General features: G+C 37.2%; 12 protein-coding genes, 2 long non-coding RNA genes and 1 pseudogene across 19 annotated transcripts; 7 read left to right on the forward strand and 8 right to left on the reverse strand.

The window, feature by feature from the left end:
• The first annotated feature begins 10906 nt into the window (after window positions 1-10906).
• LOC139198528 (uncharacterized) lies at window positions 10907-13268 on the forward strand. Of its 2 annotated transcripts, XR_011584071.1 has the most exons (3): window positions 10907-11091; window positions 11951-12140; window positions 13022-13268. It is a non-coding gene; the product is annotated as an uncharacterized lncRNA (long non-coding RNA). The 2 variants fall into 2 exon arrangements; XR_011584072.1 differs by lacking the exons at window positions 10907-11091; window positions 13022-13268 and adding an exon at window positions 11449-11594 and having other exon boundaries at window positions 11951-12480.
• Window positions 13269-17620: 4352 nt separating this feature from the next.
• LOC103416795 (7-deoxyloganetin glucosyltransferase-like) lies at window positions 17621-19839 on the reverse strand. Its single transcript, XM_070827397.1, has 2 exons — window positions 19197-19839; window positions 17621-18650 (listed from the first exon to the last, which is right to left on the reverse strand). The coding sequence occupies exons 1-2, from the start codon at window positions 19696-19698 to the stop codon at window positions 18373-18375; spliced, it is 780 nt and encodes a 259-aa protein (XP_070683498.1). The 5' UTR covers window positions 19699-19839; the 3' UTR covers window positions 17621-18372.
• On the reverse strand, window positions 17806-18246 carry LOC139187764 (7-deoxyloganetin glucosyltransferase-like). The gene has a single exon (XM_070804345.1). The coding sequence runs from the start codon at window positions 18244-18246 to the stop codon at window positions 17806-17808; it is 441 nt and encodes a 146-aa protein (XP_070660446.1).
• A 22468-nt stretch (window positions 19840-42307) lies between the features above and the next one.
• LOC139187765 (7-deoxyloganetin glucosyltransferase-like) lies at window positions 42308-42676 on the reverse strand. Its single transcript, XM_070804346.1, has one exon. The coding sequence runs from the start codon at window positions 42674-42676 to the stop codon at window positions 42308-42310; it is 369 nt and encodes a 122-aa protein (XP_070660447.1).
• A 200-nt stretch (window positions 42677-42876) lies between these two features.
• Window positions 42877-44794, forward strand: LOC139188118 (uncharacterized). 2 transcript variants are annotated; one of them, XR_011571298.1, is made up of 4 exons: window positions 42877-43442; window positions 43574-43613; window positions 43868-43977; window positions 44444-44794. It is a non-coding gene; the product is annotated as an uncharacterized lncRNA (long non-coding RNA). The 2 variants fall into 2 exon arrangements; XR_011571297.1 differs by having other exon boundaries at window positions 43574-43977.
• Window positions 44795-47288: 2494 nt separating this feature from the next.
• LOC139187766 (uncharacterized) lies at window positions 47289-48500 on the forward strand. Its single transcript, XM_070804347.1, has one exon. It carries the CDS (start codon window positions 47289-47291, stop codon window positions 48498-48500), a length of 1212 nt encoding a protein of 403 aa, XP_070660448.1.
• A 23-nt stretch (window positions 48501-48523) lies between these two features.
• LOC103403619 (uncharacterized) lies at window positions 48524-50415 on the forward strand (annotated as a pseudogene).
• A 9603-nt stretch (window positions 50416-60018) lies between these two features.
• Window positions 60019-61316, forward strand: LOC114826968 (protein TIFY 5A-like). Its single transcript, XM_029108119.2, has 3 exons — window positions 60019-60236; window positions 60553-60634; window positions 60868-61316. Exons 1-3 carry the CDS (start codon window positions 60193-60195, stop codon window positions 61072-61074), a joined length of 333 nt encoding a protein of 110 aa, XP_028963952.2. The 5' UTR covers window positions 60019-60192; the 3' UTR covers window positions 61075-61316.
• A 672-nt stretch (window positions 61317-61988) lies between these two features.
• On the forward strand, window positions 61989-67771 carry LOC103441446 (uncharacterized). Of its 2 annotated transcripts, XM_008380129.4 has the most exons (18): window positions 61989-62231; window positions 62793-62865; window positions 62973-63016; window positions 63334-63376; window positions 63582-63803; window positions 63914-64021; window positions 64161-64232; window positions 64367-64411; window positions 64491-64570; window positions 64737-64801; window positions 64885-64951; window positions 65136-65249; window positions 65959-66032; window positions 66801-66898; window positions 66989-67045; window positions 67152-67220; window positions 67305-67358; window positions 67534-67771. In XM_008380129.4, exons 1-18 carry the CDS (start codon window positions 62110-62112, stop codon window positions 67609-67611), a joined length of 1485 nt encoding a protein of 494 aa, XP_008378351.3. In that variant the 5' UTR covers window positions 61989-62109; the 3' UTR covers window positions 67612-67771. The 2 variants fall into 2 exon arrangements, with proteins under 2 accessions (XP_008378351.3, XP_008378352.3); XM_008380130.4 differs by lacking the exon at window positions 63914-64021.
• Window positions 67772-68594: 823 nt separating this feature from the next.
• LOC103441447 (protein PAT1 homolog 1) lies at window positions 68595-74506 on the reverse strand. Its single transcript, XM_029108116.2, has 5 exons — window positions 74083-74506; window positions 73285-73433; window positions 72841-72897; window positions 71855-71930; window positions 68595-71195 (listed from the first exon to the last, which is right to left on the reverse strand). Exons 1-5 carry the CDS (start codon window positions 74135-74137, stop codon window positions 69118-69120), a joined length of 2415 nt encoding a protein of 804 aa, XP_028963949.2. The 5' UTR covers window positions 74138-74506; the 3' UTR covers window positions 68595-69117.
• Window positions 74507-77500: 2994 nt separating this feature from the next.
• LOC103441448 (UDP-arabinose 4-epimerase 1-like) lies at window positions 77501-80918 on the forward strand. Of its 2 annotated transcripts, none has more exons than XM_008380132.4 (10): window positions 77501-77819; window positions 78445-78575; window positions 78662-78775; window positions 78865-78972; window positions 79086-79177; window positions 79264-79405; window positions 79567-79661; window positions 79840-79969; window positions 80071-80215; window positions 80321-80918. In XM_008380132.4, the coding sequence occupies exons 1-10, from the start codon at window positions 77516-77518 to the stop codon at window positions 80539-80541; spliced, it is 1482 nt and encodes a 493-aa protein (XP_008378354.3). In that variant the 5' UTR covers window positions 77501-77515; the 3' UTR covers window positions 80542-80918. The 2 variants fall into 2 exon arrangements, with proteins under 2 accessions (XP_008378354.3, XP_070661509.1); XM_070805408.1 differs by lacking the exon at window positions 77501-77819 and adding an exon at window positions 78257-78304.
• Window positions 80919-80933: 15 nt separating this feature from the next.
• LOC103441458 (pentatricopeptide repeat-containing protein At4g02750-like) lies at window positions 80934-83502 on the reverse strand. Its single transcript, XM_017334005.3, has one exon. The coding sequence runs from the start codon at window positions 83295-83297 to the stop codon at window positions 81078-81080; it is 2220 nt and encodes a 739-aa protein (XP_017189494.3). The 5' UTR covers window positions 83298-83502; the 3' UTR covers window positions 80934-81077.
• A 307-nt stretch (window positions 83503-83809) lies between these two features.
• LOC103441449 (heat shock 70 kDa protein 17-like) lies at window positions 83810-90227 on the reverse strand. The gene is made up of 15 exons (XM_008380133.4): window positions 90114-90227; window positions 88896-89699; window positions 88405-88637; window positions 87630-87789; window positions 87239-87484; window positions 86999-87135; window positions 86537-86861; window positions 86282-86443; window positions 85832-85906; window positions 85645-85745; window positions 85403-85472; window positions 85123-85179; window positions 84927-84988; window positions 84507-84579; window positions 83810-84398 (listed from the first exon to the last, which is right to left on the reverse strand). The coding sequence occupies exons 2-15, from the start codon at window positions 89655-89657 to the stop codon at window positions 84201-84203; spliced, it is 2661 nt and encodes an 886-aa protein (XP_008378355.3). The 5' UTR covers window positions 89658-89699; window positions 90114-90227; the 3' UTR covers window positions 83810-84200.
• Window positions 90228-91125: 898 nt separating this feature from the next.
• On the reverse strand, window positions 91126-95587 carry LOC103441450 (OVARIAN TUMOR DOMAIN-containing deubiquitinating enzyme 11-like). Of its 2 annotated transcripts, XM_008380135.4 has the most exons (11): window positions 95386-95585; window positions 95165-95312; window positions 94456-94656; window positions 93639-93712; window positions 93175-93229; window positions 92806-92880; window positions 92466-92539; window positions 92296-92344; window positions 91868-91952; window positions 91574-91630; window positions 91126-91452 (listed from the first exon to the last, which is right to left on the reverse strand). In XM_008380135.4, exons 3-11 carry the CDS (start codon window positions 94621-94623, stop codon window positions 91406-91408), a joined length of 684 nt encoding a protein of 227 aa, XP_008378357.3. In that variant the 5' UTR covers window positions 94624-94656; window positions 95165-95312; window positions 95386-95585; the 3' UTR covers window positions 91126-91405. The 2 variants fall into 2 exon arrangements, with proteins under 2 accessions (XP_008378357.3, XP_028963951.2); XM_029108118.2 differs by lacking the exon at window positions 95165-95312 and having other exon boundaries at window positions 95386-95587.
• A 915-nt stretch (window positions 95588-96502) lies between these two features.
• Window positions 96503-100364, reverse strand: LOC103441459 (UDP-glycosyltransferase 82A1). Its single transcript, XM_008380144.4, has 2 exons — window positions 99803-100364; window positions 96503-97588 (listed from the first exon to the last, which is right to left on the reverse strand). The coding sequence occupies exons 1-2, from the start codon at window positions 100299-100301 to the stop codon at window positions 96654-96656; spliced, it is 1434 nt and encodes a 477-aa protein (XP_008378366.4). The 5' UTR covers window positions 100302-100364; the 3' UTR covers window positions 96503-96653.
• Between the last annotated feature and the right edge of the window lie 18505 nt (window positions 100365-118869).

Genomic DNA, 118869 nt, shown 5'->3' on the forward strand with positions numbered 1-118869 from the left:
TTAAACAGGAGATCAGACGGCTCAAGCATGAGAATAAACAGTTATACAGGCTCGCACATGACTATGCTACAAACATGAAGAGTAAACTTGACCAGCTGCAGGAATCTGATGGTCAGATTTTGCTTGATCATCAGAGGTTTGTGGGTTTGTTCCAAAGGCATTTATTGCCTTCGTCTTCTGGGGCTGTACCGCGTAATGAAGCTCCAAATGATCAACCTTCGGTGCCTCCTCCTTCTGGGGTTCTGCCGAGTACTGAGGCTCCGAATGATCACCCTCTGATGCCTACTATTTCTAGGGCTCTACCGATTGCTGAGACTTCTCATGATCAACCTTTATGAACGCTCCTTCTTGTTTGTTTATTTTGATTCATGTATATGTACATATTTGTAACTTATCGGATATATTAATAAACAAGCTTTGCTTCATTTCAATGTATTGTGTTAAATACATCAAGGCCTTCTTCACTAAGTTCTTTGAATTTTTTCTTTTGTTGAAGCTTTGAGAGTGAAGCATGTATGTTGAGGAAGTGCTCCCTTAATTTCCCGAGTGAGGAAAACTTCTCGGTTGGAGACTTGAAAAATCCAAGTCACTGAGTGGTCGTGAGACTTCTGAGTATCAAGGTGCAATAGCATAAGGTAGGAGTCCCCCAAGTCTCCGGTCGAAGGAGTTGACGAATGAGGCATTTCCTTTCTAAGTGGTAGCCCAAAACTCCTCATTCATATATATTTGTTATGAAAGTTGTCAAGCCCAAAGAAGAGGAGGCCTAGGCAATTTTTTTTTTTCGAATTTTTTTTTTAAATTTTTGAATTTTCGAATTTTTTAAATTTTTAAATTTCCGAAAAAATATATATATATTAAACTTTGTAGGTGAAGCTTTGGTGTTGAAGTTTCGTAGGTGAAGCTTTGATGTTGAAGCTTTGTTGGGCACCATGAATTGATTTTGCTTCACACTATCTTGATCAAGATAGTGTGAAGCTTTTGTAGGTGAAACTTTTGTGTTGAAGCTTTTGTAGGTGAAGCTTTGTATGTGAAGCTTTTGTGGGTTAAGTTTTTGTGGGTCAAGCTTTTGTAGGTCAAGCTTTTGTGGGTCAAGCTTTTGTGTTGAAGTTTTTGTGGGTGAAGCTTTTATGTTGAAGTTTTTATGGGTGAAGCTTTTGTGGGTGAAGCTTTGGAGTTGAAGCTTTTGTTATGTACCATGAATTGATTTTGCTTCACACTATCTTGATCAAGATAGTGTGAAGCTTTTGAGAATTCGTAGTTGTCCTTCATTGATGAAGCTTTTGTTGGTGAAGCTTTTGTGTTGAAGTTTTTGTGGGTGAAGCTTTTGTGTTGAAGTTTTTGCAGGTGAAGCTTTGGAGTTGAAGCTTTGTAGGTGAAGTTTTGGAGTTGAAGCTTTTGTTGGGTACCATGAATTGATTTTGCTTCGCATTATCATGATCAAGATAGTGTGAAGCTTTTGAGAATTTGTAGTTGTCCTCCATTGATGAAGCTTTGTTGAATTTCCTTTTTTTTTTTTTTTTTTGGGAAACTAGAAATTTGAAAATGTGAGAGAGACAACATATACAAATTTTGCTTCCACACTTTGAGCATTAGATTGTAATGCAAGCTACATCTTGTAGTAGTCGAAGGTTTGGATGAACCACATAAATTGAATTTGCTTCGAACAGTCTTGAATTTGCTTCGAAGGTTTGAGAATTGTAGTTGCCCTCTATTGATGAAGCTTTTGTTGACAACATAAATTGGTTTTGCTTCACACTGTCTTGATCAAGAGTGTGTGAAGCTTTTGAGAATTGTGGTTGAACTCCTTTGATGAAGCTTTTGTTGGCACCATAAATTGGTTTTGCTTCACACTGCCTTGATCAAAAGTGCGTGAAGCTTTTGAGAATTATTGTTGCCCTCCATTGATGAAGCTCTTGTGGGCACCATAAATTGGTTTTGCATCACACTGTCTTGATCAAGAGTGTGTGAAGCTTTTGAGAATTGTGGTTGCCTTCTATTGATGAAGCTTTTGTTGGCACCATAAATTGATTTTGCTTCACACTGTCTTAATCAAGAGTGTGTGAAAGTTTTGAGAATTGTGGTTGAACTTCTTTGATGGAGCTCTTGTTGGCACCATAAATTGGTTTTGCTTCACACTGTCTTGATCAAGAGTGTGTGAAGCTTTTGAGAATTGTGGTTGCCCTCCATTGATGAAGTTCTTGTTGGCACCATAAATTGGTTTTGCTTCACACTTTCTTGATCAAGAGTGTGTGAAGCTTTTGAGAATTGTGGTTAAACTCCTTTGATGAAGCTCTTGTTGGCACCATAAATTGGTTTTGCTTCACACTGTCTTGATCAATAGTGGGTGAAGCTTTTGAGAATTGTGGTTGCCCTCCATTAATGAAGCTCTTGTTGGCACCATAAATTGGATTTGCTTTACATTGTCTTGATCAAAAGTATGTGAGGCTTTTGAGAATTGTGGTTGAACTCATTTGATGAAGCTCTTGTTAGCACCATAAATTGGTTTTGCTTCACACTGTCTTGATCAAGAATGTGAAGTTTTCTACGAGTTGTAGTGTTTGCATTGTTACAAAGGGGAAATGTCTGAAGCAGATGTAAAATGGCTGAATAGCTTGATCTTCGTATGCCATGCACTGAAGTTGTTGTTGGCTTGCAATTAGACTTTGTTGTTGACTATAACTCTTGTTGGGCATAAGTTCTCCCCTAGTTGAGTTGTCAAGCTTGAGGGTTTTTTATTATTTGTGAATGCTAAGAGTTCACATGTACAAGTTATATCACTAGTTTTTTGGTAGGTGGAATGAATAGTGAGTTGCTTTCCTCACTTAGTTGGTGGTACGAAGGTGAGTTCCTTCATCACCTTTCATCACATTTCATCACCTAGTTTGTGGCACGAGGATGAGTTCCTTCTTCACCTGGTTGGTGGCATGAATGGCAAGTTGCCAAATGATATTAGAGTACGGGTTGTACATTTCATCACCTGATTGGTGGCATGAAGATGAGTTCCTTTTTCACCTGGTTGGTGGCATGAGTGGCAAGTTGCCAAATGATATTAGAGTACTAGTTGTACATTTCATCACCTGGTTGGTGGCATGAAAGAGAGTACGGGTTGTACATTTCATCACCTGGTTTGTGGCATGAAGATGAGTTCCTTCTTCACCTGGTTGGTGGCATGAGTGGCAAGTTGCCAAATGATATTAGAGTACGAGTTGTACATTTTATCACCTGGTTGGTGGCACGAAAAAGAGTACAGGTTGTGCATTTCATCACCTGGTTGGTGGCACGAAGATGAGTTCCTTCTTCACCTGGTTGGTAGCATGAATGGCAAGTTGCCAAATGATATTAGAGTATGGGTTGTACATTTCATCACTTGGTTGGTGACATGAAGGAGAGTATGGGTTATACATTTCATCACCTGGTTGGTGGCATGAGTGGCAAGTTGACAAATGATATTAGAGTACGGGTTGTACATTTCATCACCTGGTGGTGGCATGAAGATGAGTTCTTTCTTCACATTTCATCACCTGGTTGGTGAGAATAAGGGTAAGGTGTCGAGGCACATTGTAGCAAGTGTCGAAGACTCAAAATATTTTGAACCTTTTCGAAGCACAATTGGCTTATGTATGGATGTGTTGGAATGTATGATGTTTATGTATGAATGTGTTGGAATGTATGATGTTTATGTATGAATGTGTTGGAATGTATAATGTTTATGTTGATTGATATGAGTGATGCTTATGAATATTTTGCTATGCATGAAAGGATCCGTATTTTTTATATGTGAACCATGTTGATTGTAACACTTAGTATCACATACTTTGTGTTAAAGTATGCATATTGAAGCTCTGAGTTAGAGTATAAGGATAGGTTAGCGTAGAGCAAGTGTTCCAGTGCTAGGAACGCAAAAGACTCAAAAGAAGTTGTTTGAATTCCCTCTTCTTTAAATATTTTCCGAATGGCTTGTGTGACAAAAGATCTCAAGCGGTTGAGAGTCAAAACATTTGTAATGTGTATGCCTTCTTATAATAGCATTTCCTTCAGCACCTAGTCCTCCACTTTGAAAGAGTAAGGCTTGGCCCCATAGTCATAATAGTCGACGGTACGTTCACCCCTGGTTGTCTTGATACGAACTTTTATCCTTCTTGTTGTAATGGGCTTGCTGAGAGTAAAAATCTTTCCTCTTACCAAGAGATAGATACGTTTGGTGACTTAGCGAGTAGCTAAATGAGGCAGGAGATGATGCAATGGGTGTCTAAATGGTCAAGATCTCCTCACTTGGTAGAACTTGACTTCCACTTCCCACTTGTTGATAGGGGTTAACCATATGGGGGTTCCCTTGGTATGTCCTTGCTTCGGCGGACGCGTGGTTGTAAGCCTGTGCCATCACCTCAGAGTAAGTTTTTCAAGTGTTGGCACTGATCATGTACTTGAGGAAACAATCACATAGGCCTGCCGTGAAGGCCTTGAGGGCGGTCTTATCATTTGCCTCAGCGTAGCGAGAATACTCATGGCTGAAGCGACCGGCATACTCTCGTAGTGACTCGTCCAGCTTCTGGCGAATAGTGTACAAGTCATCTGTAGAATGCAAGCGATCGGTCTTGAAGATGTGTTAAGAGACAAACAGTTTCCTCAGTTCCTCAAATGAGTTTACGGTCTCAAGTAGAAGACGACAATACCAGTTTAGAGCTCCGCTAGAGAGGGTGGAAGGGAAGAGAAGACATCGCTCTTCGTTGATGTTCATCTGATATGCCATGGTGGACTCAAAAAGGTTAAGGTGTTCAATTGGGTCCTCCCTTCCAGTATAAAGTTGTAAACCAAGCTTTTGTTTTGTCTTCGCTTGAAGGGGGTGTCGAGGATCCTTCTTGTGAGAGGGCCAGGCCTGGGTTTGTTCCAGTCAGGTATCTCGACCTGATGTTCGGCCTTCAACTTGTTTACTTCTTCAATGAGCTGTAGGACAAAGGGGTCTTGAGTGGAGTCATGTACCACTGGAATTTGCTTTCGTAAGTCTCTATCGCCTCTTGGAAGTAGGAAAGTTTGAGCAAGGGCGTGTGGTTTTTCTTGGACTCGTCGTACTAACTTCTAGGGTGAGTGTGTCGGAATACCTCAGAGTCCCATGTACCTTCATGTTCCTCTGGGACTGGTTGTTCCTTCCCTAGATTGGCAACTGGCCTGGGTCGTGGGAATAGACCGAGTCTTTCAGAAACCCTTAGGTCATTGATCTTCGAGCATATATGGAGGGGATTCTCTCAACGTTGCTTTAGGAAGTCTCAGCAGTAAGGATAAACGGTTTTCGATCCTTCCAACCCTTCTGCAAGAAGGTATCTTCCTCCACTTCTCCTGCTTCGGGTCGAAGCATCTCGGTTGAGAGAAGTCTCATGTTGATCAATGTTTTGATGATTAGCTCGCTCATCATCAGGGATACCCATGTCGAATGGAGGTGACCCTCCGTGTTATGGGGTACCCAGATGATGGTTGATGTCCATAGGGGCAACGAGTTCACGTGTTTGAGTACGCCTAGTTTCGTGGAGCGTCTCAAAGAGCTTTTCATACTACTCCTGGAGGACCTCATTCTTCATTGTTATCTTACTGTTCTGAGCTTCTAGCTCATCGACTTTAGCTTGAAGAGCAACCTTTTTTCCTTCCTTCTTTTGTTGTTTCGCACTAGGTGCAAGAGGGGTGTCATTCTGTGTGTTGTAGCTTCCTTTGCTCCCCATGTTGGAAAGGGATGTCTGGTCAAAAGAAAGTGTACAAATGGTGGAAACAAACTTGGCAAAGCTGAAGAGAGTGGGAATAAGTGTCGTTCCCACAAACGGCGCCAAATGTTGATGCACAAAATTAGCGAGGACTTTGGTACAACAGAAAGTGTTAAGTTTGTGACCTTCGCTAGATTGCTCCGGTCACTAGTGTGGATAAGTATGCAAATGGATAGAGACAGGGAAGCAAACACAAGATGTACGTGGTTCACCCAGATTGGCTACGTCTACGGAGTAAAGGAGTTCTCATTAATTGTGAAGGGTTTACACAAGTACATAGGTTCAAGCCCTCCTTTTGTGAGTACTAGTGAATGATTTAGTACCAATGACATTAGGAAATATTGTGAGAGAATGATCTCTATTTATAGAAGAGATTTTCTAGTTTCATTCTGACATTGACACGTGTCGTGTTGTGATTGGCTTCTGATGTTAACACGTGTCGCGCTATGATTAGCTTCTGATGTCGACACGTGTCGTGCTGTGATTGGCCTCCTGGTTTGAGGGAAACTCTTCTGGGTCCTTGATGGTATAACGTTAACCGGTGCTTAGTAGTTCCGGGATTGGTCAATTATGGTACAAACAACATATATAGTTGTTGGTAAACCTTTTCATATGCCATGATGATCCAAGTGACTTCATTCAAACCAACTGCTCAACACACCATTTTTTTTTTCTTAAGATATCTCATTTCATATTTGTCCTTCCATACCACCAAATATATATACTCTTTCAAGACTCATCATGTCAACAAATGAACATACATTGAAGTTTGAACAATCGTGTATACGAAAAAACAAAATAGCTTATAATTATATAAGGGGGCAAAAACTAGAGTTTACTAGGTTCCTTCATAATCTCTTCTACGACTAATATAATTTGAGTTAGAGAAGTGGGATATGAACTTATAGTTTACATGTGTGCAAGTGTTCCCGTGAGTGAGGATCTGTGCATGTGTAAACAATTTAAAAGCATAGATAATGTCATGCTTTGATGACCATTCCAGCAAAACGTTTTACAAGGAACAAAGAAACAAAAGTAAAAAAGCTCTTATTGCAGAAGGTATTTTAGAAAACATGATTTACGTCAGGCTTCCTCCCCCTCCCCCTTTTAACCTCTCATTCCCTCTATAACCTCTCCGTCGATTCAAAATCCCTAATTTTAAACGCCCTAATTCAGAAACCCTAATTTCAGAATTCCTAATTCAAAATCCCTAATCGAATTTGGAATCAAACAATTTGTATGAACTTTGGTTGAGTTTATTGCAGAAATTTCTTACCTTTTGCAGTGAGGAAGAGTGCAGATTGAGACCAAGAGCTTGATTCAAGAGCCGAATTCGGGTGGTATGGACAGTGTGTGAAGGTGCAATTCTGGTGAGGAGTGAGGACTGAGAGGAATGAAGACTGGTGTGGGTAGATTCAGGATTCAGGCGATGGATGTGGGAGGAGAGACAAATCGCCGAGGAGAGTGGTGAGGTTTCGTTCAAAAGATAATGAGGTGAGGTGAGGTGAGGTTTTGAGTCTGAGGTGAGGTAAGTGTTGAGAGACCGAGAGAGAGAGTTGGAGATTGGGTTTAATAACTTTGATTTATATTCAACGGTTGAGATTCAATCTCAACAGAATCCGATGGCTATTAAAATTCTAAATATATATTTAAAAATTAAATAATATATATATATATATATATTTTTTTTTTTGTTCGGTTTGGGATTACCGAAATCCCAAAAACTTGAGACCGATTCCCGTACCAAAATTTCGGTTTGGGATTTTTTCGGTTCGGTTTCGGGAATTTTTCGGTTTGGTTTGGAATTTTTAGGATTTTTTTCCAGCCCTAAGAATTATGCACGACCTTTTCGAAAACTATATAATGAATTATAAAAAAATGTTAAACAAACATGGACTGGAGGTCTTAAAATTCATTTAAATGAAAAATGGTAAATTTGGTTCATTTGAGATGCTAACCTTTCAAAATACGATACTAATCAAAGTTGCATATAAGGATGAAATGCATTAACACTTACACTTAATCACATAAAACTAACAAAATTCTAATTTGTTTTTCTACTCAATGTTCTAGGAAATTGCCTAAACAGCAAAAAAACAATTGCACATGGAGCCTACAGGTCAAGATGATTGCCTGCCTTTTTATTTAAACCACAAATAAACACTTGTAATAGTTTCCTGATGACGATGGAGGGCATAATCAAAATGAATTTAACTCTTTATATATGTGGCATTACTCTTTTGAATAATACTACATCTGAAAAATATTATTTGATCCGGTTTACTGCTCTTTGAAGCAGGATAAAAATCTAGCAACAATTCCGTAAAAAGAACATATATGTTACAAAATTGATTGAAAAAAATATAACAGAAGTCTACTCAATTCTTCTTAAAGCATGCAAATTTCAATCTTTTGACCTCCTCTATTGGTATCAACAATATCTAACTACTTTCCTTTATATGTAGTAATAAAATTTTCTTATATGCTTTCATTATTGTTCCCTTTCCTACGTCATCGTTTCCCCGAATCTGTTTATTTCTAATCTAGCATTCCTTTACATGTCCACATATTTGCCTTCACTCCTCATTGCAAGTAAAAGCCAAAAAAGTAGAATTGCAATAAGCAGAAAAATCGAAGAAATCAAAGATTTACCTTAAATATGAAAAACGAATTTGAGACAATAATAGGTTTCTTAGACCTTCCAACATATGTTACCATGGTCCTGCCGCGCCTATAACACAAACAAATAATATTTACAAATGAATATTAGATTTGAAAATCACTAAAAAAAAAGGGTTACCTTCTTCAGAACATATAGGACTGTAAGTCTGCAAACCATACCTCCAAAAAAGTTAAGAACCAAAAAAGCAGCATTGCCTCCAACACAGTTAAATCCCAAAGGAAGTTCAGTTAAATCAGTTTAAATGGAAAACGATTAGTCAAACTCAAACAACTAAATGGAGGAAAAATCAAATCGTAATATACAAATTAATTATAGTCAGTTCCAAACTTCCAGAAGACCCTTGACATCTTAACTGTAGAAAGCAGATAGTGCGGTAAATTAAAATAAGATCCTTTAGAAGAAAAATTATTTTTTCTGGACTATAATAGTGAACTTTCATTTAATAAAAGCCAACATATGACTTTCATTTAAAAAAACGAAACTGAGATTCAAGTATTCAAAGTTACAATTCGTGCAGAATGGTAATCATACAATTAAAAAAAAATGGGCATGCAACACTAAAATACCTGTAATAGAAGCACACGAAGCGCTGGAAACTGGAATTTGCCTACTAAAAATCCAAATCAACTCCCCTGCAAAGCAACTAAACTATTTTCAGCAGTCTAATATGAACCTAAGTAAAAGAATTACAAAAACCCAACAATCAAAGGTCTCATTTACCTAAAAACAATTCGACAATTTTATTGCAAGTAATAAGAAAATCAAACATCACTCTATTCATATATCTATGAAGAATGCGGTCAACAATGACTCAATGCTTTATTACAGTCTTGATAAGAATTATGGTTCCATATATGGGCATTTTCATATGTAAGTTGTGCATCGCATGTGGTGTTATTTGTAAGCATATCATATATCCTCTTGATTACCTAGAAGTCCATCTAAAAAGCAACCAGATGCATATAGAACATTTTATAATGTATCAAATAATCATACGGAAAGGAAGACAACATTTTCTGTAATAAATTTGAGGGCAAAATGGTAAATATCAGTTGAATCTTATTTGGAGATACTTAATTACTCATTGTTGCAATCTTTATTCTACGAGAACCATTTCTTGACATCAACAAAATGTCTCCTTTCACCAGTTCTGCCACAATCAGTCCTTTGAGCATGCATTACTTTTAACTTGATTAACATATGATGAGAATTGGGATAATAATCAAGATATCGATTGTGATATACAATACTTCAAATTAAAATATTTGTAAGAAACAAGTTTGACGGTTGGATCGTTAAAATTAGTTTCATATAATTCGAATCCCATCAAAACAATAGATTCACTAACACTTAGAGTTTATTTATACTTTCATTAAGTATAACATAAGATTTTATGGTATCCACTTGTGTAAATATTTTAAATTGACGATCAAATTCATTCATTGTATTCGTATAGGGTCAATGAGCGTAGCTGTAAAAAACAACCAAAATCAGAGTTAAAATAACCGTTAAATCGTGATTTTTCATTTATAATCGTCGAAAAGGTTTGTCCCATTACTTGATCTCTGAATGTTTGTTTTTTGTGATTTTTGGCGTATGCGATCTCGAAGCATATATAAACAAGTTTGACGGTTGGATCATTGAAATTAGTTTCATAGAATTCGTATCCCATCAAAACGATAGATTCACTAACACTTAGAGTTTATTTATACTTTCATTAAGTATAACACTAGAGTAAATATTTTAAATTGAAAATCAAATTCATTCATTGTATTCATATAGGGTCAACAAGTGTAGCTGTAAAAAATCATCAAAATCAGAGTTAAAATAACCGTTAAATCGTGATTTTTTGTTTTATAACCGTCGAAAAATTTTGTCCCGTTATTTGATCTCTGAATGTTTGTTTTTTGCGATTTTTTGCTGATGCGATCTTGAAGCATATACAAACAAGTTTAACGGTTGGATCGTTGAAATTAGTTTCGTGTATCATATCAAGTTCAATGGTGTGTGTATATATATATATATATTATGTAGATTTAAATCTATTTATTTTGTACGTATAATTATTATAGTTTTTAGGGGTATAAAATTTAATTTAAAATTTAATATATATATATATAATTATTATAGTTAATTTAATATATATATATATAATTATTATAATTTTAAACTTTTTAGGGGTATAAAATTGTTAAATTAATATATATAATTATTATAGTATTTTTTAGGGTTATAAAATTATTAAATTAATATTCTGCTTATCGTGTATCGTGTTACCCACGTATATACCCAAACCAACCCGTTATCTTAACAGGTGCTTATCGGGTTACCCGATAACACCCGATTAGTTATCGTGTCGACCTGAACACCTATTAATTTCGTATTGTATCCTGTCGGGTTATCGAGTCGTGTTAGGAATTGCCAAGCCTAGATGTTGATGTAGCATGGTTGAGTTTATTGAGGAGGCCACGAAAGGGAGCCAAGAAATTCTGTTTTCTGACAGAGTCAGCAAGCAAAGTGAGATCTTGGGTGGCATCGTCATCTGAATCTGGAAGGCCATCTGGGACGGCTTCGAACCGGAAATCAGGCAAGCCATCTAGGGAGTCAGGTCCTAGAGATTTAAGAAACCGCTTGTGATTGAACTCCGCGTTGACAAAGGTAATATGAAAACCTCTAAGTGCAGGAATTTTGCGAATTTAAGCATTGCCTTGATATGGCTTTGAGTCGGAACTGGAATGCAAACAGTGTGAGGCTTAGTAACTACTGTTGTGGCATTTTAGATTATGTGTTTGCATTGCAGTGCAGATTATTCATAGTATTACTGTGCTAGTAGCGAGCTACTTTTCAACATATATGTGGTTCAAGTTGAATGGTAGATTTTCTTGTGGTTGAATTTAGAGGGAATGTATGCGTTAAGATCTGTAGGGAAGATGCTTTAAGATAATTTGGTTAGTAATTTGCTTTCCAATCAAAGCTGCCAACGATAAGTGAAGCTAGACTTAGTGGCTTCTTCTGTTGTGTCATATAGCATCACTTTTGCTTTTCTGTATATTGCTGATGAGAAATGATAAACGCACTCTTTTTCTACTTCTGCACACCTTGTTAGATCCTTTCTGTTGTTTTGTTTGATTTATTCAGCCTGATGACAAGAAATAAAGAGGGTATGTGAGAGACTGTTTTTAATTAAATTGATCTTATTTGTCTTAGAAATTTTTGATTAAAAGTCCAAAAATATCAACACGAATAGAAGAACTAGCGCATTGTTGCTCATATATATATATATAACCTACAAAACCATTTCAAATAGTTTAATATCAACATGAATAGAAGAACTGATTTTCACACCATTTTTAGTAACTAAATAAAACTGAAGATGTAGTAGCAGGCATAACATGTTGCTAGTTCTTTTGAACCGATAACTGTTAGGCATGCAATACATGTCTCTTATTAGTTCCAATGCACAGCATCTAGATCTTTTTAGACTGAATTTGATTCACTAATTTTTCCAAGTTTGCAGATGAAGAACCCTGTGGACCAGTGGCTTCCTCTGCCAATTTTTTAGAGTTTTTAGATCTTGGGTGGCATCTTCATCTGAATCTGGAAGGCCATCTGGGACGGCTTCGAACCGGAAATCAGGCATGCCATCTAGGGAGTCAGGTCCTAGAGATTTAAGAAACCGCTTGTGATTGAACTCCGTGTTGACAAAGGTAATATGAAAACCTCTACTGTGCAGGAGTTTTGCGAATTTAAGCATTGCCTTGATATGGCTTTGAGTCGGAACTGGAATGCAAACAGCGTGAGGCTTAGTAACTACTGTTGTGGCATCCATTTTAGATTATGTGTTTGCATTGCAGTGCAGGTTATTCATAGTACTACTGTGCTAGTAGTGAGCTACTTTTCAACATATATGTGGTTCAAGTTGAATGGTAGATTTTCTTGTAGTTGAATTTAGAGGAAATGTATGCGTTAAGATCTGTAGGGAAGATGCTTTAAGATAAATTTGGTTAGTAATTTGCTTTCCAATCAAAGCTGCCGACGGTAAGTGAAGCTGGACTTAGTGGCTTCTTCTGTTGTGTCATATAGCATTAAAGAATCACTTTTGCTTTTCTGTATATTGCTGAAGAAAAATGATAAACGCACTCTTTTTCCCCTTCTGCACACCTTATTAGATCCTTTATGTTGTTTTGTTTGATTTATTCAGCCTGATGACAAGAAATAAAGAGGGTATGTGAGAGACTAAAAATGGTGTGAAAATCAGTTCTTCTATTCGTGTTGATATTAAACTATTTGAAATGTTTTCATAGGTTTTACATATATATATATATATATGAGCAACAATGCGCTAGTTCTTCTATTCGTGTTGATATTTTTCGACTTTTAATCAAAATTTTCTAAGACAAATAAGATCAATTTAATTAAAAACAGTAACTAAATAAAACTGAAGATGTAGTAGCAGGCTAAACATGTTGCTAGTTCTTTTGAACCGATAACTGTTAGGCATGCAATACATGTCTCTTATTAGTTCCAATCCACAGCATCTAGATCTTTTTAAACTGAATATGATTCACTAATTTTTCCAAGTTTGCAGATGAAGAACTCTGTGGACCAGTGGCTTCCTCTGCCAATTTTTTCCGCTCCATGGCCTTATTCTGTTAGTTTATAAGTGTATATGCTGAAATGTAATAAGAAGTCAGCTTTAAATATTAGCCCTTGGATCATAGTCCAAGTGTGCAGCTAAGATGTAATCTTAGATTAAGTAATATTTGCTCTTGCTACATGTGCTAAGTGTGTGCGTATGAATCAAATAGAGTAAAGAGTCTTTTCTTCTTCTTCAAGCTTAACTCTCTCTTTCTCTAAAACTCTCATTCTCCTCTTCTTCACTACTCATAGATTGATTGGAACTTACATACAAGATTACAGTTTGTATGCTAACATGGCCTCAGAGCCTAGTTTGATCAATTGATACTGGGCATTTGGATCTGTGAAGAGTGTTACCCAGAAATCGAGTCGATTGTGATCTGAGTCTAACATGGCAGGATCGGGTAGTAGTGAGGTGAGAACACCGATTTTCAAAGGTGATAATTATGAGTTCTGGAGTATTAAGATGAAAACGATTTTCAAATCTCACGGACTGTGGGATCTGGTTGAGAAAGGTTTCGAGAGTTCAAATTCGAAGGATGATGGTGAATCTGATGGAAAGAAGAAAGAAAAGGAGGAATCGAGTAGTATTGAGAAGCTACCTCTAGCTGAGAGACTGATGAAAGATGCTAAAGCTCTGGGTCTGATTCAAGGAGCTGTTTCAGATGAGATATTTCCCCGAATCTCTTATGAAGAAACCTCAAAAGGCGCATGGGATACTCTGCAACAAGAGTACCATGGTGATAAACAGGTTAGAAATGTTAAATTGCAAGGTCTTCGTAGGGAATTTGAATATACAAGAATGCAAGATGATGAATCACTTTCTGTTTATCTTACAAAATTATTTGATCTGATAAATCAAATGCGGAGTTACGGAGAGAAGTTATCTCGAGAGAGGATTGTTCAAAAGTTATTGATTAGTTTGCCATCAGCTTATGATTCTATATGCTCTGTTATTGAACATTCGAAGGATTTGGATGTGATTGAGGTACAAGAAGTTGTGGCTTCCTTGAAGAGTTTTGAGCTACGTCTAGATAGACATTCTGAGCACAAAACTGAGAAAGCATTTGCTAGTCTCAATGTGAATCCCAAACCAGCTAAATTCACTGGAAATCAAAGTGCAAGGTACCATAAGAATTGGAAAGAAAAAGGGAAGAGGTGGGATAACAAACCCACTGATGGTGCTAGAAATCCTTGTAAACATTGTGATAAGCTACATTTTGGTGAGTGCCGATTCAAGGGTAAACCAAAGTGTTATAACTGTGATAAGTTTGGTCATCTTGCAAGAGATTGTAATAGCAAGAAACCAGTGCAGCAGCTCAATTATGCAAATAAGGTAGAATCTACACCCACCATGTTTTATGCTAGTAATCAAACTAATACTAGTGTAAAGGACTGTGATGATGTATGGTATGTAGATAGTGGGTGTAGTAATCATATGACTGGAAGGGAGGATTTACTTGTGGATATTGATAAGAATATAACTGCAAAAGTTGAAATGGGTACTGGACAGCTTGTTGATGTAACTGGTAAAGGGAGTCTTGTAGTTGAAACTAAACTAGGCAAGAGATATATCAAGGAGGTTATGCTTGTGCCTGGACTGAAAGAAAATTTGCTCAGTGTGGGTCAAATGATGGAGCACGGTTATTATTTGGTGTTTGGAGGTCACAAGGTGGAAATCTATGATGATAGCTCATATTCCAACATGGTTGCTAAAGTTCCAATGAAGGGAAATCGAAGTTTTCCAATGAAATTACAGACTGGAATACATATTGCTTTCAAGGCAAATGTATGTGCTTCTACTACTATGTGGCATAAAAGATTGGGACACCTAAACATGAGCAGTTTGAAATTGATGCAGGAACAAGAAATGGTAGTAGGGTTACCAGAAATCAAAGCAGTTAAAGGAGTATGTGAAGGTTGTGTTCTCGGTAAACAATGTAGAGAAGCATTTCCAAGGGAAGCTACTACTAGAGCATCAATTCCTCTAGAGCTTGTGCATAGTGACATTTGTGGCCCGATGCAGACAACTACAAAAGCTGGAAATAGATATTTTCTCACTTTCATATATGACTGCACCAGGATGTGTTGGATTTATTTTTTGAGGCATAAATCTGAAGTTCTTAGTGTGTTTAAAAAGTTCAAAGCCACTGTGGAGTTGCAGAGTGGTTATAATCTAAAGCAACTTAGGAGTGATCGAGGAGGTGAATACACTTCAATGGAGTTTAACAAGTTTGTTGAAGATGTAGGCATGGAAAGACAACTTACCACTTCATACACACCACAGCAAAACGGTGTGGCAGAGCGAAAGAACAGAACCATTGTGGAAATGGCTAAGTGTCTCATGTTGGAGAAGGATATCCCACTTGAATTTTGGGCTGAGGCAGTTAATACCTCAGTGTATATCTTGAATAGATGTCCAACCAAAGCCCTACATAGGAAGACACCTTTCGAAGCTTACAGTGGGAGAAAACCAGGAATTAAGCATCTAAAGGTGTTTGGTTCTTTGTGTTATGCTCATGTGCCAAGTCAACTGAGACAAAAACTCGATTTGGCAAGCAAGAGGTGTATTTTCTTGGGTTATGGTAGTTGTGAGAAGGGATATAGACTCTATAACATTGAATCTGGAAAGGTGACTATTTCCAGAGATGTTGTGTTTAATGAAGAAGCATGTTGGGACTGGAATGCACATAAGGAAAGAAGGGAGAGTATCCAGATTATTAAGATGTCTGAAGGAGAACAAAACTGTGAAGAAGGTGATTGTGATTCTGAAACACAATGTGAAGTCAGTGAAGAGAATGTTGGGCAAAACTTGGTTACTGAGTTCTCTGATCAAGAAAGAATGACAGGTCCACAGGATTTTGATCACACTCCTCTCAAGTACAGAAACATTGCAGAAATATATAAGAAGTGTAATCTGTGCATTATAAAACCCGAATGTTTTGAAGAAGCTGCCAAGGATGAATCATGGCAGAAGGCTATGAAAGATGAAATTTCTATGATTGAGAAGAATCATACTTGGGATCTTGTTGATAGACCATTTGATAAACCAATCATTGGAGTCAAATGGGTTTATAAAACAAAACTAAATCTGGATGGCTCAGTGCAGAAAAACAAAGCACGGTTAGTTGCAAAAGGTTACTCTCAGAAGCCTGGAATCGATTTTAATGAAACTTTTGCACCAGTGGCAAGACTTGATACTGTGAGAACTTTGGTGGCCCTTGCTGCACAGAAAGGATGGAAATTATTTCAGTTAGATGTGAAGTCTGCATTTCTAAATGGAGTGTTGAATGAAGAGGTGTATGTGGATCAACCATCTGGTTTTGTTATACAGGGCAAGGAAGACAAAGTGTACAAGCTCAGGAAAGCTTTATATGGTTTGAAACAAGCTCCAAGAGCTTGGTATGAAGAAATAAATTCCTATTTTGCAAAGGCTGGATTCCACAGAAGTCCGAGTGAAGCTACTCTTTATATCAAGACATCTCATAGTGGCATTCTCATTGTGTCACTATATGTAGATGATATTATCTACACTGGAAGTTCAAAGGAGATGATAGCAGAGTTCAAAGGTGAGATGATGAGACAATATGAGATGACTGATCTAGGATTACTTCATCATTTCCTTGGTCTTGGGGTACTGCAGACAGATAATTACATCTTCTTGCATCAAAAGAAATATGCAAAGACTTTGCTTGAGAAATTTGGACTTAAGGATTGCAAGCCGGTTGCAACACCATTAGCTATGAATGAAAGACTTACAAAAGTAGATGGAAGTGATCTGGCAGATGAGACTTTATATAGACAAATGGTGGGAAGTTTGCTATATTTGACAGCAACAAGGCCAGATATTATGTTTGCAGCAAGCTTATTGGCTAGGTTTATGCACAATCCTACCAAGAAGCATATGGGGACAGCTAAGAGAGTTCTGAGATACATACAAGGCACTGTGAACTATGGAGTTGTTTATGAGAAAGAAAAAGGAGCAGTGTTGGTTGGTTATTGTGATAGTGATTGGAGTGGAAGTGAAGATGATATGAGGAGTACATCTGGCTATGCATTCAATCTTGGTTCTGGTGTGTTTTCTTGGGCCTCAATCAAACAAAGCAGTGTTGCTCTTTCAACCGCAGAGGCAGAATACATCAGTGCAGCAGAAGCTACTGCACAGGCCATTTGGCTAAGATTTGTACTCTCTGATTTCGGGGAAGAACAAGCAGAACCAACTAAGTTGTTGTGTGATAATACTTCAGCAATTGCCATATCAAAGAATCCAGTTCATCATCACAAAACCAGGCACATTAATCGGAAATTTCATTTCATCCGAGATGCACTTCAAGATGGTGAAATTGATCTGATATACTGCAAGACTGAAGAGCAGATTGCAGATATATTCACTAAAGCTTTGGCAAGGGATCGATTTGAATTACTGAGGACAACTTTGGGAGTGATTTCAACACATCACTTAGAAGGGAGTGTTAGTTTATAAGTGTATATGCTGAAATGTAATAAGAAGTCAGCTTTAAATATTAGCCCTTGGATCATAGTCCAAGTGTGCAGCTAAGATGTAATCTTAGATTAAGTAATATTTGCTCTTGCTACATGTGCTAAGTGTGTGCGTATGAATCAAATAGAGTAAAGAGTCTTTTCTTCTTCTTCAAGCTTAACTCTCTCTTTCTCTAAAACTCTCATTCTCCTCTTCTTCACTACTCATAGATTGATTGGAACTTACATACAAGATTACAGTCTGTATGCTAACATATTCTTCATTCGCCTACCCTTCTCTCCCTCCATTAACTCTCTAACAAGCTTCTCAACATCATCTCTCTTGACATCATTATTGATCTCCATACCAATGCCCCATTTTTTGCAAGTATAGTGACAGTTCGTTGGCTGATCAGAAAATAACGGCCAACACAGCATAGGCACTCCTGCAGACACACTTTCCAGCGTAGAATTCCAACCACTGTGTGTCAAAAATCCTCCAACTGATGGATGGTTAAGGACTAGCTCTTGAGGGCACCAACTCGCTATTAGACTTCTCCCCTTAGTTTCATCCACAAACTCGGGTGGCAAAATTGCTGATTTACCAACTACCAAGTCAGGCCTAATTACCCAGAAGAAGGAAACCTTGCTATTTGCAAGTCCACAACCAAATTCCATAAGTTGTTCCGGGGTCATGACCGTTATGCTGCCAAAATTCACATAAACAACTGAGTTTGGTGCCTTATCATTCAGCCATTGGAGGCATTCAGTTTCTTCTCTCCATAGGCTATATCCCAGGGACTTCAAAGGGTGTTGTGGTATCTAATAGAGAAGTAACTGGAAAGGGCCGACGGCGTAAACAGGTGGAGACATAGATGAGAGAGCATGCAAAACATCTGGCTCCAATGCATCAAAGGTATGTATAACAATTGCTGAAGCTTCATGTGGTCTGCCCATTCCTTCAAGTATGAGATTCCAGATTGCATCATTGGGATTTGTTGTAACAAAGTTGTTAGGAAGATCCCTTAAACGAATACTTTCCATTCCTGGTATCCAGTCTACCTCTTGGTCTAAAAAGCCATTCGTGAAGCACCTCTCATCTACAAACAGCCAAGTAATGCTTTATTAATAAAAGGTATCTTCGTTTGCTTGATTAACAAAATACAAACTCTCTCATGGACATATTGTCTTTTTTTGCCAAAGCAACAATTGTCGTTCATGAACTTTGAAATTAGGACGTCTCCAACAAATTCGAAATTGGGTGCTACTAGATTAATTGGCCATTAGCAACCACCGTTGTTGATTAATAAAAAAAATAGAGCTAATAACCAAATTGTGAATCTGTTATTAGCACTTCAGAAAGTAACCATGCCTTCTTCCCTCTCTTTCTTTTTTTGGGTAATTACTTATGCTATTTACCACTTTTTCTCACACTACACATCCTTATTTATATTTTACTATTGAATTGGTTGAATAAATCAAAGCATAATCAAGTAACAAAAATAAGCATGATGAAATTATTTCCCTTACTTTTTCACTAGGGAGGAGTGTAAGATGAATTTTTGTAGATTCAATAATAGTTTCCTAAAATCTGACCCAAAAAAAAAAAAGTTTCCTAAAATCAAACAATTGCTTTAATTCTTTACCTTTGAGGGGTGCTAGTCCTCTTTCCACCAAAGCAGGATACTGCATATAGCCCATGGTGCTGCTTGCTGAAAAAGTAAACAAGAGAATGACGGGGATGCCAAGTTGTTGAGCTGCAGGGGTTGTGAATGGCATGAAACCATCTGAAAAAATGCATGTCACTGGAGGAGTACTACTACTATTGTTGAGTTTCTTTATCAGATCAACGAAAGGTGCCAATAAGTTGTTTGTGACGGAATCTGCAAGCAAATTGAGGTCTTGGGTGGCATCTTCATCCGAATCCGGTAGGCCATCTGGGATCGTTTCAAACCGAAAATCATCAGGCAAGCCATAGAGGGACTCGGGTCCTTGAGATTTAACTAACCGCCTATGATTGAACTCGGTGTTGACATAGGTTATACGAAAACCTTTATGGTGGAGAAGTTTTGCTAATTGAAGCATTGCCTTTATGTGACCTTGAGCCGGAGCTGGAATACAAACAGCATGAGGCTTGTTAGAACACATCTCAGATTTGTGGATGTCAGAGTGTATGCTTACTGTATGAGGGTATTTTAACAGCAAACGTGTATGGATCTATGAATTTGTAGTCTGTCTTGAGACAATGAGTGGTGCAAACTTACAAAAAGTAAGGGCCGGATGTCAATACTTTTGGCAGTGCCGATGAAATTCACAGGGTGATGACAAAGCTAAATTAAAAGAACAAACTAAACATGGGATGAAATAGAAAGCTAGGTCCCCTCCCCCCCCCCCCCAAAACCCCTCCTTCAAGATAACATTTAAGAGGCAAAGACACCCCCACACCCCCCAATCCCTCTTTCAAGATGACATTTAAGTGGCAAAGACCATCACGTAATGAGTACTATTGCCTAGTTCCCGCAACTCTACCCTAATAAGTTTTGCATTTCCCTTCATTTGCAGAGGACCCTCACTATGCCTCAATTCTAAATGCGTTATTACAATAATTTAAAGGAGGGAAGTTTTGAACTCGGATTACATGGGTAGAAAGTTAGAAACCCAACACTTTATCTATTAGGATGTTGGACCACGTGGATGACATAGATTTCAATGTGCTGAAAACACGGTATAGTACACCAAATGTCATAATACAAGTGATTGAATACTAGAAAAAACAATTTACAATCATTTGTATTATGACATTTGGTGTACCGAATCGCATTCTCAGCACATGAAAACATAATTTCAAAGGCTTAGAACCTTTTGCTCATGCCGCCCCTATTTTCTATGCATTTTAGTTCGACACTAGTTATTAGTGCCCACACGTTGCTACGGAATTGAAAATTTTATGAAAGATTATGCAACTTCATTCTCTTCATAAGCAATGTTTGAGTTAATTTTGTTCCACTTAAGCAGCAATGATAAATTGTAGAAAGGTAGAATTAACGTATGCCAAATGTATTTCAATGGCACTAATTATATAGAATTGGAAAGTCAAATAAAACATATATAGCCACAAAAAAATAGTAACTGGTGATTAATCAACATCTACCAAATCAAAAGTAGATGTACAATTGAAATAATAAACCTTGTTTTTTATTGAAAAAGTCATGCAACGAGGGGAACATGATAAACCGGATAGAACACTATGAGAACCAGTTTGGAAGAATTTTCCATAGTGATTCTTTCGTGCAACAACTACCATGAACTTTGGAGACCACCCTTCATCAAGAAGCTTGCAGGCCTGAAATACATACATATATATATATATATATACATATATATATATATATATATACATATATATATATATATATACATATATATATATATATATATATATATTTGTGTGTGTGTGTGTGTGTGTGTATAAGAAATTTTAGATTTGGAAGCTTGCAGGCCTGAAATACATACATATATATATATATATATACATATATATATATATATATATATATATATTTGTGTGTGTGTGTGTGTGTGTGTGTATAAGAAATTTTAGATTTGAACATTTCCTATTTCGAAGAAAGAATTAGAAAAAACATTTAAACTGGCGAAGGCTCAATTCATCATTTAAGACTTGGTTAAATTGTGATTAACTCACTCCATCCGTAAACAAAAGAAACCCAAACCAAGTTCAACAAGAATTATTAGGGGTGGTTCGGTATGGGATATCGAACCGAAACCTTAGTCCCGATTCCCAAACCGAAAATTTCAGGATTCACAATTTCAAGACCGATCCCAAACCAAATTTTCGAGAATCCCGAAATAGTTTTGGTATTTCGGGACAATGGGAATCCCGAAATATTTTTGAACTTTTCAGCTTTTCGGCTATAATAACTTGGTTGTGGCTGTGCAGTGTGCAAAATAGCAAATCTGCACTGCATATCTTGGCTGGGCAGTGAAGTGATCATCATAAAAGAACAGCACCACCTATCCATTAAACACCACGAAATGAGCAAGACCATTTATTAATTTGAAACATAATATCAACACATGAGTCATGCCTAATAAATTTCCAGATTAAATTTTCAGTTTTCACTACTTATTTCAACCACTTAACAAATACACACATTGCCCATAATTATATTCCAAAAAGGATGTTGTGTAAAGCAAACCCAAGTATACAATATACTACAGAAAGTGTTCACCTTTAGCTAAAATTTGAAGCCAGACTAGGGATAAAGATAACAGTAGAAATTATGTTTGGCTCCGGTTGTAGTGATAAACATCTGTAGAAACATGACTCCCACACATTTTACATTATTACATATGTTGATGCACAAAATCAGTGAAAACTTTGGTACAACATAAAGTGTTAAGTTTGTGACCTTCGCTAGATTACTCCGGTCACTAGTGTGGATAAGTATGCAAATGGATAGAGACAAGGAAACAAACACAAGATGTACGTGGTTCACCCAGAATGGCTACGTCTACGGAGTAGAGGAGTTCTCATTAATTGTGAAGGGTTTACACAAGTACATAGATTCAAGCTCTCCTTTTGTGAGTACTAGTGAATGATTTAGTACCAATGACATTAGGAAACATTGTGAGAGAATGATCTCTAATTATAGAAGAGAGTTTGAAGTTTCATTCTGACATTGACACGTGTCGTGTTGTGATTGGCTTCTGATGTTAACACGTGTCGCGCTATGATTGGCTTCTGATGTCGACACGTGTCGTGTTGTGATTGGCCTCCTGGTTGGAGGGAAACTCTTCTGGGTCCTTGACGGTATAACGTTAACCGGTGCTCAATAGTTTCGGGATTGGTCAAGTATAGTACAAACAGTGCTCTCCTAAGTTCCCGAGTGAGGGAAGCTCCTCGGTTGGGGACTTGTAAGATCCAAGCCATTGAGTAATCACGACACTTCTAAGTACCGAAGTGTGGTATCATTTTCACTTGCCTTATCTGTCTCATATGTAGATGTGGCATCTTCTCTGGAAGTACTTTTCCTCCATCCAGGGGTGGTATCTTTAACCGATGAAGATGCACAAGGTAATGTATCAATTTCACTTGAAGCTTACTCATAGTTTCGAGCTTGGTCAAGTGCGATACAAACCCTATAGTAGGAGTCCCCCAAGTCGCCGAGCTAGGAGATTTGCTTTATTTGCAGGTCTGCCTGGCTATGGAGGATGGAGGTCAACATATATAGAAGTTTCCCTAACAACAAGTAGTAGTGCTATTCCTTTACCCTTCTTCGTCATAGCAATGTATTGGGAGCTACAAGCTTCACGTGTTTTAACTTTGTCAGAGCACTTTGAAAAAATGGTCTGTGGAATCTGGAAAGCTGAGGTTGCGTGTGAAGATTGCAGACAAGTTTTATCCAAGGAAATCTGGCTCTCGAAGTTCGGAGAGCGGTGCCTCTTCGGTTTTCAAACAAGCAATCATGTCGGGGATCTAGCTCTCGAGATTCAGAGAACGATGCCTTTTCAATTTTTGAGAAAGTAATCATGTTAGGAGTCTGATTCTTGAGATTCGGATAACAGTATCTCTTCGATTTTTTAGAAAGTAATCATGTTGGAGTCTGGCTCTCGAGATTCGGAGGGCGGTGCCTCCTCGATTTTTTAGCACGTAATCATGTTGGGAGTCTGGTTCTCGAGATTCGGAAAGCGGTGCCTTTTTTATTTTTGAGAAAGCAATCCTGTTGGGAGTCTGACTCTTGAGATTTGGAGAGCAGTGTCTCTTCGATTTTTGAGAAAGTAATCCTGTTGGGAGTCTGGCTCTCAAGATTCTGAGAGCAGTGTCTCTTCGATTTTTGATAAAGTAATCCTGTAGGGAGTCTGACTCTTCAGATTCGAAGAACAGTGTCTCTTCGATTTTTGAGAAAGTAATCCTGTTGGAGTCTGGCTCTCGAGATTTGGAGAGCAGTGTCTCTTCGATTTTTGATAAAGTAATCATGTTGGGAGTCTGGCTCTCAAGATTCAGAGAACGATGCCTTTTCGATTTTTGAGAAAGCAATCATGTTGGGAGTCTGATTCTTGAGATTCGGAGAACAGTATATCTTCGATTTTTTAAAATGTAATCATGTTGGAGTCTGGCTCTCGAGATTCGGAGGGCGATGCCTCCTTAATTTTTTAGCACGTAATCCTGTTGGGAGTTTGGCTCTCGAGATTCGGAGGGCGGTGCCTTTTCGATTTTTGAGAAAGCAATCATGTTGGGAGTCTGACTCTTGAGATTTGGAGAGCAATGTCTCTTCGATTTTTGAGAAAGTAATCTTGTTGGGAGTCTGGCTCTCGAGATTCTGAGAGCAGTGTCTCTTCGATTTTTGATAAAGTAATCCTGTAGGGAGTCTGACTCTTGAGATTCGAAGAACAGTGTCTCTTCAATTTTTGAGAAAGTAATCATGTTGGAGTCTGGCTCTCAAGATTCGGAGAGCAGTGTCTCTTCGATTTTTGATAAAGTAATCATGTTGGGAGTCTGGCTCTCGAGATTCAGAGGGCGGTGCCTCTTCAATTTTTTAGCACGTAATCTTGTTAGGAGTCTGGCTTTCGAGATTGGAGAGTTGTGCCTCTTCGATTTTTGAGCAAGCAATCTTGTTGGGAGTGTTTTCTCGAATGTGGGTAAAGGTTTGGCATTTTTGCCAGTCTACCTTGCCACGGACCACGGACGTTGACACACATTGGGACTTTCTAGTTATCAAGCAGTGGTGCTGTTCCTTTACCCTTGTGGGTAATAATAGGGTAACTGGACCTTCAAAGTGGTGCCTCTTCGATTTTTGAACCAATGGCCCTATTACCCTTTCCTTTATAAAGGCACCAATTGTGTGCAAAAAATACATTCAGAGAGTTATTGCTTTTAGGAATTTTCCCCTTACTTCAGAGATTTATTGCACCTAATTTCTCCTTCATCATTTCTGAGAATGTATGGCCCATCCGACCCTCGTTTTGACTTAAACTTTAGTGAAGAGGTAGCCATGCCTTCTCAAGACAACATATGGCGCCCATCCTTCTTATCCCCTACTGGTCCTTTTACCGTTGGGGACTCTGTGATGAAGAATGATATGATTACTGCGGTGGTGGCCAGGAACCTTTTCACTCCCAAAGATAACATACTACTTTCCAAACGGTCTGATGAGTTAGCTGTTAAGGATTCTCTGGCTCTCTGGCTCTCAGTGCTCAATGTGCAGGTTCTGTGTCTAATATGGCCCAACGCCTATTTGCTCAAACCCACCAAGTTGAATCATTGGCGGCTGAAGTGATAAGTCTTAAACAGGAGATCAGATGGCTCAAGCATGAGAATAAACAGTTATACAGGCTCGCACATGACTATGCTACAAACATGAAGAGGAAGCTTGACCAGCTGCAAGAATCTGATGGTCAAATTTTGCTTGATCATCAGAGGTTTGTAGGTTTTTTCCAAACGCATTTATTGCCTTCGTCTTCTGGGGCTGTACCACGTAATGAAGCTCTAAATGATCAACCTTCGGTGCCTCCTCCTTCTGGGGTTCTGCCCAGTACTGAGGCTCCGAATGATCACCCTCCGGTGCCTACTATTTCTGGGGCTCTGCCGACTACTGAGACTTCTCATGAGCAACCTTTGTGAACGCTCCCTCTTGTTTGTTTATTTTGATTCATGTATATGTACATATTTGTAACTTATCGGAGATATCAATAAACAAGCTTTGCTTCATTTCAACGTATTGTGTTAAATACATCAAGGCCTTCTTCACTAAGTTCTTTGAATTTTTTCTTTTGTTGAAGCTTTGAGAGTGAAGCATGTATGTTGAGGTAGTGCTCTCTTAATTTCTCGAGTGAGGAAAACTTCTCGGTTGGAGACTTGAAAAATCCAAGTCACTGAGTGGTCGTGAGACTTCTGAGTATCAAGGTGCAGTAGCATATGGTAGGAGTCCCCCAAGTCTTCGGTCGAGGAAGTTGACGAATGAGGCATTTCCTTTCTAAGTGGTTGCCCAAAACTCCTCATTCATATATATTTGTTATGAAAGTTGTTAGGCCCAAAGAAAATGAGGCCTAGGCAAATTTTTTTTTTCGAATTTTTTTTTTCGAATTTTTATTTATTTTTTGAATTTTTGAATTTTTGAATTTTTGAATTTCCAAAAAAAAATATATATATATATTAAGCTTTGTATGTGAAGCTTTGGTGTTGAAGCTTTGTAGGTGAAGCTTTGAGATTGAAACTTTGTTGGGCACCATGAATTGATTTTGTTTCACACTATCTTGATCAAGATAGTGTGAAGCTTTTGTAGGTGAAGCTTTTGTAGGTGAAGCTTTTGTGTTGAAGCTTTTGTAGGTGAAGTTTTTGTGTTGAAGCTTTGTAGGTCAAGCTTTTGTGGGTCAAGCTTTTGTGGGTCAAGCTTTTGTAGGTGAAACTTTTGTAGGTCAAGCTTTTGTGGGTCAAGCTTTTATGGGTGAAGCTTTCGTGTTGAAGCTTTTATGGGTAAAGCTTTTGTGTTGAAGGTTTTGTGGGTGAAGCTTTTATGTTGAAGCTTTTGTGGGTGAAGCTTTGTAGGTGAAACTTGGGTGAAGCTTTTATGTTGAAGTTTTTGTGGGTAAGCTTTGTAGGTGAAACTTTGGAGTTGAAGCTTTTGTTATGTACCATGAATTGATTTTGCTTCACACTATCTTGATCAAGATAGTGTGAAACTTTTGAGAATTTGTAGTTGTCTTCCATTGATGAAGCTTTTGTTGGTGAAGCTTTTGTGGGTGAAGCTTTTGTAGGTGAAGTTTTGGAGTTGAAGCTTTGTAGGTGAAGCTTTGGAGTTGAAGCTTTTGTTGGGTACCATGAATTGATTTTGCTTCGCATTATCTTGATCAAGATAGTGTGAAGCTTTTGAGAATTTGTAGTTGTCCTCCATTGATGAAGCTTTGTTGAATTTCCTTTTTTTTCTGTTTTTTTTTTTTTTTTGGGAAACTAGAAATTTGAAAATGTGAGAGAGACAACATATAAATTTTGCTTCCACACTGTTGAGCATGAGATTGTAATGCAAGCTACATCTTGTAGTAGTCGAAGGTTTGGATGAACCACATAAATTGAATTTGCTTCGAACAGTCTTGAATTTGCTTCGAATGTTTGAGAATTGTAGTTGCCCTCCATTGATGAAGCTTTTGTTGGCACCATAAATTGGTTTTGCTTCACACTGTCTTGATCAAGAGTGTGTGAAGCTTTTGAGAATTATGGTTGAACTCCTTTGATGAAGCTTTTGTTGGCACCATAAATTGGTTTTGCTTCACACTGTCTTGATCAAGAGTGCGTGAAGCTTTTGAGAATTATTGTTGCCCTCCATTGATGAAGCTCTTGTGGGCACCATAAATTGGTTTTGCTTCACACTGTCTTGATCAAGAGTGTGTGAAGCTTTTGAGAATTGTGGTTGCCTTCTGTTGATGAAGCTCTTGTTGGCACCATAAATTGATTTTGCTTCACACTATCTTGATCAAGAATGTGTGAAGCTTTTGAGAATTGTGGTTGAACTTCTTTGATGAAGCTTTTGTTGGCACCATAAATTGGTTTTGCTTCACACTGTCTTGATCAAGAGTGTGTGAAGCTTTTGAGAATTGTGGTTGTCCTCCATTGATGAAGCTCTTGTTGGCACCATAAATTGGTTTTGCTTCACACTGTCTTGATCAAGAGTGTGTGAAGCTTATGAGAATTGTGGTTAAACTCCTTTGATGAAACTCTTGTTGGCACCATAAATTGGTTTTGCTTCACACTATCTTGATCAAGAGTGGGTGAAGCTTTTGAAACTTGTGGTTGCCCTCCATTATTGAAGCTCTTGTTGGCACCATAAATTGGTTTTGCTTTACACTGTCTTGATCAAAAGTACGTGAGGCTTTTGAGAATTATGGTTGAACTCCTTTGATGAAGCTCTTGTTGGCACCATAAATTGGTTTTGCTTCATACTATCTTGATCAAAAGTGTGAAGTTTTCTACGAGTTGTAGTGTTTGCATTGTTACAAAGGGGAAATGTCTGAAGCAGATGTAAAAGGGCTGAATAGCTTGATCTTCGTATGCCATGCACTGAAGTTGTTGTTGGCTTGCAATAAGACTTTGTTGTTGACTATAACTCTTGTTGGGCATAAGTTCTCCCCTATTTGAGTTGTCAAGCTTGAGGGTTTTTTATTATTTATGAATGCTAGGAGTTCACATGTACAAGTTATACCACTCGTCTTCTGGTAGGTGGAATGAATAGTGAGTTGCTTTCATCACTTGGTTGGTGGTACGAATGTGAGTTCTTTCATCACCTTTCATCACATTTCATCACCTAGTTGGTGGCAAGTTGCCAAATGATATTCGAGTATGGGTTGTACATTTCATCACCTGGTTGGTGACATAAAGAAGAGTACGGGTTGTACATTTCATCACCTGGTTGGTGGTGAAGGGATTATTTTGTAAAACATGTTCATTTGAGCAACATCATATAACATGCAATTAACAATTAAAGGCGGAATCATGCTTACATGCACTCAAAAACAAAACATTTACCCATGAAATTCAAAGCCTAGTAGATTGGTGAACCAATAATCAACTCAAAACATAAGTGAGTTGAAATTAATACCTTTGTAGATTCCTCTTTGCATAAGCAAAGGCTAATCACCCAAAGAGATAAGGGCCTTCATTCCTTGCTTCTTAGATCCATGGATTTGGATGGAAGAATAGGTTCTCCAAGTTCCCAAAATTGAGAACCTCTAATTCTCGACACCAAGGTTCGATTGTAGAAGAAATGAGTGACCTTGGAGTAGTAGGATTGCTAGATGTACCCTCCAAGGTGTTGGCCTCTTTAGAGAGAAAATGGAGAGACAATTCTCACCTATTTTCCCCAAAAATAAACCCATTTTTCACTTAATGAATATTTGGCTATAAAATCATTTATATAGTCACTTCTTTAAGTGACCTAAACAACCAAAACCCTAATTCATTTCATCATGGCTGGCCATTTAGGGGATTTTGGGCTTTTGGGCTTTAATGAATCTTCATTCATTAAATTGTCATACAACTTAAGTTAATGGGCTTGACGTTCGAAGCCCATTGGGCCTTAAGGTCCAAAACTATCCCGAAGTCTTTAACGAACTTATTCGTTTGATTAATTAACATATTAATTAATCCTTGCCATAAATAAATGATTAAACCATTTAATCATTCTTACTCATTTCTGTTTAATCTCCAATCTCCACCTTTCACGGTGTGCGATCCATTAGGTTCCTTTTAGCGAGGTAGTGGGCGATTAAAACCATTTTACATCGATTGTGAATTGAAACTATTTTCAATTCTCCCTTTAGTGATTATACACGTTTAGGGCTTCCACAAACCATGAGTGACACCTAGCAGCATATCATGGTTACCCAAGCTAATCAGAAGAGGTTAGAGAACCTATTCAGTTCGAGATTACAAATGCAATACGGTCCTTCTCTAATCTAATACTCTTGACCACATTGTTTGGTTTGATAGTTTATTTTCTCATGTCTACTATCCAATGTGTGTCTTGTGCTTATATGATTACCTTGAATGTGATTCGGAACGCATTCCCTAATCTCATTCATACTCTGGCCAGAGATTCAAATCATATCAGAGAGTATTCTCCCTCAAACGGTTTGAAGGTTAGAGATCCCTTGTTGCGCATTCATTTGTCTCCATAGCTAAGCGGCTTGACCCCAACGATGCCGTGGACACCCTCCTGGTGGGATGACTTTGACATAATCAAAGATCAAGGTCTTAATCACAAGACAACTATGATGCCTCAGGTCAAAGGACTACTTTGCATTATCCCAACCATGAGTTCTCATGTGACATGGAATATGAGAACTCTTCGTTGATCGCGTTCAGTGAACTCATTCTCTATTGAGCACCTACCGTACTTGTCTTGATGTCACACACACCAATGATTCGAGACTAATCACTCTCCCTGAGAGAAGACATAGTACGTACCGATCTTGACGGACTGTCAATGCCCAATTGGCAATCCTATGATCAGGAACGTTTAGGATGTGTCTACGAAAGAATGGTCTCAAGAATCTAACTTCATTAGATTACATTCTCTCAATCACAAATTCCTTGGACTTTATCGTTTAAGCATATAACATTTATATGAGACGGCTCAAACAATAATCTTTGCCCTTTATATGTTAAACTAGATTAGTTTAACATGTGAAATGTCCGTAAAGTATCATCACATGATTGGCTTTAGGGCACATTTCCAACAATCTCCCACTTGCACTAGAGCCAATCAGCTTGATCATCAATGATGATATCTCTTCTGTAGTCATTTCATAAATGGCTGAATAGTAGGCCTAGGTAGTGGATATCTATATGTGTTATCCACAGAAGCAACCTTGAGAATAACGACATCACCATTATACATGATTCTCAATCATGTGGTTCAGTCTCTCATTTGTGTTCGGATCTTGATGAGACCTTGATTCCCAGGCTTGAGCTATCGCCCCATTAGTGTCATACACTTTCTGGTTGGAACCGAATAGAGAGTTCATAAATGAACTTTCCCATCCAAACAACATTGTTGTAAACTTCTATATGGCAATATATCTTGCATTCATAATGGAACACACTAAAGTCATTACTTTAATGTTTCCATCCAAATATCTCTTTAGTCATAATAAAGAGATATTCGTTTATCTCTTCATTCATAATGAAGAAACATCCAATGATGAATTAGATTCATAATCTAATACATTTACGCTTCCCTTACGTTACTCTAATTCTTCCTCATTCTTTGAGGAATTTATCCTTTAGTATTTCTTAAATACTTAAGGACTCACTTGACAGTTGCCATGGTTCTGATCCTGGGCTTGCACTGATATCGTCTTGTACCGTTCTAGGTACAACTCATATCAATGTTTTTCATACAATATGAAATACATAAATCACCTTTCTGCTTATGCATAAAGGATTCAATTTACACATTATTTCTTTGGGAGTCAAAGGGGCACGTTCCCTTTGAGAAGGGCAACTTGCTAGTCTCACTAGAATCGTCCTTCTTATTGAAGTTTATCATCATATGAGAAACTTCCTAGCATCCATTGTCTATTATTAGGCATTGATATAATCCAATTATATCATGAAATATATCATTATAGATTTCCATTCCATGTATATAGACTATATCTCCCATATACATTCTATCTTCATATAATGTATTAAAGTCATAACTTTAACGAAGAAGTATTCTTTTCATTTCCAAAATTAATATATCATATATATTTAAATTTTAGGAACATGATTAACTCCCACTAATCTTTTGTAAAACTAGTAAACAAAAGATTCATTTACATCTTTTATGAGAAATCAAACGATTTGATCATTTTCTCATAAAATGCAAATAGCTCCCATTAATTTGCTAAGATCCATGATGGATGGATCTCTACAACTTACATATCTTGTGATTTATAGTTTTAGACATATATTATCAAGACTATCTTAATAATGGTTTCGGAAACCCATATTATGTCAAAACATTGAATCACCATTTAGTTGTAGCTAGCAATCTTCGAATTTATTGAAACTAAGACTACGTCAAAAATGGTTCCTTTAAAGTCAACCATTCTATTTGATTGTAGTCACCTTAAGCTACCAATTAGCTTTCAAGGTTTCATTATTTCGATTCAAATGGTACCTTACCATTTCCTTGAGTATATATCGTATATGCACTCAATGTAGTCATAAAGTTCAAAACCATTCAACTGAGACGGTTTATAAATCCTTATCGACTACCTTGGAGCTTGTGGTATAGGAACTAGGTTGTTATTTTTATTGATTACTTTCTTGTCTCTCAAAGAACCCATTCTTTGAGTTCTATCTCTCGTTCATTTGCTTTTAGGCAAATCACATTGTAGAATTACAATGAACTACCCAACAAAACAACATTTGTTAGTTGGTTTATAGAAGCGATATCCAAATGTTATTTTAAGGATATCCTACAAGATTATTATCAAACAAATATTGCTTGTTAGCACACAACCCCAAATCTTTAACATGCTTAAGATTTGTCTTTCTTTCCAACTACATCTTATGGAGTGATGAAAATATTGGAAGATCTTCTCATTGACAATCATATTGTTTTAGAAGTATATATCCTATATATGGGTAATAGATAACATCTAACGAACTAAATCTTATTCAAGTTCGTTCTTCTCCTAATGGAGAAATATATTATCTTATGATGCTATTTTCTTTGATATCTTTCAAGAAAACTCATCTAAAGTGTTACCTTTCCTTGGATCAAATCTAAGGAGGTAATTACTTTAGATGTTTTACTCATCAACTTACATTTCTTGAATTCTTTGAAACATTTTGCAAAGTATTCGGACTTGTGTTTATTCAAAATAAACTATAGTCCAACCGAGAGTGATCTTCGGTGAATGTTATTCAACATGAGTAGTATTATGTTTGTGGACAAGTGCCACTAACATCTAAGTGAATTAACCTCAACAACTTTGTGATTCTTTCTTCTTTCCAAAAGAATAAAGATTCGAACATTTCGCCTCCATACAATTTTAACAAGAAGGTATTGGATCCGGACCTTACGATCCAAAGCGTCCATCTATGACCAACTCGTAATTTATGTTTTAGAGGTATCACAACTTTAGTTGGAATTAGTCACTACCTTGCAACCTTTTGGGTTTTAAGCATCATTATTTTCTAAACAGTTAACACTACCATATCATCTCTACTATAGAGATAATTAATTAGATTACCATAATCCAATCATTGATTAATAAAGAACATTGTTTTGTCAAACAAAACATTTATCCATTTCACATAGTGACGGAATTTAGTTCCTTAAAATTGGAATATAAAGACAATCTATGTTTTTCCAATTTCTTTGGTAGTTCATATGAGGAAGTAAGTACCATCTGCTTTCGCAGAGATCTACATTTGATTCACGCTTCGAATGTGAAGTACTTTCTCTTCTCTCATTAATCTTCTACTTCTTATTAGCCACACTTTTACAACGATTGTAAAACATAGTCACTAATACGGAATCATGCATTCAAGTAGAAGAACCAACTGTTTTGAACTATTCAAGAACAATTTACAACACCTTCGAAAGGTGTGTCCTTGACACTTGCAAGACATTTCTTGCAAATACCCCTTCCAATATCCATCCTTTCATAAAGAAAGTTTGTTCCCTTGGAGTTATTTATCTTCTTTATTTGACTTTCACCTTTGACTACATTAGTCATTGTCCCTAAACTCCCACTATCTCTCTTGAAACCTTTTTCAATTGTGTTATACACATCAAACAATTTTGGAGAGCATGTGGTTTTTGTTCACTACATAGTTTACAATAAACTTAGTGAACGATTAGGATAGGGAAACAAAGGTGAAGTCCTTGCCTAGTTTCCGTCTCGTTAAGTGGTTTATCACTTCAACACTTAATGATTCAAAATCATCATAAGTCCATGTTAATGGACTATTTTTGTCAACCAACCATTATGTTCTAAACATAATTACAAACCTTCAAGAGTTGTACAAGGCAACTCTCATTTCTTCATACAACAAATTGTAAGTGAAGAATCATGGCACATAAAGTGTCCATGCCTTTGTGCCTTCTTCTCAAGTTCTTTATTCATTTAACAAAGAAACAAGCACTAAGTGTTTGCATTGACTAAGAGTTGTTCAAAGCAACTCCTATTTCTTCATACAACAAATTGTAATTGAAGAATTATGACATTTAATAGTGTTGTCCTCTTTATGATAGACCTTTTCTAACATATTCTTCTAATGATACATTATCAATAGGAAGATTGTGAGGATGAGACTACTTTGGTACTTTTACAAGCCATTAAAGACAATCTATGGTTTTGTAGTACCAAGTCCGTAAACTAAACGTTCGGCTTTTATTTGTCAAGTGTTGGATAGCGTTTGCAAATATATTGGTAATCAAATACATAACGAATATAGATTGATTGATTTTAAGCCATTTGATTCGGGTCTTTAAATCAAAATAGCACCACCCACTATTTTTGGCAAATTCCATATCCCTCATAGGAATTCGAGAGTTTTGGATGAAACTCCTAGTAGGTTATGGGAGGCTCACTATTACCAAGCCCACCTCACGATGATACGATATATGGCTAGCAACAATAATAATGAGAGAGTACGCTTACTCATTTGCAACTCATGCAAGTACCCATCTTATTTGGCCTCTAGAGAATGTAACCTCACAATGATATGATATTGGTTCCATTGCACTTAGTTAAGTTCTTCCCACCATGCTTAGTGTGTGAAGGGGTTCAAGAATAGCCTCACGATGATACGATATATAGCTATCCTCGTTGCCTACACTCACCTCATCATATGTATATGGATTCCTCCTGAGTATAAGCATGCACTGTGTACTCCCCCATGATAGGGTGAAGCCGGTGTACAAGTCATAAACGATTGGATCCCACCACGGTGGAAGGCCACGAAGAGATATTCTAAACATCTCTCGCTTATCAACTTAATATTGGTTTGATTGAGGGTTTTAGGTCTCATCACATATAAACATACATTTTAATCTCTATTAAAACTATTTTGATCCTATTACAACTATTGGTCCATCTCATTGTTTTAGTTGTACATAATACTCCCACTATGCTTTTAAAACGATTTTAAAGCAAGAGTATATGATACTACTAACATAAACTTTGCATTCATTTGATGGACTACATAGTTGTCTTAGGGCCTAAGGATGATCATGAACCTTTGTTTAGATTCAACACGAGCCTTGTGTTGAATCTCGGTCTAGGAATGAAGATTGATTTTAGTTACGCGTTTAATCACATTAAGGCGTGTTGTCTTATGGGCGTTGGACCCAACTACTTCATTTTCATGCATATCATATAAAGCAAGAAAGAAGTACTTCAAAGTAAAGGTGAGCTTATGCTCATTACAACATTTGCATATAACAAATTACTTTAAAGTAAAGAAGAGCTTAAGCCCTTTTACAACATTTGATCAAATCAAATTACAACCAAAATCTAATCTACACATTCCCATGGTTCAAACAAATTTGAAACGCCTTTCACATAGCTCAATTATATTAGGCTTAGGTTCATAATCACCCTTTAATTAATTAACACTTTAACTAATTAATGAATGCAACATTTTCATTTGGTTTTTTTTTTTATCCATAAGATTGATTTAAATGGAGCTAAACAAAATGAAAATCCAATTCTCATTTAAAGAGACAAAACAATTTTGTTCTCATCCTATTTGGGCCATCTTGCAATTAACCTCAACTTTTGGGCCATATTGCAATAACAAAAACTTTTGGGGTCACTTTGTATAATACACAAAAGTCACAACTTCATGTAAATACAACTAGAACCCAAACTTTTAATAATGCAAAAACATCATTAAAGGATCAAAACAATTTGTCCTTTAGCGTTTTTGGACCTAAACGTAAAAACGTAAACTTTTGGGCCAAAGTGCAAATACACAAAAGTATCAAAACTTTATGTAATTGCATAAAAGCCCCAAAAGTACTCCCTTTGAGGGAGTGGCCGGTTTTAGGGGAAGATAAGGTGGGTGTGTGTGTTGATTTGTGAGTTTTGTCAAAATCAATCATGCAAGTGTATGTAAGATAAGTTTTTGAAATAATTCAATCACAATTATTTCAATCATCATTTATACAAATATCTAACACTTTAAATACATAAAAAAATCATTTAAAAACATATCACATATACTTTATGAAATAATTCAAAACTTTGAATCAATACACCAAACCTTTTTGTTCTTGGCAAGAACATCAAGAACAATGAAGAACATCCATGAAAAACCCAAATTTTTCCATGAACTTTTTCCACCCAAAAACATTCCAAAACCATTCTTACTTAAGGGAAATAACATCTAACCAAACTAGGGTACTTAGGGGTTCCAAAGAACACATTAAAACACTTTTAACAAGTCAAACAAGAACCCAAAAATTCACCCTTTGATTTTGGCCGAATTTTCCCAAAAGCATGGCACCAAATTTTAGCTCCAATATTCATGCTCATATGAACAACATCTACAACATTTGAGATAGCAAATTTTCCAACAAAATTTACTTTCAAAGAAGCAAGAATAAAGCTTGTAACAATTACAACTTTTAGATCACAAACTTATGAACTACAAAACACAAAAGGATTCACCAACTACTAGACCTAGGCTCTGATACCACTTGAAGGGATTATTTTGTAAAACATGTTCATTTGAGCAACATCATATAACATGCAATTAACAATTAAAGGCGGAATCATGCTTACATGCACTCAAAAACAAAACATTTACCCATGAAATTCAAAGCCTAGTAGATTGGTGAACCAATAATCAACTCAAAACATAAGTGAGTTGAAATTAATACCTTTGTAGATTCCTCTTTGCATAAGCAAAGGCTAATCACCCAAAGAGATAAGGGCCTTCATTCCTTGCTTCTTAGATCCATGGATTTGGATGGAAGAATAGGTTCTCCAAGTTCCCAAAATTGAGAACCTCTAATTCTCGACACCAAGGTTCGATTGTAGAAGAAATGAGTGACCTTGGAGTAGTAGGATTGCTAGATGTACCCTCCAAGGTGTTGGCCTCTTTAGAGAGAAAATGGAGAGACAATTCTCACCTATTTTCCCCAAAAATAAACCCATTTTTCACTTAATGAATATTTGGCTATAAAATCATTTATATAGTCACTTCTTTAAGTGACCTAAACAACCAAAACCCTAATTCATTTCATCATGGCTGGCCATTTAGGGGATTTTGGGCTTTTGGGCTTTAATGAATCTTCATTCATTAAATTGTCATACAACTTAAGTTAATGGGCTTGACGTTCGAAGCCCATTGGGCCTTAAGGTCCAAAACTATCCCGAAGTCTTTAACGAACTTATTCGTTTGATTAATTAACATATTAATTAATCCTTGCCATAAATAAATGATTAAACCATTTAATCATTCTTACTCATTTCTGTTTAATCTCCAATCTCCACCTTTCACGGTGTGCGATCCATTAGGTTCCTTTTAGCGAGGTAGTGGGCGATTAAAACCATTTTACATCGATTGTGAATTGAAACTATTTTCAATTCTCCCTTTAGTGATTATACACGTTTAGGGCTTCCACAAACCATGAGTGACACCTAGCAGCATATCATGGTTACCCAAGCTAATCAGAAGAGGTTAGAGAACCTATTCAGTTCGAGATTACAAATGCAATACGGTCCTTCTCTAATCTAATACTCTTGACCACATTGTTTGGTTTGATAGTTTATTTTCTCATGTCTACTATCCAATGTGTGTCTTGTGCTTATATGATTACCTTGAATGTGATTCGGAACGCATTCCCTAATCTCATTCATACTCTGGCCAGAGATTCAAATCATATCAGAGAGTATTCTCCCTCAAACGGTTTGAAGGTTAGAGATCCCTTGTTGCGCATTCATTTGTCTCCATAGCTAAGCGGCTTGACCCCAACGATGCCGTGGACACCCTCCTGGTGGGATGACTTTGACATAATCAAAGATCAAGGTCTTAATCACAAGACAACTATGATGCCTCAGGTCAAAGGACTACTTTGCATTATCCCAACCATGAGTTCTCATGTGACATGGAATATGAGAACTCTTCGTTGATCGCGTTCAGTGAACTCATTCTCTATTGAGCACCTACCGTACTTGTCTTGATGTCACACACACCAATGATTCGAGACTAATCACTCTCCCTGAGAGAAGACATAGTACGTACCGATCTTGACGGACTGTCAATGCCCAATTGGCAATCCTATGATCAGGAACGTTTAGGATGTGTCTACGAAAGAATGGTCTCAAGAATCTAACTTCATTAGATTACATTCTCTCAATCACAAATTCCTTGGACTTTATCGTTTAAGCATATAACATTTATATGAGACGGCTCAAACAATAATCTTTGCCCTTTATATGTTAAACTAGATTAGTTTAACATGTGAAATGTCCGTAAAGTATCATCACATGATTGGCTTTAGGGCACATTTCCAACAGGTGGCACGAAGATGAGTTCCTTTTTCACCTGGTTGGTGGCATAAGTGGCAAGTTGCCAAATGATATTAGAGTACGGGTTGTACATTTCATCACCTGGTTGGTGACATGAAGGAGAGTATGGGTTGTACATTTCATCACCTGGTTGATGGCATGAGTGGCAAGTTGTCAAATGATATTAGAGTACGGGTTGTACATTTCATCACCTAGTGGTGGCATGAAGATGAGTTCCTTCTTCACATTTCATCACCTGGTTGGTGAGAATAAGGGTAAGGTGTCAAGGCACATTGTAGCAAGTGTCGAAGACACAAAATATGTTGAACCCTTTCGAAGCACAATTAGCTTATGTATGGATGTGTTGGAATGTATGATGTTTATGTATGAATGTGTTGGAATGTATTATGTTTATGTATGAATGTGTTGGAATGTATAATGTTTATGTTGATTGATATGAGTGATGCTTATGAATGTTTTGCTATGCATAAAGGGATCCATGTTTTTGATATGTGAACCATGTTGGTTGTAACACGGAGTATCACATACTTTGTGTCAAAGTATGCATGTTGAAGCTCTGAATTAGAGTATAAGGATATGTCAGCATAAAGCAAGTGTTCCAGTGCTAGGAACGCAAAAGACTCAAAAGAAGTTGTCTGAATTCCCTCTTCTTTAAATATTTGCCAAATGGCTTATGTGACAAAAGATCTCAGGCGGTTGAAAGTCAAAACATTTGTAATGTGTATGCCTTCTTATAATAGCATTTCCTTCAGTACCTAGTCTTCCACTTTGAAAGAGTAAGGCTTGGCCCCATAGTCATAATAGTCGACTATACGTTCACCCCTGGTTGTCTTGATATGAACTTTTATCCTTCTTATTGTAATGGGCTTGCTGAGAGTAAAAATCTTTCCTCTTACCAAGAGACAGATACGTTTGGTGACTTAGCGAGTAGCTAAATGAGGCAGGAGATGATGCAATAAGTGTCTGAATGGTCAAGATCTCCTCACTTGGTAGAACTTGACTTCCACTTCCCACTTGTTGATAGGGGTTAACCATATGGGGGTTCCCTTGGTATGTCCTTGCTTCGGCGGACGCGTGGTTGTAAGCTTATGCCATCACCTCAGAGTAAGTTTTTCAAGTGTTGGCATTAATCATGTACTTGAAGAAACAATCACGTAGGACTGCCATGAAGGCCTTTAGGGCGGTCTTGTCATTTGCCTCAGGGCAGCGAGAATACTCATGGCTGAAGCGACCAGCATACTCTCTTAGTGACTCGTCTGGCTTCTGGCGAATAGTGTACAAGTCATCTGTAGAATGCAAGCGATCAGTCTGGAAGATGTGTTGAGAGACAAACAGTTTCCTCAGTTCCTCAAATGAGTTTACTGTCTCAGGTGGAAGATGACAATACCAGTTTAGAGCTCCGCCAGAGAGGGTGAAGGGGAAGAGAAGACATCGCTCTTCGTCAATAATCATCCGATATGCCATGGTAGACTCAAAAAGGTTAAGGTGTTCAATTGGGTCCTCCCTTCCAGTATAGAGTTGTAAACCAAGCTTTTGTTTTGTCTTCGCTTGAAGGGGGTGTCGAGGATCCTTCTTGTGAGAGGGCCAGGCCTGGGTTTGTTCCAGTCAGGTATCTCGGCCTTACGTTCGGCCTTCAACTTATTTACTTCTTCAAAGAGTTGTAGGACAAAGGGGTCTTGAGTGGAGTCATGTACCACTGGAATTTTCTTTCGTAAGTCTCTATCGCCTCTTGGAAGTAGGAAAGTTTAAGCAAGGGCGTGTGGTTTTTTCTTGGACTCGCCATACTGACTTCTAGGGCGAGTTTGTCGGAATACCTCAGAGTCCCATGTACCTTCATGTTCCTCTGGGACCGGTTGTTCCTTCCCTAGATTGGCAACTGGCCTGGGTCGTGGGAGGGGACCGAGTCTTTCAGAAACCCTTAGGTCATTGATCTTCGAGCATATGTGGAGGGGATTCTCTCGACGTTGCTTTAGGAAGTCTCGGCAGTAAGGATAAACGGTTTTCGATCCTTCCAACCCTTTTGCAATGAGGTATCTTCCTCCACTTCTCCTGCTTCGGGTCGAAGCATCTCGGTTGAGAGAAATCTCATGTTGATCAATATTTTGATGATTAGCTCGCTCCTCATCAGGGATATCCATGTCGAAGAGAGGTGACCCTCTATGTTATGGGGTACCCAAATGATGGTTTGGAATTTTTTGGTTTGGTTTGGAATTTTTAGGATTTTTTTCTAGCCCTAAGAATTATGCACGACCTTTTCGAAAACTATATAATGAATTATAAAAAAATGTTAAACAAACATGGACTGGAGGTCTTAAAATTCATTTAAATGAAAAATGGTAAATTTGGTTCATTTGAGATGCTAACCTTTCAAAATACGATACTAATCACATAAACACTTACACTTACACTTAACACTTACACTTAATCACATAAAACTAACAAAATTCTAATTAAAGCATGCAAATTTCCTTTATATGTAGTAATAAAATCTAGCACGATAAAAATCTAGCAACAATTCCGTAAAAAGAACATATATGTTACAAAATTGATTGAAAAAAAATATAACAGAAGTCTACTCAATTCTTGTTAAAGCATGCAAATTTCAATCTTTTGACCTCCTCTATTGGTATCAACAATATCTAACTACTTTCCTTTATATGTAGTAATAAAATTTTCTTATATGCTTTCATTATTGTTCCCTTTCCTACGTCATCGTTTCCCCGAATCTGTTTATTTCCAATCTAGCATTCCTTTACATGTCCACATATTTGCCTTCACTCCTCATTGCAAGTAAAAGCCAAAAAAGTAGAATTGCAATAAGCAGAAAAATCGAAGAAATCAAAGATTTACCTTAAATATGAAAAACGAATTTGATACAATAATAGGTTTCTTAGACCTTCCAACATATGTTACCATGGTCCTGCCGCGCCTATAACACAAACAAATAATATTTACAAATGAATATTAGATTTGAAAATCACTAAAAAAAAAGGGTTACCTTCTTCAAAACATATAGGACTGTAAGTCTGCAAACCATACCTCCAAAAAAGTTAAGAACCAAAAAAGCAGCATTGCCTCCAACACAGTTAAATCCCAAAGGAAGTTCAGTTAAATCAGTTTAAATGGAAAATGATTAGTCAAACTCATACAACTAAATGGAGGAAAAATCAAATCGTAATATACAAATTAATTATAGTCAGTTCCAAACTTCCAGAAGACCCTTGACATCTTAACTGTAGAAAGCAGATAGTGCGGTAAATTAAAATAAGATCCTTTAGAAGAAAAATTATTTTTTCTGGACTATAATAGTGAACTTTCATTTAATAAAAGCCAACATATGACTTTCATTTAAAAAAACGAAACTGAGATTCAAGTATTCAAAGTTACAATTCGTGCAGAATGGTAATCATACAATTAAAAAAAAATGGGCATGCAACACTAAAATACCTGTAATAGAAGCACACGAAGCGCTGGAAACTGGAATTTGCCTACTAAAAATCCAAATCAACTCCCCTGCAAAGCAACTAAACTATTTTCAGCAGTCTAATATGAACCTAAGTAAAAGAATTACAAAAACCCAACAATCAAAGGTCTCATTTACCTAAAAACAATTCGACAATTTTATTGTAAGTAATAAGAAAATCAAACATCACTCTATTCATATATCTATGAAGAATGCGGTCAACAATGACTCAATAATATATTACAGTCTTGGTAAGTATTATGGTTCCATGTATGGGCATTTTCGTATGCGATCTCGAAGCATATACAAACAAGTTTGACTGTTGGATCGTTGAAATTAGTTTCATAGAATTTGTATCACATCAAAACGATAGATTCACTAACACTTAGAGTTTATTTATACTTTCATTAAGTATAACATAAGATTTTGTGGTATCCACTAGTGTAAATATTTTAAATTGAAAATCGAATTCATTCATTGTATTCATATAGGGTCAATGAGTGTAGCTCTAAAAAAATCATGAAAATCAGAGTTAAAATAACCGTTAAATCATGATTTTTTGTTTTATAACCGTCGAAAAGTTTTGTTCCGTTATTTGATCTCTGAATGTTTGTTTTTTGCGATTTTTTGCTGACGCGATCTTGAAGCATATACAAACAAGTTTAACGTTGGATCGTTGAAATTAGTTTTGTGTATCCCATCAAGTTCAATGGTGTGTGTGTATATATATATATATATATTATGTAGATTTAAATCTATTTATTTTGTACGTATAATTATTATAGTTTTTAGGGGTATAAAATTTAATATATATATATATATATATAATTATTATAGTTAATATTTTGGGGATATAATTATTATAGTATATATAATTATTATAATTATTTTAGTTAATATTTTGCCGGTATAATTATTTTAGTTAATATTTTGGGGGGTATAATTATTATAGTTAATTTAATATATATATATATATATATATATATATATAATTATTATAGTTTTAAACTTTTTAGGGGTATAAAATTGTTAAATTAATATATATAATTATTATAGTATTTTTTAGGATTATTAAATTATTAAATTAATATTCTGCTTATCGTGTATCGTGTTACCCACGTGTATACCCGAACCAACCCGTTATCTTAACAGGTGCTTATCGGGTTATCCGATAACATCCGATTCATTATCATGTCGATCCGAACACCTGTTAATTTCGTGTCGGGTTATTGAATCGTGTCAGGAATTGCCAGACCTAGATGTTGATATAGCATGGTTGAGTTTATTGAGGAGGCCACGAAAGGGAGCCAAGAAATTCTGTTTTCTAACAGAGTCAGCAAGCAAAGTGAGATCTTGGGTGGCATCGTCATCTGAATCTGGAAGGCCATCTGGGACGGCTTCGAACCGGAAATCAGGCAAGCCATCTAGGGAGTCAGGTCCTAAAGATTTAAGAAACCGCTTGTGATTGAACTCCGCGTTGACAAAGGTAATATGAAAACCTCTACTGTGCAGGAGTTTTGCGAATTTAAGCATTGCCTTGATATGGCTTTGAGTCGGAACTGGAATGCAAACAGCGTGAGGCTTAGTAACTTCTGTTGTGGCATCCATTTTAGATTATGTGTTTGCATTGCAGTGCAGGTTATTCATAGTACTACTATGCTAGTAGTGAGCTACTTTTCAACATATATGTGGTTCAAGTTGAATGGTAGATTTTTTTGTAGTTGAATTTAGAGGGAATGTATGCGTTAAGATCGTAGGGAAGGTGCTTTAAGATAATTTGGTTAGTAATTTGCTTTCCAAGCAAAGCTGCCGACGATAAGTGACGCTGGACTTAGTGGCTTCTTCTGTTGTGTCATATAGCATTAAAGAATCACTTTAGCTTTTCTGTATCTTCTATATATATAAAGGGAGAGCCCCAGTTTGGTGAAACATTCCAAAATACCAAAAAGATCCTTATGTTTCCTTCACAATCAAAATCCAAAACATCCAAAAAAGGAGGACAAATTGGTAAAAAAAAAAGAAAAAACTGAATAAAAAATTGTATTAGAAAACAAAATAGATAAATAAATAAAGAAAAAAGAAAACAGAATTTTAAACCAATACACGGAGAAGGCACATGGGGAATAGATTGGAAACTGCTATGCTTCTTAACCGGGAACCGTTTTGCGGAAAGAGAGACAAACGTGAACGTGCAGAGTGGGGTTGAGGAGGAAAAGAAACACCTAATCGTGCAAAAAGAAGCAGTTTTGCTGGATGAGAGATATATAGAATGACACAAAGTAAGAACCTGAAAAGAAAAAACTGAAACAGTTTTGCAGGAAGAGAAGATGATACAAAAGCCATTGCTTGCTCATAAATTTGAAGAGAATTACAGGTTTGCTCTTCTTTAATTCCATGCAGTTGTTGGATCACCACACTCTTTTCATTCTTTCTGGTTTTTTTTTTCAATGGATCACACAATTTGGTTCTAAGATTAGCATATAGTTATGTTTTCTTATCTTGCAGATTTATGAACAAGGATTGGGTATTTCTCTCTGGTGATTCTGTGGGTGAAGCCGGTTTCCTTTCTCCACTTTTTACTGATTTATCATCTATGCCATATAATTGTTTGGGAGTTTATTGGAATTTAATTCAATTCCTCTGTGTTTCATTTTTCTTTGGCACGCTACCCACTTACGATTGAAATCAAATTCGTATGGTCAGATTTTTCGGGGATAACCTTTTCTCTTCGTCCCCTGCTCTAGATTTTCATGTTTTAATTGTCTCCTTTCTTTCTTTCTTTCTCTTTTTATGTTTCAGATAGTAACTATGGGTCCTCTATACAGAAAGAAAGTTATCCAGATAAACATAGCGAAGGGAAGTGACTACTTGATTTACATGGCATCTGGAAGCGGCAAGTCCAATATTTGGTTTGTTTGACATTTTATATTTTGTTTAATGTGTATAGTTTAATGAAATGCCTGAGAAAAACCATCATGATCATGATGCTTGGTAGACAATTTGTACTAAAAAAAATGTTTGACAAACGAAATCCTGAGCAAAAGATGTCTGCATTGAAAAAACCTGCTCTTTGCATTCCTTTTTTATAGAGAACTTCTTTGCATGGTTGGCTGCTTTTTCTAACTCTTCTGATTAGATGAATTGTACTCGCTTTACTCTTTGTAGATATAACATGAAATTAGACATACGCTTTATGCATGTATAAGTAAAAACTTAAAATGAAAAATTATCGTTTTTATAGCTTAATGTGGTTGTTCCTACTTTTTTAGGTTCCTTTGTGGTTCCAATGGATTAAAGTTTTAGCACAAACACCAGCTAAAATTTATTACATAGCTTTTTGCCTTTTAATTGGTGCTTTGGTTGAACCTGATGCAGGATTTCTTGCACTCTGTCATGATCAGAACCTCACCTTCAATTGAGTATGCCTACATGCCATTTGACAACACTCCAATTGTTATTGAACCATTTAATACGAGCATATTATGCAGCCGTAGGACAAGTTGCTTCTAATAAAGAAGGTTTTAACGGCTAATGGAGATACCGAGAAGATGTGATTGAACAAAGATAAAGTGCCCAACAATATTGTTGTCTTGCCTATTGTTTTGAAGAGAGCACAAGAGTGTCTTTCAAATATTGACAAATTAGACCCTCAAAACAAAATCATATGTTAGGACATGATAATACATGTTTTTTAATCTATCAAGATAAAGAGTAATATTTTTCTTAGTTTTATTCTTGGCGTGTGTTAAATATGACAAATGTGTAAGACGCCCGTTGTGCGCATGTTTAATAAAGCCTCTCACACGTAGTATATAGCCAATTAAAAGAGAACTGAATGTATTTATAAATCAAATAAAATAGAAATGGAGAAAAAAGAATACAACAAATGGAGGACATGTAGAACATAAAGCTTTTGTTTTCTTCTGTTCGTAGGCATCTGTATACACCTTTTCGTATTTGTGGAATGTCACAAAATTTGTATTCTATTTAGGTTCATTATGTTTATTAATTTTTTAGATAAATTTTTCCATGGAGCGTGCTCAAAGTCGTACAAGACAATGGCGTCAATCATTGAGTCCTGAAGAACGTCAAAGATATCTAGCTCGACGACGTCTAATAGCACAAGAAAAAAGACAACAAATTTTAACTCCAAGTGATGATCATACTATGACATCCCCCAGTAACATACAACAAGAAATTCCTGGTATTTATTGCATATTATTTTTTCTTAAACTCATAATTAAAAAAATTAAAAACATCTAATTTCTATTTTTTTTTAACTATGCAACAAGTAGGTCCCAGTAATATACAAGAACGAGTTCATTTGGCTAACTATGATGTTGAGGTCAACCCCAGTAATATACAACAACAAATTCCAGGTATTTATTTAAATTTCTTTATTTGTATTTGTTTCACACTATAAAAATTAGGTAATTTTTAGAACACTATTTTGTGCATTGAAATCTCATTTTATTCTTTTGTTCGTACTCTCATATTGATCTCAATGTTGTAGTTATTTTTAGTGGTAGTCTTACAAAATATTAGACCACAACTAAATATATTAAATATTAAACATTAATTTTTTAACTAATCATATTATAATGTGATGTATTTATTAGAACAAATTGAGCATGAAAGCGCGAGTTCAAGGGTTCTGTCAGATATCACAAATCGTGATGACCAAACTTCTGCTAGAATGCGTACTCATATAGGCCAATTGACACATTCGAATAGGTCACAAATATATGATGGGATGCTCTCAACTGTTCCCCATAATGGTGAGCTTAGTATATAATTCTATCTATATATAGATATACTATTAGTTACAAAGGAAATTCTTATACTGAGTGTTGGATATTCATGTACAAATATCAGAAGAAGAACATGCAACTAGAACCAATCGTCATGTGCGGCAAAGTAGAGGAAGAAGAAACCACAATTGTGCTAGAAATTATAATGAGAATCGGGGTATCCTAGGTTGCCGCTTACCTGCTCCAACCACATGTCCGTACTGCTATGCACGATTGTTTACTCGAGAAACTTTGAATATGTGTTGCTTGAAAGGAAGAGTTGCTTTACCCCTAATACAGTCTCTACCAGAAATGGTTGCTCTTTTCTCTGACCAAACAAATGAGGGTAGACACTTCAGGCAAAATATTCGAGCTTACAATCACGCATTTGCATTCACTTCAATGGGAGTACACGTGGATGAAAGAATAAATATTGGTGGCCGTGGGATTTACACATTTCGTGCTCAAGGTGCATTATATCATAAGATTGGTGGACTTTTACCACATGAAGGAAACAGACCGCGATTTTTACAAGCCTATATATATGACACTGAGCATGAAGTTGAAAACCGAATGTGTGAAAGTGAAGTTTTAGATAGATGTGTGGTTGAAAAGATACAACATAACCATAATCCTTTTGTTCATACATTGCGAAGCCTCGGACAACGCCAAGATTTGCCGAATTGCAAGTTGATCCTAAAAGAGCAACCAATAGATCGGCGTCAATATAGTCTACCATCAGCATCACAAGTTGCAGCAATTATAATAGATGGAGATGATGCCACCATTGCAAATGGAAGGGATATCGTGGTCGAGACAATTAGTGGAAGACTTTCTCACGTCCGAGACTATGTTGGATTTTATGATCCGTTACAGTATCCATTATTGCTACCTTACGGTACATATGGTTGGGATGTTAATAGTCGTGATGATGGTGGAAGAGCAATAACATGTTGCGACTATTATGCTTATATGTTACAGGTTTGTACTGATAACATAATTTACTTCCCAATATATACAACTGAATGATGATTCCCATATTAAAAGCAATATATGAAATTTGCTTCTGCAGATACGCCATAATGGATCATCACTTTTGCTTCGAGGTGGGCGTCTCTTGCAACAATATGCTGTAGATAACTACATTAAAATTGAATCACAAAAACTTCAATGGCTGCGTTCTAATCAAGCCACAGTTAGAGCGGATCTCTATAAAGGACTTCAAGACTCTTTAAATGCAGGTCAACACAATGCAGGTATATATATCATTTCAGTTATCGTTATTTAAAATATAACTTTGTTCAAAATCTGTACAATATATATAGTTAATTGAAAATAAAAAATTAACAGGTAGCATTGGGCGTAGAATTATTTTACCATCATCATTTGTTGGAAGCCCACGTGACATGTACCAATGATATCAAGATGCAATGACTCTGGTTCAAAGATTCAGAAAGCCAGATCTTTTTATTACCATGACATGTAACCCAAGTTGGGAAGAAATCAAAAGTGAATTACTCGCTGGACAAACTCCACAAGATCATCCTGACTTACTCACTAAAGTATTTCGTGCAAAACTTGAGCAACTAAAAGAAGACATCATTGAAAAGAGGGTACTGGGCAATGTTGTTGCCTACGCATACGTTATTGAGTTTCAGAAACGTGGTCTTCCACATGTGCATATGCTGGTGGTGTTAGATGAAAATGATAAGATCAATAACCCAGATGAGTATGACCGAATTGTTAGAGCTGAAATACCAAACGAAGACGTAGAGCCTCAACTTTACAATGTGGTGTTAAAGCATATGATTCCTGGCCCATGTGGGATTCATAATCCTCAATCTCCATGTATGAAAAATGGGAGATGTAAGAGAAAGTATCCCAAACCATTTGCACCAGTCACTGTTCAAGGGAATGATTCGTATCCAATTTATCAAAGGCGAGGAAATCGATTGCCCATCTTTCTTGATCGACAAGGAAACATAATGGTTGATAATAGTTGGGCCATTCCATATAATCCATGGTTGCTGTTAAGGTATGATTGTCATATCAATGTTGAAATTTGTGCAAGCATAAAAAGTGTCAAGTACTTATATAAGTATGTTTACAAAGGCCCAGATAGAGTGACAGTCAAAGTGCAATCACACCATGAATACGATGAAATAAAGCAGTTTCAGGATGCAAGATGGGTTTGCGCACCAGAGGCATTATGGAAGATATTCAAGTTCATTATTAATCGAATTTACCCATCTGTTGAGCGATTTCAAATACATCTTCCTAATATGCACCAAGTTCAGTTTCGTGCCGACGAGAGCATAATAAATATTCTACATGATGAGAGTACAAGAAAGATAATGTTAACTGAATTTTTTACACTTAATCATGTGGATGCAGAAGCGCGACGGTACGTATACATGGAAATCCCATCACATTACAGATGGATTCAAGCTCAAAGAAAGTGGTCTAAAAGAATGAATTGTAACAAGGTTATTGGACGAATATATGCAGTTTCACCTGCTGAAGGTGAAAAATTTTACCTTCGGATTCTTCTTAATCATGTTAGAGGACCAACATCTTTCACAAACTTGAGAACAGTTAATGGGGTTTTGCATCCAACATTTAAGCAGGCAGCAGAACAATGAGGTTTGTTAGAAAGAGATGACAGTATTCGACAATGTTTGCTAGAGGCCTCCACAATTCAAATGCCGTCGGCTTTAAGAAGATTATTCGTCACCATATTGGTATATTGTGCACCAATTGGTGTTCGAGGGTTATGGGATGAGTTCTATCCATTCATGATAGAAGATTATGTTTCCATGACTAACATAACTCCCACACTTGCTACCAACAGACTCTTGCGTGAGTTGAACATACTTTTGGTTCAATTTAATAAGAGTATAAACGAGTTTGATTTGCCCCAAATGACAAGAGGAAATGAATCAAGTTCAGGAATGACAAGATGTATTGAAGATGAGATATCCATAGGTATTCCACAACAAGATCTTGATGCAATTGAACGTTTAAATGATGACCAAAGAAGTGCGTTTAACATAATAATGGGTGCAGTTCAACGATCAGAGAATGCAACTTTTTTTGTGGATGGTCCTGGTGGAACTGGAAAAACTTACTTATATCGGGCATTGTTAGCAAGCTTGAGAAGGTTAGGGCACATAGTATTAGCAACAGCATCATCTGGAATAGCAGCTACGATATTTCCTGGTGGGAGGACAGCACATTCTAAATTCAAGATACTACTTAGTCTTGATGCATCATCGATATGTTCGATTGGTAAGCAATCTGATTTAGCAAAGCTAATACAAAAGGCAAAGGCAATTATTTGGGATGAAGCAACAATGACGCATCATCATGCATTTGAAGCACTCGATCGAACGTTCAGAGACCTAACAGATATTGACTTACCATTTGGGGGGAAAATAATGATATTTGGGGGAGATTTTTGACAAGTTCTTCCTGTTATCCGGAAAGGAACCAAGTCTAAACTAATCCAAGCAAGTGTTGTTAAGGCATCATTTTGGTCACAGGTAAAGATTTTAAAACTCAAACAAAACATGAGATCCATAAATGATCGTGAATTTTCAGAATTTTTACTTCGTGTTGGTGATGGGAATGAAGATGTTATTATGGATGATATGGTAAAACTACCTGAATGCATGGTGATACCATGGGAGAGTGAGCATTCCATTAATCAATTAATTGCCAAAATCTTCCCTACTTAGAGGATCATATGAATGATGCAACCTACATGGTGGAAAGGGCAGTGGTAACTCCTACAAATGAAGACGTTGATATGTTAAATGAAAAGATAATCAATATGTTTCCAGGTTTAGAAGAGACAATGTATTCATTTGATTCAGTTGAGGATGATGAAAGGAATTTGTATCAGCCAGAGTTCTTGAATTCAATCTCACTTGGTGGTTTGCCTCCGCACAAGTTAACTCTGAAAAGAGGTGCTCCAATCATGCTTTTAAGGAATATTGATCCGAAATTGGGATTGTGTAATGGTACAAGATTATTGTGTCGTGGTTCTTACCGAAATCTTATTGATGCTGAAATTCTAACTAGACAATTTGCCGGATCCAGAGTTTTCTTACCAAGAATCCCTCTCAAAAGTACTGATACTGCTGGGCTTCCATTTGAACTTACAAGAAAGCAGTTTCTAGTGAAACTAAGTTTCTCTATCACTATAAACAAATCTCAAGGTTAGACAATACCACATGTAGGCGTTTACCTTCCAGATCACGTCTTCAGTCACGGACAATTATATGTGGCTTTATCGAGGGAGGTCTCAAAGTCAACCACAACTGTGTTAGTAAAAAATGGCTCCATAGTCAGCCAACAAGGTGTATTTACACGGAATGTAGTATACAAAGAAGTCTTGCTTCATTCCAGCTAATTATGGTGATTCCTAATAGGTAACAACTTTATTAACGATAACATTTCAACATGCATTTCTCACTTATCATTTAACTCTTTTTATTTGATTTTTAATTTTCTCACTATTGTTTGTAGATTGGCAATGAAAATTTGAAGCGTTAATCAGGAACAAATGGGTGGAAATTGCAGCATTGATGTCAATTTTCATACCAAAAGAAACAGTGACATATAGACTTTATGGGTATTGTGAAAAATGTACATATTGTGATGTAGGTTTTATATTTTGACATTTAAGTTGTTTTGTATTTTGCTACGACTACTTAATGTTTTCATCTACTCTTTTTTTTATTCACATCTACTTACTATTGTTTATGAACTTTAGGTAGGTAGGAACTTGCATCCAAAATCTCATGTTGTTTGACAATTGCATGAATACCATTTAAATCATTACTTTACGCAAAGTAAAAATGAAAAACTTGATAACTTTTTAGGATATGCATGATAAAAAAAGAGTTCCTCTTTGCACAATACATTTAAAATATATCTTGACAATTACAATGGGAAAAACTAACACAACACCTTTAGGGGCGCGTAGTGCCCGTGATGTAAAAATGCCTCTCGCACGCACGTTAGTGCGTGCGGAGAGGCTAGTATTGCTGAAGAGAAATGATAAATGCACTCTTTTTCTCCTTCTGCACAACTTGTTGGATCTTTTCTGTTGTTTTGTTTGATTTATTCAGCCTGATGACAAGAAATAAATAGGGTATGTCAGAGACTAAAAATGGTGTGAAAATCAGTTCTTCTATTTCCGTTATTAGAGTATTTTTGGAAATGGATAAAATGATGAATAGTGAACTACGAAAGACTTGATTCCGCTCAAGGGTACGTAAACAGTCTAACAGGGTTAGATGCAGCCTTAAATAATTGAGATAAATCTTTTGTTGGGAATTTGAATTAAGAAAAGAAATTTGGTGATTAATTTTAAAATTAAATCTTATGCTTTGGTAATTAATTTTTGGTTATAGATTGTGTGAGTGATTTATACATTTAGATAAAGAATTGTGATTAATGGTAGTAAATAAACAAGAGTTTAATTTAGCCTATCACGGATATTATATCCTGAAACAAATATTTCGGGGCGGGGCGTTACAAATGATATCAGAGCAAATGATCATACCTTATAAGATGTGATGTTATTGATGGTTATGGATGAGAATTGTGAATTGTATTGATATTACACTACTTCATAAGTTCTTTGACTAATGATGAATTTATGTGAAATGCCTATATTGTGAATCATTATGAAGTAAATTGAATTGAGTTGGAGTAGGAAATTTTAAAAATGTCATATTTTATGTATAACTTTGAATACGAGCGTTTGATTAAAGTCTCAGATTAATCTTGAATTGGATTTATGTTATGTTATGCGTTATGAAAATTTTGAACAATAAGGTGATTGTAAAATTGTGAGAAGTAGATGGGAAAAGTCTTATTATACCTGTGCAATTGAGAAATGTTGAATTGGGCGAAAAAGGCCTGTGGATGTTGAAAAGGGCGGAAACAGGCTCGTGGATGTTGAAAATGACAGAAAAGGTCGTGGATGTCGATTCTGGTGAAAAGACTCATGGAATGTGGAGGAATGGTTAAATGGGCACAAAGACCCAGTGTTTCCGGGGAGAAGCTCCATGTGTGGGCTGTGAGAATGAATTGTTGAAGTGATATAAAAAAATGTGTGATGTGTATTGGCCAAGTATATTACGATCATTTCCAGTCTACTAGTTACTAATTGGGATAAAAGAGAAAGGTGATGAAATCATTGTTTTGTCAATGATAATTATGGCTAGAAATTTTAAAATATTATGGCCAATGATAATTATGGTTGGAAATTTTAATATTTATGAAAGTTAGGATGATTTATTGAACGAGAATGAAATTATAAACTGAGGTTATGGTTGGTCCATTATAATTGGAATGGTGGAAAGACCATGAAAATTTCTTCATTTATTATTGGTGGACATGAATAAAATTATGGAATGAGATTTTGAGTTCGTTTAATATAAATGATTCCCAGTTATGTTTTATTTGTTTTTTTTTTTTTTGTTTGATGAAAAGAATTAATGGGGAAAGCTTGTAATTACAAAGTTGATTGGATTCGATATTGCGAATAGAACCAATGAAGAGCACATATTCTCATGGTTATGTGATTAATAAGGTTTAGTTTTGTTGGCCAATAGAGTTGTGATATATATATATATATATATATATATATATATATATATATTCATTCTCTTCTTTGGTTAATGAATTTTGAATGGTAAGTGCGAGTCGTTAATTTATGTGATCTGTGGCTACACTTAGAACCAATTTAAAAGAGAAACAATTAAAAGAAGGATTTAAAAGGTTTTTAAATTTACTATGGGTAATTTAGTCTATTTGCGGATATGAAGGAAATCATAAAATGAGGTTTTGATTTCGTTCAATGTTAACGGTATTGCGGATTGGTTTTAAACTCCTCATTTGTATACAATGATTGTGACTAGAAGTTCCAATGATTTTCGTTAGAATTTTTTATATTTATTTTGCCAATTAATGTGGCTGTAAATCTGAGTATATGTGTGAAAATCATGATAGTAATTCGTTGAATTATTTATTTTGAGCTTGAATAAAATCGTAAACTGAGGTTATGATTTTATTCACTATAAATAGAACGGTGGGATTAGTTCTAAATCCCTTTTCGTTATTCAATGGTTGGAAATCTCGAGGACGAGATTTATTTTAATAGGGGTCAAATGTAATACCTGAAAAATTGAAAATATATGAATATGTGGAGTAAATCGAGAATAAATAAATTTATGGTTATGGAAAATTGATTAGAGAAATTTTAGAATTTTGTTTCCGTGATTTATTATAATTTACGTTGAAAAATTTAGCGATAAGTGGAAAAGAAGAAAATGCCGTAGTTGACTAAATGTAATTTTATGAGGACATATTTTATCCTCATGTAATTTAAATTATTTCTTGATAAATATGGATAGAGCTCGGTCTTACAAGCGTGTAGGCCAAACCGTTCGACAAATGGGTTATTAACGTTCAAAGTTAAGGACATTTTGGTAATTGTCCTTCAATCTAGAAGGCTCCATATTTCTTGAGCAAAGAAATATGCCACGTGTGTGGCTATGATGAAAGGAAAAGAAGAGAAATGAGAGAGATGGACAGCTGAGATGGAAAGCGGAGGAGAGAAATGTGGTGGGGAACTGGCCAATGAGGGAGAAGTGGGCGAGGAATGGACAAATGGGAGACAGGAAAAAGGAGGGAAAGGATGGGGGGAAGAAAACACCCAATTCGGATCCCATTTCTGACCCGTGTGACCGACTCGTTTTATCCATTTTTTCAGACGGATTTCTCACCGTTTCTCCGGTGAAGCAAGGCAATCCACCACATGCATACATCTCGGCGACCTTCTAGCTTGTATCTCCACCCATATTTGATGGGTTTTGGTTCTCGTTTCACTAAGATCGAGCTTGTTGGGTTTCCGATGTACACGACGGTGATTCTGCCGTTCTTGCAGCTACCATCCTTGATCACCACTACCAAACTACTCCTCTTGAGACCAGGAACAAAGCCCAAACAAGTTTGGGAGTGGTGGAGCACCAGAGAAGACGAATTGAAGCACAACCAATTCTAGGGTTTCGGCTGTTTGTGGGTAATTTCAAGCGTTTTCCGGATCAGGTATGAAAAATGTTCCTCTCCTTGAGTTGTACATTCCGGCAAAATTTGATAATTTTTGGAAATAGTTAGGTTTCCTGCGAGTCGAAGCTGCCGACCGCCACCCATGACGGAGCATGGCCAATGGGCCGACGCTGTCTTTTCATACATATTTGATATTTTAAATCTATAATTGGTACCCATTTTGTGTGATTTGATTATGAAAACTAATGTTGAATATTTCCGTTATTAGAGTATTTTCGGAAATGGATAAAAAATATGAATGGTGAACTATGAAATGCTTGATCTCGCTCAAGGGTACATAGGCAGTCTAACAGGATTAGATGGAGCCTTAGATAATTGAGATAAATATTTTGTTGGGAATTTGAATTAAGAAAAGAAATTTGGTGATTAATTGTAAAATTAAATCTTATGTTTTGGTAATTAAATTTTGGTTATAGATTATGTGAGTGATTAATAAATTTAGATAAAGAATTGTGATTAATGGTAGTAAATAAATAAGAGTTTAATTTGGCATATCATGGAAATTATATCCCAAAACAAATGTTTCAGGGCGGGTGCTAAAGGTCCCACATAGAAAGGAGGACTCGAAGCTACTAATATGGGAATGCCTCAACGTCGGGATTGTACGCCTCATTCAAATGTCCTGTAAGGGTGCAAAACAAAGATGCGCGGATTGGAGTTTATAATAATAGTAAGTCAAAACCACTTTTCTTTGTACATACTAATCCCCTATTTTAGAAAACTCATATAGTAGTACGTAATAGCTCATCTGAAAACTCTAGCATGCCATAAAAATATTCATAGCTCATATAACAATTTACTTAAATAGTGGTATCATAGTCGCCCAAAGGCAAATCCATACGATACTGGGATACGCCAGTGAGGAAATATGGTAGGCCCCATCACCTGGAGGTGAAGCTATACGACACTGGGTTGTGCCATTGAAGAAAACATATATCACACCACCACTAGCCTTTACTAGTGAAGCTGTCTGACACTGGTTTCACTAGTGAAACTGGGAGTTTATCATAAAGTACCTTGATAAGCGTAAAACTGAGTCATATGGCCATAGACAGGTACATACTCGTCTTGTGTGTATGTGTTGTATAATTACCAACTAAGTAAGCCCATAAATTAAGCATGAACATATTCTTTCATACCATAGCATAAGAGTTCAATAGCTTAAACATCATATCATAAAACCATGGGAGCGTTCTAGCTTAAAGCATCACCGTAAATCATAATAAATCATAAAACGTAAAATCATTAAACCATAAACATCTCGTAAAATGTAAATTCAATAAATCATAAATGTTTCATAAAACGTAAACTTATGAAATCAAGCTTTTCTCATATGAGGGTGAACTACGAATGGCTTGATTCTATCTAAGGGTACGTAGGCACTCTAACACAAAGGTTAGATGCAGCCATAAAGTAAACAAAAAGTTACTACGCTAGTGGATCTTGAGTTGTGTTTTGTTCATGCCTCGGAGGCGAGGCATGATAAATGTAGAGGTACATGGTGACGCCACATGTCAATCCTGGATGTATCTCGGAATGGGGGGCGTGACAAAAATTGTTAGGAAGATCCCTTAAACGAATATTTTTCATTCCTGGAATCCAATCTATTACCTTGTCTGGAAATCCATTTGTGAAACAACTCTCATCTGCAAAACTAGCAGCCATATTATGATACTTTTTTTTTTTTTTTTTTTTATAATCCTTTCTGTAGAAAGGAAGAAGTTTTATTATAAAAGTTAATTACAAGACAAACGTCCACAAACAAATATTAACAAGACAAAAAGTGGCCACCTAAACTATCTTATAAAAGCCCAACCCAAAGCCCAAATTTTAATATAGAGCTCCTGAACGTAGAGACGAACCAATACCGATTTCCCAATCAACCAAAACCGATTTCCCAAATTGACACCACAACTCCCACCAAACAGCACCGTAGAGATGAAGTGAAGTGATACTCTGTCTCTCAACCATGAACGCCGCACCGGTCTTGGCCATAATATGCTTTAGCCATATTATGATACTTTAGTATTATTGCTGCTCACGATGAATGTTTATAAAGTGTACATTTTATAGGTTATGACGATGAGTTCTACAAAGAATTCCTTGCACCAGAATTTTGGCATACTATTTAGAATAAATTAATAATTACGGATTGCAATAAATAAAAACAAGTTAACAACTAACAAGGTGAAAGCCGTTGAGGAGAGAAATTTGAGCATGGTAGTTTGATCAATTCAATATTTTATCACTTTCATAGAAGGTGGAAAGTGTGTGTCGGAAGTTATACCTACGTAGAGTCAAATGATACTCAAATACTATAAGACTCGTTCTTTTCAAAAACTGTAACTGACCATCCAATTAATCAGACTGTCTTACTCAAATTTCTCACATCTGAGTATAAGTACTTTAAAATAAAGATTTCAAAACGGACTTTTATTTCTTCAACTTTTTATTTTTCATTACAACCATTCAAAATGTACAATAAAAAACAGGCCCTTGGCCTGCCAATCAAACCCAAGCTTTCAACACAAGTGAAAGAGTGTCAAACACAGAACTGCCTAAGGCCCCGTTTGGGATTGAGGTGATTTTAAAAAAAGCCACTGTGAAAAAAAGCTGAGGGTCATTTTTGTGTTTGGTAAACTGAAAAAAAAGGGCTTATTTTGGAAGCTGCTGTGAGAATAAGCTGAAAATCAAAGGAAAAGCTGAAGCTGCTATTTGCTGCTTTGAAAAAAAGCCAGTTTTTTCAAAGCACACGGAGCTACAGTGCTCCTTTAATGAAAAGACACACTATCATCCTACTTTTTTTTCCAAAAGCACTTTCACAAAAAAGTTTACCAAACACTCTACTGGCTTTATTTCACAGCCGCTTATTCTCACAGCACAGCCGCTTATTCTCACAGCAGCTTTTTTTCAAAGCACAGCAATACCAAACCAGCCCTAAGTCAAATCCATTTCGGCCTAGCAGGCTGCTAAAGCATAAACAAACCTTTGGACCAAGTCCCCATAATTCTACCCTAAGATGTTTTGCGTTTCCCTTCATTTGTGGAGGACCGTCACCCTCACTAGTTATGCCTCAATTCTTAGTGTGGTTTCTTGTTTTCAAAAGAATGACGACCACGAACAATTTTTTGAAGAAAAGTTATTATCAAAAAATGGTTCCAAACTATTTCAATAATTTAGAGGAGAAGAGAATTTTGAATCCAAAATGCATGTGTAAAAACCTAACATCTTATCTCCTAGGATATTAAACTAAATACATGATCATGGGACCTAACAATTTTTATGTTACTCATAATTTTACAGGCTTGGAAGCTTTTGCCCATGTCTCCCCTATTTTCAATACATTTTAGGACTGCATTTGTAGATTAGCTCAGTAGATTATAATTGCACAAGCCAAAAGAGTGAGGGTAAGTATTGAATCATAATTAAGTTGTCGTTTGGGTTAGCCCAATGGTGAAGTTGAGTGAGACGTGAACGTTTCGCTAATTAATCACATTCGACTTCGACATATGATGCAAATTAAGCATTTTCCATCATTTCATTGTTGTCACAAACCCTAGTGATCTACCTAAGATCACATATCTTGATCAAATGTCAAAATATGACTTAAACAACCTCTAATTAGATCCTTAAACCCCCAATTAAGATAGCTATAGTACGTACTTTCAAGTATTGCTTCAACACGTGAGATTTTCGATTGATTAACTAGTTTGGCATAGTCATATACATTCAACTTTGACCTAATCTTGTCACACTCAAACCTAATTAATTATCGTCTAATCATACAATCCTAAATATTTTCTGGTAACATGATAGCGCCCAAATATTGGAGTTAGATACAATCCAAATTTAGCAAGCAACAAATTATAGCTAGGAAGTTGAGATCCAGCAATAGCAATAAAGCATGGCATGTGCATAAATGGTGTGACACATTTATATATGACATATGTAACAAAAGTGCACCACCTGCTTTGAAAATACTCCGAAGTTTACTACATGTAGAGGAAATATCACATTTTCCACATAAACTAAACACACATATCTGTCGTCCCCTACAAGGTCCTTTAGGGCTTGTAATATGAGCCTCATATCTCATCTGCTTTACAAAACCAGTAAAAAACCAAGCAAAGCCGCAACATCTCATTGGACTTGCAACTCCCATTTGCACATGATTGCCTTTGGCTATCATGCATTTGAATTGAAAGGGAAACGAATTTAAGCACGTGCCATTTGAGGGACAATTTCCTCGTGCCTTAATTGAATGAAAACAACTTTTCGTTTGAGAAGGGAGGAGTGACTTGTGAGTTGTGACTAGCTAGATGAGTTAAAGTGAAAATAAATGGTAATTGCATGCATGTGGGCCGCAGTGCATGCGTTATGTTGCATAACAATTAACAAGGACGTTTGTGGAACAAGTCTCATTATGTTCCTTATTTCTCCTCTCAATTTACCAAGACTCATTTCTTACGATATATGAAATTTTGATGACTGATTTATAGTACTTACAAGTATTTAGTATTATTATTGTTATTTGACAGTCAGATATGTTATGTAAATTTCATTACAACAAATTTGATTGTCAAAATAATAATAGTATATAAGAAATGTAGCAAAATTTCAAATTTTAATTAAGTTCAAATATTAGCAACCACTCGCAAATCATTCGTATAATTAATCTACGGATGGCTTTGCATCGAGGGCTATGAAAACTTGAGAGGAAAAAAGTGAGCTTTAGATGTGGGAAAAAGTGGGTTTGGGATAAATTTATGATGGGAAGGGGTGGGTACATTATGCTAGACTAGAGTGCATTGTCTAAGCTTGACCATGCATTTCGTGAATTGTGAATTTGTGATATGCCTCTCTTTTATGTTTGTTTATATTTCATATTTAAGAGTATTATTTTAGTAGTCAATGTTTATACAATACCATATGGTGTGTTTTATTGTGTTTTTTAATTTTTTTTTTTACTCATACAAAATCATGAAATTAGATTATTATATTTTTGTTATTTTAATAACAAAAAAAAATATTTCCATGAAATGTTACGAACTTCGTAAACCTAATGGAGCTCTCATATACAAAAAATCGTTTTGAAGATCTCTCGTGTACAAGTCAAGAGAAATATCACTAGACCGTAATACTAACGACACTAATTTGCAAACAAATGGATTTTCCTGTTTTGAATGGCTAACTATTTTGAAAACGCAGGATCTTCAAGCCCATCATTACAATTTACCTGACCCCTTACATACATCCAAACAAGGAAGTTATTAGGAACTCTAGACTCCCCTCATCACTAATCCATTCACTTCCTACTCCCATCATTAAGAAATCCCTTGGAACAACTAAATTCTCCATCCAAACAGACCCTTGGTGTTTTCGGGTTTGAGAGAAACACATATCAAAAGATATTTTTGTTGATTGTGATAAATTTGTTTCTATAAAGACATGTGTTAAATATGATTAAACCACATCAAAAGTACAGATAAAATTTTCATTTAAAATTGTGACATCCAATTCACGACCGCATAAATAAAAGAGATGATGATGGGTGATAATTCAAGTAAAAAAATATCTCAATTTTGAGCATTTGTCTCCATCTAACTTGCAAGTAAATAGGGTTACGAGTCAATTGCATTTCCATTTTTGGAATCCAGTTTGAAAGGAGAAAGGGCCACTACCTACACCAAACGTCAAGAAATAGATATTTAGAAAAGAGTAATGCTAGGGAGATTAAATTTGCAAATAAAATTTTGTAAACTAAGTGATATGGAAGTTGATGGTTGGATTATTTCTTAAGCGTTGATAAACGTGCTCATTTCTTATTGATGACACATAATTTAATTTGTAAATTTTATTTACAAGTTTAAGTTCTCCAACATTATTATTTAGCAAAAGTGAAAGTGTGAGAAAGAGTGAGAAAGAATATTAGAGAGAGAAAAGAGAGTGAAGGAATTTCTCACGTGGCCAGATACCTGGCCATTATTTGGGGCACGTTTTTTATGCTTTCTCTTCAAAAACACTCTCCTCCCTTCGTCGACCACAGTTCTCTATCTCCCTCTATTTTGTAGCTTTACATTACATTCGTATATGATTTGATTTAATCTTGGATGAAATAGTTGTCTCTCCACTTACCTTCTCTGTTGGCTATCGGCAACGAAGCGCAGCTCGTACGTTCACCTTCCTTCGATGGCCACTTCTGCACCACCATTAGATTCTCAGAAAACTCCAACGTAAGTTCATCAATGTTTTCATGCACCAAATGATATGATATTTTTCCGCATTCAAAACCACATATGTGATTGTTAACCGTACGTTGATGTATGAAATTCACGTACATTAATAGCTTAAAAGTGGGGATAATTTCGTGGCGTGTGTGTGAACGATTTAGAGAACAAAGCCCTTTCGTTTCCCTCTTTTAATATATCATGCCAAGAGATTGAAACGACCAAACAAATGGTTTTGTGAGTTTGCTTGTTCTCATGATCTTTACATTTTACTTTGATAAATTTTGGAACCGAACGCTTGATATCTTTCTGCTTCTCTTAGGGATGAGTCAAATCGGGGCGAACCACAGATTACCATTTTCTACAATGGACAAGTTTTTGTCTGCGACGTGACAGAACTTCAGGTAATTCCTGATATGTTAAAGCTTAGAACCATCGACGTACGAATCGTGTTAAGAATTTTTGTAAAACAAGAGCAAATTAAACAATAACAACAACAAAGCTTTTTTCTGCTAAGTGAGATCGGCTAATTGAAAGCAAATGAAACACAGTTCTCAATTTTAATTGAAAGCAAAACCCCTTCAAAGTCTGTTTAGTTGCTAGCTAGTAGCTAATGATTAGTTTTGATCTGGTGTAGGCTAGGGCTATTATTTTGTTGGCAACTAGGGAAATGCGAGGAGGAGGGACATCATCGAGGTGGTCCAGCGCAGTATTGCTTGCATTACGGTCTAAAATTTACGGGCCTCCAGGTGTGTCCATGAAGAGGTCTCTTCGAAGCTTCCTCCAAAAGAGAAAGCAAAGAAGTCAAGCAGCTTCTCCATACAACTCCACCAACAATCAGTAATTATTATGCTAGATTGCTAATGTACAAGTTTTTCTGCCACAAGTAATTTTGGCTTATTAATGGAAACAAAATTAGGTGGTTTTCTTGTCACAAGAAAATGGAAAATTAGCTTTTGATGAAAGTTGTTCAAGTTTTAGCACAACCCAAGTTCATAGCCAGGAGATATCATACTTGGGAGGTTTATTCCTCGTAATCAATACTGAATTAAAGTTATTACCAAGTGAACGGATAAGTTCATAGCACACCTCATCCCTTTTAGTGTAAATAATATCATTTGTTCAGAAAAAAAAAATTAAAAACGTTTTATGATCATTAAAAGTGCTATTAATAGCATTAGACCCTTCAATTTTTTCCAGTGTTTTTTTATGGGTAAATTTCTGTAGCACTTTAATGTGCTTCTAACAAAAGTACTTGGACTTCTAATAAATATTTTAGGACTTTGTTTGGAAATACTTTTAAAATAATTGAAAACGTTTTTAGAGAAAATGTTTTTAAATTTCAAAATCACTTTAAGTGTTTCCTAAAGAAGCAGGAAGCACATAATTGGTGCTTCTTCAGGAAGCACTTCAAGTATTTTTTACTAAAAATTGGTTTCAAAAATATTTTTACCAAAAGTACTTTTTGTTATTTTAAAAGCACTTTCAAACAAATCCTTAATGTTTATGCTTACTAAAATCACTTGTAAGGAAAGATGTTTCTTACTTAATATTCTTGAGTCGAGTGGACTCATAATCATTGACCTTACAAAATAATTACGTCAAGTGATTAAGAATATTTACTCACCATAACTTGTCTTCAATTCCCCCAATCAAGATATGAAAAGCCCAAACATGTAAATATTCAACTCTTTAATCAGACCCCCAACGTCTCAGGAACTAGTGGGTTGGTCGGTCTATAAGTTTGCGTTTCATATTGGGCTCGGCCTTCAATCATGTGTGTGTGACTCATCCTGTTTGACTACGCGAGGAGTCGAAGTACTCTCATTAGTGTGTTCCTGTCAGTATTCTGTCAGTCAGAGCCGACGACAGCTGAGATATGCATCCTGTAGCAGCAGGAGGAGGAGTTGAGGACGAAGACGACGAACGACGTCGCCAGAGTAAGCTCGAAGAAGCTCTCGAAATCAAGTCCCTCAGGCGCATAATCAGCGCCTACCTCAAGTACCCTCTCTCTCTCTCTCTCTCTCTCTCTCTCTACTACTACTACTCAAGTTTGAATTCAATGATTTGGGATTTATATCATTTGCATCAATGATTGTAAAGCTTGATCCTTTCTTTAATTTTGTTAATTTAATACCAAAAGATTTAATTTTTCTTGTAAACAATCGAAATATTTGAACTTCTGAAGAAAAAAAAAAACGGCTGCTGTGATTGTCACATATTCAGTTCGAATATCTGTTTTTTTACATTATGCTCGACTAGGTTGTGTATAAAGCGGGCTAGTCCCCGAAAATGCTCGTTAAGGTTGGGGCTTACAATTCACCCTGTGACTCACAGTCGAACGTTCTTCGCTTCCAATCGATCTATCACAGGCCACTCTGTCATTTTTTGAATTCTGGTTGTCTGATCACACTCGAAATTCTTGAACTTTACGGATCGAATTTTGTAAATTATGAACCTTTTGATTATTCTGTTGGTGTGATAGCCTATTTTATTTATTTATTTTCAGAGATATCAAATATGTGCCTGTAGTTTGAATAATGTCCCTCATTCTGAATGCAGTTACCCGGAGGCGTCAGAAGAGGACGTGAGACGATATGAAAGATCTTTCAGAATGCTTCCACCTGCCCATAAGGTATAGAAATACTAAAAGAGCTTTCATACTCTAGGAACTTGGGATACATTAACCAAATTGGTGTTTCACTATCTTTTTCGTTTCTAACAATCTCCCTCTATTTGCAGGCTCTGTTATCCCACTACCCGTTAAAGTTTCAAAGACTAAGACGGTAAATTTTCCTTGACTTGTTTCATTACATTAATTTCAAGTTTTTGGAATTTGGATAATACACCAACGACTGGCATATCTACGGTTTTAAATTGTAAAACTTGACATATTAACTCAAAAACTAACTCAAGGTTAATGTGGTGGGAATTTGCTTAATACTATTTAGTATTTTGACGTCTAATTGTGTTTCAAAATAACTGGTGGGGTGTACTTATTTATTTTTTAAACTTTCTGTAAAACATCCTAGGGACTTTCTTTCTGTTTACATGATTGGTAGAAGAGTTTCGAGATTTGTAATGGGTCAGACTTGTTGTGCAGGTGCATCTCTGTAAATTCATATTTCATTTTTAACATGCTTCAGGTTAGTTCCAACTTACTTTTTATCACTTTTTCCTTCTGAAAAAAGTAAAAATTATTCGTTTGATAATATTCTGATGACCTTTTGACATCGCGACACTTCATGACTTCTCAAAGGACTGACATTATGTGAGCGATTCCTCAAACTGGGGTAATTGGTATTAAGGTTCTTGACTTCTTTTGTCTCCCCACTTTTATATACATTGCAGGCATTTGAACCCCCACTTGATTTGAGCCAGGACATAGATGCCTGTGATGGCCCCCATCTTGAAAACGTCCCAAATAATCACAATGTTTCTGGAGTAAATAATGTTTGCTCTTCTCAGTCTACCTCCGCCAGCGAAAGATTGCATATTTCCAATTCAGATCAGGTCTGTTATGAGGAAGGGAGCAACACAGTCCACAGTTCACCAATAGTGACTGCTAAAAAGGTTTCTGCAACACTTACACGACCATGTTAGCTTTTCATTATGAGACTTAAATGTATATTTTTCTTCATAATGTCCTTCATTAGAAATTTGACCTCTGTAGATAACCACAGGAGGTAGACAATAACGGTCATCGTGAGTCCATTACCGATGGACACACTTCAGGTGTGGAATATATTAGAGAGACACATAACTGTTGTGGGAATGATTCCAATGGAGATGTATGAGTTTTTGTTTCTTTATAGCATTAATTTACAACTTATTTGAGTACGTGTCTTTCTCTTTTTATGGTTTAATTATTCAGAAAGTGGCCAAACTATTCAATTGAAAATTGTGACTTTCTTGGTGATATGCGTTTAGGTATCCTCACCCTCTCGGACATGGTTGGATCCATCGTTACAGTTACATGTTCCGTTAGTTGATGTTGATAAGGTATATTGCTTCTCTTGTGTTGGATATCTGGTGCTATGAGACTACTTGTTTTTGTTTTCCCTTTAAGTAATAAGAAATACAATCAGTAAACAATTTAGCTTAATTTATAAAAATTTCTTTTACCCTCCCTACAGGTCCGTTGTATAGTACGGAACATAGTTAGAGACTGGGCGGCAGAGGTATCTGATGATTTATTGTTGATTTCTATGATCGAGGATATCCCAGTTTTACTTAAGTTTGTAATTATATGAAATACAGGGACAGAAAGAACGTGATCAGTGCTACAAGCCTATATTAGAGGAACTTGATGCACTATTTGCTGATCGCTCTAAGAAAAGGTAATATTATTTTCTGATCTTAGTTTTATGTTTTCATATGTGTCACTGTCTTCCTATCGTTGCATCGTTTCTTAACCATTGCAATTATCAAATTACTTTTCCTTATCGAGCACGGGTTTTTTCTCAAGTAATTTTTTGTGTATGATAATGATATTTATTCGAACAGTCCTCCTGCCTGTTTGGTTCCTGGTGCTGGACTTGGGCGGCTGGCTTTGGAAATCTCGTGTTTAGGTGTGCATACATTGTTTGTTTGCTAAGAATTCCATTTTCAATATATATTCATACTCATGTATTATTTCTCATATTCTATGCAGGTTTCATAAGCCAGGGAAATGAATTTTCATACTACATGATGATATGTTCAAATTTTATTCTTAATCAGTAAGCATGTCATTACACCTCGCCTTAAATAGTCTTCAACCATCTTGCTATCACGAAAAAGGAATCCTTTTTCTGACCATGGAAGAGAGTTTTCAATGGTTGGCAATAGATTCTTTTCCGATATATTCTCTTCATTTTGTATTCTATGTTTTCTTTTCTTAGATGGTTTTGTTTGGTTACTCAGTTGTCAAACTGCTGGGGAGTGGACAATATATCCTTGGATCCACAGCAATTGCAATTCACTTTCAGAGAGTGACCAACTTCGCCCCGTTACAGTACCAGATATTCATCCGGCTAGGTACTGATGCTGCTAATTCATTTGTCTGAAGTCTTTAGTAATGCTACAAAAGCGTTTCTGACATACTATCAGTTCTCTTAGTGCTTTTAAGGTGTTTATCATCGAAATAGATAGTGGTTGAATGGATACTCTTCAATATAGCAGTGACCTAGAAAGAGATGATATGCTTATTATCTTTTTTTTTTTTTAAGGCTTATTTTTAGCTATGACACCTGTAGTCTTCACCAAATCTCACCTTAGCCCCTACATTACCACATGCACTCTTCCTCCGTGTCCCACTTCACCCTGACACATTATATTGTCTCACTTTAACACCTACACTCTTCCTCAATGTCTCACTTTACCCTATTTCGTCAAATAAGTTAAGAGAGCTGTTAATTGTGCTAACGAGACTAAATTGTCCATGCCACGTCAACACAATTAACTGCTCACTTAACTTATTTGACAGATTAGGGTAAAGTGGGACATTGATAAAGAGCGCAGGTGTTAAAATGAGACAATATAGTGTAGGAGTAAAGTGAAACAGAAAGGAATAGTACAGGTGGTAAAGTGAGACAATATAGAGTGTAGGGGTAAAGTGAGATTTGGTGAAAAGTACAGGTGTCATAGCTAGAAATAAGCCTATTTTTAAATCTGAATACTATCTTCTTTTTGTAAAAGTTTCTATTAGGATTTGTTTTCCAATAATTGTAGGTTTTCTTTCAAACAGTGCAGGGATTACTGAAGGCTTTTCTATGTGTGGTGGCGACTTTGTTGAGGTTTACAACGATCCAAACCAAGTAGGTAAGAAAATATGGGTTTCTTATATTCAAACATTGTAATTGAGGTTAATGAACAGTAGGAAATATCGTAAGAAATTTTCCATTGCATTTATCCTGTGGTAATCCATTTGTTATGTTGGTGTATGATTGGGCAAGTAGCCTCAGCATAGACAGGTGGTCTTAAATTGTTAAGGTCTTGTGTTGCTAAGCTGAGACAGCAGATAGTTGTCTGGTCTGGTATAAACATATCTGGGCGAGATATAAAATAAATCTCTTGCTTTTCCTGTTCATAGTGTTTAAATATTGAATACGATCTTTGGGAGGAGACCTAAATGAATATCTTGCCAGTCAATTTATAAAGTGTTTGTGACAAATAAATTCCAAAACGGCCGGAACCAAGCGGCCCGTAACTTTAGGGTTTAGACTTAAGGGCAAGGTGTTCTAAATAATAAGAAAAACATGTTCAAGCAGATTGACGAAACAAACTTAGATGGTTCATGCCTGTTCTCGTACAGATGGTAACATAAATTACTTTTACAAAATAACATGGTTGGATAATTTAATTTGTTTATTGTTTACAAAATAACATGACACAGAACCGAGCGCAATGGCATTCTAGGATTCATATAGCCGACCCCACTTAGTGGGAAAAGGCTTTGTTGTTGTTGTTGTTGTTGTTGTTGTATTGTTCAGAAACTACCTTCAAAAGATTTAGACTTTCATGCACTTCAGGAACGCGCATAAATAACCTCCGTAGTATTTCTCATGGAGATGTTTGTGGAATGTACAGGTGTCTGGGATGCGGTTGTGACCTGCTTCTTTATTGATACGGCACACAACATTATTGAATACATAGAAATCATATCAAGAATCCTGAAGGATGGTGGAGTAAGTTCCTCAGTCGTGATGAGTCTGATGACTTTAGTTTTTGTTCCCCCGTCTTATCAGTTTATTAATCCTTGATTGATTGGATGACAGGTTTGGATAAATTTGGGTCCCCTACTATACCACTTTGCTGATGTCTATGGGCAAGATGTAAGCTTCCTTTCAACTAAGCATTTCGTTTGCCCACATGCTCTGAGGGAGCGCTATACACTTATACCTTTTTTTTAAAAAAATTGTTTACATTGTTTTGTTTCAGGAAATGTCTGTTGAACTGAGTTTGGAGGATGTGAGGAGGGTTGCCTTGCACTACGGATTTCATTTTGAGGTAAGCTCGTTCCAATTCCGTTATGTTGCTTAAGCATCATTGGATGAACATAGCCGTATAAATTGCCTTGTCCTCAAACTGCAGAAAGAAAGCAGCATTGAGACAACCTACACTACAAATCCTAGGTCAATGATGCAGGTAAGTAATACCACCTCAAGTGGCTTTTCTTTTTCTTTCTTTTCCCCTCTTTATTCCGCTTTCGTGTAGTAATCTCTAAATTGGATCTCTGCATATGTTACTCCTCGAATGCCAGAAGTTTTAGATTTGAAACCTTTGCCGCTTTGATAATCTGAAGGTCCCTTATTCCGTGCAGAACCGATACTCCGCCGCATTTTGGACAATGAGAAAGAGATCAGCAACAATGGAGCACCAACCTCCTTTAACTAACTGAGAGACATTCTTGACGCTTAAGTTTGTTTGTTTGTTTTTAATTAATCCAGTTGATTTTTTATGATTACTCGAGGAATTAAAACTCTTAATTGTTTTAAATATTTAATTTAAACATGACAATAATATTTCTAAATTGAAAAATAGAAAATACTTCCCAGGCACCTCTTCCCCCGTCGTCTACGCACCCAAGCTCCGCCATCCCTTCACGGCATTTAGGATCACGATGATTCCCATGCAAATCTCCACTTCCCAACAAGCCAAGAAGTAAACCGCAAAATTAGGGCTCGAACTAAGCTCAAACCTAATCAGACAGAAAAAAGTGGTATAATTAGGGGCAGCCATTGATCTTGCCGCCACTTGCGAAATAATCTTGGCATGGTTCGTGTTTGCTTTTGACGGTCCCCAGGAGTTTGGCCATTTTCACCACTCTCACTATGATACCACGGTTTAGGGCACAATGTGTCTTCTAATTTTTATACCATGATATTGTGTCAATTGTGTGACAGTTACGTACATATTTAGGCATGCAGCAAAAATATATCTTTGGCATAAGTTGGAAGGGGCCAGGACAATCGGCTAGCTTAAAAAATACATCAAATATTTATTTTCTTCAATTTATAAGATTTGGCAAAAATGCCGTTATCCTTAGGACTTGGACACCAAGCAATCTCGACATCCTTCAAACCGGTCAGTTCTCTCATAGAATAATCAAATTATAGCGCGTGTAATTAGTAATAGCCTATTTCGTTGACTACGCCCTGTATGCTTAAAAACACCCCACATCGACTTTTTAAATTACAAAATTATCTTAATACGCCCCACATAAGTCGTACATAGTGTAACGATGAGCTTCAATACCTTCACCTTTGGATCCTTACCAACCTGGTTAAGGGTTAACGTTCGATAGCTCCTTTTCGAAAAGACGATAGAAACACACAGAAATTAAGGGGGGAGAGAATGTATGTAATGCGGATCCTAATAAGGTGGCTAACAGAGAGACACATAACTGAAATAGAAAATGGGGAGAAAAAGAGAGAAGTGGAACAAAAGGAGTTTTTGAGGGTTTACGTGAGACCACACTCTGTACATCATCTCTATCCCTATGCTTCCAGTTCAACAGAGCACCAAAATACAGCTCCCAAGAAGCACCAACTTGCAGACTCAGAAACTCCCCGTCCCCGTCCCCGTCCCCGTCCCAGTCCCAGTCCCAGTCCCGTCACATCCAGAATCATATTACACATTTTATGCATTGCATGACATTCATCATCAAACCGAGCACCACATGTTTTCTTCAACTTCGGAACAGTAAAAAGTTAAGCAACAAATTAAAGCGAAGCCTTCAAAATTACTTCGATGGGGATGCACGCACGAGTGTGCCACCCCCGGCACACCAGCCTGCCACATTCCCAGCAGATTCACTTTGTAAATGCATATGGACTCCGCCATAGAATTGCCGGTGAAAGATTATATTTTTCAGAAACCTTCCCAGACAACTCGCAGTCCTCCACTATCCCCTCACAGATTCAGAGTTCATTTGACCTCCGTTCCCGCCATGGCCATTAAGACCAGAAATGGGCATTGATCGATGAGCAAAATCAGACAAAAGCTTCCGTTGACGCTCATCTGTGTGAGGAAGACTAGCACGCAGAAGCTCCACAGGCATTTCACGATGTATCGCCTTGGTGGCCTCTGAACCAATAGCTTCTGTGCTTTGCTGACTCTGCGTAAATATTGATTGTACTATTGTTTCATACTTACTCAGGCAATACTTAGTGAGAAGACCGAAAAATTCATCAAAGGATGCCTGCCAAAGGGCACGGTTAGAAATGCTACAGCTCCCAGCAGCGTGAGGGTCGCTTAAGAGTACAGTTGCCCTTTCAAGAACAGATTTTAGGATAATAGTGGCCCCATCTCCAGCAGGGCTTCCAAGGGGTCGGAGCGGCGGCTGCTCTGATGAACAAACTACTGCAACAAGACAAGCACTTAACGCACGAAGATCCATACCATTTACACATGTAGAAACTCTCTTTGCAAGATTACTAGTTGTCTCAGCAGCTCCAGGATCAGAGGGTAGGCCACCGTACAAAAACCTTAAATGACGGAATACTGTCATACACACAATACGGGCAAGCTCGCTACCAGGGAAGAGAAGCTGAATAAACTTAGAAAGGAGCTTTCGCCCCTTAGGAAGAGAAACTAAACGTAGGAACACAATGTCATCCTTTGGAGCCAGCCCCGCTGAGTGGCTGCCTTTACCAAGTGGGTCAACAAGCTGAAGTGATGCAGCCAAACCCTCCAGCAGTATTTGCCGCCTTCGCCTGAGTTGAACCCCACCATCTTGGGGCTGACCATGCTGTAGCAGTCGATCAATATCATCAACATCAAGAAGGAGACAAAGGCCATCCTCAACGGCAATTCTAGCAGCAAGCATTGGTTCCTGCTCCAGAGGCTTCTCAGAGACCTGCTCGCCATCACCAGAACCAGGGGGAGGGTCAACTTCAAGGAGGGGGCGAGGCCTACGTATGGAAGCAAGGGGAATTCTCCCAAGAGCGTCGACAGAACTATGAGTATGCTGATCAGTACTATTACGGCCGCGGGAAGAGAACTCTCTAAGATGAGATGGGCAAAAAGGATGTTTTGACCGCGAGCCAGCTGCTTTTTTGGAAAGACTTGCCTGGTGGTAATAATCATCAATATAGGGGTCATTGCTGTGTGTTGCGGCATGCTGCATTTTAAGAATACTCTCTATCTCTTCAGATGTCATGTGCTTAGACCTGAACTGGATCCACCCACTCTCACTTTTCTGACTACCAGTATCAGAGCCTTGAGAAAAACGATGTTTTCCTCTTTTCGGTCTATGATTACTTGTGTCCGACAACCCATGCATTGACTTATGGGATGAAGAAGGGTGAGTACCATAAAATTGAGACTGCATTGCAGCAAAATGGGCCAAAGATGGCTGAACCGAATGGTGCAATCTCTGCTGTTGTAGCTGCTGCTGTGCTGACAATAATTGTGGGGAAAGAAGTCCATTTTGATGAGGGAGCTGTTGCTGCAACATATTGTTTCTGAGGCTGGAATGATCGCCGTGCAATACTCCAGCATGAGTAACCCAATGACTCTGTGACCTGCTATTGAAAGGAAGGCTAGGGTTGGCAAACTGAGGCATGTTCCCTCCATAATGCAACCCATGAGGTAAACCGGCCATATGAAGATTAGAGTTAGATAAAGGAGAAAGGTTTGGTGCAGAAAAAGGTAACTGGGAACCACCCGCAAGAGCAGAAAGATTCAGCTGATGTGGTGAGCCCTGCGGGGACTTGTTTCCAGGAGGAGGGAATGATGTGAATGCTGACTTGGGCGGTACAACTGGTTCACTGGAGAAGTGATGCTGGACTGGCTGCTGGTCTGGGTAAGACGATGTTCTGTACAAAGGTTTTGGCTGTTTTGATTCTGAAAATCGAGCAGAAGAAGGTTGCGGCTGTGACGACCACCTCTTTCCTTCCTGGGAAAATTCTGTATCAAACATATGCTGATCTAACCAGTTATTGAAATCTCCGTCTTGGGCCCAATCAGTAGCTGATGAACCTGAAGAAAACACCACGTTAGATAAAGCCAAAATAAAATTTAAGAAAACCGAAAATTGTACGGAGGCTATATCTATATTACATACTTCACAAATGGAAGAAATCAATCACATAAAAATATACCAAAGAGGTGATAAAAATTAGCTAGCGATAAAAGGGGAGGGTGGTATAATGACCATAAACAAAAGTTGAAGCCTTAGAACCTTAATTATCTTATAGCTAACTGCTACTGTTTTTCAGCAAGCTTACTTCTATTTTGCAACGCAAAGCAACGAAACCACCCAATCTTTTGCACATTAAATCTTGAGTATCTAGATCCTAAAAAATCAATCAATGATAAAGAAGAATGTACAAACAATTGTTAAGCACAACACGACTGTTCTAGTTTTAATACTGTTACAATGAGTGCACTCGTGTTTCAATTTGACAAATTGTTTATGGAATGCTAAAACAAATCATATATGCTTTGTGATGCATATATGCCGTTAAACAGAGGTAACAAAAGCTTTGTAATGCATATTCAACTATCTTATTTTCTTATTTTCAATGGAGGCTAATTTCCAGCAGATACTGGTTCAAAGAAACAATTCCAGAGCAAGCCTGCGTGCAACAAAAATAAGAACCACCATAACATGATGACAATGGTTGACAGTTACTCACTTTCTCGTGAAAAAGACCCTGAACCTCTGTCTCCAATAACACCTGGATGTCTTGGTCCTGTTACAACTTTGTTTAACTGTGCAAAAGAAAAACTATGTCACTACTAAGAATTAGTGAGGGCAGAATGGGCAATTAAGATGAAAATGTCAGGAAAATGCACTCCATGGACCAGAAAGATCAAGCATTCTCCAAAAGAATGAAAATTGTCACATCTAAAAACTTTTGAGCTTGAAAGACAAACATATTGATTGTTCACAAATATAACAATCAAACACGGAAATAGAAATGAAGAAACTAACATAATCTGCTTCATTCAAACCAGCACATTTACATGGTAGAACCATCACTAGTAAGTCGTAAGTACTGGCAAGTGGCAGATAAGATTCTGGATGAAAAACATAGCTCTATCGTTCCAGTCTTACTTTGTTAAAATCGAAATGACATCAGCAATTCAGCATAAAAAATAATACCTCAAGAACAAATAAAAGGATATATTCAGATACTAAAAAAAGTTCATATGAAACCAAAAAAAGAGAAGAAAAAAAAAGTTCATATATTATTTACACAAATTTATGTGTATCACTACGCAAAAACAAAGGATTGAAGTATCTCACAACTGAATGTCATGTTTCCTATGATAAGTACTGTCAACATAGTGATAAGAATTAAAAAAATTCAGGACCAAAAGGCATGCAATACTGAGATATAAATTAATAGTACTTCTAAAAGAAGAAAGTGGGCAACCGTCACTAAGATCTTTGCATGCATGACGAAAATACAAACATCAAACACAACTCAAGGATCTAGCATCAATACCACATTTGAGAAATAACAACAAAAAAATGTCATATTGGGGAATTTATACAATAAGTACAGCCGTACAACTTTCATTCCAAAACCATGTCAAACAAAAGATGTGGCCCGACAGAAATTGATTGCAGACAAACTCAACTGTTTGCAAAGTCATCAAAGTTAAGAAAGCTGACCTTTGCAAAAGTGCTTGCCAGGTCATCTATGTCAGATAAAGATCCCATACCAAGAGCCTATGCAAAAGGAAAGATTGAGGTCAGTAAACATGTTTTATATTACTGAAGGCCCTGCAACATATTTCATTAAACTAAATAGACAATGGTGAAGCTTATAACAAGGAATAAAAATAATAGGGAAAAGGTTGCACATAGCATCAGGCAAGGTGTTTGAGTACTCAGAATCAACAACAACAACAAAGCCTTTTCCCACTAAGTGGGGGTTTGAGTACTCAGAATGAATAAAGAAAAATATATGCACGCTGCTTAAGTGTAAGCGAACAATTTAGCATGTGAAACAATGCTTCAGAAAGAACAACAAATGCTGCAAATTGAACACAATAAACTATTGCACTGTTGGCCTCACGGACCATTGTAAGGTAAGCTGGGAAAAGATTAACTAACCTCATCCTTCTCAAATAAATGGTACTCATTATCAGCAGGCCCGAACAAAGGTTTTCTGCCTTCCTCGTGGTCCAAACCCCCCAACTCAACTTCGTCCACCACATTTTGACCGAAAAATTCATATTGTGATGCATCAAAGAGTTTATTCTCTGTATGGCAATAGGAAAAAAGCGTTAGGTGTCCAAAAAAGAGAGCTAATTTCAACAGTTCATAAACAAGTAAAGCAGCGAAAACGAATTATCAAGGTCATGGTACTAAGTGCTAATAGCGCAGTGCATACTAACAACAGAAAATCAAGCCATTGTTCAAAAACCGAAGAGCGAATTATATACCCCAACTACTTATTTCCATACAATTCAAAACACAATGACAACCAAATTTTCAGTCTTTCTCATAACTAGGCTTCTCAATTCAGTCAAGACGAGAACTTGACCCGAATCATATAAGCTCGAAACAGCCTTAAAGCCAAATTCAGCGAAGCTCTCTGCAGAAATTATTGAGCAACAAAAGCTTACATCCATAAACAATAATCATAAACTCCGAATTTCGACTTCAATACAATCTCCCAAACAAGATACAGAAGCAGGTCGAAAAATTAAAACCCTAACTTTTTATTTTCTGGTGAGAATGATAGGAAAAAGGAAAAAGATTAGCATGCCAATTTTCGCCTCAGATTCTTCGAACTACAAAGACATACAAACATATATGATTTTCTTTTCTTTTCCTTCAACTTTCTCAGCACCCAGACAACCTCTTAAGCAAAAGAGGAAAAAAAAAATAGATCTTGAAGGAGCAGACCCGACGAGGAACTCTCAAGCAAGTCCCTGAAATCTGTGCCATTAGATCTCTCCATATTAACAGACCGAACAAAACCACCGTCCGCGGCCCTAAAAACCCGAAGCTCCGCCGCAGAAGCAAAAACTACGTCGTATTGGTCCGGATCAGCACAAACAGCAAACCGCGCCGAGACTCGGAGGCTTCAGTAGGAGATTACGCGGTGGAGGGAAGAAAATGGGGGGATGGCAAGGGAGTGTAAATCGAAGGGAATCCGAGGGTCAAATTCGGCAAAAAGGGTTAACCCCTCTCTCTTCTGAGAGGGATATTAGAGAGAGAGAGGGGGAGGAGAGAGAGAAAGAGAGGGTTATGTGGGTTAGGTCATTTTTTCTTTGCAGCGCGAAAGGAAGAAGACGACTTTCGCATTGGCGCACGTGCCTTCCTCCAGAGAAGCGGTGGGCAAATACAGATAGAGAAGGTGCGTTGAGGTGGCGCGCTCTCATTGGTTGGCTTCCAACTGCATTTTTCACTATTAAAACTCGGATATTCGGACTCGGATGCGTAAATGGACCATTATGTCCGGGTCGACTGTTAAGATGTTTTTCCGTGTCATTGTTTAGTTGTCTGACTCGTCACATGATATTATTAATCGTTTTAAGTTATAATCGGTGGAATTGTAAAGTATTAGTTATGAGGATTTATTTGCATGTGCTTTTAAAATGATTAAGAGTGATTTTAGAGAAAATGTTTTTGGATTCCAAAAGCACTTGAAGTGCTTTCGAGAAGAAATATCAGTTATGTGCTTCTTCCAATAAGCACTTTAAGTAATTTTTCAGAATTTACTTACATTTTTACTAAAGAATATTAGTTCTAAAAACATTTTCACCAAAAGCGCTTTCAGTTATTTTAAAAACACATATTCACACTTCTTTTTACTTACCACACACCCTTCTTAATTTCAGCTGTCGGATCGAATGAATTGAAAAATAAAAGGCTAGAAATTAACAAAGAGTGTGTTAGAAGTAAATAATGAATGTATGGATATACCACCCAATATGTAATTACATTAATTTTGATCATTTGGTAAGCTTTCCTGTCACACAAGGTTGATTTTTGCTACTGAATTATATTATAATATTAAAATTAAACTCATTTATTTTTCACTCTTGATATCTTATTTGAGGGTGTGTGATCACGTGTTTCTTAGTCGTCAAGACCAAATAAACATTTCTAACAACATTGACAAAAAAAAAAACATTTCTAACAACAACAAATACATTAGTAATAGGATAGTGTTATCCAAATACTCATTTTTACTTTTTAATTTCTAGGTATCAAACCGGATGAATTGAAAAAATAATGACTAAAAATTAATAAAATTATGTTGAAAGTAAAAATAAGGGAACTTTAACGAAAAGCACCCGGTACTGTTCACTTTAACGAAAAACCACATTTTTACACTAAAAAGTCAATCCTGGTACTATTCACTTTACCCTTTATTTTGTCCTTATCATTAAAACTCAAAGTTTTCAAGCCCTTTTCATTAGTTTCCTTAAAAATAAATGTGTTTAGGATACGTAAGAATGTGACTGTCACGTATAAAAATATCTGATTTGTAGCCGACGATGGAGTTACGCGTGTTGCCGCGTGACAATGCCAACTTGGACTTATGCCTTTTTTTTATTATTGGACCTTGAGAAGGGAATGCATATCAGCATGCGGGACTCCACGGTGAGATTGGTTGACACGTCATCGTTTTAGGAGAGGATATTCTAGAGCCTAGGATTTAGAGAAGAATATAGCGAGACGGTGCGTTTTGGTTTTTATTGCTATTAGAGGTGGTGAATCAACCACATTGGGTTTTTAACGAGTACCTGTTAAGATCTGTTTAATTGGGTATCATCATAATATAACAAGATATTGGTTGTGGTAATAATTGCGTAAGTTCAAATTAAATTAAACAGATCTTAACGGGTACATGTTAACAACCCAATAGATTAATTTATCACCTCTTATTGCTATTATTTTGCTAACAGATTTTCCAAAGGGAAGTGTGATAATAATTTCTCATTCATGAAACGTGTAAGATGAGAAATCAGAGATGATTTAAGAGTTGCCTAATTCTCCCTTGTAAGCAAGAAATTGGGTAGCAAGAAAAGTAGGGTGTTAGAAATCTGGTAACAAACATAACTCTAAATGTGAAAGACAATCATTTAATCTAAGGATTTCAAAAAAAATAAAAAATAAAAATAAACCATTCAATTTGAAACAGTTTTCATCACAATAATGTTGGATAATTACATTTTGCGGTCACAATTCAATTAACAATAGGTCATAATAATTGATACAATAAGTATACAGCCGACTGATGTATTGACGCCATAATTAGTCCATATAACAATACTCTTTCATTGTTGACCCTCTTTTGCGATGAAATTACATTGTTGTTAGTTTGTTTACGAAATTGTTATTGACAATAAAAGAGAGAAGAGTGAATAATATTTTTTTTTGAAGTGTCAATAACAATTTTTTTTATTTCTAAAGTCTCAATTTTTAACCTATACAACTTAGGCCAATGAATGAAAACTTGGAATTGCTTTCAACTAAGTTGTGTTTAAGAGTTGAGGAGTGAGGAGAGAACCTAATTAGACCAGGTTTTATATAGCTAATTAAGATGAGAGAGGGTTAGGGATTAGGTGTTTAGTCGTTTTCTCTCGAGCAATATAATTCATATAATTCATACATTTGTTTCATATAAAATTTCTCTCCATCCCAGATTAATTATGACTAGTTAATTAGGACAATATATAGTTGTTAAGAACTACAATTAATTACTAGATTTCCAAAAAGAACAAATTCAATCCATTAGCATGCGTAAAGTGCAATCATCATTCTTGAAATAAACATATAACACATACATATCAAAGCAATCTAAGTTCACCTCTTTAAGCAACGACTTGTAGCTGAAGCGATTAAACGCAAAAGGCAAGGACATGTATTCAATGCTCCCATCTATCCGTAAACATATACCACATACATATATGTACACAACCAAAATTTACCCCTTGATCAAGCATATATTTGTAACACGAGTAGGTAAGAGCATTTCATCTCCGCAACCAAGGTATTGTATTCCATTCCTCCTCTCCATTAGTATGTGTGCATGTCTTGAACCAAAGTAGAATGGTGGACTTAAGGCACAGCAAATGATAATCCCAAAATTTACCTCTTTGTTAAGAAAAGGTTCAAACAGTCGAGCATCCATCCCCGCATCTGAGGTCATTTATTTGATTCTCCCCCTCCTTATACGTAATAATCTCAAGATTTTGATTGAAGCAAAGCTGGCCTGAAGGCTGAGACCCTAAAGCTGCGGGCTCAGGCCGGTCAATTCACATGCAGAGGGCCGGGAGTGAGGCTGAAGCCGCTGACCCTAACCCCGCCCGCCCATGCACGTGGAATGTTTGTATACATTTTCCATCAGTTTAGCAAAACACAAAGACCTCTCTCTCTCTCTCTCTCCCCCTCCGAATATTCATGGCGGTTGCTATTTCCTTTTCACTCATATAACTTTGGTGACACTTCTTTGTCTCACACTTGCTCAATATATATAAATATAGATACATTCCACCTAATCTTCCTCCTCCTTATACAAAAACGACTAGAGACGTTTTATATTCCCAAGTCCTCGTTTCGACCGGCCGGTTTCTGCATTTCTGAGGTCACCAGTTTAACGTTTCTGTGTGGCAGCCGAGACTCCTCAGGTTCTCCTCATGAATCTCAGCCCTTGCTTAATCATTAGTTTCTGTCATTAGGGTTCCTTAAATTCATTGAAAGTTGTGTTTCCCATATTTTCGTTGCGTCTAAATCACTTCGTTTACCATGTTTCTGTAACGTTTCTTTCTTTGCCTATAACTCCTTTTCCTTCTAGTATATTAATTTTTTTTTAATACTTTCGTAACGCTCTTTGTTGGGTCGGAATTGGGAGTCATATATCGATGCTGAATTTTACTATACCTCCATACATCTTTCTTTGCCTATAACTCCTTTTCGTATTTAAATCATCATCATTTATGATTTTTTTTTTCTTTTTAACTTTTTATGAGCAAGGAACGGAGTCAGAAATTTTACCATACACACTCACCCAGAATTTGAATATTATGTCATTTGTTTTTATGACGTTTTCAAATAAGCTATAAGTCAATAAGTCTATCTACGATAAGTCGGCAGAGTCGGCCAATTGTATTAGGTAAATAAGCATATAGGGCACATCGAGCATAGACTTTGGACTCATCACAATAGACAATTTTTAGTCCTGTATAAGCACTTTTTAATAAAGTGTTTCACTACCAAATTTGATTTTTCTACCAATTCTCTCTGTGGTTGCAGTTGCAGGCATGGATATTGCAGACTCGAAACGAAGGAGCAAATTCTCCGGCAAGATTTTCGCAGCTGCCGGCCTAATCACCCTCTGCATTGTCTTGTTCAAGCAGTCACATGATTCTAGCAGTCCCAACAAGGTCTGTTTCCGATTTATAGTTTTCGGTTTTGTTCTTTTTTTGACAAGATTTCTTTACATTCATCTCATGTTTTTGTATATCTGCAGTTCTCTTATCATGAAGCAGGGATCACGCATGTCTTGGTCACAGGAGGTGCTGGTTACATAGGCTCTCATGCTGTGCTTAGGCTTTTGAAGGACTCATACCGTGTAACGATAGTGGTATATATCGATCATTCTTGAAAGCTTTTTCTTCGTAATTCTTACATGATTTGTCGATTGAAAACCCTTTAATTTGTGTCTTTTCACAGGACAATCTTTCTCGAGGAAACATCGGTGCTGTTAGGGTTCTTCAACAGTTGTTTCCACAACCCGGGAGGCTGCAATTCATATACGCTGACCTCGGAGATGCAAAAGCCGTATCCTAATATGTTTCTTTTGTATATTCTACTTTAAACTAATCTAAACTGTGGAAAAGGTGAACTGAACTCGAGTGAACAATGTATTGGATATTCCTTGATTCTTGTCTTAGGTCAATAAGATCTTCTCAGAGAATGCATTTGATGCTGTCATGCATTTTGCAGCTGTTGCTTATGTTGGTGAAAGTACACTCGAGCCTCTTCGGTATTCGATCGTCAATTTCATGTTCATTAAGTTTCGTTTCTTCTCTGTTAACCTTTTAATGACATACAATTAGTGTTCTTCTGCAGATATTATCACAATATCACATCAAATACACTGTTGGTTTTGGAGGCAATGGCAGCACACAATGTAAAAACATTGATCTATTCCAGTACTTGTGCCACTTATGGTGAACCTGAGAAGATGCCGATCACAGAAGAAACCGAGCAAGTGAGATTCATAACACAGTTTAGTTTGTCAGTTAATCATGTATTAACTGCAACGTTTAAATGTTGTGTTGGTACATCAACCCAAATAAAACACAGATTAACAGTTGTATCAAGATGTGCTAATTTCCAAAATACTCGATATTTATAATTGTCTGAATTCAGGTCCCAATCAATCCATATGGAAAAGCAAAGAAGATGGCAGAAGATATCATTCTAGATTTCTCCAAAAACTCAAACATGGCCGTCATGATCTTACGGTAGGCCGTGAATTCTGCTTAATTCTTTGAAAAGTGTGTGTGTGTGTGTGTGCGCGAGCACAGTGCTCGCGCTACTTTGTCTATGAATTCTTCAACACAGCAGGAGGCATGAACAATTTCTTCAAAATGAATAGTTTGGGTATAACTGAAGCTAACATATATACGGTTATGTATCCAGATATTTTAATGTGATAGGATCAGACCCTGAGGGAAGACTAGGAGAGGCTCCTCGACCTGAGCTACGTGAGCAGGGACGAATCTCTGGTGCCTGTTTTGATGCCGCTCGAGGGATTATTCCTGGACTGAAGGTACTTTTCTCCCTCGGTCCCCCTCCTCTTTTCCAGTACACTTGTTTAGGCCAAAATCAATGTGAGAAATTGAATTATTTTGTCTATGTCATTGATTCTAGGTCAGAGGAACAGACTATGAAACAGCTGATGGCACTTGTGTGAGGGACTATATAGATGTCACTGACCTGGTTGATGCTCATGTAAAAGCTCTCGCCAACGCACAACCTGGGAAGGTTGGGATCTACAATGTCGGCACTGGAAAAGGTTAAGAAATCTGTCATTTCCCTTGAAATTATTATCATCCTTTCCTTACCCTTGCCTCGCTGGCCCTGCATTTCCTGAAGTTATTTTGGATCATTTTGATCACAGGTAGTTCAGTGAAGGAATTTGTTGAGGCATGCAAGAAGGCGACAGGGGTGGACATAAAGGTTGATTACCTCGACAGAAGGCCAGGGGACTATGCTAAAGTTTATAGTGATCCTTCCAAGGTAAGGCAAGAGCTGAATTGGACAGCCCACTACACACTTCAAGAGAGCCTGCAGATTGCATGGAGATGGCAAAAATCGCATTTGAATGGCTATGGTCCTTAGGTTGAAAAGATACCAGAGATAGCATTGCGGAAGCAGGATGTTGCTCCTTGAGTTGAACTTGGATTTCCTATTAATTGGAACACTACATAAATTTCCAATCGGCAAGGAAGAAAGTCTATGGGTTCGTTGAGAGAAGAGAGTGCCCTCCCTCTTGATTCGTATAGGACAAGAGTAACCCTGCGTGTATTTTTTACTCCTGTACTTTGTTCAAGCCCAGAAAAAGAAAAGGAGAGGATATTAGATAGCTGATCTAAACAGATGAAACATTTACAGTACTGTATAAATAGCCAGTTTGAGTGTTATCTGCAGATAAGTATAATTGCCAAATTTCATGTAAATTGCTCTAAATCACTTAAAACAAATTAGTTTCTTTCCTATTTTCCTTGGCAATGTATGAGTTCTCTATTTGAAGAACAATTGATAAATCATAAATGAATGCTCGTGTCGTATATTTACTGATCTATAAAATGCTATCATGCTAATAGCTTAGCAAGAGTGAGAAAGCAGTACCTGTTACCATAGGTTGTAAATCTTTGTCAATCATAAGGTGTCGATATGTAACTTGTGTTTCTCATCTCTGTGGTTAGGCTCTTCAATACGCTTGAAAGCTCTGCTGTTCTAGGCTGCGCCAGATCATCAAAGAGAAAAGCATGTACGTGATTTCTGATTTCAATCCAACTGCAGCCTGGCTGCTTCTCCGTGCTACTTTCTTTCATTAACACCCTGACTCTTTCAACCTCGTCCCATCTGCTGGCCTCAGCATGCATGTTGGACAAGAGCACATAATTTGAAGCTTTATCAGGTTCAAGTTCTAAAAGCTTCTCAGAAGCATACTTTCCAAGTTGTAGATTCCGGTGTATCCTGCAAGCTCCAAGTAATGCACCCCATATTTTAGCAGTTGTCATGATCTTCATATTCCTCACCATTTCAAAGGCTTCCTCTAGCCTCCCTGCACGACCGAGCAGGTCAACCATGCAAGCATAGTGTTCGGCGAGAGGTTCAATAAGGTAAACTTCAGTCATGCTCTTAAAAATTTCTAAACCGCACTCAACCAACCCACTGTGGCTGCATGCCGATAACACCCCAACAAAGGTCACCTGATCAGGATTCACCCCTTCTATTAACATATTTTTGAAGAGCTTTACTGCCTCTTCACCATCTCCGTTTAAAGCATACCCAGATATCAAAGAATTCCAAGAAACAATATCACCGCGCTTGATATCTTCGAACACAAGATTAGCATCCACAACTCTCCCGCATTTAGCATACATGGTAATCAGGGAATTGCTGACGAACAAGTCATTTACATAACCACACTTCACAACCAAATGGTGAAGTTGCTTTCCAACTTGTAAAGCCGCAAGATTGGCGCACGCGCTTAGACCACAAGCAAAAGTCGACTCATCAGGCCTCTTTCCTTCCTGTCCCATCTTCACGATCGTCCGTAGTGCATCCAGATATAACCCGTTTTGCACGTAACCTGTAACCAGAGAATTCCACGAAACTATGCTCCTCTCACCCATCGACTCAAAGATTTCAAGTGCTTTTTCCATCTGCCCTATTTGAGCATAACCAGTAATCATAGTATTCCAAGAAACAATGTCCTTGTTAATCATTTTTCTAAAAAGAGACAGAGCTTCAACCATTTTCCCACACTGAGCATAGCCTGCAATCATTGTGTTCCAACAAACAACGTCCCGGATGGAAATGGGATTGAAGATCTCACTTGCTTCATCCATCCTTCCATTTTGCAAGTATCCAGACATCATTGCTGTTTGTGCAGCAATATTCTTGTATGGCATCTGGTTGAGCAATTGCCTTGCTTCGTCAAGCTTACCAACACGAACATACCCATTGATCATTGTTGTCCACGATACAGAATCCCTCTCAGGCATATCCCCGAATAATTGAACAGCCTTGTCAATTTGGTGGTCTCGAACATAGGCTCCAAGCATTGCATTCCAAGAAACCACATTTCTACTTGGCATCTGCTCAAAGAGATCCTCTGCCTTTGCGATCTCCCCATTTTGCGCAAACCCACATAACATCGTGACCCAAGAAACCACATTCGGGTCCGGAATCTTCTTAAAGAACTTCCAAGCAGAATCCAAGTCACCAACCTCAAAAAATCCATCCAACATCAAATTCCACGAAACCACATTCCTCTCAGGCATCTCCTCAAAAAAGTTTACTCCCAACTGCATCTCCCCATTCTTCGTATACCCAGCAAGCATTGAATTCCACGAAACTAAATTTTTTTCCGGCATTTCATCAAACAATCTCTTAGCATCATCAAACTGCCCCTTCTTCACATACCCTGCAATCATTGCATTCCAACAAGCAGCATCCCCCTTATCCGGAAGCAAATCGAACAGCTCTCTGGCTCTCTCGAGCTCACCGCCACGAGTAAAGCAAGTTATCATCAAAGTCCAAGAGTAAAGGTCTCTCTCCGGCATGTCAACAAAAATCCTATACGCTTCTTCAACCCTGTCATTGTGCAGGTACCCGGAAATCATAGTGTTCCAAGAAACCAAGTTTCTGTGCGGCATTTTATCGAACAGTTGGCGTGCATTACCAATTCTACCATTCTTAGCATAGGCAGAGATCATGGAATTGTATGTTACAGTGTTCCTTTGAGGCATTTGTGAGAAAACCTTAATCGCTTGGTCGATACGACCCGACTTCCCCAACCGGGTAATTTTCAGGTTTTGGTTGAAGACTTGGGTCCCCTTTTCACCTATTGATCTCAGCCTCATTTGGTGTTGGTAGTTGCAGTTGGTGAGGCAGAAGAAAAGAGTGCTGCTTTGTGGTTCGAGCAATTCAATATTTGTTGTGTTATTCTTGTATTTTGGAGGGAACTGTTATTTGTTGAGTCAACATAAATTGAGTCACTTCTCGCTTTTTTAGATCGCATTCTAATCTATCTAAACTGCAAAACAAAATTCAGACTCAGACTCAGCTACGCTCATGTTAGCAATCATGCACTTATCTTTTTAACACAACACGAGAGAAAAGTTATGTGAATGACTTCTTTGAAATGTCGACAATAGCTTCCTTTCTTTCTTTTTAATATTCTAGTTAATCATTTTAGGATGTGATTTTCACATTCTTTTTAAATTCTCACAAGCCCTTCTTTATTTCTAACCGTCAGATTGAATAAATCAAATGAAAACAACGAACATGACTAAACAAACGTTTGTGAGAGGCTAAAATGGAGGAGAAAAGAAAAGTAGGAGGAGAAGGAAAAGGCCACAAAGAGAGCACAAAGTGTCACCTGAAAAGAACTAGTCTTTTCTCTTAAATAAGACGATACAAAGTCTTCCTCAACAGCAAAATTCCCTATAAATATCATATCGTCCGAAGAACTTAACGATCAAGACTTCTAGCGAGGCGACGCAGTAAATCGATCGGTGCCCCTCCGTAAGGTGGGTATGAGATGATAGCTGTATGAGTAACACGAGAGAAGAAGTCCCTGAGCAAATATTCTTCAGACCGCCAAACACAAGGCTTACCGCACCAACTGAAAAAGGGGCTCAAACACTAGTCTTTTCTAACGTCTGAAAATTGCAGGTGCACTCTCCCTTCCTCTGTATCGATGCAAGTCCAGAGTGATTGGGAAGGCAGTAACTAAGGCTAATTGACATGTCAGTTAGATTTGATCATAGCTCATCGTGACCCGCTGACTCAACTTTTTCATTTGCTGAGTCATCTGAGTCTCCGGCTTTCTTGTCATCTTGTGGAGAATTATCAGAACTCGAGTCAGAATCTTTGGCTTTTTCTCCGCTGCTCTCGGTTTCATTGCTTGTGGGTTTCTCAATTTTAGGCTTTGGCTTGGGGATTCTGTTGACGCTGGCAACCTAGACAAAGAAAAAGTCATCGATAAGAGCATTACAATTGTATAGAAATAGCTTGTGGATCGCATTTTCATTTATTTTCTCAACCGAGAAACAGAATCGAAATGATACCTTGTCTTCCAGATCAAACACCTTCCCATACACTTCATCCGATGTGAATGCTGGTTTGCTATGTGCAGGAGTCCTTCAAGGAAGAACAAAACTAGGTTAAACAAATGGAAGCACTGTCATAAAATTGCTACTATACTTGATAGTTATTCAAGGACCGGGTGAAATTATGCACTTAAGTTACTTCTGACTGCAGGATTTTTAACGAAAAAAGCAACACTTTCAAACCAAATAAAAAATTCAGCACCAATGTGCAACACCGTACATTCAACGATCGTCAACATAAAGCAAGATATCAAGCAAAGGGAAATGGGCTATCACCGCATGTTTCCTTAATTATATGTGTTGTGCGTGCATAGTTGACATCAACAAGTTACCTTAATAATGTCAAAAGAAATCAATACAGCAACAACAATTACTTACTTTTTCTGCTCATCCTCGCTCTCGTCCAACCACTTCTTCAACTTGTCAGCATCACTCGCAACCTGGTAAACACAAATAAATTTCCCACACCTTAAGCGTCAGAGGCCATCAAAGGGCAGCTAAATTTGATCATTACTACAACTACTATTTACAATTGACAAAGACTTTTTAGTCGGATCATGTATGATTGAAGCACCTCATCTGTTCGATCTTTCGGAATCCAGGGTTTGTTCGACTCCCATGCACTTAGAATCTGCAACACATTGAGGAAAAGATAAATGAATATGTCGCATCTCATAGTTTACAAATGGTGTGGACTTTATTAATACCTTTTAAAATATTTAATGGTGATTGACCTTCTATGGCAACCATTTCACATGTAAAACTTAAGTGTGTTTAGTAACGATATCCTCGAGCTCAATTTCTAAACTGTGATATATAATCCAAGTTTATAAAAATGACAGTGTCTGAATTACCTGTTGCACCTCAACAAGGTACTTTCGAGCATGTTCCACTGCTTCTGGCCGTGCGGTAAGCTCTTTGAATCTGCACCCAAGAATTCATCAGATCAGATACATTGCATTGACTTGACACGGGACTTAACTTGTAGAAATTCATACATCTGAAAATTATACATCACTGCCCAGTTCTTTTTTCTTGGTGAATGCAGTATTACCCTCAATTAAACTTAAACCAAAGAAACTAAACTGGAATATACCTGAAGAATATTGGATCACCAATAGCTTTTAGCATCTCTAGGCGTTCCTGAAACTCTGAAGCAGTAGCATCTTCACCATCGGTGTAAAGCCACTCTTGCACCTAAGAAAAAGACAACAGGTTAAATAGAAAACTTAGGACAGAGATATGATGAAGCTGAATTTTGGGTTGAATAAAGAAATGCCTACCTCATCTAGCTTTCCAATAAAGGATTGGCGTTCCTCGCTAGTTGAAATTTTTTCAAATTCCTCGGATGTTTCAAACTGATATAAGAAAGAATTCATTAAAAGGTTGAAACAAGAACAAATTGTTATGACCAAAAACTTTTTTAAATAAGGAAACTAGCACTAGAACAAAATAATTTAGCCTATCAAAGCAAAAGACACAAAAAGGAGAAATAACATCAGATTCAATACAAAGCAAGTCAATGCAAGATCCTCAAATGAATGATGTGAGAAAAAAATAAACAAAACAAACTACATTAATAACTTTATCAAACAACAATTGCAAGGCATAATATCACGGAAAAATCCAGAAATATTTGGAAACATCGTAAATATTCATAAAAAAATATATTATGCAATGAAGATGTTTTTCATATGCCGGGAAGAAAAAAATATTCGATTGCACCTACACACCTTTTCTTTAGTACCATATATGTATCCTTCCAAGTTATTTTTCAACTCTGCCGTTCTCCTCCTCTCTGCATCCTTCTTGTCTAATTCTTCTAACTTACGCTTTGCTTCAGCAAGAGATTCTTTTGAAGGAGACATTGCAGGTCCGACTGTTTTCTCAACAATCTACAATATATAAAGGAGATATGAGAAAATACGAGCTTCTAATGAGCTGTTGAGAAGCATGAAAGAACTTTAAGAAAATTAACTAATATATACCTTCAGTGGAATCCTAAAGGTCCGCTTTTTCAACTTTTTTTCAATAACAACATCCGCTTCTACAGTAGAGTTGGAAGTGTTACTATTTCCACCATCATTAGTATTGCCATTGCTGTCTTCTGAAGAGTTCTGAGCACCAGTTTCAGTCGAAATGTTTGGTGCAACATTAGTTGAATTCTCCACACTCAGATTCTTCTTAGGAACTTCCACCCATTCTGACACTTCAATAACAGCGTCTGCACGATCCAACGACAAAACACCACTTCTACTCAAAGAGAAATGCAGACTTGCTTTAATGGGTGAAGACAAATTCCGTGATGCATACCTAAATAAGATGGAAAAGACAAATATAAAATGTTGTCAGTGTTCATCTCATGCTTTTGCATGGACATATAAGTAGAACTTCTTTAAAGCACTGCAGAAAATATCGTACAGAAAGAATCTGGAAATGCCAATCCTTACTTCTCACTTGTCTCTGTCAAACTGGACACAGAGTACTGAGCAAATACAGGAGAGGTGGCACCAGGGGGTAAAAGATCTTCACTCTCGTACGCTAGCGACACTTCAAAATCTTTGCTCTGGATAAAGGACCTGAACATCTATTTTATAGCAAACCAAAAACATAGTGAGTGAACTTAGACAGGAAAAACTATAAAATAAAACCCTTTAGTAATATTTGGTATTTCTTTCCATGTTATTTACCTTGCTGGGGAGTTTCTTCATCCGTTGCACAAGTGTCTGCCTAGTACTATCTTCTTTCTGAAGATCGGGGCCATCTAACTCAAGCACAAACCCATAGGTAGAACCATCAATCATCCCTAACTTACGGTTCAGCTTGATTCCATCACTTAAATTAGCAGCATATAATGCTGCACCTAGAACTATAGCTTCATCAGCATCCAGATGTCTATCCAACTCTTTCCTTCCAAGATATTCCTGAAGCTTAGCCTGTCATAAAAGAAATAGAGAATTCCTTCTCGTGATCACTCTTCATAACAACTCAGAGATGACGAGATTCAATAGCGCAACATTAATATCAAGGTGATGTAGGACATCACCACAGAGCAAAAGGGAGAGAGAGTATAAGTCAAACCTGCAGCTTTGGCACCCTGGTAGCTCCTCCTATCAGTTCCACTGCATATATCTCATCTACCTTTAAACCAGAATATTTGAGCACTTCTTTAAGAGGTATAAGTGACTTCTCCCACAGATCTTCGCAGAGCTCCTCAAACTTTTCACGAGTTATCGTACTCCTGAAAGGGAAGTAAATAGTGTTCAGTTTGTTACCTTGGACAACTAACACAAATTGCCAGAGTACACAAGGTGAAAACACATGTATCTTTAGAAATTTGACATAGCTTATTTTCCACCAAATCTAGAAGGGTAAAACAAGCTTTTTATAAGAAAACCTACATCAACCAGCATAGCAGTGGAATAAATAGTAATTAATAATAGAACACCCAACAATGGAAACAGAGGCATCCCAAAGAAACCTATCTATATAAGTTGCACAACTACATATCGATAATGTTCAATATACTACGTTGGACAACTAATGACACAAATTCCAGCTCGCTGTGAAAAGTATTTAAATTGAGATGCTTAAAATAGCCTATTTTCCACTACTCTAGAAGGGAAATCATGAAACACATAAAAGTCTATATCAACCAGAAGTATGGCGACGGTAAAAATAATAATTAAAAACTTTCAACAGGGCATCCCAAAGGCGCCGCTGCATGAACAATAATTGACAGAGCCCCTGCCACATGAACTCTTTTCACCCTTCTGCTCATTGCTTCCACTAGTTAAATTGATAAAGGAACTTTTCAACAGGGATCAAAGAGTAATGCACTTTAAATTCCACCAACCTGAAGTCCCGATCATCATAAAGGGATTCAACAGATATTGGTGCCATTTTGTTTGCACTTAGAATTTCTTTTGTACGCTTGACCTGTTTCTTCAATTTAGCCATTGCTTTTGGGGACTTCCTCACATCAACACCATTCCCTACTTGTTTATTGAACTCATCTGCAAAATGCTCCACCAACCGTAATTCCATGTTCTGGCCCCCAAGTTGTGGGTCCCATCTGACATCCTTGACCTGTACATGAAAAATGAGAATAAACTTTAAGAGAACTGGCCAAAATAATTGCATATCATACGAGAATCAAAAGTAACCTATGCTTCCGTAAATAACAGATACATGGAGGGAGGAACTTCACGTGGTGGATTATTTACACATGGTAGACGTGTTATTGTGAAACCAATATAACGTGTGTAAAATGTAAACTATGGAAGTGTTAACCATCGGTTCAAACTATTAAATGCTAGAAGACAATTCGAATTGGAATGAAATTACCTGAAACTGGTTGACTGAAACGGTCTTACCAAACTCCTTGGTATTATATGCCGAGAAATAAACAAGTGCCGCATAGGTACTGCTGGTGCCCATATCATAGAAAATTATATGCCTTGACTCATTTGAGAAATCCTTATCAATCCCATACTGCAATGCTGCACCAGAATGCTCATTTATCAAAGCAAGAACATTAATCCCCGCCAACTGTGCCGCTCGGAGTAACCCCTTTCTCTCTGCTTGCCCAAAGTAAGGAGGAACTGAAATTACAGCATCCTTTACAGGCACTTTCGAATGAAACTCTGCCAAATTTGCAGCATAACCTAAGACCATTGCCGTTAGTTCCTCGACTGAATAAGTAGTCACTTTATCATCAATTTTGAAACTAACAGTTCCCGTAGTATCCTCTGTAACGTCGAATGGCAAGTACAATGAATCCAATAGGCTTTTACTGGAACTAAAGGGTTTTCCAATCAAGTCCCTTGTTTGAGAATAGACTTTTTCCGGGTACCGAGCAATCAATCCAGCTGCTTCCTCCCCAAGAAGACGATCACCGGAGTGAAATGCAACCAAGTTGGGGGATTTTCGTTTTGACATCTCATTGATAGCGACTGTGATCGGGCTCTGCCCGCGCTTTAGGTTTACTACCGCAACTTTCACCCATTCGGAGCCTAGATCTATACTCATAACCGCACATTGAGAAGGCGAAAACACAATGCAAAGGACGGATAAGAACAACCCTAGCTTGAATAAGATCGACGCCATCCTAGATTGGATTCGGTAAACCCTAGGACTTCAAAGCTTCGTCTGAACAAACACAATAATAAAAATTGATAAATAATTAGCATAAAAATTCAATTTTTCGGACCTGCGACTGAGAAAACAAATAAAAAACAGTTAAATTCATTTGAAAAGTTACAGTTTTTATGCTGTTTGGGCACGAAGAAAATGGAAAACGGGAGTATACTAAGCTCAATTGATTGCTCTGAGTACAGATTTCAATTCGATATTCGAAATCAAATTCGATGAAAAAAAATAATTAAATTAGCTTAAACCCTAATTTTTTCTACACTGCGTTTTCCATTTTCTCAGCAACCAAACAGAGGACTAAAAATTTGAATATTTCACGTCGATAGAAAATCGAAAAATAACTCGGATACAGAAAGGAGAAAAATGAATGCACGGAGATAATTGGATAGAGAGAGAGAGAGAGAGAGATACCAGTAATGTGCAGATCGCATTCTCCAGAAGACTGGCGGCACAATTTTCTGTTTGGTTGACGAGAAAACGTAGAAAGAAAGTGAAGGCGAGAACTTTCTCAGTGAATGCTGGAAGATGCAGGGAATTTAAACAGAAGAAATGCCTACGTGGAAAATTAGGAGAGTGAACTACCAGTTGGAAAGATCCACGTGGCGTAGTGTACACGTGGAGGACAGTGATACGCTCCGCGGTGTTGTGCCAACGGTTATCATAGGTGCTTCGTGCATCATTCGGTGTTGGCGCGCGATGCTGCATGACTTTCGATCAACCGTGGAAATAGATATTTATAAATTTAAGGCTTTTTGGTAAACATGTAACTCCTTATTTTAGTCATTAATAATGAAAATTCATAGAATTGATCCTTAAGTTTATCTGCCTAATTTATTTTGATTATTTTGTGAAAAATATGTCAATATTAGACGGAAGAGTTGGTTTGATAAAAATAATGTGAAAAAGGTGGTCACTGGACAATTTAACAAGGATATTGACATATTTTTCACGGAATAATCAAAATGACTTAAATAAACAAACTCAGACACCACTTTTATCGATTTTTATTATTAAGAACCAAAGTTAAGAGTTATGTAAATACCAAAGACCACTTTTGAATAAAAGCCTGAATTAAATTGGGTTGAAGATCTAGATGTTGCAACTGCTCAACTCCTCTTAGTACTGGTTTAGTACTGAAGTACTTTTATAAAAAGTGGGTATCAAAAATAGCTGAGTTCAAAAAGATGTTTGATAAACACTTAAAAACAGCTTATTTTCACAATTGAGCTTAGTATTACTCTCTTAGTTTGTTGGCAATTAAATATCTTCTCCAACTTTAAGTGTCAAAGGACGAGGAGTGTGGAAAGTGATATTTAGAGTCGGTAGTTCACCTTCTGAATGCAATAAGGACCAATTGGTCTAGTGACATTTTTACGAGTTCAAATTGCACAGACCATGTTTTGTTGCCAACTGATGTGCGAGATGACTTAAACCGCATTTTACTTGTTGGAAAATGATTTGATGACTTTATACAAGAATCCGCAGAAACATACGCACATAAAAGCTATGTGATCCTTTAGCATGTAACTTCTATTTACAGATATCTGAAGTCTAATTTCCGGCATACCGACGTTAACTCGAAAGAAAGATCTGAATTCTTGTTCGTTTACACCAAAAGTTACAACGCCCGTCGCCATAATATACTTGCTACTAATGTAACTTGTATACGGAGTATTTGAAACCGAAGACGGTTTGAAATAACTCTAGAATAACAGCCAATGCTTCTTTCGGGGAGTTCTAGTCGGAACATCTGTAGACAGATCCGTAAAAAAGAATCAGAGGATTGATTATATCTTGAATGGTACCGATACCAAGGTGTCCGGAGATCAAAATTGCAAATGAGAAGTATAAGTAATGGTTTAGTTCATCACCTGCACTTGCATACAAGGAGTTATAATGCACTTCACTCCAAAAGCTCAGCCAAAGCTCTGAAACACCACAAAAGTTGAAACAAAAACAACCGCAACCTCGTTATATTTTTATTACGAAGTTTCAACCCACACGTACGTATCAAGTTATGCGTTTAACTCCATCCAAAAGCCCAACTTGGCTAGTTTGGTTGATTTTCCACAGCATATCAGTACCACTTGGTTAATATGTACATTGTGCAGTTTCTTTCGACTTTCACGATTCAAATAAAGATAAAGTAAGCAAATGAGATTTACCTAGGGTAGGATTCCCATCTTTGGGAAGAATCTCGATGTAGCAAGTGTCTCGAAAAGAGGTGATTAAACAAATCTTGGCTCCGAACTACAGAAGAATCCGTAACTGTTAGAAACCAATCACTGTGAAACTTAGCATTATATAAATCGGGAAAGAACAAAACTATTATGGAGTTACCAGAGAGCAAACAGAAGAATCAACGTATGAAAATAAACAATGATTTACAATTCTTTACTCCGATCTCACCAAAACTACATTTTAACAACTTCCTTTTATATTTTCGGTCTGACATTGTAATAATTTCAAGTCACAACCATATACAAAATATACCTCAACAAGATAAATGGTGAGGTGAAAAGAAAGTCAGCATTTTCACTAAGTGACCTTAAAAGCACCTGAATAAAGGGAGAAAAAGTAGAGACGAACTTACTCGATCTGCAGCTGCCTGTAGCGTAAGATGATCTCCCCACTCCCCGGTTCTAGTGCCATAGTGTTGTGTACAAAATCAAGTTAACTTTTAGTAACAGTTAGATATATACGTTGCAAAATGTCTCAAATTTTGCAGTAAATAATTAGTAGGCATGAAAGCAGAAATCTAACTTTTTCATCTTCCTCAGGTAGCGTCTGTATTTCATCGGGACGTAAGCTTCATAGAGTTTTTTGTGATGCTTTAGCTGAAACATAAAACATAAAAAAAATAATACGAAACACCCAATATAAAGAAAATTCGAAAAGCAAGAAAAAATTCAAACATAAAAGGTTATCTTAGTGTTACTCCTAAGATGTTGCATCCATTCAGCGAGGTATTAAGATTTCATATCCACTACCAGTAATAGATTAAAATATTATCTCAAGATACAATCTTCTTATCGATCAAAGCCTACGGTAACTAAACTAATATAATGAAATGAACGAACTGGAGGAATTTCATCAGCCGTACCTGCTTTATCACCTGTTTTCTTACATGCTTGTGGTATTCTGGATTCCGAAACAATTGATCTGCTATTGCTCGAAACTGCAGCATGTTAACCAAATATCTTAGAATTACTTGGAAACCCGTTCTCTCCTCCCCAAAGGAGAAGAAGAGGGATGCAAACAAATAAATGTAGGCTGATAAATCAATTGCGTTACGCCAACGTAACCCAAGAAAACAACAACAACAACAACAAAGCCTTTTCCCAAAAACCTAATATGATAAAATATACGTTTGGTATGCCTTTGCATTTCAACGTATAAAGATAAATAGAATCTCAACAGATGCAAATACTTTGAAATCAATAAGGTGATAAATTAATTATTGTAGCCAAACCTGACAATTTCCATCGCCCTCGATCTGCAGTTCAGATAAATCATACGTTGCCAACCTGAATCAATCAAAAAGATATTATTACAATCAAGATGATTCTTCCTGCTACCAAATCATTCCTCTACAAACCCAAGTGCACAACAAAGCTGCTTGGTCATAGCTACATCTCTCATTAGTTCAGCGACATATAATACCGAAAGGAGAGTAGCAAAGGATACCAGGCTATTTGATATGAGCAGTTCACAATAAACCCACCCCCGCCTTCTCGGAAAAAAGAGAGAAGGATTTTTCTAAAGTTAGTTTTGTGAAAATAAAAGTTGTAAAGTTATGATCAAATTATACTGTCTAACCCATGGTGTACTATAAGCACTGAATAAAGGAAAGATCAGTAAAAGTAAAAAGTGCCAAGGTAGCGATAAAAAAATCAAGAAAAAATTATGTAGAGAGCTCATTGCTGAAATTACAACCTTGCCGACAGGCGCTCATGGTCTTGGGTCGCATCATTCACGTCAGGTATCTCCCCATTTACGCGGGGAGTGTGCTGCAAACACAATAAATCAGTGGGTACATATTTATATCCAGTTAAATACCAATAAGCTACCCAATTTTCAGTCAAATGGACAACAAGGTTATCTCATGCATCTATGCGCCGCTCAGACAGTAGGCAGAGAGTATATTATTTATCTTAAGATAACGGAGCAAGCAACCTATCTCATACAGTGGAGCAAGAATTAATTGAGTGATATAGACCTAACGACGTTTGAAAAATGCCTCCTCAATTCCAACAGACATAGCAAGCAATCATGTATGAGGCAGGAAAATGGTGCTCATATTAAACTAAACAAGAAAATTAGTGTGTCGAAAGTATCAAAAGCCCACATCTATTTTGCAATGATATTTCATATCCCATACTACATACACTAGTAACAGTCTAAAGGCATGTATAAGTAACACCTCGAAAAAAGAATTTGAAACTTCAAGATCAACCCAAGTATCATAAAGTGTGAAAGGGTGTGACTTAGTTAACATATCACCAATTTCTGCTTGCTTTGCCAAAAGCATACATTAGCTATTTCCCATTCATAACAACCAACAGAGAAAAATCAGTCATGGGCTTAATTTTCCCTTAATTTTTTGATAAAATCAATACAACAAATGGATACATATGTTCATATCTTCACCTATATAGTATATATACATATATGCATATATACAAGATTCATGGCACACCTCTAATCCGGGAATTAGAAACATTGTAGACATAATGACTAGCAAGGAACATACCGGAATCGAATCTAAGTGGGACAGTCTCTTCCCAAGCCTGCGATCAACTTTGACCTTTTCCTCTTCTGCCAACATGGTTGCAATGGTTTGATCATCCTCTGTATCATGGTTGCTGCTATCTAAACTCGAGCTTGAACTCGCACTCGCATTGCTGTAGCTTCCACTCATACCGCCTGAACTAGACAGATCACAAACACACCCCTGCAAAACATGTCGAGTGCAATAACTCGTCAAAGTAATCCAAAACAGTAACCGTCATAACGGTAGCTACGAGCTAGAACCCCTAAAAATTTGAGAATAATGTATGGATTAATGACATATCAATTTCCCCCTTCACTTATCATCTGTTTGGTTGCTGAGAAAATTTGGAAAATAAAACGAAACGAAAATTTTCTATCTTGAGTTTCGATTATCATCAAATTCTTGGAAGTGCAAGGCTTTACTTGAATTGAATGGAAAACACAGTGATTGATCCTGACATAATCTGATTTTCCATTTCATTTCACTTTCGCACCAGCCAAACAGCAGATAAAGTGTGAAAGGAAAGCAATCCAATAGCAGCAGCAATAAAATTAAATTTTAAAAAATAACTAAAAGTAATTGAAAAGCATAAATTATTATATAAACAAACCGAACGAATAAGAACCTGCAGCTAAATTCAGTTCCTGAGAAAAAAAATAATAATAATCTGCAGAGAAAGTCTTTGTACCTCTCAAGCTGAGCTTTAATTAAATCAAATGAACTTATTGAGCTGAATATAGCAGTCCACAGAAGCAAATCCACAAACAGGGAAGATCCCAAATCCAAGTTTTCTCTTTGTCTTATTTTCTCAGCAACCAAACAAGGAATTGGATGAACTACAAGATATGCAACTGAAAATAATAAGATAATACAAATACAAATATAAATAAAACTGTAAATATATTCTACCTTGGTAGCTGAACTGTATAATAAATATCTGGGAAAAAAAAAAAGAAAAAGAAATTTGACTTGGTAGCCAAAAGAAGGGTCAGAGAAAAAAAATAAAAAAATAAAAAAATAAAAGCCGGGAAGGAAAGGGTTGGAAGTTGGAATTGAATGGGTAGGCGCTGCGGAGCCTTTGACAAAACGCCATCCTCTATTTCCGACAAGAAAACACAACAAAAATGAAACAAGTTCAACGCCAAACTTCTATAAACCGTGTGTGAATCATGAGTCAACACTTGGGATATCAAATTGATTTTTTTTTATTTTTTGAGATTTTAATGTATTTTTTTAATTGGCTATTTTTTCGTACGACGATGCTAGCTACATTTTCTTTTTATCCTTTTGTTTTTTTTTCTTATCATGCAACTAAATCTTTGCTACACCGATTTTCCGTTAGGTGATTTTTTGAAAAGTGATTCAAAATGTAAATGGTTTCAATGGTCAAATCACATTGATAGAAATGAAGCTAGCATCGTCGTACCAAATACATGTATCATTAGGAGTGAATTCGAATTCTGATGCAAAGTGGGCACACATCTTCTATAGCCAATGTAGTTATGTTCACATTTACATTCGTCTATGTATTAAAATAACTTTCTTTGTCAACTAAAGAAGAGAATTTTCAAATCCACACCCTTATTTCTCTTTCTACAAGTGACTCCCTCGCACCAAATACATGTATCATTACGCCTAGCTAGTATCTTTTTATGAATTAATCTCTACTAAATAAATTACCTTAGTGTTTTTACTTATTTGCATGCCAATCTATGTGGCATTTTATGTGATTTGTCACACGTGAAACTACAAAAAGGAAAAAAAAAAATGGGAACCTTCTTGTATTGCTTGTGAATGTCTCTCATTTACTTTGGTGTTATGCTTTGTTTACTTTGGTTGTTGATTATGATAAAATAGTTCTCATCAAGTTGATTAAGAACGTCCAAGGAGTCCACTTACCTAATTATTGTAGACGAGGGGTAGCTACTTTTGCCAGTAGATAGTGTTCCTCTATGCACTCAAGTTCAAATCTTCCTCCCAACAATATAACTTATTTAAAGTACGATACCACCTATATATAAAAAAATTAACAATGAAAATTTTAATTGTAAATAATACCAATTTTTTTTCATTGTTAGGATGGAATTCCACTAGTGTTGAACATCTCTCTACAAATAACAAATACAAAAAGAAAATCTCTCAACAAAATTACATAAGAACTAAATAGAATAATTAATCTAGAAAACATAGTCATAAACACCATTATTAGAATACCCAAGTCTAAACATCTTATTCTGATCAGTGAAGGCAGTGAGATTTGACACAGCTCTCAAATTAGCCTCATCTCCCATAGTCCTTTCATTTAGCTTCCTCATCCTTTTGCTCATCTCATCCTCCTCCATCATCCTTCTCAATCCTTCCTCAACATCCCTCTGTCCAAACCCACTTAATCTCACCCCAATCCTCCACACTTTCACAATGTATGCACAATTTACAAACTGGTCCCCAGCCACTGGATAGCACAGGAGAGGCTTCTGGCACTGAATGGCCTCCATTGTTGAATTCCACCCACAGTGTGTGAGATAGCATCCCACTGCCTTGTGTTGCAAGACATCCATTTGTGGGGCCCAGGACACAACTTTGCCTTGTTTTGCCACTCTTTCCAAGTACCCAATTGGTAACCCTCCAAGCCATGAAGATCCAAGCACCCAGAGGAATGGCTTTCCCAAGGCTTCTAGTGCCAATGCCAAGCTTCTAACCTTAGCCTCTCCAATTGGACTAACCCAACTTCCGAAAGAGATGTAAGCAACTGTGTTAGGGTTTTGCTTGTCTAGCCAGTTTAAGCAGCTCGTGTCTTCTTCCCAAAAGCTAGGGTTCTTGGTGGTTGTGTGCTTGCTCAAAGGACCAATTGGGAAAACAAGAGGTTGTTGGGTTGTGGTGCTCTTGAACAATTGATCACCGAGTTGTTGATGTTGTTCATCGCTGATGGTGTATTCATTTGGGAAAGAATGTACAAGTATCCATTGAAGCGTTTTCGATCGTTCTAGGGTTCTAGTCCAAAATCTGAATCTTGCTTTTCTTGCAGCTGGAGTGCCAATCAACCATGGCAGCTCTTCAGTAGATAGCACAGGTTGATTAGGTAAGCATATACCACTTAGTTGTTTTGGAAATCCTGCCAAGATTATATTATATTATATACACGTTAGTAGTCCATAGATTAGGTCCACTCGATTATCCACATCAATTTATTTTATTATTTGTAATAAATATCTCTTTATTTATAGGATTGTTTATTACTTAATTTTAAGATTAAATATAAGAATAAAATATTGTTTATCCTTATTACTGCTCCTAATTTGTATCATCACAATTTTTTCCTTCTACCTCATCAGGTTAGGTTAACTATGTTAACTAATATTTGTTTTAGGTACAATATATATCATCATGTATATGAATTTATAAATGTATGGATGATGAAAAAAAGTTAAACTATTTTAATGGATGATAGGTAGATTAAGTTTTATTTATTTTCGTATATATCTCTATCATAGATGAAATGTACTTTATCAACCTACGATATAGTTATATATATACATATATAATGATATATAAATTTTGTTTTTAACTATTTTTCATTGAAAGTGATTAGATTTTTATATATAAATATTTGAGTAAAGATGCATAAATAAATAAATAAAAACTTTAACTAAAATTGAACAATAGGACAATTAGACTAAATCCAATAACAGCTTAGATTTTTACAAAAATGTCATGTTCAACTAATTGATACACGTTGGATGGTTACGAAGTTCATATGCTTTTAATATATTCAAGCTTAATATTAATTTACAGCTACAACATTTTGTGAAGATTTATATGGATTGAACCCTAACAACAATAATACTCAACCGTACTTTGTCCGACTTGCTTATTTAATTTTTTTTCCTGAAAAAGAGATCTGGTGGCTTTGCCACGGCAGTTTACTTTTCTAGGGGCCGGAAAGACTCAAAAAGAAATTTTAGCCTCCCTCTAGCCACCATCATACAATTCACTAGTGTCAGGAATCGAACCCAGAGCGTGTGGAATACGGTCCTAAAATTCATCCACCCAGTGGTGGTTTTCAACTTGCTTACTTCAATATATCTACATGGATGTTTGTGGAGAATGAATCCCATATTGATGAGGGGAGGGACTTTGCAAAAACTTATAAGAGATTGGGCTACTTTCTATATTGCCAATTGATTTTACGGTGAAACCTCACATTTCTTCATGGTATCAAAATAAGGTTGTCCCACGTGTGAAGCCCAACGGCCACACGCGCTCCACGTCACTCTATTTGTGTTGTCCACGTATTAGGTTTGAAAATTCACCACACGTGAGGGGGTGTGTTGATAATGAATCCCACACTGATGAGAGAAGGGACCTTGCAATAGCTTATAAGAGGTTGAGTTACTCCTCATATTGCCAATTGATTTTACAGTGAAATTTCAGTTTTCTTCCGTGTTTAACTGAAAAACACGTACCCCATGTTGTTCCTAATTAGAATAATGCCTACATGTACTATAAAATTATCGATCGTAATAGAGATTAAGATGTGATCCACTTGCCTGCTTCACATAAGTCACACTATGAAATGTCTTAGTCATAAATACCGTCATACAATTTTATTAATAAATAAATAATGCATGTGCATGCATGTGATTTAATATTCTAGTGAACATGTATTAGGTTTCAAACTTCGCCTCCCCCTAAGTTATTGTAAGAGTTTCGGACTCTCCTCTTTCATTAATAATAATAAATGTTTAAAAAAAAATTATGCATATGCATCAGAAATAGTCGACTTTTGATAGACAGATGAAAATCTGACATATATATACATATATATTGATAATTTTATACATGTGTTATGTTACGATTAATTTGTAAATAAAAATAAATGCACACTATGTAAGCAGTCAAACGATTAATTTGTAAATAAAAATAAATGCACACTATGTAAGGAGTCAAACAATATTGTTTAGTTATCACATCCCTTACAACACCTAGAACACATTAATTCCAAATAATCTTTTAGATAATGACCAAGTTGGTACAAACAACAATAAAGTTTTATAGATATGAAATGAGAACTTAGAAGATACTAGTACTACTGAACAAAGGAGTTTTTCATAGTATGAGTATATTGTCATCGTGACATTCTATGTTATATCTCAATTTTATTCACATATCAATGTATCATTGACACGAAATGTTACGACGGTGGTGTAGTTATGTTATGTAAGTTGCTATGCCATTAAAGAAACCAAAAGAGGGAGACTAAAAAAGGCAAATGAAGACGTAGATGATGATCTCATGCATATACTAGAAAATATTATCAACAACTAACCTGTATCAGCAGAAATGAGACCTGTCCTTAGCATGTCTGGAATTGCAGTGATCAAGCGATATGTGGCATGCATAGCAGGCCAAAACCCAGCACAGGCTACCCCGCATCTATTGGCTACATCTATAGCCCATGATGCCAACAAATCAACAACTACGCATACAACTTCATCACCATCCTTATCATCAAGCTGATGAATAAGTCTCTCTAGAGGGTTTGCCATGTTGTTCTCCATGGCCTTCTCAATGGCAAAGAAGTCCCTCGGGGTGTCCTTGTCCAATCCATCTGGGATTGGCATGCACAAAATCTTGTCTTTCGGTTCGACTTTCCGGACTATCTGGTGGTGAATATAGTCCGGAGTGACCATCACTGGCTTGAAGCCTTGGCTGAGGAAGGCTGAGGCTAATTTAAACATGGGAGTGACATGTCCTTGTGCTGGATATGGAACCAGGATGATGATGGGGTTGGAGTTGGACCTCTTTATGCACTTCATGTTTCCCATCTCTCTCTATCTCTTTTTCTTTTAGCATGTATGGCGTGTATTTTGATAGTGATTGATTTCTGGAGTCTGAAACAAGCCTACGTTTATAGAGAGTGAGGGGTGAGTCAACTATGCATGTGCAACATGATGTGTACTGTTATAAACTATAAGCCTCTACTTAATTGTGGAGCAAAAAATAATCTCAAAATTTTTGGAGAAAACACGTGGACTTTTTTTTCGAAGAAAATAAAATTGTCCTCATTAAATGGGCAGGGCTCACAATAATTCCCACGCACAGTTCAAGGCTTGAGCAGCTAACTACAATTTGTGGCATGAAAAATTCAAGGCATTAAAGATATAATTAATCACCAAATACTATCTCTTATACATTTCTGATTGAAGATCAACTCAAATAAGTAAGAAATTCTCATCACAATTAATCAAGGATACTTACCTTATCAACCCAATATATTATTTCCTAATTAATATATTCGGGATTATTTTTTCCTCATCCATCTTACGGACAACGCACCTTGGTCAATTGGAAGTTGCCATGTGTAGTGCAGAATCCTACCATGGTCGGTCACCTCCCTATAAATACTCCATTTACACCATTTTCTGATGAGCTTTTGCTATACATGCAAGCGCACTAAATACTCACTCGTTTAAGAGAAACTGACTTAGGCATCGGAGATCCCTTGGCCAACCCCCTAACCAACCTCGTGGGCACGCATGTGGTTTTAGCCTTGATCAAAGGTGCTTATTGTTTTGTAGGTACAAATTGTCAATACCGAAGATGGCGGATCTTTGCTACCACGTTCATTTTCACTCCTTTGGCAACAAAGTTAATTTCAAAATATACTTAATTATAGCAGTTCCCTCAAAACTGTCATGTTAGTGAGAAAAACTCAAAAATCAAATTATTTATATGCAGTAGAAACTAAAATATAATCTATGATCACATATCAACTCGAAATTTCAAAACCTCGGTTGCATGGTGAACGCTGTCCTAATTATTTGAGCAACAAAGCCTTCCCGCGCGCAATGAGTTCATTTAATCGATACAAGCTGCTCTGAATTTTTGTGTGTAAACTTTATATATATATAAAAAATTGCAGATTTAAGCGTAACTAATTGGCCAGAGCAATGTGCTCTCTTAGTTACACTGAAAGTCAAACCTCTCTCAAAACAATTTATATTAAATTAAAAAATATTGCTCAAATAAAAGTACAATTTTCATTGTAATAATCCAACTTGTGGTATATTTTTCTAATATAAGCGCGGCCTTTATGCTATGTACATACACCCCCAATTAAAATTAAAGTATCTAATTATAATAAATTAAACAGTAGGAGACAAATCCAATATTCTGCATGATTCACAACCAGTTGCAATGTTAATTAGTACTAATCACTTCCAAAACAAAAATTAAGTGGAACAAATTGGCTATATACGCAGAATGTACTTTTTCTTTTCCAGTTGGCTATGCCTCTATACATCCCTGGTTTATACGATGTGGGAAAAAACTCACGCCAAATTAGGCCAACTCTTTTCATCTTTTCGTTAAGTGGATGCGAACTCCTCTAAAAGCATGCATCTCATTGCCCGGTGGAACTCAAGTTAGGCTTAGGGGCACCGATAACTATAATTGATTGAGGCATGCATGGGCTGTGTTTTTTCTACACGTGATGAATTTTGATCCACGTTTAAATGCCATACACATCCTTTTCAACTACGTCATCGATCAATAATCGAAGTGGCTTTGATGTTTATGTCTACTTTTTACATTTCATTTCATTTAGATGATATTATAAAGTTGGATTGTTTGTTTTAGAATATTACAGTATGTTAAACTTTTGGTAAAATGGAAAAGAAGAAAACAATTGCTTTCCAATAATTTCTTGCATATAATTATTTCAAACACATTCGATCTTATGTTTTGAGATTTTTGTGGCAAATTTAGCCTAAATAATAATGCGAAAGGCGAGAAAAAATAAAAATTGATTAGAAATTTATATATTCCATTGACTAAAATAAAGAAGAAGAAAAAAAAGAAAATACCATAATTTGTCAAAACGACTACATAACGAAAGAACACATCTTATCGAGACTTAATTCATGTTGAATTACAAGATAGGAAATGAATCATAATCGTTATTCTACTACAAAATTATAAGATATAAAACATCAAAAGTACCTTAAATAAAAATAAAGAAGTTGCTCATGCCTTATTAACTATTCCAACAGTCATCAAACTTGCATCATTTCTTTCATAATTCTCCACTCAGATGGAGAATCTTGTGTCCACTTCCTTGTACTACAAAAAGTGTAGGTTGCTGCAGAACCACTTTTGCCGACTTTGGATGGTGGAAAGAGAAACGCATGAGAAACTCAAGCAAAACGCCAATTCCTAGTGCACCATGCAATTGAAAGAAACCAATGAAGTTGAAGTTGAAGTTTGAAGGCTCACGAGCTTTCACCCGCCAAAAAAATTAAGCATGATAAGAATTGTAAATTCAAACGTCTTGCATATGATTCTCACAATCACAATTGGACCGGTTTAATTAATACATGTAGTTTTCCTTTGTGACAACGGAAGGCTCAAATTCTGGATCTCTAGCCTATTCCGACCTATCAGCATCAACACAATGCTTATGGTTTAAAAATAGGGTGGTGCTATTTTTACACTTATTTTTACCTCTCATATGCGCTTTCAATTTTAGGTCGTCAGATTGAATGAATTGAAAAAAATCAATAAACAAAAATTAATAAGGATGCCTGGAGGTAAAAATGGGTGAAAAACACTAGTCTGAAAATATTCGTAGCGTAAATCTTATATGAAGTAAGGGAATGATGTATCATAGATCTTTTTCTTGTTTTTGGGAAAATGGAAATTTGAAAGCAAAAATTTAATATATACTAAAGGATAAATCTCAGTTTACAACTCTCAAGTTTTGTGGTTTTCAACATTTGGTACATGAAGTTTTTTTCGTCATAGAGTCATACCTAAAGTGTTAATTTTGGGACTGTTTCATACATCCGTTAGTTTGGCTGTTAAGTCTCCCGTTAAGTGATGACATGGCACCCACGTGGGCAATAACTGGGCGCCACATGTCAATAAAGGTCCCACGTGAATATTAAAAATAAATAAAATAATTAAACATAAAAAATAATTTAAAATTTTGAAAAAAAATGGGCGTCTTCTTCCTCGACACCCCCACCCGACCCTCCCTCCCTCCCTCCTCTACACCCACCCAACCTCTGCACATCCATCTTTCCCCCTCCCTTTTCGACTCCACCCACTCAACCCGCATCCTCTTCCCCCATCGGTTCTTCTGCTGCCCTCAGATCTGGTGTTCGGGCTGGCCGCGACCCTCTTCTACCTGCAGTCACTAATGTCGTGCGGTGCGGCGTCAGTGCAGATGTCGGATATGCAGGCCAAGTGCGACTCGATTTTCGGTCGGATCACGACGGTGATGTCGGAGATGTGTGTGGTTCTGGGCGCCGTCAAGGGTTAGGGCTCGAGCTACGGCCTAGTCAGTCTGGCCCTCTAACACTGTCTGAACGGCTCGCTCCCAGATCTCGTCCATCAAATTCAAAACCTTAATTTATCTCATACAAAGAACAAAAATACAAAATTTCTCCCTAATTTATCCCAATGCGTGTGGGATAGAGAGGGGGAAGCTAGCCAAAGGTGGGATTCCATGGCTAGTTGTATTCAAAATGTATCAAAAAAGTAGGAGAGTCCAAGGGCTTTGCTCCACACCAAAAGGAATCTTAGTGGTGGAATGAGGAGGTACAAACAAATGTGAAGGCTAAGAAGGAATGTTGTAAAGCCCTATACAAGGATATGACCGATGAAAACGGTGAAAGGTATAGAATAGCGAAGCAGGAGGCGAAGAAAGCTGTGAGAGAAGCTAAGCTAGTGGCTTATGATGATATGTATAAGCGACTAGAGACCAAAGAAGGAGAGTTGGATAACTATAAACTAGCTAGAGCAAGAGAAAAGAAGACAATGGACCTAAACCAAGTGAGGTGCATCAAGGATGAGGATGGAAAAACTTTTGCTACAGAGAATGCGATCAAAGACAGATGGAGAGGTTATTTTCATAATCTTTTCAATGAAGGACATGAAAGAAGTACTTCTTTAGGAAAGTTGAGTAACTCAGAAGAGTGTAGAAACTACTCATTTTACCACCGAATCAGGAAGGAAGAAGTGGTTGTAGATTTGAAAAAGATAAAGCATAGAAAAGCAGTGGGCCCAAATGATATACCAATCGAAGTGTGGAAAGTCTTTGGAGAGACGGGTATAACATGGCTCACATACCTTTTCAATAGGATTTTGAAAACAAAGAAGATGCCAAATGAGTGGCGAAAGAGCACTTTGGTGCCTATCTATAAGAATAAGGGCGACGTACAAAATTGCATGAACTATAGGGGTATTAAGCTAATGAGTCATACAATGAAGCTCTGGGAAAGAGTCATTGAGCATAGATTAAGGCAAGAGACACGGGTTTCGGACAACTAATTCGGGTTCATGCCAGGGTGCTCAACCATGGAGGCAATCTATCTCTTACGAAGATTGATGGAAAGATATAGAGATAGGAAAAAGGATTTACACATAGTCTTTATAGATTTGGAAAAAGCTTATGATAGGGTCCCAAGAGACATTTTTTGGAGGATTTTAGAGAAGAAATGAGTACGAGTAACATATATCCAAGCTATAAAGAATATGTATGATAGAGAAAAGACTGTCGTAAGAACTCATGAAAGACAAACCGAAAGCTTCCCCATAACTGTTGGGTTACATCAAGGCTTATCCTTAAGTCCTTATCTTTTTACATTGGTAATGGATGAGTTAACGGGACATATTCAAGATGATATTCCTTGGTGTATGCTTTTCGCAGACGATATAGTGTTGATAGATGAAACTCAGGAAGGGTAAATGTGAAGCTTAACCTTTGGAAAGAAGTGTTGGAATCTAAAGGTCTTCGCATAAGCCGATCAAGGACAGAATATATGGAGTGCAACTTCAATGCAAATGGAGGGCAAAATGAGTTAGGGGTGAGGATCGAAGATCATGAAGTACCAAAGAGCGACCGGTTTCGCTACCTAGGATCTATCTTGCAAAAGAACGGAGAATTAGATGGAGACCTCAACCATAGAATACAAGTTGGATGGATGAAGTGGAAGAGTGCATCCAACGTGTTGTGTGACTGTCGTATGCCACTAAAGCTCAAGGGAAAATTTTATAGGACGGCAATAAGGCCAGCGATGCTGTATGACATGGAATGTTGGGTGGTGAAGCATCAACATGTATATAAAATAGGTGTAGCGGAGATGAAGATGCTTCGTTGGATGTGTAGGCACACAAGAAATGATAAGATTAGGAATGAGGATATCCAAGGTAAAGTAGGAGTAGCCGAAATTGAAGGAAAGATGAGAGAAAATCGGTTACGATGGTTTGAACATGTGCACAGAAGGTTTACTGACGCTCCAGTTAGAATATGTGACTATGAGACAGAGGTCCAGGGCCGACGGGGTAAAGGAAGACCTAGGAAAACTTTGGAAGAGACTCTAAAAAAAGACTTAGAGTACTTGGATCTAACGGAGGACATGACACAGAATCGAGCGCAATGATATTCTAGGATTCATATAGCCAACCCTACTTAGTGGGAAAAGGCTTTGTTATTGTTGTTGTTTGTATCATATATTTTTTGAAAAATCACTGGAGCTACTATAAATTTAGGAGATCTGTTGAGGCTGAGGCTGAACCTGTGATGTTCCTTTTATTCGTCGTCTTGTCCGAGCCACCCAGAAAGGACGCCAAACTCCATTCCAAAACAAAAACCTCACTTAACCAATCTTACCAATCACAGATTCAACTCAATTCACAGTAAGTTCTTTAACTCTCACTCTTTCTCTCTAAATCCCATTTTCTTTTTTCCAGTCTTACTTTTTTTCTTTAGAACAAGTTGATCACTTTCTCGAGAAAATCTCTTTCTTTCACTCACTTTCTCAATACCTAGATCAGTTTCTTTTTTTCTTTTTTCTTTTTTTTTGTACTTCCTGCTGAATCTTGAAGAAACCCAGTTCCAAAATTGTGAAATTTACCTGCCCCTTTGTTGGTTTTTGTGTTTTTTAGATGATTTTGATTACTGGGTTGTGCTAATCACATGGGGTTTACTGTAAAGATTTGATCTTTGGTGGTTGTTTTGTGATGATTTTTAGTTGTGGAGGAATGAAAATAGGGAGGAATTGAAACCCTAGATTTATCCCCAAATCATAGATTCAAAGAAAAAAAAAAGACAAGAATTCTAATCGTTTTGTCTCTCTGAGCCGCCTTAAAACCCTAAGCTTTTATATGTACGGATGGATGTGCAGAGGCTGGGTAGGTGTAGAGGAAAGAAGGGAGGGAGGGAGGGGCTGAGGAAGAAGACGCCTATTTTTTTTTTTCAATTTTTTCTTATGTTTATTTTTTATTTTTAATATCCATGTGGAACTTTATTGACACGTGACGCTCAGTCATTGTCCACGTGGGTGCCACGTCATCACTTAACAAGAGACTTAACAGTCAAACTAACGAATGTATGAGACAGTTTCAAAATTAACACTTTAGGTATAACTCTGGGACGAAAAAAACTTCATGTACCAAATATTGAAAACCACAAAGCTTGAGGGTAATAAATTGAGATTTACCTTATACTAAAAATCAAAATTAACTGATTCACTGTTCATAAGCATAGTGTACTTCTTGTTTTGTCCCTGTTATGTTTGTGTTATTACTTCTTTGCCACTGTCTAAGAAAGTATATACACGTTTTTTTTTTCCTCTCGCTCTAATCCCCGACTCCGCCTCAACGTTAGAACGAGAAATCCAAAAATCACCACCTTCAGACGTTTTCCCGTTGCGGTTGGCCTGCAACCACAACTATTCGACTCAAAAGAGTCCCAAATACAACATTCGAGCTTTGCATGATCGAATCTACCCCTCGACCGAAGAGTTCCATAAGCCCAGCTTGAGGTGTTGTTTTTTTCGACAAAGATCTGAGTTTTTTTTTCTGGCAAATTTCAGGCATTTCCGACCTTTTTTAGGTCCAGAGAAGGTAATATTTTTACCATCCAATTTCTTTACAAATACCCATTTTCTCAGTTCTTTTCTTGGTTTCTTGATTTTTGCATACCCATTTGTCAATTGAACCGAAGCATAGCATTAGAAAAAATATGTAATTACTAGGGTTTTTTTGGGGTAATTTTTCCGATTTTGGAATTTGATGGTGTTTGTGTACCATTGCAGGTGATTACCAAAGAATCTCTTCTAATTGCACATGTATGGAAATAATAGTCCTGACAGTACCGATATAAATCCTCACTAATTTGTCGTCATGGTTAAGTTAATGTTTCAATTGGGTTATTTTTTTGCATAAGAAGGGATTTCTGGGAGGAATTGGCTGAAATTCATTAAACCAATCATTGGTGGAATAGGATGTTAGGAGCAAAACTATTTTTCATTGGAGTGAACAATGTTGAATGCTATCATTTTTCATATGCTGTCATTGTCTACATTACCTTGGTTTAGGAACGGAAAGTATAAGAGAGAATAGTGTTGATTTCTGTTAATTAGTATTTCTTTCATCCAAACACAATGTTAATCTTCTTTTTTTCAATTGTATGAGTTTAGTCCAACTATACCTAGAGCATGAGGTTCAATCATAGTAATAGACTTTGTCTTTTGTGTTTACCAAAATAGATGATGATGGGTGGTAATGAATGGGTTTATGGAACACAATAGAATGGATTATTGGGAATGGATCGCCTTACTTATCACCCTAAGCACCATATACTAAAACCAATTTGAATGATTTGTTCAATTTGCTGTCCACTCCCAATTAATCCATAACACTTTTATATATATATATATATATATATATATATATATATATTGCAATTTTACAATTTATTTCTTTGAAATATAGTTCAGCTAAAGATTTTCTGAGAATGCTCTCATGACATGAAAACATAAATATTGACGAGAATTACACGTATGAAAATTTGGCCATTTGTATGGAATTTGAATTATGTGATTGAGAATTTACTGTATTTTGTTCAATTTCCAACTTTGAATTCACATAAAGAGGTAGTTGTCATTGTTAAAATGCAATTTCAAATTGTATTTCTGAGCCCATTGTTTCGTCGTGGTCAAGTATGGCTTAAGAAAATAGTAATATTAGTTTTTAAATAAACCCTTTTGTTCAATTTGAATATTTGCATATTTGATTTTGGTATTGTATAAATAGGATTTTTAATTTTAGTCCTAAGTAGGACTTTGATTGATTGTGCATTATGGGAGGAAATGTAGATTGAAGTTGTCTGCTTACTGTGTAAAAACCACGTTAACTTTTCAACATTTGAAGTAGAATACTTTAGGAAAACACCATGTTTATGAGAATGACAATAAATTAAAACATGCAAGTTTATCATTAGTAATGCTTTTATGGTTTTCTTTTATGTTGAGAAAATTGGGATTCCCTTTTAACATACTTTATCCCTCATATGACTAGGGAGTACTTACAGGAACTACAACAAAGCTGGCAGCTTCGCTTTCTTTATTAGTCACTAGAAGAATAGTGGGAGTGGATGAATTTATGATGGCTGACTTATAGATGGATGGCTTCCTAATCTGTATGACTACCATGTCTACCATTACTATTCAGGTTCGTCCAAAACTTGCTCAAAATCACTCTCAGTGTAAACATATTATATGTAAAATAATATCACCCTAAACGGTCTTAAAACCATCGGCATCGCGCATGGGGCTCAATTGCTAGTAAAACCTAAATGGATGGGAATCATAAACCAGTAGAATTAGAATGTAATTAGATTCTAATTTAGCAGTATATATTAGATGTCATAAGTTCAAGTCCTCTTTCGTAAAAGATTAAAAAAAACGTTTTGTGCCACATAGTACTACGGTTTAGTGGTATTCCTTTTCACTTGTAAGTGAGAGTTCTTAGGATCGATTCTCGTAAAAGGTGAATTTAAACCATATTATTATGGCTCGTTCATTGTGAGGCTTAGCCCTCTCCCCCATCCCTTTAGTATATATGATATCGTTTGTTAAAAAAAATGCCTTGTTCATTTGTAGAGGGATAGAGACATAAAGTGGGAAGCCAAAAATAAAAAATAAACGTGGTCAAAATGTCAATAACACCACACGGCATACCAAATATGTTTTCTCGTCACTATAATTATGGTGATGCTCACCATCCTATTTATAACTATTTAATGAGTTTAAATTCGAGATCTGTATAGTGAGACACAAATTTCAACTCCTTCTTCTTGCACCAAAGATCTTGCCATTTCCAAAGAAAATGGAGTTACATCTCCTTCCCATTTCCATTCAAGAGTTTTTATGTGTTTCCATGCCCCTTCGAAACCCCGAAAAATGGACAACTTCCTTTTCTTAGGAACGCATACAAGATTCGTCACTACAAAAAGGATAATGGTAACCCTACCATTAACTACTTCATTTATGAATTTCATAGTAATAGAAATACATGTCCTACAAAGACATAATTTGTAACTTGCTATTCTCTGGCCTAGCAGGGAAAGATTTACCTTCGTGGAATGGATAATTCATTCGGATCGATGTGAGAGTCTAACTACATTGCCAGAATCCATGTTGTATATTTGAAAGAGGTTGACCCCCTTGCTTCTCTTAGTTACAATCAAATATATGTAACTAATCCCTACCCCTCCTTTTTTTCTTTGTTTTTTTTACTTATTCTTTCTAAAAAAACAAAGAAAAAGTAGTGTCACCCTCAGTGAAACTATGAACTTGGGCTCAAGCTCAAATTATATCGAGCAATAATGCACCCATACTATTACATTTGAGATGTCTTTTTTGTCTTCACTCCTCTACAAAGAAGAAAAGGAGGAAATGCAAACGAGTTTTTCATGGAATTAAAGCATATTATGTATAACGTACATGGGTACGTAGTTCTCGCATATAAATTTCAGCTGGAAGTTGACCGAACCTCAACAACCACCCACCAGGAAGGATAGAAGTCTTTCTTTTTGCATAAGTGACTTGTAAAGCACAAACACAGATAAGTTCAGGTTATAATGCTAACAAAATTTTATTTGTGGCCACGAAAGCAAGAGGAAAAGGCAAAAGTGCATCTTTTGTTGTTGCCACTTGCAAAAGTGCCAGTTTCTCGGCTTTGCCTTATAGTTAGAACCACTATCTTCGTCCTTGAGGGAAAAACTTGCATATCGTTTACCTTAAAATGATCACAATATCTTTTTACGACGTTTTCAAAATGTAAGACTATTTTTATGAAGATGCTACCTAATGTAACTGCTCTTAACTAATTGAGCTACAAATTTATTATTGAGAGTAATTGTTGATCTGAGAAATTATAAAGCCTACGTGGGCTGCATGCTGAGTAATTATGAACTAACTACGTCATTTTCATAAATACGGGGGTGCCAAATTGCAACCGAGCTTGGTCGGGTGAGTAGAATAGATATGGTGGTGGTGGTGGTGGTGGCGAATGCGCTGCTGACTTCTGTACTCGAACGTTTACGGCCGAGGAAGAAACACACCTCGACCTTGGGTTCTAGAACCTGAAGACAAGGTTGCTTATATCACTACAAAGCTTAGGATCCCTTACACCAGGTTCGACCGCCTCAACTATATTTAAGAAAATATAGGTGCACCGAATCGATATCAGGCTGTAAAGCCATAGGTACTCAAAGGAGATGGGCATTTTTATGGTGAACGTGATTCAGTAGTTTGAATGCCCGAACTGCATAAAGCGCCTGAGAGTAACCAATTATAGAACACTTTACTTCGCTGGGAAGCTGAGGAAATGGCCTCTTTCCATGAAAAAGTTGGAAACTTTTCACCAGTTGAGACTTTAATAGATAACCAACTAGCAGCATGTGGGTGCAAAAATTAAGGGTCAATGCATCCTAAAAACTAGCGATTTCCCATGCATCCTAAAAACTGTAAGAATGATGAAGTTCAAAAGTGTGATCCGAGTGAGGAGACAATCAATGGTTATAACAAAGCCATGTGTCAAAAGATTAAATGAGTTGATATACATATAGTTAGTTAGTTGGAATCTGGAGAGGTTAGATAATTTTGTTAGAAGAAGTTAGTTGGGATAAGGAGGCTGGTTAACAACAACGAATTACTTGCTTCACAAGTCTTGTATCCAAATACATATATAAGTAAGGATTGTAAACCATAGGAGTTTAATAAAGAAAGCTTTTATCTGATATACTTTTCTATCTCTCTTTCTCTGTTAGTTCAATCATTTCTATTTCATTCATTGAAACTATCTTAACATGGTATCATCGCCGGCCGATCCGGTGTTTCCGCTCCATATCTAAAACATTTCTTTCTCTTCTCTACCCTCTAGTTTGCATCTTTCTGTGATATTTGGCGTCGGAAAACATACCAGTTGCTTAGAAAGTTGGTTTCTTCTCGTCTGCCCACCAATTGTTTGATCAAAAGTCTCTGTTGATGCACAAAACCGGGACGGTCTTGGAACAACGTAAATCCGACCGTGAATCTGCACAAACGCTCAAGAACACGAAGAACACAAAGAACACAAGGATTTTATCGTGGTTCACCCCAATGTATGGGCTACGTCCACACTGTAGTTGATATTGTTTCTCTGTATGTGTATGGATACAAGTGTTTGGGGGAAGTCCCCCGGAGAAAGGAGGGTGGGGGAGAAGGAAGGAGAGCCTCTTGAATTGTATGAGGACTCTCTCTCTAAATGTATGAGAGTTTTGAGCCTTGTAGGATGGCTTGGCTATTTTCCTCCCTCAGAATGAGGGGAGGAGTCCCCTTTTATAGAATAAGGGGCTCCTCCTCTTTTACAAAGTATGGGCTTTTAGTGTGAGGCCCAAATACAAGGCCCAAGTCCCAAATATACGAGGCCCTAAATATGGTATAAACAGTAGTCCCCCAAGTCTTCAGTCAAGAGAGTCTTTTGGCTGGAGACTTGAAATTCAGTCCATGTGTGGGCCGAAGTAACTAAATGTTGTCTAGAACTGATGCTCGATATGAGGCGGTGCCCAATCTGAAATGATGCTCAACTAGAAGTAGCACATGTTGTGAGGCCGCTTTGCTTGTAGCTTATGTTGCCTTTGTTGGCTCGGCTTGTGGCGTTTGAAGGTGAGGGAGTCCCTTTTATAGAATAAGGGCTCACTCCTCAATACATGGATGATGGGCTAGAGTTGATGCTCTCTAATAGTGGTGAGGGGAGTCCCTTTTGTAGAATAAGGGTTTGCTCCTTAATACATAAATAATGGGCTAGGTTCCCCAAGTATTTTTCATGAGGCCCAATATATGGTACATAATGTAGTCCCCCAAGTCTTCGGTCAATAGAGTCTGTTGGCTGGAGACTTCAAATTGAATCCATGTATGGGCCGAAGTGGCGGTTGTTCGGAGGCGGTATTTGTATACCCTGCACTGAAGCTTTGTAGGTGAAGCTTTGCAAGTGAAGCTTTGAAGCTAGAGCTCTGGAAATGAAGCTTTCGAAACTGGAGCTTTTGTAAATGAAGCTTTTGAACCTGATTGACATGAGTGATGCTCATGAATGTTTATGTTGATTGACATGAGTGATGCTCATGGATGTTGTCATGAGTGATGCTCATGAATGTTAACATGAGTTATGCTCATGAATGTTGACATGAATGATGATCATGAATGTTTATGCATGATTGTCATGAGTGATGCTCATGAATGTTTATGTATGAATGACATGAGTAGTGCTCATGTATAATTTGGAGTACTAGGCGTACTTTTGATCACCTGGTTGGTGGTAATAACGGCGGGTTGCCGAATAATTGTGGATGACCTGGGAGTAATTTTGATCACCTGGTTGGTGCTATTTTAGGCTTATGGGCCTTCGCCCTCCACAACATGCCAGCCCATTTGTTTTGGGCTTTTCCTTTTTTTTTTTTTTTTTTTTTTTTTTTTTTTTTTTTGACCCTCTGATGGGGTTTATATATATTACCCTCTGATGGGGTTTATACAGATGTCTCCGAAAGATAAAAATAAATTACATCATTCGGATGGGGTGTTTATTCCTTACTTTTGCAGTGTTTTTCTGCTGCCCTCTCTCTGTATCTTCACCTGGTAAGAAATCATAATAATAGAAAAATCTTTTGCTTTTCTCTTTTGCTTTTGTTTTTTGCTTTCTCTTTTCTGCTTTGTTCCCCACTGCTTTTCTGTTTTTCTCTGCTTTCCCATTGCTTTGATTTTCGCTTTCTTTTTCTTTTTCTGCGTAGGCGCAATGTATTTTGATCTAAATCTGCCAATAGTATTGCTTTTGTCAGTGCTTTTGCTTTTCTTCTTTGTGAGCACAGGACCCCTCCATAACTGCACCACTTTTTTCTTTTTCTTTTGCATTGTCTCCCATGTGCTCTCGAGGAGGGCCTCCATTTTCTTTTTCTTTTTCTTTTGCACCTCCTGCATCTCTGTCTCTTGGCGAAACTAGAGGGCTACCTCTCCTTGCTTTTCTTGGACAGCAAGGTCGTGCCCATCACTTTTATTTTTTCTTTTTCTCCACTCCATTTCTTTGCCCATCCATGTTCCTCATCCCTGTCTGATGGGATCCTTTAGGCGCAATTTTTTGATAATCTTCAAATCCCTAAAGTAAAATCATCACTGCAGGTAATCATTTTGTTTGCCAAACCACTTGCTTTTCTTGGACAGGTTGTGCCCATCCATTCCCACTCCTCGTGCCCATCAACAAAGAAAAACTGAGTAAAGGGAACTTTTCCAGGTCTTTGGTACTACCACCTTTTGACTTGAGACTTTTTCTCTTCCTAACCTGGTAGACATAGAGAATCACCAATCATAGTGCAGCTATTTCGGCCAACGCATGACGTTGAGAAATTGGAGGCCCTCGAGGCCGGAGACCAACTGATCTGGCAGGTCGCCGGAGATCACCTTGCTGGAGAGACAGAGGACCTGAAGTTCTACGTATTGAAGGTCGCCAACCCAGATGGTCTGATCTCATCGTTGGGCCCCTGTTTTTGTGACGGCGGCTGCTGCTGCTGCAGCTGCTTCGGCGGTTGTTGATGATGAAAGTTGGTGGGCATCTTCTGCATTGCCATCGTGCCAAGTTGATTCCCTTAATCGAGCTTGGGCTGCTGTGCATTAGTGGGTAGCCATGCTTTCTGCTTTTTTTTTTTCTTTTTGCTTTCGCTTTGTTTCTTGCATCTTCTTTTCTGTTTTTGCTTTTGCTCTTTTCTTTTTCTCTTTTTCGAGCAGACTTCATCACCCTAACCTGTAAGGGCACAGAAGAAACCCTTCAACTGCAAAGAGAAACAAACTAAAGGAAGCTAGCGAGCTCGTCTAGCTAATAGAGATCAGAACTTCTTGATGAAGTCGTAGACATGCTGACTGACTTCGTCTAGCTTTTCCTGGTTAATGAAGTGAGCCGCATCTTCCATCACAACCACCTCCTGCAGAAACGGCACATCTCTCTTGAACCCACCTTTATGTATGTAGTTCTGGATACCTGGAATATGATAGGTGATGTCCAGATCCCCCACCATAAACTTAACCGGCACCTTTATCCGTAGGCCCGCCCATGGTCTAGTAAGCTCCCAGGTATGGTCCAGTAAGCTCTCAGGTTAAGTTCAAAGCTCGATAGTAGTTCAATCCTCCGGTAAAGGTCGACGACGGCGGCAAGGTGGGTGCCGAGGCTGGTGTCGACGAACACCGTGGCCTCCACTGCATCGGATGCCGACCACGACGGCAAGATCAGCAAAGACGACCTCCGGGCCTTCTACGCCGGCTTCTCCAGCTCCGTCGCGGACTAAAACCTCATCAGATCGATGATGTCTGCCGCTGATTCCTACAACGACGGGTTCGTCCAGTATGAGGAGTTCGAGCGCGTCTTGGCTTGCGGCGACAGGGCAAAAAGCTCGGGAGTGATGGATGACGTGTTTAAGGTGATGGACAAGGACGACGACGGGAAACTCAGCCACGAGGACATGAAGAATTACATGAGCAGCGCCGGCTTCGTCGTCACCGATGAAGATATCAAGGCCATGATTAAACTAGGCGGCGGCGATGAGAACCAAGGCGTGACGTATGCTGGCTTGCTTAAGATCCTGGCCGTTGATCAAGTCAGCGAAGCGTCTTGAGCCCTTGACCACCTTGCTCACCTCCTACAAAAACATGTTCACCTCCTCCATTCACTGTCTGCCATCTGCTAGCCAAATATTTTATTTTTTTATTTTTTTATTTTTTTATTTCCCAAATCAGAAGGAACTTGGTTTTTTAAAGAAACCAAAGACGAAGAGAGGAATAAGAGATGAAACCAGAGACTGGTTTGGCTCAGATTTTAGAGTGCAGAAGCAAAAGAGAGAGTGGTGTTCTTGGTTTTTTGTGGGTTTTGCAGAATCACTGCGGAGGTGAAAAAAATGAAAAAGAACCGACACAACTTTTCGTATCGATTCCCACAGACGGCGCCAAATGTTGATGCACAAAACCGGGACGGTCTTGGAACAACGTAAATCCGACCGTGAATCTGCACAAACGCTCAAGAACACGAAGAACACAAAGAACACAAGGATTTTATCGTGGTTCACCCCAATGTATGGGCTACGTCCACACTGTAGTTGATATTGTTTCTCTGTATGTGTATGGATACAAGTGTTTGGGGGAAGTCCCCCGGAGAAAGGAGGGTGGGGGAGAAGGAAGGAGAGCCTCTTGAATTGTATGAGGACTCTCTCTCTAAATGTATGAGAGTTTTGAGCCTTGTAGGATGGCTTGGCTATTTTCCTCCCTCAGAATGAGGGGAGGAGTCCCCTTTTATAGAATAAGGGGCTCCTCCTCTTTTACAAAGTATGGGCTTTTAGTGTGAGGCCCAAATACAAGGCCCAAGTCCCAAATATACGAGGCCCTAAATATGGTATAAACAGTCTCAATCAAAGTTTTTCACGAAAATCTGCAAAATGGTCACTGCTACTCAATTGCAAATTGTTCAGTCGCCTATCACTGGTCTTCTCTCCACCGTCTCCACTTCTGTTACAGTAAAACTCGACGATTCAAACTATCTTACATGGAGCTTTTAGGTTCGATTGCTTCTGGAAAGTCATGGAATTATAGGGTTTATCGATGGTTCAAGAAAATGCCCACCAAGATTCAACGAAGATTCTAACACTGAAGGAGTTGAAACTGATGACTACCTAGTCTGCAAAATGCATGATCATGCACTGATGCAATTACTCATAGCCACATTATCAACGACTGCCATTTCCTGCATCATTGGGTGCCAGAGTTCTGTAGATATGTGGTTGAATCTCACTGAGCGATTTTCTGCAATGACAAAAGCCACAATCTTTCAGATGAAGACAGAGCTTTAGAATGTCAAGAAAGGGTCTGAATCCGTTTCTGTTTATCTTCAAAAGATTAAAGATGCAAGGGATCATCTTGCTGCAGCTGGAGTACTCTTTGATGATGAAGACATCATTATTCTTGCATTGAAAGGGTTACCTTCAGATTTCAACACATTTCGATGTGTGATCAGAGGACGGGAAAATGGAATATCTCTCAAAGATTTCAGGTCTTAACTTTTGGCAGAAGAAGCAATCATCAATCAATCTTTTGACAGTTCTTCTGGTTTGTCTTTTGGTAGTGTCATGGCTGCTGGCATTCAATCTAACAAAGGGAAAGCACTTGCTCTTGACCAAGATCAACCCAAATCTTCCTCTGATCATTCCTTCAAGTACAATGGAGGATCAAGTTCTGCTGGTCATAATCAAGGTTCTGCTTACAGTAATAGATCTTATAACAATTTCAATGGAGGTTATCACACTTATGGTAAAGGAAGTTCTTTCATAGGCAAATGGAAAGGCAGATTTCAATACAATTCAACTCCAAGATTCTCCAATGGTAATCCCAGTATTCTTGGTACTCCAAAACCATACCAGTCCTACTGCCCGGATCACTCATCAGAAATCCCCACCTGTCAAATATGCAACAAAAAGGGTCATGTTGCTGCAGATTGCTTCCAAAGACATAACAACATTGCCTCAAACTCTCATATTCAATGCCAGATATGTTGGAAATATGGACATTTAGCCCTTCAATGCTACCACAGAAGTAATTTTGCCTATCAAGGGAAGCCACCAACTCCTAATCTCACAGCTATGCATGCAAATCATCAACCTTCAGCACCATTTGAGCAATTTTGGATTGCAGATATTGGGGCTACATCACACATGACCTCTGAATTGGCGAATCTGGATTTGTCTACCCCATATCAAGGATTTGATACAATTAGCAAGTGGTGCAGGTTTGCAAATTTCCAATATTAGCACTTCTAAATTGGTTATTCCACATCATTATCTCACTCTTAAGAATGTTTTACATGTTCCAAAGCTTTCCTAGCATTTATTATCAATTTATCAACTCTGCAAGGACAATAGGTGCTGATTCATTTGTGATGATGTTTCTTTTTTTGTTCAGGACAAATCCACAGGGAAAATACTCCTCCATGGGCTGTGTAAAGCTGGTTACTATCCTATAACTTTCATCACTTCCCACAAGTAGTTATCCTCATCACCTGCATCTCATTAATGTTTCCTTGCAAAACCGGTTCTTTCAAGCATATGGCACAAAAGGCTAGGGCACACATCCAATGCAATTACTTCTGCAATTCTACATCAATCTCAAGTTCCTGCATCACTAGATATATGTTCATCAATCTGTACACCATGTTTAGAGGGAAAATTTACCAAATTACCATTTCATTTCCCTGTATCCAAATTTGTACACCCTTTAGAGAAAATCCACAGTGATGAATGGGGACCTGCTCCTTTGCTATCTTATGAAGGATTTCGATATTATGTAACCTTCATAGATGATTGTACTCGTTATACATGGATTTTTCCATTAAGAAATAAAACAGAAGTCTTTGCAACCTTTGTTTAGTTTCATACTTATTTGTGTACACAATTTTTTGCTGTAGTTAAAATATTCCAAAGTGATGGTGGTGGTGAATATACAAGTAATAAGTTTCAACAATTTTTGGCACAACATGGCATTTTACATCACGAATCATGTCCATATACACCTGAACAGAATGATTTGGCAGAAAGGAAACATAGACACATTGTAGAAACAGCAATAACCCTCCTTCAAACTGCAAAATTGCCTAACCAATTTTGGGTTCATGCTTATGCTACTGCTTCTTATCTGATAAATAGAATGTTGTGTGCTTCATTACATATGCAGTCACCTTTTCAAATGCTCTATAAAACTGTTCCTGACATTAAACATCTTCGAGTCTTTGGTTGTGCTTGTTTTCCCCTGCTAAAACCATACAATACCTTTAAATTTCAACCTAAAATAGCCACCTGTGTGTTTTTGGGATATGCAAGTCAATACAAGGGATACATATGTCTAGATATTACTACTGGAAAAATACATGTGTCTAGACATGTTTTGTTTGATGAAGCTAGTTTTCCATACTCAACCCTCATATTTTCTTCTTCTTCACATATGGTTACTACATCATCTTAGTTACATTCATCACAAAGTCTAGTGC

Source organism: Malus domestica, chromosome 09 (assembly GCF_042453785.1).
Source record: "Malus domestica chromosome 09, GDT2T_hap1".
NCBI lineage: Eukaryota > Viridiplantae > Streptophyta > Magnoliopsida > Rosales > Rosaceae > Malus > Malus domestica.

Coding starts and splice junctions, on each gene's coding strand:
- LOC103441447 (XM_029108116.2), bottom strand. CDS start 74,137: ATGGAGAGATCTAATGGCACAGATTTCAGGGACTTGCTTGAGAGTTCC. Junction 73,434..74,082: donor GCTTGAGAGTTCCTCGTCGG/GTCTGCTCCTTC, acceptor ATTGCCATACAG/AGAATAAACTCTTTGATGCA. Junction 72,898..73,284: donor ATTTATTTGAGAAGGATGAG/GTTAGTTAATCT, acceptor CCTTTTGCATAG/GCTCTTGGTATGGGATCTTT.
- LOC103441450 (XM_029108118.2), bottom strand. CDS start 94,623: ATGAGTGGAAGCTACAGCAATGCGAGTGCGAGTTCAAGCTCGAGTTTA. Junction 93,713..94,455: donor CCCACTTAGATTCGATTCCG/GTATGTTCCTTG, acceptor TTGTGTTTGCAG/CACACTCCCCGCGTAAATGG. Junction 91,953..92,295: donor TACAGGCAGCTGCAGATCGA/GTAAGTTCGTCT, acceptor ATTCTTCTGTAG/TTCGGAGCCAAGATTTGTTT.
- LOC114826968 (XM_029108119.2), top strand. CDS start 60,193: ATGGCCACTTCTGCACCACCATTAGATTCTCAGAAAACTCCAAC. Junction 60,237..60,552: donor GATTCTCAGAAAACTCCAAC/GTAAGTTCATCA, acceptor TGCTTCTCTTAG/GGATGAGTCAAATCGGGGCG. Junction 60,635..60,867: donor GCGACGTGACAGAACTTCAG/GTAATTCCTGAT, acceptor GATCTGGTGTAG/GCTAGGGCTATTATTTTGTT.
- LOC103441448 (XM_008380132.4), top strand. CDS start 77,516: ATGTTTGTATACATTTTCCATCAGTTTAGCAAAACACAAAGACCTCTC. Junction 78,973..79,085: donor ACCTCGGAGATGCAAAAGCC/GTATCCTAATAT, acceptor TTCTTGTCTTAG/GTCAATAAGATCTTCTCAGA. Junction 79,406..79,566: donor TCACAGAAGAAACCGAGCAA/GTGAGATTCATA, acceptor GTCTGAATTCAG/GTCCCAATCAATCCATATGG.
- LOC103416795 (XM_070827397.1), bottom strand. CDS start 19,698: ATGTGTTCTAACAAGCCTCATGCTGTTTGTATTCCAGCTCCGGCTCAA. Junction 18,651..19,196: donor AGGACTAGCACCCCTCAAAG/GTAAAGAATTAA, acceptor GGCTGTTTGTAG/ATGAGAGGTGCTTCACGAAT.
- LOC139187766 (XM_070804347.1), top strand. CDS start 47,289: ATGACTCTGGTTCAAAGATTCAGAAAGCCAGATCTTTTTATTACCATG.
- LOC139187764 (XM_070804345.1), bottom strand. CDS start 18,246: ATGACCCCGGAACAACTTATGGAATTTGGTTGTGGACTTGCAAATAGC.
- LOC103441459 (XM_008380144.4), bottom strand. CDS start 100,301: ATGGGAAACATGAAGTGCATAAAGAGGTCCAACTCCAACCCCATCATC. Junction 97,589..99,802: donor TCTCATTTCTGCTGATACAG/GTTAGTTGTTGA, acceptor TAATCTTGGCAG/GATTTCCAAAACAACTAAGT.
- LOC103441449 (XM_008380133.4), bottom strand. CDS start 89,657: ATGGCGTCGATCTTATTCAAGCTAGGGTTGTTCTTATCCGTCCTTTGC. Junction 87,485..87,629: donor CCAGGGTGCCAAAGCTGCAG/GTTTGACTTATA, acceptor CTTTTATGACAG/GCTAAGCTTCAGGAATATCT. Junction 84,399..84,506: donor TGTTTGATCTGGAAGACAAG/GTATCATTTCGA, acceptor TTCTTTGTCTAG/GTTGCCAGCGTCAACAGAAT.
- LOC139187765 (XM_070804346.1), bottom strand. CDS start 42,676: ATGGATGCCACAACAGAAGTTACTAAGCCTCACGCTGTTTGCATTCCA.
- LOC103441458 (XM_017334005.3), bottom strand. CDS start 83,297: ATGAGGCTGAGATCAATAGGTGAAAAGGGGACCCAAGTCTTCAACCAA.
- LOC103441446 (XM_008380129.4), top strand. CDS start 62,110: ATGCATCCTGTAGCAGCAGGAGGAGGAGTTGAGGACGAAGACGACGAA. Junction 64,412..64,490: donor TTAGAGACTGGGCGGCAGAG/GTATCTGATGAT, acceptor TATGAAATACAG/GGACAGAAAGAACGTGATCA. Junction 66,899..66,988: donor GAATCCTGAAGGATGGTGGA/GTAAGTTCCTCA, acceptor ATTGGATGACAG/GTTTGGATAAATTTGGGTCC.